Source organism: Gymnodraco acuticeps, unplaced genomic scaffold (assembly GCF_902827175.1).
Source record: "Gymnodraco acuticeps unplaced genomic scaffold, fGymAcu1.1, whole genome shotgun sequence".
Taxonomy (NCBI): domain Eukaryota; kingdom Metazoa; phylum Chordata; class Actinopteri; order Perciformes; family Bathydraconidae; genus Gymnodraco; species Gymnodraco acuticeps.
In genome coordinates this window covers 7,654,436-7,798,614 of record NW_022990238.1, presented here as the reverse complement: position 1 = coordinate 7,798,614, position 144,179 = coordinate 7,654,436, and the positions used below count along the sequence as shown (strand labels likewise).

Genomic DNA, 144,179 nt, shown 5'->3' with positions numbered 1-144,179 from the left:
AGTTTGGAGAACAAACATATACCATCTGTATTCTTTAGTCAGATTGAGCTGTACATGTGGAAAACCAGTGTTATCCCTTCAATGACAAACTGCTCGGTCACACAATACACACTGTTCATTACAGTCAGGCCAGAAGGAACTAAGACAAACAGAATTGAAAATGTACGAGACATGTCTGTTAACTTCAATAAATGACAGACACATGGCAGCGCCTTTAAAAAGTATTCACCTTCTTTAAATCTCTTTCTGTTTTAAGCCTAATGGAAACACGCTGTTTTGACACACAACAGAACAAGTCTTTACAAATGATGTTTTCATTTAGTTATATCAAAAAAACTAATGAATATAAAAAGGTATTGACTGCTGCAGACTGATTCTTAAAAGTTGAAGTGAGATCACTTGTGTGACTAAAATTGGGACCAGTAAGAAACCTATACCTAGAAGCTCAGTCTGTAATTAAACATACTTGTGAAGACAAAGGAACATGTACAGAAAATACACATTCACAGGGATGATTAAAAAACAACACATTTATGGAGATTAATGATGTTGTGGGCGTTCCAAACTTGCTGTATATTTAGATACATTTGTGTTTTCCTTACAGGCAATTTTGCTGCTGTCTTACTAGATGCAATCGATGTCAGTTATACTTCAAATATGAAATGTCCGCGGCACTTTGAAACACATCGCAGATCGTTGTGTACAGGGTTCCTCACTATTAGTGAACAAATAAGTACATTTCATGGTAATGATGCAGTATAAAGACCTTTTTTTTTTTTCTGTCCGAGAGTATCAAAGCATCCACATTGTGCAACGCCATAAATTAATAAAACATGAAAGTCCAAAAGGGTGTGAATACTTTATATAGGCACTGCTATCTATTAAATGAGAACATGAGTTAGTAACAAATTCCCAAAAATTTCCAGCAACAAAAGACATTCATAATGGCTTGATTATTTTTCCTGAAAAAATACCACCTCTTTAACAACCAAATGATAAAATCTACATCATAAATTGAGAAAAGAGAACAAAGCGACAAGGCTCTGAGAAAAAAATAGGACAAAAATAGGGAAACATTCTGAAGAGTGCAATATTTCATTACCCAGCACACACAACCACCCCCCCCCTCCCCACGTCACTCCCTAAAGTGATCCATGTTCTTCGGCTCTATGAAGCCTGTTAACAACTCATGCCGCCTGTCTTTAACTAATTACCAGAATAAAATAAAACACTGGAAGGTTAAGAATTACCCTCAACACTAAAACTCTATCCTAACCCTGAACCTGTAAGTCAAGATTGAAACCAACGACGTCACCGAACGAGTTTTTGGCATAACGTCAGCGGCCCGTACTGTGAGATGCCAATCACAGCGGGGGAGGGGATGAAACTGATTTTGGACATAGGGGCGGAGTCCCTCAATGAGTAAGATCACCATCAGTGACATTGAGTGTGAGGTGGATGAGGCGGTGCGGGGCTCCCTCTGGTGGGCGGAGGAGAGCAGGGTTGGCACAGTGGCAGAGCTCCTTTGACTCTTGGCTCAGCTCAGCGCTGCTCAGTTTGTCTCACGAAGACGTCGGCAAGTTTCAGTCCGAATCAGAGTCCGACGACTCCTGCGAATTCGAATCGCTGCTGCTGTCCTCCGACTTGTTCTCCTTATCTTCTGCCTCGTCTTCATCGTCATCATCCGCCTCCTTCTTCATCAAACAAAAAGTAAAGTGTTTTTTTTATAGCACAATCAACTTCCAATTATTTTTGGTATCCGTGTCTGATGGCAGTGAGAGACAACACTCACCTCATCATCGTCATCATCCTCGCTGGATGAGGATGTCTCAGTGGAAGCCTTTTCCCGCTCATCTTCATCGTCCTCTTCCTCCGTGTCCTGTGGGAAGAGAGATTTTCAGGTATGACCACCAGTGTTGTGCTAGTTACTGAAAACCAGTAACTAGTTACCATTACTAGTTACTTCATGTCAAAAGTAACTCAGTTACTTACACCAAAAAGTAATGCGTTACTGTGAAAAGTAACGTTTTAGTTACTTGGAAAAAGGGCTCCCATTAATGCCCTTATAGCCTTCATTTCAGTACTGTTATTGCATTGGAGAATAATACAATCTGTTGATCAACTTGACATGCATTATATGCAATCTGGATTGCATCGATATTAGCTGGCTTTCCATTTTTGTATATTCTTTCTCCAGGTAGTTGGAAAAAGTGTTCCGTCCCATATGCCGTGTGCCGCCCGGACATGCTATCATGCTAACTAGCTCCCTGAAAGCGGGTGACTCCACTGTAGCAATAGCCTGCATGTGTTCTATAACATACACACAACAATGGCTTTATCTACTTTCCCCTGGCCAGCAGTCCCTTGGTTAAAATCCAGCCGCTGTTGCTTAGGTGGAGGTGGAGTGGCGTCGGCTGAGTCTCTGTGGTCTTAGCTACTAGCTTCGTCCCGGCCAGCATGTTGTTTTTGCAGATGTTTTAAGAGATTTGAATTACTGGTTTGGGCAGTAGATAGGATCTTTGACCCGCCAAGACACAACTTACATTTAACAGAAACTTTCTTTTCTTTGTGCTCGACAAAAGTGAAATAGTGAGAATATCTCCAGGTGGAGAAACTAGACTTGAGCTCCGCCGCCGCCATGATAGTCTTGTTAGTAAACAACACAAACACGCCCACAGCCCGTCTCCGCATGTGACACAGGAAGTATCAAAGTACATTTACTCAAGTACTGTACTTAAGTACAGTTCCCATCTCTGTTCGCCTATATAAAAAAACTAACGCAGCAACGCACCATGTAGTAACGGTAACTGAATTTAAAAAGTAATGCGTCAGAGTACTAGTTACTGCCAAAAATAACAGCGTTACAGTAACACTGATGACCACACATACAAATGAAACATTGTCAAATTATTGTCATAATTGCCAATTCTTATTGTGTCGTGTAAAAAAACATGAAAAATGCAGTTTAGGCAAAATTCTTAAGTATGGAGAACTCTTTTCTTATATTAAAGTGAATATCTTTGAATTTTAAACATTATAAAAGCAGACATTTAAAGACATGAACTTGGACAAGGAACTAGGATGGAGTTAGCAACTGATTAATATAGAAAATAATAGGCAGATCAATACATCATTTGAGAATCATTGATGCCCTTCTAACAGCATCAAAAAGACAGACTTTGCTTACAGATTTCTTGGCCTTTGGCATGGGGCCTCCTAGTTTTGTTGTAGTTCTTCTTTTCTGAAATGTAGAAATGCAGATAAACAGTTTAAAAAGTGTCAACGCGAGATATAACTGCATTACAATTTCTAATCCAGTTTGTGACAGCATAGTCAGTGCTAACCATGACAGTAGAGTATTAAACGTACTTGTGAATTATATTCTTTGTAGGTGTTTCTCTCTTGTGAAGACAAGCTCTGTGGAAGAATGAAAGTGTACGTTAGATAAGTCAAGTACCCAACATGTCTTGAAAAATGTGCCCCCTCTACAAACAACCCGTTCTTACACCAAGCCACTGTTCCAGAAGGACTTTGTACTGCCTCTGCTTCTCCTCTGCGATCTTCTTGTAGCGGTCTTTCTCCTTCAGTGTACACCTCTGCCAGCGGGCGCCGATCTCTGTCATCCGCTCTTTCATTGGGAGGTGATTCAGTTCTCCGTTGGACAGCATCTCCTGAGAGAACTTCTGATACCCGTTTCTAGACAGACAGAAGCAAGCGACCACAACTTTTAGGTTTCAGTATAATACCCACAAAAAGGCAGCACAGACAAGTTGGATGTTTCAGACTTACGATGGTGGTTTCTTGGGTTCACCCTCAAATTTCATCTTCTTCCCTGCGGCGATGGTAGCAGCAGGTGAGCGCATCTCACACAGGTCTCTCTGTTGAGAGGTAAGTCAACTGTGAGCGGTTTCTAGAACTGATACTTAAAAAGGAAAGAAGCAACAAAAATGGTCCTAAACTAAATAAATATCCTTCAGCCATAATATATCTCAACCTAAAGGAAAAAGCCTGAATTTCTGTCAAACTCCTATTCCAGAAGATGGTGACCTGAGAGTAGTAGTGAAGTAGTCACAAATAAAGATATTGCCATTTCCACGCAGTTCTCCCACAATATAATTTGTAAAGCAAATGTAGCTTTATACTTGACATTACACCTAGCCATTACTCAAACAAACTAAATAGAAAAAACGAAACCTTCATGAATAAACTGGAACAACTTCAATCTAACAAACAAAAATAATTCTAAACTTAAATGAAATCAAAGATCAAAACTAAAAACGTATTGAAATGCAAAACCTTGCTGTAATTGGATGCTGTGGAGCTCTTCTCAGAGAATTGACACTAACCTCGTATCTTTTCTGGTCCTCTGCAGCCTTTTTGATCCACATGATTTTCTCTTTTTTCTCCATAATGCTCCAGGTTGCTTCTATGGCTTTCTGTGCCTTTGGCCGGTCACTCTGCAAAACACAGGTTTGTATTAATAAACTTGTGCGGAATATCTTGTGAGTTTTCCAGCAGTATATTTGTGTTCTTGAGAAAGGCATCGATGCGTACCTTGAATCTGGCCAGGTAGTCTCCGATGACGCTCTGCTGCCAGATGTCCTGAGCAGTCTTGGGGGGGTCGGGCAGTCGAGTACGATCCTCTTTCTCCTTCTTCTCCGACTCTGCCTTCAGGACCGTTTCTAAGCGCTTATATTTTTCCTAAAAGACAAAGACAACAAGATCATAAGAGAAAGAAATAGAAATTAATGATATATGATTTTGTCTTCCCTCCAGGCATCTACACTATTGCCTGATATTCCTTATACAATATCACCTTACCTTCTTCTTATCGGGCAGCTCGTTCCACATGCGAGCCAGGAGTCTTGTGATCTCACTGTCAGAAACGTCCGGACGCTCCTGTTGCATTTTGGGCCGCTTCTCCTCAGAGAAGATGAACATGGCTGAAACTGGCCTTTTGGGTTTCTCTGGAATAACCTACGGGTGATAAAGAAAGTGTGAAAAGGACACTACAACACCAAATATAATATGAAATGGTTTAAAAGTATGTAGAAACCAAACATGTAGGGAATGGGATTCAAGCTTAAAGTGATTTGATATGAAGTCTAATTTCTTTGGATAAAATAAATGTGTTGTGATCAAATTGGTTAGCTAGAAAAGGGAAAACATTTTGCATCTGAGGAAATGTGAAGAGTGTATACTTGATCTTACATTTGCTCTGGAGGCCTTCTTTTTTGCCGCAGGACTGTTGGCTCCGCCTCTCTTAAAGCCTAATTTATCCTCAGACAAAACTCGGGTTTGTTCCTCCTCTGACAAACTCTAAAGGTACAGCAGAGGATATACACATGAGGAATTATTGAAGCAAAGTTCTGCACACTTATTAGGTCATTGATAGCTGTAACAAAATACTTGTTAGATGTTGGATATAGAAAATAATTAAGACTTACACTGAGAAATACGTGCATATCGATTTCAAAGTCCTTCTTCCTCTAAAAATACAAATTACATTTATTTTAAAACTCAAGAGTACTGTTTTTGTTTGATCTTTCCTTTGTTATCTGACAGGATGATTCTAGACTGACCTGTTCACAGCGTTTCTGGTAAGCATCCTTCTCAATCTGTTTCAACAGCTTCCACCGCTGGCTACACATCACCATGCGCTCCGTGCTGGGAACGTCCTTCATGCTTGACATCAACTCCGCACAGAACATCGAGTAACCATTTCTGAAGGAAACACAAACATTATGTTCAAGAGCCATCCCCAAATCACACAACTCATTGACAGCGGAGCAGCCAACAGTCAGTGAATTTGCAGCTGTGACTCACGGAGGAGGTTTGTCAGGTCGGCCCTCAGATTTGTCTTTCAGGTGCCTCTCTGCCTTGGTCAGGGTGGACTTGGAGATATCCCCTTGGGTCATGTTTAACTCCGGGTGCTGCTGGATGTACCCCCGCATTGTCTCCTAGAGTATTGCAAACAGTCAACAATGTGGAAAGATGGACTGTATGCCATTATAGCAGTTCCTGATTCTTCCACAATAGCTAATATATTTTAACCAACATCATATCACACACACCACAGTAGTCTTACCTCGTAAAGTTTCTGCTGCTCTAGGGATTTGGCAATCCATTTGAGTCTCTTCTTGTCAGACAGCTGCGTCCACTGTTTGCCAAGACTCTCCTTAATGTCTTTGGTTGTTGCCTGGTTTCGAACAAAGTAAACATCCGTCACATCATACAATTATGTATTATACATGTTGGCTTTGAAGCAGGCTGGGGGAGTAATGCAATACACACATTATTTGCAGAGTAATGTGCAAGTTGTCGCAAAGCATGTTTTGTGAGAGGTATTGCAGCCTGAAAATACTTCAGTAACCAAGTTACCTTACTTTAATGTTGTGATGCTTGGATCAAGTTACTGATTACATTTAGGTCATTAGAAATCGTATCAGAATATATTTTGTGAAGTAACTCCCCGACCCTGTTTTTAAATGTCTTGACTTACATCCGGGCGTGTCTTGAGGACAGCCTTCTTTTCGTGGTTGTACCACAGCTGTTGGGGTGTCCTGGGCTTTTCTGGTGCATTTGAACTTTTCTTCGTCATGCTTTCCATTAGGTCCGGGTGTAGTTCTCTATATGTACACAACAATTAAGGACAGTTGTCGTCTTTAATAATGCTTCAGGTGCAGATCTAACATCCCCAGTGTTATTATAAATGTAAATATTAACAATAGTAACACATAATCTTACCTGAACTTCGCCATGCTGTGCACAAATGTTTCTTTGTCTCTTAAAAAGTCTTCGACATACTTTTTCTGTAGCCATGAGGAAGAAGAAAAAACAAGGATTCAATTAGAAACAGACAAGTTGAAAATCACAATTTTAGCTGCACCTCAGATCCATGCTTTTAGCTGACCTTCTTTTTTTCAGGAAGCTCTCTGTACTTCATAGAGAGAATTTTAGTAAGGTCTAGGTTGCTCATCTCAGGGTGCAATTTTGCGTATTTCGCCCTCTTTTCCATGAAGAAGCGGAAGTATGGAGTCAAGGGCTTCTTGGGGAAATCTGGGTGTTTCTGTATATCATGTGGGATGGGGAATAAAGTGAAACGTCACATGTCATGCTTTTCCAGTTATTACCCGTCCCCTTGTGTGTTATGAAGGTTTTTATGCATGTAAACGGTCTGCAGAGTCACAAACCCTCAAAGTACACCCTGTAGCGAGTAAAACTCTAACACAGAAAAGACCTTTAAGAGTAGAGTCAAATGAAATGTTTAACAAACCTTTAATTTTTTGCCCTTGTATGGGTTCTTGATATAGTCCTGGGCATCAAATATCAGTTCTGTCAGAGTGCGGAATTTACGAATCTGTAATTAAGAAAGACAAGAAAAGTATTTTTATGTAAGTCCACATTTGGTATCAAACCAACAAAATCCGACTGTTGTTGCAATCCTCATAAATACTACATTACAAACTTAAACTGACTCACCTCTTTAGAGACCTCCGACCACTTCTGCTTACACATCTCTGCTGTGAAGGAATTGAAGGCCACCTTCGTCCAGTCAAGGTGGGACTCTGATGTTTTGTATTTGGTCAGGTCCTTCTGAGGCAGGGCCAGTTTCATGGCCTCCAGCAGTTTTAAGAGGTCGTCCTGTGCCCATACTAATAACACAAAAATACACAATGACACAAAAATGATCATTCTGCTTATCTGACTCCTTAGATACAAAACTAGTTATATTATCCTTTGTGTGTCTAAAATGTTTTCCAGTTAGGGATTCCCTCTTGAAACAAGTCCATATTATATAAATATAGTGATTTTATAGTATGATATACAATAAAATACTCTGTTATTAATGAATAAATCATGCATTTGGGGGTTGTTTACTCTCAAAAGGGTGTCATCGCTATAATTGCTACAATAGGGTTTTAATTAAAAATGTCTGTAAAACTAGTTTGCAATTGTTTTTCCATATGGTGACTAATCAATTTGTCTGAATTGTTTGACGTTCTATGCTACAGTGACCTGTATAGTAAATGACATAATATGCATTATTTTAGGTTTATACCAAGTGTTCACAATAGCAAATGTACTGTCATTGTGGGAGTGTTAAGAATAATAAAATGATGTCCATACATGTCAATACCACACCTTTGTCTTGGGTGGTTGCCTCCATGGCTCCATTCATTTGTGGTTATACTGTGTTCAATCTACAAAATACAACAGAACAATCAAAATCAAACATTTATAGAGAGACTAATAAAGAAAGAAAAGCATTGCAACCCATTATATGACGGTCATACTTTGCTCATATAACAAGAAAAGCTTTTTTATTTCTTTTTTTCAAAATCATATTTTATGTTTATATAATTTTCGTGAGTATATTAATCATAGAATGGGACATGTGTGTGAAGAAACAACTATGATGAATTAAAGTGGTGGAATTTAAATTTGCCTTGACATAATGGTTTATGTTCATTACACCGCCCCTTAAACGTTTACGCTACATGGTGAGACATAGGCTTTTGCTTGTGACGGCTTCAAATCTCAAATAACACTGCAGAGGGCTTCAACTGGCACAACTAGACAACTGCAGTCTCCGTCGAGCAAATTTCACCAGCCGGAATATAACGTATTAGTACCGTCCTATAGTCCACAACTAAAGTATCGTGAACACACAGGAGCGCCCATTTTCTCGCCCGCTCCGCTCGGTAATGGAGGGTTTTCTGTCGAGTTTGGGGAGGATCCACGGAAGGAGGAAGCGAATGGACGTGGACAGACAGGCAGCTGTAGGCGACCAGCTGACCACGGACGAGGGATCTGCTTTCGGTCTCCGACGAGGGGGAATGGTGGCTTGGAAGCACTGCAGCCAAATGCGCCACTCGGAAGAGGCGCCTCATCACCGAAGGACGCGGATCTAGATCCGCCATGCAACCCTATAATCTTTTCCTTAACCGTTGACTGAAACTGGAGCCAGGAAACCAATATAATATTCGTTTACAGTAAATAAATGTGTTTTAAGAGTATTTAAAGACCGGATTATTAAGGTTTTTGGCGTTCAACATCAAGATTTTAGAGCATTCTTCAGCGAGGCGTAGCCGAGCTGTGCTCCAATGATGGCGGCTGCTTGTTGTTCATCGTGTCCTTGATGGCCCCAGCTCACTGTGGTGTTCACGATGTAACCTAGCTACCTTAAAACAATCGATTTCACCATTTATGTAACCAAAAAGCTTCCATAACGTACATCTGGAGACTTTTGAACGTTACATATTTAACAATTTCATAAAGATGACAACATATGGAGGAGTACAAACTCGAGATCTGAGACAATACGGCCAAGGGCAAATTGGAACACCAAGTGAAGCTGAAATCTTGACTTCTAATATAGTTCAAATAGCCTACATATTTTTGACACTTAACATTTGATACAAATATTGTCTAAATCTTTGCGTATGCATTTAAAAAAGATCTCCCGGAGGTAGACAGATTGGCTGTTACAAGTTAAAACAGTTGATTAACGGTTATATTGTGAGATAACGTTAAACGTCAACCTATGTTAAACTTAACGGTATTTTTACATTATTTTTTTCAACACATTTTCATGCCCAGGATACAGCTCGTGGTGGTCGGTTGGAGGGACTTGCGGAGGCGCACCAAGAAAGAATGGAAAAAAATTGTTTAACGGTCAAACGTTACAACCTCGATACTTTGCGAGCCAATTCGTTTAAACAGTAGCTGGTTGAGGTTTCGGCTACAGTACAACGAGGTTCAACTGTACCTACATTTTAAGGTAAACGCTAAAAGGAAACATGTTAACAACCGAGGCTGAGAAGCTTCACTGGCGCGACAAACAGCTCCAGGTCCGCCATGCTTCAGCTCTGATCTAAGGAAACCTACCGTGACAAGGTCCAATGGCGCACTGCACACACAAAACACGGAGCTTAAAACTAAACCCAGGGCGTTGCAGACTCCCTTCCCTCGATCCAAAAAGCGTATAAACGAGAACAAGAAGGCGGGTTCTCCGAGCTCGGTCGTCGGTGTTCCAGGGCTAGTCAGTGAGAGAGAGAGGGGGAGAGATAGGGCGAGTCTCTGCACGGTGAGATATTAAACCGAGATCCCTGATGGCTAACCGAGAGAGGCGGCTAGCTGTTCCGCCAACAGCCGCATGGAGGTCTCCGCGCGGAAACCACCGTGCATTTCCACACGAAAATACCCCGGTTACAGTACAAATAGACGATTTTAGATTACGGGAATTAGTATAAAAAAGTATCTTGATGTAATTTTTTAGCAAATAACACATTTACCTCCGGGTGTTACATGCAATTTCCCCCGCTGGATAGGACAACAAATTCGGCTATGGCCGACCTCGTCTGTACCCTGCAACAGCGGTCGGATTGTTTCGCTTCTACAAAGGCTGCCAACCTACGTGCTTTATTAGTAAACACAATCAAAACATTAAAGGTCGATTATGCGGCTATAAACGCTGTTGTTGGTTTATCGCGAACTTTCATCCTATTATGAAACCCCGCGGTTGTTCAGTTGGCTTACCTGTCTCTCGGCGTGAGCTTCGGTGTGGTTGTGGAGGAAGAAGGGGAGGGTTGAACGATAGCCAGCACTGCGCCGTCGGTCCTGGGCTCCAGTCCCCGCAGAGATGGTCCTTCCCCCCCGCCTCCATCTCACTCGCCGTCTCCCTCCACTCAACGCACAGCAGCTCCTCTCTCTCCATCCAACCATTTCGCTACGCGGAGACATCCATTTTTTCCTACCTCGCATCGTTGTTTCTGAGCCCAACCGAGCGATTACTACTTTACTCCCATAGACGGCCATGTCTGTTCTTCAACCCGCAATATTTAATCGGGAAAGTTTCATGAGAGCCAACGTTTTTTTAATGTGTGTCTAATTTAATTGAAACCAACAAATCTCACATACAATAATAACTTAATAGTTTTAATTAAATATACATTTAAAAAAAATAAAAAATAAAATCGCTTATAAACGTCAGCTTCCAACTTGAAACTATTCAATTGGTCCACCAGCCTTCATTTACTTTCACATTGCTCGATTCCTATTTTGGCAAGTAGTAAGAGGCTGTTTGACAGCTTCATTTTGGCCCAGCATGTTGTTTCTTTTCAACTCCACCTTGCGTGCTTGTGGGCGGATCTCCCGGCCGTCCAATCCAGTCGGTGTGATTCAGGGAAAACAAATGACTTTCAGGCACTCGGCCTTGTTAAACTGTGCTGCGTTCCCTTGCTGTCGGGAATTTGAACATTATGGCATATACATGCATAGAAGTTGAATAATATACGGATATGTTGAATTAAATAAAGATGACATATTAGCTATTTTGATTGTAAGTTAATTGAAATGTCTTATAATTTTTTGTCTGTAGTTATTTGAATGATTTTGTATTCAATCATTTCTTATTTAATTTAACTAAAAGCATATATATGTATGACACGTTGAAGTTATTGGTATCAATAAAATATCTATATGTTAAACCTTCCCAGTCTGTTTATTAATGCTAATCTTTGCCTAATCACATAAATAAAATAATCGAAAAAATACAAATCTGAGCACTTGTTGACAGCCATATCACGCTTTAATTGGAATGCTGCTTTATTTTTGTTTTCTTGTATATTTTGTTATTTAAGAACAAATGTATTTACGACATCTATGGTGTTTTCAAAGTAGAAGTATAGAGGTTAGAGTTTACTTGATATCATTGAAGGCAGCATGCAGCTGAGTGGCAAGCCTCTTGGTTCAAGTGAACACCCCTCTCCTGTTCAAAAGTGAGCTACGAGTGATTTGTACTATAGCATTTCTAATGCATTAGTCAAAAGTTAAACAAGGACTTTAAAGGATTTTTTTTTATTTGTAATGAGAATTCATACAATCCAATCAAGCATGTACAGTGGTTCAGGCACACACACACACACACACACACACACACACACACACAAGAACGGGCATTATAAGGTACATTTACAAATACATTTCTCCCTGACTATATCACCAGTATAACAATTGGCGCACACAATTGATCTCATCCACTATCTAAGCAATCACACACTTAAAATCAAATATAAGTGCATTACACATCTTTCTATACACACATCAAATAGTGAAAACTCATAACACAACTCAAAACATATAATTGAGAATTAATAAAGGTTATTGTATGGGGAAAAGGCTGGTGTGAAAATGCCCTGGAAATGTATTATTTGAGCACATGTAAAGGGCAAAATGTTAAAAATTAAATAGCAAACATAAAGTGAGGTGGAATCATTTTATCATAATATGTGCAGGTCTATATGCGACAGCACTGGGAGTCACTTTAAAGCTATACTGTTGTAATACATTTAAAGAAAGAAAGAATATTCTAAATAGTTTTACCTCACGTCTCAAGGAAAACAAATCTTGCATGTAAATAAGTCAAGTGTATCAACTCAAACAAAAACATAACTCAATATATAAGTTAAGTATATAAGTGTATGCATTCTAGAAATAAGAGGTACATTTCTTTAAAGATACATAATAATAACAGAAGTTTTAAACTGTATATGTTTACAATTACATATTTTTAAAGACACCCTATGTTTAATGTTCACACAATTACCTGTAGTTGACAATTGATTTCATTTAAAAGTTTGTGAAACATTAATGTACTGTTTATGGCAGTGGGCACTCATCGTACACATCTACCCCAGGTTCCTCCTCAAACGTCACTTTGGCATCATCTGCGTCCAGCTGCAAAGCAAACACATCCAGTTACAACAGGGAAACAGTATGAAACAACGCTATAATGTGTGCCTGAGTGTCGTCATTGATGCAGAGATGTACTTACACATTTCATTTCCAGGGGAGTGAAGATTGTGCCGGTCATTAACATGCGCAGAGGGATGGTGAGGATGAGAACAAAAGGCAGCGCCAGAGAAAAGGCACTCATCTTCACCACCCACAGCAAACCCAGGCACACGAGCTGGACGGCAGTGAAGAGATGCATCTTCATTGTTTTCACCTGAATAAGTGACAACAGAGAAGCGTGTTAGCAGTGGAACGCACTGCCAAAGAGTAATATTAAATCATAAGAAAAGGAATGTTATTTTAGGGTTAGGATAATTTACTGAAAGAATATAGGTTAAATAAGATTGAAATACAGGTGGAAAAAACTGAACGCCCATGCAATCCAATGAAATAGTGTTGTGGGGTCAGTGGGCTCCTAGGCCAGAGCCTTGTTTTAAAGTGACTGTTAGACACAAAATGACCTTAGCAAATGGTCTACACTTGGACACAAAACCACCAGAAAAAAACTAAGAACAAACAATGACATCAATTGACAACATAAAGACACAAAACAACACAAAACCACCACATAGAGACTCCTTACAACTTGAAAAGTGAGAGAAAACTACAAATACTTTCACAGCAACCACATAGATCATACAGAACAATCACATAGATGTGAAAGCACCAAAAACAAATGCGGCAAAAAAAGATAATAATCTTAGGATATTTGTCCACTGAGATGGCATAGAGCAGTATTAATAAATAAAGTATCACGCATACTGGCAACAACAATGTAATACAAAAAGCTGAATCACTACTTTAAATATGAATTTAAGCATTTACAGCCATAAAGTGTTGTGTGTAAACACTATGAGGCAGTGAATATATTTGGACATGATACTGTGTTCGTCAGACAAAAGGGCCTTCCACATTATTGTATAATTAAACAAGGTCCTGAAGTGTATTTGAGGAGGCTGTGTACCCTGGTGGCGTAGGCTTCAGCGGGATGGTATTTCTTTGGTGTGATCAGCAGAAGCATCCTGTCCCACATCTGGATTCCACTCAGAGAGGTGATACCCATGTAGAGGAAGATTCCGAACAAGGCGGTCATGGGAATCATCTTCAGAATAGGTTCCATGAAAATAGAAGCACCTTGAAATCACAGAAAGTGAATAATTATTAAAAGCACAATACCTTTTTCCAATACGGGTCTCTTGATAGCCAAGTTGCCACTTACGACATTGCCAAGATTATCTGTATCTTAAAATGGGATAAAAAGTGCATTTATGACAAATGTATTCAAAATGGAAATGTGTTCAGAGCCTGCTGTTTGTGCATCAGCACTGTAGATGGCAGCACCTACCAACCATAATGGCCACAAGGATTCCACTGATCCTCTGCTCAATCACCTTCTCGATCTCTGGTTTGGGACCCTTGCTCATGACAGTGAGAGCGTTGGCGTGGGTGACTGATCGCACAGTAGCAGCGCTCAGCCAGGGCACCCCGAAAATAGAGGCGATGCCCCCCATGATGACCAGGAGGAGCAGATCAAAATGAAAACCAGATCCTTTCACCATCTTCCTTTCAGGTTTGCTCACAATCAGCCTGGCAATCAGACAACAACAACGTTAAACACAAAGTCATATTGGAGACTATAATGCCGTTATTTTATATTGTCACTCACGTTGTAATCTGGGACTCCAGGAAGATGAGGATGAAGACGAGCACTGCTGGTACACAGCAGGCACCCATCATCCAGATGGGGAAGGGCTTCTTTTCTCCCATGGGGTTGATAAACCAGCCTCTGACTTTGGGGTTGGTCACCTCAATGCCTTTTGGCACAACCAGTTTCTACAAGGGGACAGGGAGATTTTCATTACTCTCATTTATCTACGGAAGAGTGTTAGCCTCAGGCATAAGAAGAACATAGAGGAGCAGAGAAAGAGAGAAATATTTATTTAAGTTTTGAGAATAAAGTGGAACCTTTAGTATGTGCTGGTAGTTTTTATGATATTTCAAAACAAAATCATGGAAAGACAGAAAACCGACGTATTCCTTCGACTAAGCTTATAGCTAACACACTAATTGTAGCTTAGTCGTATTTTTAGGAAGGACAAAACATAAAGAGATTTGTAAACAGGAACATTAACTTATTTTCATGGTTAGAAACTGTATTTTACAAAAAGTCTTAGACAGACTGCTTTAAAGATGAATATAACATTTAGTCTCAATTTGGAAAAGGCTGTCTGACGGCGAGGTCAAACAGTGAAAATATTCTAAATATATTATACACTTAAATTGATGTTTTCTTTTATTAAAACGTTGAAGTGCTCCCTTCGTCCGTCGACAGCAGTACATTGCTTTGTTTTGTGCCTGTACTTATGTGTTTCTTCAAACTGGGGGTGTGCAGACTGCATTCTACTGTAGATAACACACTGACTTTGGATAAGTATACCTAGTACAAACCAACTTCAAAAGATCTGAACAATCGCTTTATTGTGCATAACATTAGTTTTAATTTTTTAATTTTGAGAATTGTTAGACCTTGTTTTAGATGACGTGCCACAACATAACACTTACCTGAGTGTAAACATCCGCAATGCTGATATCGATAGCAATCATGAAGAAAATAGCAATGGGGACACCGAAATCTCCAATCAAACGACGGATCTAATAAGACAACAGTTTACATCATGGTCAGGGAAATCACAAAACCTACTGAGTCTTTTCAAAACTACACAATTTCTGGTCATACAAAGTTGATCTTACTGGGCCAGGGAAGTAATGACCATTCTTGAAATGGCGGAGGAAGTACGCAATGAAGAAGCAACCTAACATAAGGCACATAGAAAGCAGGGCAGTGTTGGGGTAGACCCTTTCAATCTCCTTCTCATGAATGGTTAGGTTGCCATGGTCATCGATCACGCTATACTCCGTCACGAGTATGTGGAAAGGGTTATCCGATGAATTGCTCAGAGGTTCATAGTTCCGAATCAGAGGGTGGGCTTTGAAGATCTAAACAACAGGAGATAAGAAGTCAGAGGAGGCAAAATAGGAGACAACACATGAGGCTATGACAAGGAAATGGTGTCTGAAGATGATGTGGTGGGGAAACCTTGATGAGCTTATTGAAAGTCTCGTAGATGAAGATGAGAGAGATGAGGATGGAGAAGATTTCCTGAGTGAAGCGGGAGATGAATTTGACCAGGAAGCTGCCTTCCACAGCCACAATGATGATCACGATCAGTATGAGCCACATGCCTACCCAGATACGGCCCACAATGTACTCAATGTCCAGGGACTTGCAGAACTAGTATAGAATACAGAAAAGAAAATATATTGCAAAAAATGAAAAAAAGCTAATCAAATATTTATTTTATGAGTTTTGACATCTGACAACTACAGAACAGTAACAAAGTGGAGGAATATATGTATAAATATTTATGTAAAGAAAGTCAAAATGTCATTAACAATTTCCTTTAATTTGAATGTATTGCCTTTATTAGCTTTGTTCTTGAAACGTTAAATAAAAGTAATTATTTCCTCCCTTCATTTATTTCACCCCTATGACTGGCCCTTATACTCTCCATTTACATCTCATACATACAGTGTAAAAAGCTTCCTCGAACACCAGCAGTGGTCCCGAGAAGCCGATGACGAGGACAGGCTGGGCGCCGATGATACAGAAGATGATACCCTGGATGCTGGTGGAGACCATTAGCTCTGACACGCCCATCAATTGTTCAGTTTTGTCAGCTAGAGTTAGACAACAGAGAGATATATTAACCACACTTGAAAAGGCCAATAGAGTCCTGCAAATGAATTGAATCTTAGAAACATCTCTATATGGATCTCTCTTTTACCCAGAAGCCCTCCGAAAGTGATGGCAGGGGACAGGGCAGCGAAGTAGATGAAGATGACGGCGGCGAGGACCTGAGTGTTCAGAGCGTCTGTGTAGTCACTGATGTAGTGGCGGTAACGCCGCTTCAGGTCGTTCACCATCCCTCCGAAAGGATAGCCTGTACGGGCCAGAGGGTCCTCCCGGGGCTCCGCTGGAGCTTTTTCAACTGGACAAACAAATCAAACTGACATTAGCTTATCAATCCAATATATATATATATATATATATATATATATATTTTAATTAATACCTGTTAGGTTAATTTCTATCACCAAATAATGATTGAGTGTATGGCCCACTGATTTAAGCTCTTGCTTTTGCAATAATACAGTGTCTGTGGTGTCCTGGGAAAAATCACAAGCGCCAATATAAACTTTACTATAATTTCCCTAGTAGAGGCTTTATCTGTCGGTTTTGTAATTGTTTATTGTGTAATTACCTAAAGTTGACACAAACATTTGAAATACATATGTTTGTAATGTACTTTTTCAAGCATTCCTTGAAAAAAAAACAGCACCTTCATTCTTTGTAATGCCTAATGCTTAATGAACAATTGAGACAATATGCAAACAAAAATTATATTTTGGTCAAAGGAATGACTACATTAGTAGTGAGGTAATATGATAATGCATACAAAAGTGTAAAAAGAATAGTTTGACGTTGTTGAAAATATGCTGACCTTTGACTCTTTCACCAAAGGCAAGACGAGAGTCGATGGGACGCAGTCTGTCACACAGCATCTTCTTCTGGTAATCGATGATTGGCACCAGCATATCCTTATCTTGGATCTCAGTGGGAGGAATCACAATGCTGCAGTCCATGAAGTCAGCGATGGCGTTGGTCAGATCTCTGTCAGTCTCAGCCAAGAAGGCCTCCAGACAGAACACCTGTGAGAGCAGAAAGCCTTTATTCACCTGCACCAAACAAAGCAGGCTTAGCTAAAGCTCCATTCTGCCGAGCTAGAATTGTTCTCCTTCAGTACGTTCTCCTTTCTCTCACCCAGTCTGCCATCAGAGCCCCCATGGAGCGGCCACTCTCGCTGTAGTCTATTCCACAATCGTTGGGGCCCACCAGCACAAAGACGAAGCGAACCGGGACAGGAGACTCCAGGGAGGAGTCCATGACCACAGAATCCCTGAGCCTCACAAAACCCACTACTGGTTTCTGCAGGATGTCCACGACACCTATAATAACAACAACAAAATACAACCTCTTTTAGGTGATCTGATTTTTGTGTGATCTGCTCCAGAATCACACATGAAGACAGATGGCTGCCTCTGAATTTCATCAACATACCTGAGAGGACAATTGAGGCCTCCATGTTGTCAGAAGTGTCTCTCTGGGAAAATGATGCATTGTTAGTTCAATCACATTATATACGTAGATGTCCAGCTAAATGTAAGGAAGCCGTGAGAGGCAAGTGAGAAACAATTATAATTCTGATCAAAATAGTTTTTTTCTTTCTTTCTTAGAACTTAGAAAAATGTCCCAGGCAAAACTTTAGTTTTACATGGAAAAACTATTTATATAATTCACAGATCATTCTTTAAAGAAACATGGAAATATAATTATGGTAAAACAATTTTTTCACACAGGTGATAAAGCTATTAGGATTGGATTCAGAAAATGGACCATAAATGATTTTCTCACTTGCTTCTCAGGGCTTCCGTACAATAATGAAGGTGGATCAAACTGTATAAAAAACGAAAACTATACCTTCTTTGTTACTGAAAAAGACTGCATCTCAATGTCTCCAGATGGAGTAACCACAGGTTCTTCAGACTGACTGAAAGGACGGATACAATGAGAATGAAGTGCATGATGCAGACATGAAGTCTGACATTTCGAAGAAAGAAACAGAGTATTAGTGGATCCATGTGTTACCTGCGTCTCATGAGGAGAGCTCTCAGCAGGCCGTCACGATCACTGGCACGAATCTCATTCTTGATCAGCAGCTCATCCACCACCTTCTCAGCCACAGAAGACAGACTGCTGGCGTTCAGGTCGAGGATGACGGCACCTAGGTACATTTGAGTTGATTTAACTGGTCATCAGCATCAAACTATAAAAACGGGACTTATCATATACACAGAATTTCATTACATCTCAGGTTCCAAAGTCACCTGTGCTCATGGTCTTTCTGAGCTGGATCAAGCTCTTGAAGGAGAGATGGGAGACATGAGAAGAACTCCATTTTCCAGTGGCGGGGTTTAAGTTCTCTTCGTAGCCCACCCAGCGTCCAGTCTCCTGCCAGGTGTTGCCCTGGAGCTCATTCAGCTCCACATATGCCTATGGTAATGCAATGTGGTTCAATACAAAACACATTAGTGGATAGTGTTGTTTTGTGTGAATCAAATTTCACATATGTAAGTATGAAGACTGTAGACTTACTTGAGCATCCCCTCTTGTGGTGGCATTTGTATTCAGGTTCAGATAAGCTGAAATAAAGATACAGAAAATAGCTTGATGGAAAAAAGGTCTCATCCAAAATAGCAAATACGTAAAAATCCTCCAGTCAAATATTTACTCGATAAAGTAATATCTAAATATAATAAATGTAGTATGGAAATAAAAAGTATTCATTATGCAGCAAAATGGTTCCTTTACTGTTTAACTAAATATATAGGGATTTAGTTAACCGAATTTGGTCAATTCAAGATAAGTTGAAGAACCTGGAATTTGTACTTTGGTACCATATTTGAGTAAATGTACTTTCATTTTTTGTTTTAGATTTTAGTCCACCACTGCAGGAAAGTTATTTAAAAAGTGGCTAATAGCTACGGGCTGTGAAGGGAACCTACCCTCTGAGTCTATGGGGAGGATGATGGCTCCAACATTGGGCTCATTCTCCTCTGCATCTTCCTGCCTCCTGGCCTCAGTGTCATAGATGCCGCTCCTGTGTTGAGAATCAGTCACACCAATTTAGAGAAACGATGAGCATGAGTGCTTCAACAACACCTCATAAAGACTCACCTGTAAAGTTATTCAACTCAGAATCGATCGACAGAGGACACTTTGGAAACATTTTTGTGGAATATGCACCTTTACCAAAGTGAATGTAAGTCAAATTTCATTTGAAGCATGTATTAATAACAATTACTCAAAAACAATTCAAGGTTCTCAGTTTGGGCTGATCAACTTCCCGATGTATTGAATTACTGCCTTTAGTGTTGTTCAGTCCTTCACCACTAGAGGGCAATGTTGTTCAATATCTACTTTTACATTACACTTACAAATTCCTCCTAATTTGCAAAGATTGTCTGAGCCTACCTCAGCTATGGCCCCTAATGCAGAATCCAGGGAAAGTTATTATACACTTTAAGGTCCAACATTTAAATTGGTTTGTGAATATTACTTTTCTCTGAAAAATAAACAAACAGAAGAGCAACATCAGCCAGTCCATGATCTCTATTGAAGGTACATTTACCTTGATCTTTTTGTAAATACTCAATGTTTTTTAAATTAATTGCAAGCTTTAAGCATGAGAAAAGGAAATCAGCATGTTCAGCATGACCTTTACCTTAAACCTGTGTTAAAAGTTTGTATCATAGAACATTATCCACCGTAAGTGCTTTTTACAGTGATGGTGTTAGCTATTAACACACTCAGCAGAAATAACCGCTTTAGGTGGCCATTTTTTTTTTAGGCCACCTAAAGAATATAAATCCAATATGTATCCTCTTTTAGCTTTGGTTTGGTCTCCACCATCACCTGAGTGAAACATCTGACGCTACTTCACACAGTTATTGTTTATCAGAACATTTTCATTTGAAAATATCAGGGCCACAATCAACAACTTTTTCTAAATGTCGATAACACTGCAGATTATTTTTCGATTAATAATTTTGGCTATGAAATGTAAAAAAATTGAAAACTTGGTGTACCGGTATTGGTACCAGACTGATACTGGGCAATAATAAAAAAAGTGGATATGACATGATGCTACTTGAATGCAGGGACTAGATTAGGGAGCACTGCGAGACATTCTCAGTGGTCTTATCACAAACATGATGCAGAATACCAGCGTACATTTACAAAAAGGCCCTACTGAGAGATGGACTTACAGCCTTGGTGGGGAGCGGAACGCTGACTCGATGTTTTCAGAGGACGTGTCACTGCCCTATACAAGAGGATAGTTTAGGAAGAATTAATAGAAGAAACTTGAGTGGTGAATGGAATGTACGTATGTTAGATTAAAGGAACACATCATGAACAATGTCCAAGATCCCTTTCTTCTGTAGAGACTAGTATGAACTAGTAAATCTGTTGTATGTAGTAAAGTGTTGTATTTAACAAATGTACCTCAAAACTAAAATGGTTTTCCATTGCTGTTTTTCAGATGTTGAAGCCTCAGGTACTTTCATGCATTCCCTAAGACAGAAAAAAAGAATGAATGAACATAAAAACAAGTTATAATCACAATTACAAATACCCATAGACTTAATGGGAACCAATGACATCAAACCTTAACACAATTATTGTTGAGTTTTGATGAACTTTTAATGCAAACAGGTGCATTTAAAGCATCCAAACAACAGAGTTTTAGATACATATTCTTCATATTCTTCAAGTACTCATTGTACAAGTACCAATGTCCTCTCATTAAATTGGCAGGGTTTAAGGAACATGTTTCTCAGCTACTACCGAGACAGTAAGGCCTGCTTTGAGCTATTTTAAGGCGGCTTTGATGAGAATACCGCCATCGACCAGCACACAGCTGCCTTCAAAGTCACGTCTCAGAACAGATAGTCAACCAGCCGAGAAAGTGAACTTAGTTATAGTCGAAATAGAAGACGCACAGAGCCTTATCTTTGGGTTACACCCTACCACCAGACACGTCTGTTCTCCTTCAGTAACATTAGGGGTGAAACAACTCAAATATAGCTACTGTAACATCTATTAATACTAAACTTTACTTTTGGAGAATAAGTACAAATTCTGAATTTTTCATATTGAATCATTGTGTATTGTTTTCAGTGTGCTCCATTTCAATTTTACAATAAAGGTGTTAGCGGTAAAAAATAAAAAATAAAATATTTTTTTAGCAGGTCAAGTGACTTCTCATCACTTTACATATCTACATTTTTTAAATAAAAATTAAACCAACAAGTTCTTACAATTGTTAGGCCGTGACACTAAGAGTATACATTTAATTGAGCATTAAAGCCAAAAGCATTGGGTGTAATAATTAAATGCAATAGATTTGGAAAGAGGAGAATCCAACTAAACCCTGACCTCAAACAAGTAAAAAATGTGTGCCACAAGCATCTTGTTTGTGAAGTATAATAAACTTTTCTTAGAAAAATAATTGTTAAGAATAATTTCATATGAACTCCCTTCCTTATCTCCCGAGCAAAGAAACAACCGTTAAGGGTTAGAATATGCTACTTTCCCATCAGAAAATATAAAAATGTCTATCCTTTCATTCTAGTAATGCCATCAATGTGTCTAACCCTTGCCCAGAGGGGGCCACACCCTTACCTGCAGGTGCGTGCAGGTAATCCCACCTGGTCGACGGTGTCCGTCTGTCAGCCTAGACGAGCCTGGTGATAAAGTGTGCCAGGACAAACGAAAAGTACAGAGAAAGAACGAGAGGAGCGGGAACACCCATACGAAACTACGTCGACCCAAAGACCCCGTACCCCTCAACCCATCTCGTTGCTGAGCAACCTGGCGGTGGGGCTAGGGCAGATAAGGCCCGTGGGACGGACGAACTCCCTATCGGTCAGGGACACCTTGAGGCAGGGATATCCCAACCCTAGTTTGCGTGCTCCGCCCTCCCAGCATGCAACAGGTCCGAGTCTGGGCAGAGGCACATGTTTGGACCATCAGGCCTCACCTGGGGGACACGGGGGCAAAGAGGGTAAAAAAAGGGGCAACATACAGTATCAGGGGGACAACATCTTTATACGTCATCTTGTTTACGCACTGGGGATTCCTTCATGATAAGGGAGGGTATTTCCTCTGCTCATGATGAGATAAACACATTAAAACCAACTCTGTTCATGATAGCCCTCACTTGGTTCGTCTTGAGTACTGTACATTGCATGGCAGCAACAGGGGGGACATCTTCTCCAGCTGAATGAAAGTGGAGGCTGGTGGTGTAAGCAGGTCTGATGACAGATTGTTGACTTTAGTTTCTGAAAGGGATCAGCAAGAATTGAATAATTATGTATTGGACTTCAACTCAATGCAATTCAAGATACATTAATAGCTCTCAAAAAATATAAAATAAGGGAGCAAAGATTATAAGAAAGAGATAAATATACTGGGGTTAATGGCAGCAGCCCACTATTAGCTTGGTAACTGTATCCAACACCATAAATAAATGTTTAGTCAAAAGGTGCAGAAAGTGCAAATGCATTGGTCGATCTATAATTTGGTGGCAGTAGCTAGGTCTGTAGGGGAAAAAAAGGGTCGCCGGTTCAAGTCCCGATTGGACCAAATACAGAGTGTCGACTGGTAGCTCAAGAGGTCCCAGTTCACCTCCTGGGCCCAGTCGAGGTGCCCTTTAGCAAGGCACTGAACCCCTAACTGCTCCCTGGCACTGAAAACTGGCAGACATGTTGCTCTGTTAGCGCATGTGTAGGCCCTGTCTTTGCACGTGTTTATGTGTGTATTTCGGCCTGTGTGTGTAATGTAAAATATACTAATAGATTGAAGAAATACATTTACCCCATGGGGCTTGTACAGTAGAGGTTAACAACACCTTACTATCATCCTTGTCCTATTGACGAAGGGATTTGAACCATTGAAAAAATAAAAATAGTAAAGCATTTTGAATAGAATACATTGTCAATCCATTCACATAACCTCTGTGAATACAATTTGATGAAAATGAGCAGAATAAACCAGAGCACAGTGCCTCAACCCATCTCGTTGCTGAGCAACCTGGCGGTGGGGCTAGGGCAGATAAGGCCCGTGGGACGGACGAACTCCCTATCGGTCAGGGACACCTTGAGGCAGGGATATCCCAACCCTAGTTTGCGTGCTCCGTCCTCCCAGCATGCAACAGGTCCGAGTCTGGGCAGAGGCGTTGAGAGGAACATGTTTGGACCATCAGGCCTCACCTGGGGGACACGGGGGCAAAGAGGGTAAAAAAAGGGGCAACATACAGTATCAGGAGGACAACATCTTTATACGTCATCTTGTTTACGCACTGGGGATTCCTTCATGATAAGGGAGGGTATTTCCTCTGCTCATGATGAGATAAACACATTAAAACCAACTCTGTTCATGATAGCCCTCACTTGGTTCGTCTTAAGTACTGTACATTGCATGGCAGCAACAGGGGGGACATCTTCTCCAGCTGAATGAAAGTGGAGGCTGGTGGTGTAAGCAGGTCTGATGACAGATTGTTGACTTTAGTTTCTGAAAGGGATCAGCAAGAATGGAATAATTATGTATTGGACTTCAACTCTATGCAATTCAAGATATATTAATAGCTCTCAAAAAATATAAAATAAGGGAGCAAAGATTATAAGAAAGAGATAAATATACTGGGGTTAATGGCAGCAGCCCACTATTAGCTTGGTAACTGCAGGGGTAGACATTAAGGGTAAAAAGCCACTGGCCCTCCGGGCCGGTGGAATTGTATTGTCACTGGCCCCACCATTGTAACCACTGGCCCGGAGCATTCATCCAAAAGAAATCGACTATTAATGAAGAAAATTAACACATTTGTTGCAATAGTAATTTATGCACTAACTACATTACTACTTGTACTACAACATTTGAATCATCAGTTCTTCCTCATTTTCCTCAATTGTTCATATTTGGTTTATTAAACTAATGATATTGTGGTCACAGGGTTTCCCACACATAGACTATACTTGGGCGGGCCGCCCAGGTATATTAACGGCCGCCCAAGTATATTTCGCGACCCATTTAGTTTTTTGTTTTTTTTATATATTTTTTTTTTATTCGTCCGTGACCACGACGCCATCTGCGATCAATTAACTTGTAGACAATGATCCCTCGCTCCCTTGCTCTGATCTCGCCTCCTTCATCAGCGTACATTTGCACCTCACATCCAGTGCATACTGATGGCAAGTCATTTATATAAAGGCTGAATAGAATTGGGCCCAGGATAGATCCCTGGGGTACACCTAGTTCATTCCTCAGGGGTGGAGATGTCTCGTCCCTTACACACTGAACTCTGTCTGACAGATAGGAGCGCATCCAGTCTATTGCACTGGGTGAGAAATTAAAACAAGACATTTTGTGAATGAGTACTTGATGATTGACTGTATCAAAAGCTTTCTTAAGATCTAAGAAGATTGCTCCAACATGCCTCCTTTGTCCATTTTTGATTTCATATCTTCCACAAGGAAACAATTTGCGGACTCAGTGGAATGATTGGCTCGGAAGCCGCATTGCATGGGGTGTAGTGTGAAAGCTCTACTAGGACAATTGCTCAGCTACACATTTCTCAGAGATCTTAGACATGACAGGTAAAACACTAATGGGCCTATAGTTGGAGCATCTAACTGTCAAATGCAGACCCACCTACCTTCCCAGAGAGTTTGCATCGATAATCATAATCCGTGTTTACATTCCAGCTGAGGCTAACGCCACCATGAGCGATCTAGCCAGTCACATCTCCTCCGTGGAAAACGCACATCCAGACGCAGCAATAATTGTGTTAGGCGACTTCAACCACACCAATCTGTCCACGGAGCTTCCCAACTACCACCAGCAAGTTACCTGCCCCAGCAGAGGAAACAACACACTCGACCACTGCTATACTCCACTCAAGGAGGCTTACCGTGCTTCTGCGGGAGCTCCGCTCGGCAAGTCGGACCACGCAATGCTGCTGCTTATCCCGAAATACAAACGACAATTGAAATCCTCGGAAACACCAATAAAATCCTCCAAGTCCTGGTCCACAGAAGCCATTGAAAAGTTGCGTGGATGCTTCGCATGCACTGATTGGGAAGTTTTCCACGCAGCTGGGGACCTCCATGCCTACACCGACACAGTGACGTCATACGTCCAATTATGTGAGCAGCTGTGCATCCCGACGAAAACAGTAAAACAACACAACAACAATAAACCCTGGTTCACCAAAGAAATGCAACAATTCTTTCACACACACATACGGGTATTGGGCCGAGCGCGACACCGTACTTCCGGTATCCGCCGTTTTACGCAAGGTGCAAGCAGCCGTACACCGTCTAGGTGTTGCTAAGCTTCCTGTACTGAATATCATAGTCTATTGCCTTAATCAATATCTAGTCAACTCTAAAATACCACATATATGCAATGGCATGATAATATTATTGTGACAAGTGGGGTATTCACCTGGTGTTTCCAGAAATTAGACGTAGATGCAACCAAAATCGACGAAGGCCACTGTCGTTTTTCCATACATCTGCAGGCAGTCTGTAACAACCCACACAGCTCTAGTTTACGCTGGTAACGACCTAGAGCACACCCCTCAAGTCCAGAGATGTAATCCGAAGACATGCAGCGATTTCTTCGGTCGTTAATTCAGAAAAAAAACCTTAGCTCGCTGTTTATATTTGCACTTCCAGGATATTTGCACCTCCAGGAAAATGGCGTATTTATATATATATATATATATATGGCGCATGTTGCATTGTGGGTAGCTCGTGGCATCACTGTGTGTGAAAGAATTAAGAAAGGACAAAAACTATGCATACAAATCCGGAAATAAAGAGGACTATATGGCTGCAAAATACAAACTTAGATCTGGAATAAGAAAAGCCAAATTCAATTATGCTTCAAAAATAGAACAGGACATTTCAAACAATAACACTAGGACAGTTTAGAAAAAACTTCAGGTCCTCACCAACTACAAAACAAAGCCCCCCCCCCCCCACACCTGAACATGACCATCAGCTTCCGGACAAACTGAACTGGTGGAACCCGGAGGCTCAGAGAGGTAGAGCTGAATTCAAATTCAAAAGCTTTTATTGTCATTGTACAGAATACAACGAGATTTATAGTCACTGCTCCAGCGAGTGCTTTAAAAACAGACATATTAAAACACAGATTAAAAGGTCTGGCAGTTACGACCAGCAAGTAGCGCACACAGCTTCGGATGGTCATGTAGATGACCAAGATTAATTAATAAATAAATGAGTAAAATAGAATTATGATCAAATATATATGATATATATTACAGTATATAGAGACAGATCATGATTATTGCACAGTGGGGATATGGGGGGTTATTTTTGTGTGTTTAATGTCCTAATGGCCCATGGGAAGAAACTGTTTGTGAGTCTGGAGGTGCGGGCTTTCAGTGAACGGTAGCGCCGGCCCGAGGGCAGCAGGTCGAACACATGACGGGCTGGGTGGGACGAGTCCTTCAGGATGGAGCTGGTCCTCCTGAGGCAGCGAGAGCTGGTGATGTCTTCCAGGGAGGGCAGCCAATAATCCTCTGGGCCGTGTTAATGACCCTCTGCAGAGCCTTCCTGTCGGCAGCCGAGCACCCTGCATACCAAGCAGAGATGCAGTATGTGAGGACGCTCTCAACTGTAGAGCGATAGAAGGTCACCAGCAGCTTCTGGTTCAGATGGTTCTTTCTGAGCAGTCTCAGGAAGTACAGTCGCTGCTTCTTTATCACTGCCGTGGTGTTTGTGGACCAGGTGAGCTCCTGGGAGATGTGGACTCCCAGGAATTTAAATGAAGGCACCCTCTCTACACAGTCCCCGTTAATGTAGAGGGGGGGTTGGTCTATGCTGGTTCTCCTGAAATGGATGATGATTTCTTTAGTTTTTATTGAGTTTAGCAGTAGGTTGTTGACCGCGCACCACTCCGTCAGTTTCCGGACCTCCTCTCTATAGGCTGTCTCATCACCTCCTGAGACGAGCCCGATGACGGTGGTGTCGTCTGCATATTTTAGTGGGAATGTTGACACAGCATTCCCACTATCTGTTATGCTACGCACAAAATTCTTTGTTATTCCGCCGGGTTATTTTGCGCCTCTTCTTCTCCCACAATCCAAATCGGAGAAACTCGGTTCAAACATCAAAACGTTCAGCTCGGTCGGGAATCAATGGCTATTACTTTTCTTATTCATAACTTTCATAATTCCAGAGATACATCCCATAATTCATCACATTTTTAACATGGAAGTCAATGGAGAAACTCTTCAGACTTCAACAATCTTCATGCAACTTCAACTGCTAACTGTTCCTTCATACTTTCAGAAACCTCATTCCAACTTTAAAATGTTACATCTTTCTGACATTAGTCGTGTAACACAACTTTTAAATCTGATTCGTACTTTTAGAGATATTAAACATTGTTCAGATCTTGGTACAGAGGCCATCTTCAGATGTTAACATTAACTAGAGTGCGTAATGTCACGGCTACAGTGGAGGACAGATTTAAATTTGCCTTCATATTTTCATAATTCCCAAACCCTACATTCCTGAGACATAATCTTTCATGACAAACGTAGGAAAACATCTCGTAGCTTGAAAAAAGACAAATAATTAAGCAAAAATAAGGTGTGTAAGGTTGTTGACATACATTTAAAGTTGAACACGCTTTGATTCTGAGGTACTTGTATCAATGTGGATTGTGGGGCTGAGATAGCAAGTGCAGGGAAGTTGATTTGCAGATGGTACGTTTTGGGGAGAGCATGCAACTGATTAACACAGTTGCTTTCTGGGGTATGGTTAATTTTATTTTGCTTCTGAGTTCTTTGGAAGCTTTCTTGGGTTTTGGGACAGGGTGGGGATGTTATAATAATGGCACATTGTTTTTTTCTCTTTACAATGGTCTGGTGTGGATAGTAAACAACCAATGGTCTATTTCCTTTTTCCTAATGTTGACAGGAGTCCACACCAAACCAACCCTATTCAAAAAGTACTGTTTTCTCCCAACATATGAGTCGCTCTCTTAACACTGAGCTGGAATGTCAAGGTTTTGAACCACCGAGTTATAAGAAGGAAAGTACTCAATCCTCTGAAGCAGTTCAACGCTGGCATTATCTTCCTTCAAGAAACACATTTGCGTTCCGCAGACAATGACAGATTTCTGGCATCTTGGGCGGGGCAGCACTTTCATTCTACCTTCCAGGCAAAAGCAAGAGGGGTTTCTATCCTTGTGGCAAGGGGCGTGGTCTTTGAACCACTTGATATTACGGCTGACAAGAACGGTAGATTTGTAATCGTCACTGGGAAACTATTTAACATGAACGTTGTCCTGGCTAACGTATATGCCCCAAATATAGATGACGCTGCCTTCTTTGTCCGCCTTTCCTCTAATCTTCCCGACCTGGGCCAGCACCACTTGATACTTGGAGGGGACTTGAACTGCTGGCTGGACCAGGCGCTGGATCGCTCCTCCACCAAGCCAGGTGCAGTGAGTAAATCAGCACTGCAAATTCAATCCTTTCTCTCAGAGTGTGGTATCTCAGATGTATGGAGGTTCCTCCACCCAAAAGAGAAACAGTATTCATTTTTCTCCCATGTTCATCATACATATTCTCGAATAGATTATGTTCTCGTTGATAAGAGACTACTTTCCCAAGTCCGTTCTTGTTCTTACCAGAGTGTTGTTATATCTGACCATGCGCCTGTTGTGATGTCACTGGCACTCCCAGGTGTCCCGATGCCCTCAAGGCACTGGCGTTTTAACTCGTCTTTACTGTCTGATGATGAGTTTGTAAAATACTTGGGGGATCCCATCACCTTCTTTCTAGAAACAAATACCACATCCGATACCTCTGCTCTCATGGTCTGGGATGCACTTAAAGCTTACCTAAGAGGACAAATAATTTCATTCACCGTTAACAAAAGGCGAAAGTCCCAAAGGGAACATTCAGACCTGTTATCCAAAATGTCTGGAACTGATGCACAATACGCTCTGACCCCGACCCCTGAGCTATATAACACTAGACTGGAACTCAAAACTAAATTTGACCTACTTACTACTCACCAGACTCAAAACATTCTGCTAAAAAACAAAAGTACATTTTATGAGCATGGCGAGAAGGCAGGAAAACTGTTAGCTAACCAGCTAAAAGGACGGAGGTCGAAACAACTAATCACAAGTATTAATACACAAAGTGGCAATGTCACACTAGACCCTACAGAGATAAATACTGCATTCAAGGACTTCTATTCTCATCTGTACTCCTCCCAATTTGATGGGGACGATCCAAAAATCTAGAGTTTTCTTGACTCTCTGCCCATTCCAACTATTCCCCCGGATTTGTCAAAGGCCCTGGAGGCACCTATAACACAAGCAGAAATAACCATAGCTATATCCTCAATGCAATCTGGAAAGTCCCCCGGACCAGATGGGTTTCCCTCCACGCTTCTCTCGCCATACTTGACAACCGTTCTGGCCGAATCCTTTCAGCTGGGCTCGCTCCCCCCGTCTCTCAACGAGGCCATAATTACTCTTATATCTAAAAAAGGGAAAGACCCTACCGAATGTGCCTCTTACAGGCCTATCTCATTGCTGAACACTGATGCTAAAATCCTAGCCAAGATTCTGGCTCGCAGATTGGAAGGTGCCATCCCACTAATAATATCATCCGATCAGACGGGGTTTATTAAAAAAACCTACTCCTTCTTTAATGTCAGGCGTCTCTTTAATATAATATATTCACCAACTGGAAACGTCCCAGAATGTGTTGTGGCTTTGGATGCGGAAAAGGCGTTTGATAGAGTCGAATGGAAGTATTTATTTACAGTTTTAGAGAAGTTTGGCTTTGGGTCATCGTTTATATCTTTGGTTAATCTATTATATGCTTCTCCCACTGCCGCAGTCCAAACAAACGGTACACTCTCGCAACCTTTTGCCCTGGGCCGTGGAACACGCCAAGGTTGCCCATTAAGGCCAATCCTTTTTAATTTGGCTATTGAACAGCTAGCGATTGCTCTCCGCTCTCTCAGTGCAGACGTTACCGGTTTCTCAAGGGGGGGCTCGGTGCATGAGGTGTCTTTGTATGCAGATGACCTTTTGCTATATATTTCAAACCCAACAACCTCTCTGCTAGAGCAGTTCGGTTCTATATCTGGTTACAAGCTAAATTCAAACAAAAGTACTCTGTTTCCAATCAATAGTGAAGCATTCCATTTAGACTACAAAGACTCGCCATTTAAACTTGAACGTGAGCAGTTTATTTACCTTGGAGTGACAGTTACACGACAATTTAAAGATCTGTTTAAAGAAAACTTCATGACCTTATTCGGCCAGGTGCAAACGTTGCTACAGCAGTGGTCTCCTCTCACAATGTCCCTTGCCGGACGTATAAACTCCATCAAAATGACTATACTCCCGAAATGCACTTATCTATTCCAAATGGTGCCAGTGTTCATCCCCAAATCCTTCTTTGTTGCTTGGTGCGCATAAAGCCTTCACGCGATAGCGAGGGGTAGAGCGAGTCTCTCTAATTAGGAATGTATAATATAAGCTGTTTTGTGTATTTAATCATGCGTTGGTCTACAATTGAATGATGGCTTCTACATATTTCACATAAACAGACAATGAATACATGTGTCCTTCATGCTGATTCTCTCTCTCTCTCTCTCTCTCTCTCTCTCTCTCTCTCGGTGTGTAATGGAACCAGATACCTGGCACTGTGTAAAGTCATTAAAGTGATCTCCACCTTTAGCGACTGCCACACTGAGAGATGCTCTGGTTCATGGATCATTCATTAGAATCAGTAGTGATGAAAAGGGGGGGGGGGGGGGGGGGTCATAACACTGGCAGCTTACCTGTTGAGGTGTGTTCTCCTGCAGCCTGGAGTCCTGAGGAGAAATCACAAGGTTGATTTGTACAGTTTTCTATCACCTCAGAAACACTTCAGTGATCTCACTCTGGAGTCATTTGACCATTTACTATATCTGAGATCAACATGTTCATATAGAGAACACAAGTCACTTCATTTAGAGCTCAAGCACCAGTTCATTCAGGAGACATGTTTCTACTCAGAGAGACATGAGCACACTTCAAACCTGTTTTCATGCATCAGCTGTTAGTATGAGGGGCCAACATTCAAACTCTATTTTTTGGAAATGAAATATATATAAATATATACATATGTACACATGTACTTGGCAAATGAATAATAATAATAATAACAGGGTTTCCCACACATAGACTATACTTGGGCGGGCCGCCCAGGTATATTAACGGCCGCCCAAGTATATTTCGCGACCCATTTAGTTTTTTTTTTTTTTATATAGTTTTTTTTTATTCGTCCGTGACCACGACGCCATCTGCGATCAATTAACTTGTAGACAATGATCCCTCGCTCCCTTGCTCTGATCTCGCCTCCTTCTGGCCTGTTAAGTGGCCTGCCTCACACAGGGTGACTGGCTGTCCACATGATGTGGCCTGCCAACATGGCCACTGTCATACAGATCATAAATCAAAGCCCTTGATTGGTCTCTGTGTGTCATTCAAGCTCGGGATAAGCTCAGGTGAGGTAAAGGACTCTCTGAGTGTTTAGATAGTTAACTTAGTCTAAGTTCTCAGTGGGTCTCAAACGGTGTGGTCACCATTTATGTAAACACATATTTCCATTTGAGAGGGTAGTGATTGGTCTAATGCAGGGGTGCCCAACCTTTTTTGAACCGAGAGCTACTTTTAAAGTTGCCAGTCTGCCGAGATCTACCAGTCCAAATAGAGAGGCGTAGCCATTACTGACAGCCTACTACCAGGTAAATACACACTTCTACTTGTATAAAACTGATCTTTGTACAATTAATACTTCATAAAATACTGCAGATCCTTTATCTTACCTCTTTCTAATCTACACACATACAAGTATTTAACTGAAGTTACACAACAGTGTTGTTGATACAGAGTTGGAGTTTATTCACACGTCACATACTACAGTGGGTAATGTTTTCAAGAAGCATTGAACAGTGCTGCCACATATGACACAGGGAAAAAAGAAAAGACTCTGAACCCTTTCTTTGCCATTATATACAAATAGTGTTGCTACAAAAGTATAAATGAGGCTTACTAATAAGACAACTCAGATCTGAAGCTACACAGGAATCTGCTGCCAAAGTGCAATAAAAAAGACAAAATTAATAGAATCAAACCCTTTTTTTGTTGCATTTTAGTAGAGTATAAAAATAAATGCCTTTTTAAAATAGGATGCAAGCAACACTAGTTTCTTAACCTGAATTGATAATAGACTATAATCAATTTAAGTTTTGTACAATAATTATAATGAATAAGTTCAAACAAACTAAAACTTACAGCAGATTAATAACGGTATCTAACTTGAGTTTTTATTATATCAAAAACCTGTTGAAATGCTACTGTTCTTTTTACTGTCCCCAAAAAGCTCATCGGCAGCCTCCATGAATGCTTCTTTCACAACTTTGCCGTCTTTGAAAGACTTCATGTGTTACGCAAGAACGTGACTGACACGTTAAGATGCTATGCCTATGGTAGCAGCCTTGCTCTTGTTGTTGGGCCTGGTGAAAATGGACTGCTGTGCATTTAGCTGTCATTTCAGGCCCCTCCCCTTTTGGGAGCGTAGGGCAGAATTAGGAGGGAATTCCGTCTCGTAGCGTTTGTGCACTGTTTTGAAATGCCGCTCCTAAATTACCCTTCTTCGATAAAGCCACGCTCGCATTGCAGATGAGACAGATGGACTTTGAATTGGAATAGATACAAAAATAATCATCCTCCCACTCGGAGTGAGAATTATATATGTTTTGCTTCTGCCATAATTGCGGTCTTGTGTGTGTGCGGACCAGGGTCGGCTCTAGAACAACTTGAATGGGGGGGCAATCATTTACCAAGGGGGGGCACACACTGCCGTCAACAACCAACACACAAACACCAACGCAACTTCAATTTAAAAAAACATGCTGTAAAGTCTATTGTCTTTCACACACATTGCAGGGGTGTAGTGCTATTGTATAGTGCACCTATGACTTGTGCATACATGCACGGTTGTGGCACGACCACCAGAACAGAAACATATAAGGACAGAGGGTGTCGTTTTCTCATACTGATATTCTGCACAAACTGTGCTGTTGTATTTGCTGTAAAGTGTCTTTACTGTAGGTTATTTTTGTATTATACTGTATATACAGCACTTTGGCTCGACCAAAAATCGTTGAAAAATGTGCTATATAAATCAAACTTCATTTGATTTGATATGGACATAGGCCATCATATAAAAAGTGTGCAAATGTATTTAGTATCCTATCCATGTGAACATGTTTTAGGTGGGGGTGGACCTAACCTCCTCTAGGAGGGTCTGGGGGCATGCTCCCCCGGGAAGATTATTTTTAAAATATTGAAGTTAAATGCATCAATCTGGTGCACTTTGAGAGCAAAGTGAAGAGATCTATGGATAGCCTACATCTCTCAACACCCATATGAAACAGAACTGTACACAGATTTACTTTTTCTTTATGGATATTTCACTAATCATTCCCCTTTTAAACTATATTCTTGTGTTACTGTCCTATAGTATTTCATACCCGTTTTTCATTTATTCTCTCTTTAATAACTATAATGATCATATAAAGGTATTCCTCGAAAATACTTACATAAATGGTGACCAAACCGTTTGAGACCCACTGAGATAACTTACACGAAAGTGAACTATCTAAACACTGAGAGAGTCCTTACCTCACTGAGCTGACGTTATAAGATCCTCTCAGTCTGACATGAGAGGACTGTCCTCCACCTTGGTGTAGAAACAGCCCTTTATATCCGTTAGCATAGCTAGCTAACCAGATGCTAACCACAATATTCCACGTTACCGCTCGCGCACTCACAAAATGCGCTCGTGCCACACACACACAGAGCTTGAATGAAACACAGAGACCCATGTACTTGTACTGTACTGTATATCATATTATTTTCGATGGCTTTACTGTATAATCAGTGTAACAGATTAACAGATCGCCACTGGGCTTTCATCTAAACACTCAGCCACGTAATGATAACAAAAAAAAGGTCGGGGGTCATTGGTCAAGCAACACACCAATCAGAGAGCAGCAGTGAGCACACCTCAGGCTGTGTTTTATATTTGTATTATTTATTTCTGATGTATTTCACACAAAAAACCTTTAGTGGAAACGTTTTCACTTAGCCTATATGATTAAAAAAAGAAAAAATCGGCAAAGTGACAAGGCTTGCCCACCCTGCGTTGGGGGGGCACAGTGACTCATTTGGGGGGGCATGGCCCGCGAATGACCCCCCATGACGCCGACCCTGGTGCGGACTGTCACTCCTGTTGACACGAACAACGTTAGCGAACTAGTGCACACTGCCCACTGCTCACCAGCCACGCCGGCCAGCCACACATGGGGTCACGCCGGCCAATCACAAAGCTTTGATGCGTTCAAGTGCATTATTCTGGCACAGGAAGATTATGTTACAGGACATTAATTTAACGATAAAACAGAATATTGTTGTTCTATTTTTAGACACATCTCGCGATCGACTGGGAATCTCCCCGCGATCGACCGGTCGATCGCGATCGACTGGTTGGGCACCCCTGGTCTAATGGATAGTGAGGTGGGCTGAAGATCGGAAGGCTGTGAGTTCAAATCCCGCCAGGAACACCACCACTAGTGTGCCCTTGAGTAAGGCACTTAGCCTTTAGTTACTCAGGAGAATGTCCCTGTAATCGGTCATTATAAGTCGCTTTGGATAAAAGCGTCAGCTAAATGAAATGTAATGTGATTAGTAAAATATGCATGAATAAATAAATAAAAAGTTAACTAGGTGAAAAAAGGTAAGATACACTTTTAAAACTTGTTGAGAGAAAACTAGTCTTTGCTGCTGCCTCAAAGAGGAGCAGGGGGAGAGGATGGAGAGGGGGGAGAGGAGGGAGACAGGAGAGGCTGATTCAGGAGCACAGACACACTCACAACTATAAATGAACCAAAACTAAATTAATAAACAAGTTTCAGTGTTTTTTTCATATTGGAAATGGTATGTTATTGGTTATGGCCTTGATTTTATGATTATTGAAATGTATACAGTTCTGTTAAATATAGGTGTTTCCATAGATCTAGTCTCTTTATTTTCCCCTCAAAATGCACCAGATTGATGCATTTAACTCCAAAATAAAAAATAAAATCTTACCGGGGGGGCATGCCCCTGGACCCCCCCTAGAGGATTTGAGGTCGACCCCCACTAAAAATCACATGGATAGGTTCCTAAATACATTAATAAATACATTTATTTTTTTAAATAGTAACCCATTTCCATATGTTCATGTGTGGGTAGTAGATTTAAACTATAGGGCTATCATTATGGACCCTGCCTGTACCTGTACCTGTTCGCTCTGCCATCGCGTGAAGGGTCTGCTAACAAGCGACCAACAGAAAGGTTAATGTTGTTGCACGTCACCTCAACGCCCCCCCCGCTACCACCACCCCCCAAAGTATATTTCAGATCTGTGGGAAACACTGGCAGTTAATGGACCAGCACCAGAGGCATTCCCATACACACAGGCGTTGGAGCTGTTCTTCATGAAATCCCAGAAGGATGAAGTGCTCTGACAAACAGTGCCATCTTTGCGCAAAATGATTATACCGGAATGAAAAGTCAATAAATAATGTTGTTAAAACTTTTTTTTTTTCGCGAGATAGCCTGTAGTGAAGGAGCGCGCTCCCGCTCACCGGAGCCTGCTCGCGCTGGCTCCGCAGCAAACAGCTGTTTGCTTTTCACTCAACAACGACAAGCGACTCACGAAACGCTATATTGTAGCGTTAATAAACGAAACAATTTAACAAAATTGCTAGTCAAAATACCAATACCACAGGAAACAATATTTTTAGTGGCCCGAGCGGGCAAGTGGAAAGTACGTTATGCTGGCCCGGGGTGTCTAATGGCGCGTTTCCACTGCAGGCCTCGCTCGGCCTCGCTCGGTTTGGTTTAGCCCGGCTCACTTTAATGCTGCGTTTCCATTACAGTTTAGGAACTGGGGTAGTTACCATAGTAACGCAGTGTAGGCGGGGCGATCAGCTTTTTGGCGGGCGGAGCGACGCTGCATACAACTGCCGTGATGTCATCTTCAATGCGACACAACTCACAAAACACACAACAACAATGGAGGATGTGGAAGCCATCGTGTCCTTGCTTCTTGGTATGTGGTTTTTTTATCACAGCAAGAAGGAAAACTTTGTTTCGGAAAAGGCTGCTTATAGCAAGACGTAATACAGAAGAAGCTGAGGGGAGACTTATGGCAATCGTACAACGCGGCAGAGACTACTCCAGGACGACTCAACGACAACGCTACTCGGTAAGCTAACGTTCGCTAACTAGCAATGTGTTTCACGCTCACTATACGACCAAAGTGTTTCACGCTCATTATATGACAAAAGTGTTTCAAGTATTTAATTAATTGTAGCTACCACTTTTACGTATTAAAATATGTATGCTTTTGTTTGTGTATTTCAGAAGTTAGGTTGCCACCGCAGACCATGTGTTTGGATGCTTGACCGAGCAACCGAGTGGTGGGGTGTGATTGTTCCATCTTTCACACACACTCAGTGGGTGGAGAACTTCAGGATGTCTGAGGAAACCTACGTATACCTGTGCAACAAACTGCGACCAGCGATGGAGAGACAGGACACACCATTCCGCGAGTGTATACCTCTAAAGAAGAGGGTGGCCATCGCACTGTGGAAGCTTGCGACCGGCTCAGAGTACAGAAGCATTGGACATCTTTTCGGAGTGAGCAGGACTACTGTGTGCCGGTGTGTGCAAGACTTCTGTGCTGCTGCAGAGACGTTGTTGGTACCGAAACTAATTCGTTCACCAGACCGGGAGCAGTTTGCAGAAATGGCTGCCTACACTGAGAACAGGTGGGGGCTCCCACAGTGTGTAGGTGCTATTGATGGATTACACATACCCATCTTGGCACCACAGGAATACCACTGCGACTATTTCAACCGTAAAGGCTGGCACTCCATCATCCTTCAAGGAGTTGTAGATGGAAAGGGACAATTCTGGAATGTGTTTGCAGGAATGCCTGGGAGCTTGCATGACGCTCGGGTTTTGAGGCTGTCCTCATTGTGGGAGTTAGCCAGTCGTGGCAACTACTTTCCACCTTGCACCAGGGACATTGGTGGGGTGAATGCTGGCTATTACATCCTGGGAGACAATGCCTATCCCTTGCAAAACTGGCTCATAAAAACGTTCCCTGACAATGGACGGCTGACAGCAGAACATGTGATCTACAACAAGAGAATTTGCAGAGCACGGGTAGTGGTAGAAAACGCTTTTGGTAGACTGAAGGGAAGGTGGCGTTGCCTCATGAAAAGAAATGACTGTGATGTGAAACTTGTTAAATCAATGGTGCTGACATGCTGTGCTCTGCATAACCTCTGCGAGAGTCATGGAGAGACCTATGATGATGGGTGGGATGCAGCAGCAGAGCCAGGGGTAGCAGTGGCTCATGGGGCAGAGGAGGAGGGCACTGAAATACGAGAGGGTTTGATGCGCTACCTGAATAGCTAAATATTCATTGTATACAGGAAACTTGAATGTTTTGGTTCATAACATCATGGTTCAGTAAGTTGATATACATTTCTTGTGTTTGTAATTATAAACACGACATTGAAAGATTGTGGGCCATTAAGGCTAGTGACGTTTTGTTTTTATTATTACTACATTGTATTGAACATAAATAAATCTATTTTTCTCTTTCACATATGTGTTTGTCAAATGATTTAAACAAAAAAATGTTATCAGAATTGACTATTTAGTAAATATTTGATTTTCAAGCACCAGTAAGTACTTCCCCATAATAAGAACATTTGAGCAAATATGAAAGTAAACAAATACAAATGATCTCTTATCCCCCTTCTCTTCCAGTTTATTTGTAAAAGGAAATATTTTACTTTAAGTAATGTGTCAGTTACCAAATAATGTTTTAGAGGAGGACCTCAAGCAAGCAAACTCAATTTCTTGCTTTAAATCTCTTCTTAAAATTAACTTTTAGCTTATGGGCTTTTTCCTAACTGATGGTGTTTCTTATTGCTTTATAAATGCATGTATGTTTATATCTAGATCTTAATTGGGCTATTTTTACAATTGCTTTTGAGTGATATTGTAGGCTTTTGTTTTTAAAGATCCACAAATATTATTAGTAATGGTATTAGTTGTAGCCTATTTTTATTTAGGAAAAATATAGGCCTATAACTTCTGCCTCATGTGAATCTGAGTTTTTGTTCTGCTGATTTAAAGCCCTTTAATTGTACATTTCAGTTTATGATTGGATTCCAAAACTGTAATGTTGTGTGTGAGTGGCAACCCAGTGACTTTGTTTACATGCTCACGGAAATCAGTTTGTTAATCAGATTATGGCAGGAAATCAGATGATGCATTTATCAACAAGAGATAAGATGAGAAGTACTTTATTGAATCCCAATTTGGGAAGTGTTTTTTGTTGCAGCATAAAAAGGCATGGCATTGTATGTACAATAGAAATAAAAAATATATATATATTTGTTGCAGCAGCATAAAAAGGCATGGCATTGTACAAATACAAAATAAAAAAATGTTTGTATTGCAGCAGCATAAAAAGATATGACATTATAAAAAAAAAAAAGGAAAGATAAGAAATAAACAAGAAAGTATAAATGTTGCATTTACAAATTAACAAAAACAAGAGAGATGAAACTGAATAATATTAAAATGACAGAGGTGGTTCGTCTTCCTGAGGAGACGGGCCACGTCGGCTGCCCCCTAGAACCTGGCCGAGAGTGCGCAGGAAGGCTAGGTTAAACGCATGAGTTTGAGCGTTCTCCTCCCTTCTCAAGGCCATTTCCTCCTCCCTCTGTTCATGGTGCCGTGCCTGCTGTGCTAGGTGCTCGTCTCCTCCTCGTTTCCTCTTGCCTGTATGACGATAAGATAATTATAGCAATAAGAATTAGCAATAACAATGAAAAACACAGGACAGGTACAGGTCACACAAGGATACAATACAATGTATAAGCAGAACAACAGTAAGAATGAACTAAAGACAGTTATGCCCTAGATGTTTACAATGACTGTGAAAGTGAATTACATTATGTCCAGCCTGTTGATAATGAATATAAATATATGTATATAATAGGATGTCACACACAATTGTACTAGCTGCGTACTAGCTAGTTTGTAACAGAGCATTTCCACACAGTGGTATAGCTTATTTTACTTAATGACGATGGATGATCTAAAGTTAAAAAAAAAGTCACAATTCCAGTCGTTTTGCCATGCCTATTTCTTACCTAGAACCAGTGCTGGAATTGGGCCGGTACTCACCGGTACGCAGTACCGGCACTTCTGGTTCTGACCCATGGAGTACCGGCACTTCTTGTTCAGTACCGGCATGCTGGCGGTACTCCGGTACTCATGCACCGTGCCAGTACTCAACACTCTCCCGCCGTTCTTATTATACATCCATATATATATATACAGCCGCCCGGTACTCAGTAGATGCGTCATGAGGTGCCGAACGGACATTCTCATCGCTCTAACCGCTGGAGTTTCACAGCGGCTGTCAGCTGTTTACTCCTGTCATTCAAACAGAACGTGCTGGAGAGGGGGCGGGGCTTATCTTCTCTATGTAAATACTGTGGTGGAAACGACTATGTCAAAATTAACCTATTTGACCGTGATTTAATAGTAATACACGTTTCAAAATAATAATAATAATAATGCCGAAGTAACAACATACTGAAAACTGTTAGTAAAACCATGTTTTAATGCTTTACAATTTACATACCTAGATGCACGTGTGTTGTGTTTATGCAGTGCAACTCCCACCCAATGGGTGGCTATGTAGAGTGATAGAACAGAGCAGGCACGCCCCCGAGAGAAGGAAAGCAAGTCACGTCACAAATTAGCATTTCTAAAATGTTAGCGTGGATTAATAAAAGTGCAAAAAGACAGCGGTTGTCGCCGGAAGAAACTTCAAATACAGAGAATGCTGTGCCTGTGTTGGAAATTGTGTCTGATGGGGAGCTTTCTTTGGTTGATCCTCCTGCTCCAAGTTCTAGTGCATTAGCATTAGCACTAGCTCCGCCGCCTCCTCCAGAGCCTCTAACGTTAGCTGCTGCTGGCGCAACTGCCACCACCAACACCAAGCAAAGCGATGCACCTGACTGCTGGACAACGGACCAGGTGCAATATTTTTGCAAGACCAATGCATGGCTCCTTCTTAAAGATAAGAAGCTAGGATGTCGGATATGCAGAGATGTCAAATCTTTGGGAATACACACTGGACAAGGACTGAAACTGTCAACTGAATGGGGTGAGTGTGCAGTGTCTCATTTCGGTGTTGACAAGGGCAAACAACAAGCTAGCCTGAGAAAAAAAATCAAAGAACATAAAGAATCACAAGCCCATGTAAAAGCTGCTGACATCCTTACATCTGCTTCACGTGAAACTATTCAACATCAAGTGCAGTGTATGCATAAATCTGAATTAGACACCACTATCAGAGTTTTTCGAACGGCATATAAAATTGGCAAACATAGCCGGCCATTCACAGACATGCCAATTGATTTGAATGTACAGAAACTGAATGGGCTGAACGTGGGCAGGGTTTTGCACTCCAATAAAACCTGTGGCGAAATCATCGACCACATAGCTCATGAGCTGAAGAAAAAAATGGCAAAAGACATTACAGAAAACCATAGAAAACTCTGTGTTTTGGTCGATGAATCTACCACTATTAGTGGTAAAACGGTGCTTGTTGTGTGTCTACGCTCAGCATTAGCTGATGCTGAGCCCGAAACGTTTTTTTGGGAGCTGATCGAGTTGGATGGAACAACGGCTGATGACATCACAAAGGCGTTAATGGAGTGTCTTGGAAGAGATTTTAACGAGGACTTTTTAGGTCAGTGTTTCGTTTCTTTTGCATGTGATGGGGCTTCAGTCATGCTAGGGAAGAGAACAGGCGTTGCTACCCAGTTGTGTAGTAAATTTCCAAGCCTGTTTGTGTGGCAATGCTCCAATCATCGTCTAGAGCTGGCAGTTGGGGATGTGGTCAAGGAGGTCTCAGGGCTCAATCATTTCCAGATCTTTTTTGACAAACTCTATTCCTTGTTCCATGCCTCCCCCAACAATCAGAGGCAGTTAGCGCAGTGTGCGCAAGCAGTCGGACAGCGTCTCCTGGTGATAGGGCGTGTTTTGTCCATCCGCTGGGTGGCTTCAAGTGAAAGGAGCGTCAGAGCAGTCTGGGAAAACTACAGAGTGCTTCATGATCACTTCACAAATGCTGCAAACGACACGAGCAGGGATTCCAGAGACAGAGCAAAGTACAAGGGCCTGGATGATGTGCTCACATCTGCAACGTTTGTCAGCAATCTGGGACTGATGTACGATGCGCTCACAGAGCTCAGCGACCTCTCTCGGCAACTCCAAAAAAGAGAGATGATACTGCCTACAGCAGATAGGCTCTTAACTCGAGAAATACGAGTTTTTGAATCTATGGTCACCATGCCTGGCCCACACATGACTACAGTTCATACAGCTCTAGCTGAGAAGTCCTTCAAGGGTGTTGCCCTGCGTGAGAATGGCAGGCTTGTACAGATTCATGCAGGTCAGTTTTTCCGCAGTATGGTAGAGAATCTGAGACACAGAATGACTTCCACAACCTCCTCTCATGTCAGCACAAGAGAAATCCCATGACATGGCCGGGAGGCCCGGGACAATCAGCTAATCCAGGACATGAAAGTTATCCATCCTGAAAGTTGGCCTGAAGAGGAGTTAGACGTACAGTATGGGGACGTAGAGGTGCTACGTTTGTGCGAAGTGCTGAAAGTGGACAGAAGAGAGACTGTTCAGGGCTTTCGCGAATACAAGGAAACCAGGGCATCCCGTACACCTGCTGCCATGGAGCCTCTACTGAAAGCAGTCCGAACCATCGCTGTCTCCACTAGTGAGTGTGAGCGGGCATTCAGCTGCATGAACTATATCCTTACTGCAAAAAGGAATGCTCTCTCTGTCAGCCGACTGTCCAGCCTGGTTTTCATTAAATGTAATGGACCATCACTAGGACAGTTCAATCCGGAACAGTATGTGAGGTCCTGGCTGGCAAAGAGAAGGAGAAGTGCTGATGAAAGAGCCTGTCCAGCTCCAGCCCCTGATACTGATGTCCCCAAGGCCTTCTGGAGCCTTTTCTAACAATGTGAAGTATATTGCAAAGCAGCTCACCCAGTGAGAAGACTTTTGGCATAATGTGCCGATTTGTACAGATCCTGGAGATAGAAGGACTTCAGACCAACCAGGGAGTTATCTGATCAGCTTGGTGTTCAATGTAACTCTTTACCATGGCTCAGACTTTGTTACTTGCAGTTACAGTTTCTCATTTTAGATTGTGCAAATTTTGCATTTGTTTTTACATGTTCTTTGTTCATGCTCTTTATCATTTTTCTGAGTTGGAAAGTTAGATTGCATCATAGTTTACTTTATACATATTTGTATTCTTCAGTGGTGAAGTATATTGCAAAGCAGCTCAGCCATGTGAGAAGACTTTTGGCACTTTTTCGTTTTTCGTTTTCTGAGTTGGAAAGTTAGATTGCATTCAAAATGTACAGAAATACTTAATTTTGTTAAAGCTTTTTATAAAAAATGCTTCTGACCAGAGCTTTGTTTCCTTGTCATTAATGTTGAACACCACCAGAGGGGCTCTCATCTGAAAGGTCTCTGCTTCATGTGTCTTCAGCAGAAGATCTAGACTTTGATTGCTATATTTTCAGTTAATATTGACCTTACTGAGCTTTAGCCATATCCGCTGCCTATCATAAAAAATGTTAAGTACAGTGAACCTTTCTAAAATATACAGTAGTAAAGAGACAAACCCACCAGCATTATAGTAGCCAAATTCTTGTTTGTGGGCTGTATATATAAAATTGACTTGAAAAAGTTGCTGATTTTAGAGTACTGGCACCTTTTTCATTCCAATTCAAGCACTGGTTTTCACTATAAGTAATGTTTTTCTTTTGGACGGACACTATCATTTTATTTTATTTTTACTATGCTCAATCTGAATTTACTTTAAAAAAAAAAAAAAAAATATTGATTCTGACTTTACTCCATCCAACTCACAGGTTTATCATTGCTTTGAGAAAAAAAAAATGAATTTACTCCTTTTAGAAGTGAAGTTATAGTAATTTGTTCTGGGAATGTCATTTTCGAGCCTGAGACCTGAAAAACAGGCTATGGGGTTAACAAATTAATCTATTTCCAATGTGTGCTTTAAATCACTTTTGCCAGAGTGGGAGCCTGGGTGATATAAAGGAAATATTCAAAAGAAAAGATAACGCTTGACTTCACAAGTCCTGAAACTAATAAGGAATGCAGGAAGGAATTGGTGTGTTAATGTTGTTTGTTAGGGATGTTTCCTTTAGGGCATTAGGGCATCACCGTAAAATGCCAAATGAAAAGAAGGTGTTCATTTGTACAGGCTTATACAGTATGAGTCTGTTAGCATGCTAACATTTCCGAATGAGCACAAAACAGAAAAGACAGGTGAGGCTAATGGGTATTTTATTCAACATCAAAGTGTCTGTACCTTCGACACAATAGTGATACATAGATACACCCCGCAGTGAGGCCCCCAGCTAAACACACTGTGACAGGCCCCGTTATCACCAGTGTGTGGAAGCTATCTGCTAGGTCCATGTGTCTAAACATACAGCACACAGACACTCCCAGTCTTCATGCAGACCTTTTAAATCCAGATCAAATGTTCATGGTCTTTAATCTGAACATTGTGTTGATTCAATTAGACAATGGCAAATGGAAATACAAGGAAAGTTTGAAAATGTTGCCAAATGGATTACTTTGTCCCACAGCAAGATGTCCGTCTGTAGAATAAAATGTGTAGACCTTTAATTAAAATATGGCGCCTCCTATGATTAGGAAAAGGCTATAATGCAAATTCAATAAATTGTTAAACTCTAATGTAATGCAATAGTGTTTTGAATAGTACAATAAACAGTTAAATGATATGGCATCTATTGTGTGTTAGTAAAAATACTTTTATATATATATATATATATATATATATCTGTAGTTGTTAAACGCAGTCCCCCATTCACTTCAATTGCACTCAAATTAGAATGAGCAAATTATTTAAAAATTATCCTTTAGGGGTTGAAGTTTTCCTCTAAGATTTTATAAAAAAAGCCTACAATAGGGTTCCTTTTAACAATCTAAGCCAACAGTATATAACATAAATAATCTATAGCAGAAGCAGGTTTGAGGTAAAAATGTGAAGGGAATACAAGGACAACCTATGGCTGGATTACAAGGCAGCTAGTGTTGGATTTTTAGGTGGGGATAATGCGCTGATGAGGAGCCAAATGCCATCGTCGAACAATGACATAACCCTAAATTGATATACTCTTTCTGGGAAAGTTTTGCAGTCTTACAAAGTAGATTTAACGTGCCATTTTTCACATAGATCAACAATTTCCACAAGGTTAAATATATTTCACCACCTTCAAATGAGGCTTTGTTCAGAAGTCACAGAGAACTTCAAAGCAAAGTCTAACTTCAATATTTTTAAAGGCGCTGTTCATTTTCAAAGCTCGAATTTGTGGACTACCTTCGCAGCACAGGCTCTATCTGCATCAGAACAAGAGCCTGCTGTGAGTTATCACTGAGAGCCAGAGACAGCCCCACGGACCCACCTAGTCAGTGTGGGACATCAAACCCCCCACCCATTTACAAGAAAACAGAGTGGGGCATGTTGACTCCACTATATATTTATATAAATAAAAAAAGGAATTCAACCATTTTGATTATTCAAGCTGTAATAAAACAATTAAAGCTAACTTTTCATAGACTCATACTGATGTTCTTTTCATGTTCTAAAGTTCAAATAAAAGGGACTTTGTTTACATGAAATGGTCAAGAAGCTATGTTGCCAGAGCACTAAGATACATTAGGAAACAATATAATTAAATATGAAGTATATACAGGGTATAGTATTTCAGAAGATGTTTGCGGTTAATTGTCACCCCATCTAGAAATAAATATACACAACATTCATTTAATATTCACCTTTTGTTTGTAAAAAAATTGAAAATTACAACAACTTTAGTAACTAGAGAATGCAATTCCTGAAGAAATTGACTGAATGGTTTCCATATGAATGAATATTATGTTAAAAAGTAGCATGGAACTCCAAATGTATAAATAATGTTAAAGATTTAAGGCTTTGAATGTAGGATGTTATTCGTTGGAAAAGTTGAAAATGCAAAAAGAACTGGTGAAATAGTAACATTTGGCACATTTTATTTTCAAAAACCAGAACATGGGAGAAAAAACTATATAAAACGTTTCAAATCAATTACTAACAAATTATATTCAGTAAAACCACGAGTGAAAAGATGAAAATCTGTCAAACAATACATGAACAAAACTATATAAAACTGTTTAAATCAATTACTAACAAATATACAATTACTAACAAATATATAGCAAACCCAGTTGATCATGTATTTTACTTCTCAGTGGCAGGTTTATGGCTTGGTCACTTTGTGCCAACCACAGGGTGAAAAACAGGGAGAGAGAACATTTAGAAGAGAGAACAGATCAGAGCAGGAAAGACGGGCTGAGATCTTAAGACCAGCAAACCCAGTTGATCATGTATGTGTAATGCCTCGTGGGCAATGTTGATGATTGGCCTTGGTACAGTGCGACTTCTAGACCAGAGAGCGTTAAATACAGGTAGAAAGAAGGCAGAGACAGCAGACTGAGTAGGACAGATGAGATGGGGATTGGAGAAACAGAGCTGAAGGCAGGTTCAGTCGTCTTCTTCTGCAGAGTGTGACCACACACACACACACACACACACACACACACACACACACACACACACACACACACACACACACACACACACACACACACACACACACACACACACACACACACACACACACACACACACACACACACACACACACACACACACACACACACACACACACACACACACACACACACACACACACACACACACACACACACACACACACACACACACACACACACACACACACACACACACACTGGAAGCAGTAGGATTGGCTTCAACCCATTATGAAGGCTTTAAATGTGAGTAGATAATATTTGAAATATTATTAGTATTTGTTGTATTTATGTTATATATTTGTTTAATAATATAATTTGTTTAACTCCAGTGTACAAATGTGAGTGGTCAGGATCCATTATCAAAAAGACCGTCATGCATTAAGACTGACCTGCAGAAACAGCCTTGAACGTGTCAGTTGGAGCGATGACATCATCGTGTTTACACAGGTGTTTATATTTGAGCTAACGAGGTGTGCCGAGATCACAGATTTCCATTGTTCTGAATGAGAGATAAACCTGTTACATGTGAACGTTTTGTGGAAGAACCGTAAGAGATATGTGAAATTTCAAAACGTGAAGCATGTCAAGGAAGTTGAGTATATGATGTGTAATTTTTGTGTACTTTTGGGTTAATAATGTGGCCTTTTTGGCAGTTTAACTAAAGGTGTGCGGCTGCTACCGTGAGGAAATATCAGCCTGAAATTACAATGGGCTTTAATGGAGGAATGTTGAATGTTTTTGTCACTTCATGCCCTCAGAGGCATTTTGGTTAATTATTTTTGCTTAATTATTTGTAATTTTTCAAGCTACGGGATGTTTTCCTACGTTTGTCATGAAAATGTATGTATCAGGAATGTAGTGTTTGGGAATTATGGCAGTTTAAAAAAAATATATGAAGGCAAATTTCAAACTGTCCTCCACTCTAACTCTGACATCAACGAGCTCTGCCTTAACGAGCTGCGCAATGTTAAAGTTCAAATGTTAAAAATGTGATGAATTATGGGATGTATCTCTGGAATTATGAAAGTTATGAATGAGAAAAGTAATAGCAATCGATTCCCGACCGAGCTGAACGTTTTGATGTTTGAACGGAGTTTCTGCGATGTTCAATGCGGGAGAAGCCGGCGGAATAATACACTTTTCGTCCGTAGAATAACAGTTAGTTGGAATGCTGTTAACAGCATTCCCAATAAATTAATGTTTGTAGCATGTGACCTGAATATGACATCTGAGTTGGTTGCTAACAAGGTAATGAACTTAAAATAAATAAAATAATCTTATGTAGGCCTACTGTATAAATATTGAGATATGGTGAGAACACCCTCTGGTTGTAGCAGTTTTTCGGACGGCTGCTGGCTTATTGGATGAATTCATTTGAATTCCCAGTATTTGGCCTCAGTGTGTGACAGTGTGTTTTCTCTGAGGGAGGTCCCGCCAGAGGCCAAACACTAAAGCTGGAAGTTTTAGTTGACATTGGCGCCCCTCAGTGTAACAAATTGGCAGAACCTGGGTGACTAAATGATTAGGCTTCTGTTCTGCATGATATTCATGCTTTTTCACTTTCTACATTCAAGAATGGGAACGTATGAGAACCTTTTTTACTGCAGTACTTATCCACTTTTTTCTTTTGTTATACTGAAAAAGCATTAAACAATGAATGAAAACATCACATTTGTTTACCCTTTTCACCAGCAGTGTATGGATCAAACCTATCTTAAAAGGCTGTTTTCTTAATTATATTGTTTCTCTCTTGATTAAACTCCACTTTGGTTGCACTAACAGTGCACATTTTTTCCAACGCAATCACTTTCTATACATTGAAGGTTTTTACATATATCCTTCTTAGATTGATTTATATCCCATTTTCGCACATAAAGACAAAGCGAAAATGCATATTTGAATAGGGGTTGGGAGTATCTTCTGATTATTGAACATCAGATTTCAGTTCAGGAAATGTTTCATGGTGGCGTCAATGAGTTATGTCACTCAGATGCTAAGAGGAACTTGAGCATAAAAATAACCCTGTTTATGTTCAGTATAGGCAAGCAACTGTTGCCATATAGGCATAATTCCAAGGAATAACCTGTTTTTGGTGGTTGCTTGACAACATTACCCGTCAACAAACCATGGTTGTCACCCGAAGGACATCCACCACACCCAGACAGGATTTAGATAATAGGTGAGTGACATTTAGAACTGTACATGAATAGATAGCAGTCTAGATTATGATGGAGCACTTACAAAGATTCTTGCATAACTCTTTTGCACCTGTGTGTTAGCGATAGGAAAAGACACCGTGACATCATGAAGAAAGTGACCAACAACAGTGCTTAAAGAACCATTATCTTTATTTAAATACTAGTTTTGACATCTGATTTAACTATGTTAAATGACTTCAGACAAACAGAGCTGACATACAATAGTGAGAGCTGACAGACCAGTGGTTGGTGGTCTTCAGAAGCACTTCTGATGATCGCCCAGTTTCAACTGAGGAGTTAATTGTTAAAAAAAACAGCAGAAGTTTCAACGATTAGTTTCATAATTATGAAGACATAACTATTGTAAGCCTAATTTTGCATTTGGTTACCCACAATTATATAACATGCTTCCTTATTCACAACTTTTACAGTAATGAGTGTTAAGAACAATGAAATCTTAGAACAGATTGCAGATATTAACAGTATGTTTAGCATAGAGCGGTGAAGACGCACAATCCAAGAGGCAGTCTCCCTTTATGTGTAACTACTTTTTCCTTGCATTCAATGAAAATGTGTAATTACAAGAGAGATCAGTAAACAAAAAAACATAAAACAATTAGGCAGTGAGAGAATGCTAGACAATGAGGCAGTAAGAAAAGTGAAGTGATTTCCCATAAACATCTTCTCCCCATCTGAACTCTTAGTATAAGGAACTTCTAGGAAGGAATTCATCATACTTTAACCTTTCACTTTTTTGGGGTCATAGTAATCATTAGCAGCCTGAAGCACCACAATGAGAGCAAAGAGGGGGAGCTAGACGTTTGGTGGTCAGCATTTAAGACAGCAGCTAGAGGTTGGAGCGCATCCTTGTTGGGTTTGTATACAGCACGTTTTTATCCCTGCCCATTTATATTAGGGTTGGGGGTAAACCTGAGGTGGTATTGTATGTTGCATTGGCCTGTCTTGATGCAGCAAACCTGAGGCAGGTCTACATGATGACACACGGGGATCGACTTTTGTTGATCTTCTCCACAGGTTTACCATCATGAGCCAGCTGGACTGCATTCATGATCTGTTACAGAAAAGAAAGACATAAATCAGAGAGGGGTATTTAAGGGATCCCCCAGAAGGGAAGGAATTATTCAAGTTCTTTACATGAGTATACAAATGTCACAGTTAATGTCCTGCATTGAAAATTCATTCAGGAAAATTACCATAGGGAATTAAAGTTAAACTACTTTAATTTAACTTTAAAGTTACTTGGTGGCAAACATGTCCTTGGATAGCCAGTATGTCATCTGGTCATGGATTAATGCAACAGTAAACACAATTAACCAGAACCTAAAGTTATATCGTAAACATTTTTGTTTTATCCTACTAATAGTCCTCACCTCAAAATGTTTGTACGCAAGTGAGGAAAGCAGCACTTAATTTATTCAAATAGCTGCCAAATATGTGTTCCCTTTTTATGAGCTCTTTATACATGTTATAGACATGATAACGCTGTCAGATAACTGTAGTGGATACAAAATGTCCCTATGAAATAAAAGCAGAAAAAGTGGCATTAAATGAATATGCTGAAGTTACCTCAAATATTCACTAAAAGTGCAATACTCGAAAAGTAAACTTTCAGTTAAAGGGTTTACTCACGTCATCCTCGTATGGAAAGCCTCCTTGTTCAAGCTTGGAGAAGATCAGCTCCCCGTTGATTACAACTTCAAAGCTACCTGTAATGACATAACACAAAGAAGAAGATAGCATCACGATTCATGGTTTCTGGAATGATCTCTGCCTTGAATAACCCGTTCATTCACGTTAAAGCTGTACACAGCAGTTCAATCAGAACGTAGGCTAATAGACAATACTTGCCTTGTCTTCCCACGACGCCCGACACCTCCGCATCTTTGAACTCTTCCTTGACAACATGGGAGAGCTCTCGATAGCGGGGTTCGTACCCTCATCTACCACTGCAAGGAAAACGAAACACGTATTTATTTTAAAAGCAGAGTACATGTTATGTATAGCTAACTCAGAGCTAATGATGCTAACTGCTAATCTGTTGCATAACCGTCTTTCATGTTGGATTTACAGCACGGACCTCGACACAGACAGATAAAGGTAAATTTACAACTTGCAGAAAATAAGAACAAGTATAATACAATATGTAATTACCAGTATTCGACTTTAATTGTCACCCCCATCGTTACAGTAGCAGCAGTTCCTCAGCGGTGCGGAGCTGTAGGTTCAGGTTGGACTCTGTGTGTGCACTGTGTAGTCTACTGGTTTTGTGACTATGGCTGCTTCTCAGGTCGACTATTTTCATTTCCTCGCTCCTCGGTCCTCGGTCTCACCGGAAGTTGATTTGCCTGCGCCATCTTGAGTACCGTCCCATGGCTCTTATTTCTGCCGGACGAGCGAGGAGCGATAATGGAGGAGCGATAACCGAGGAACCACTAGACCATCCTCCGATGAAATCCTCAGATACTCACCCCGCCCCCTTACTGTGTATCGCTCACTGATTGGACGAGGCAGTGCATGCACTGATCTGATGCTTCTTGACATGAGAGCAGTTTCCCAGCGGAGTGAAGAAAATACATGAACCTCACGGGACTCACTCCTCAGTTTATACCGTGTTTTGTTTCAATTAATGTATCATTTAGTTACAAATATGTGATCTGAACAAAAGTGGTCAAAAATCATTATTGGAAACATTTTCAGGATCGCTTTTTTCGTTTTACAGTTTCATTTATTGTCATTTCCATTCAGTCAGTCATTAAGTGCTATTAAAATGTTAATGTGCTACATATCCACACAAACACACAAAGTGTGCAATCCAATGAATGTTAATCTAACTGGGTTTTGATAGATAACATATCTCTTTTTCTTCTCTCAATTATTTTATTTCTATTGTGCACTCTAATCAATATTAATCAAACTATTGTTCGTTTATACATTTTTAGAATGGCGTTTATCTTTTTTGAGAATTACTTCTTATTTTATTTCATGTATTTGGATCTACAACAGATGATACTAATGTTTATGTCAGTAAATGTGCACTAACAGAGGCGGGGGGGGGGTGTTTGTGGAAATAACGGGTACAGAGCTGGCTGCTGCCAGACGAACAGCTGTGCAGCGTCATCACAAACGGACGTCGCTTCACGTGACGCTCCGGAGGAAAGGACGTCCCATTGCTCTTAAAACTCATTTCCCTGCTTCTCGTGGTTTCCTTGCGTCCCTCCATGCTTCCCTGGTGGGAGGGACTAAACGCCGGGAAACGACGCAAGTGAGGGAAGCAAGGATTTCATTTAATCGACCTGAGAAGCAGCCAGAGAGCCAGGCAGCTGGGCGGGGTTTAAACTAAGATACATTAGTCAGAACCAGGGACGTGCACAGACATCTGGAGGGGCTATTGCTCTAAACTGGAAAAAGGGCCTCCCCCCCCCCGAAAAAAAGACAAAACTTGTTTTTAATGTAAAAGGTTCATAAAATAAAACACAACACTGTCATTGCAAGTGACACTCAGTTTACTTTTATGTCCAACTGCTAAATTCGTTATTCAGGCTCATTTTTTGTTTTGCGGTCCATATCTCATTCAAATATCTAATGTTAGTAACTATTAAAGAAAAAATTGGGACAATCCTGTTTTAATGTAGTTTGACCATTGTAACTGCTGTGCAGATATACTGATAAATAAAAAAGGGCTTCTAACTAATTACCTTAAATAAACTCACTAATTAATGAAACCATGCAGTTAAATTCACATTATTCTTTTTCAAATCATTCTTTATGAGCCTAGTAATGGTAAGGTATCTAATACTTATTTATTTAGTATTCCATAACTTAATAACAGAGATGGTCAAACTAAAGTGGTAGAGACATGGCAGAAATCCTACAATGAAGTGGGAAAGTGAAGTGTTCTCCGTGAGAGGGCAATCAAAAGAAGAGAGCGAGCGGCCCCGTTGAGGAGTAGATGAAAAGACACAGAAAGACAGAAGCACAATAACAAGTATATGTAGGTGTTTTTTTTGTAAAATAACCGACGGTGTCAAGAGCAAGTAAAGTCCCCTGATTTGTCCCCTATACTCTAACTGCCATGAGAGAACTCAAAATCAATATAAGCATATTTAAAAACGAGGACATTTCCAGGGACAGATTGGCCCGGGGATTGGCCACCAAAGCCAGGCAGGCATTTGGTATGATCACCATAGCCATATGAGGCCAGAGGGGTTTCCTTTACTTTCAGCTGTCAGATTGTAAACAAAGTCACGTGACTGGGGGCAGATGACAGCGCTGACAAGGTGTGTTTTATCGCAGCGAGACGCTACAATACTAATTGTGGGTTTATCATGTTTATTCGTTCACAACAGAAAGAAAAAAAACTCTCGCTCTCTCCAGAGGGGCAGGTCAGCCAAAAAGGAAAAACGGGCTGTTGCCCGGGCAACAATAGCCCGTACCTGTGCACGTCCCTGGTTAGAGCAGCTTTGATTCGTCAAAAAGGAAGTTACATTATTGAATTATATTCCAATTATAAAGTCAATATAAATTTAGATTAAAAGTTAAATACAAATAAGCGTAAAACCAATGGCTTAGATGTATTGATAGCTAAATAAGTCATTTTGGATCAGTACATAGCCCTCAATAACCACATTTTCTGCATCTTGTTTCACCCATATGTATATCTTAGAGAAAGCATTTACTTTTACCCCGACTTGATATACTAGTTACTATTCAGATGAAGATTTTACCTAACATAAGGAGAATAATTTAGAGTTGTGCAGGAGAGGAAGGAGTCATGAAAGGCTTATCCAGAGTCCTCCCCTGATTAAAAAAACAGGGCAATATAATCTACACTGAACAAAAATATAAACGCAACACTTTTGTTTTTGCTCCCATTTTTCATGAGATGAACTCAAAGATCTAAAACATTTTCTATATACACAAAATAACCATTTATCTCAAATATTGTTCACAAATCTGAAAAAATCTGTGATAGTGAGCACTTCTCCTTTGCCGAGATAATCCATCCCACCTGGTGTGGCATATCAAGATGCTGATTAGACAGCATGGTGTGCCTTAGAATGGCCACAATAAAAGGCCACTCTGAAACGTGCATTTTTGCTTTATTGGGGGGGTCTGGGGGGGTCCGAAAACCAGGCAGTATCTGGTGTGAGGGGTAGGGGTAGGGATCCCAAGTTGTGTTTCACGTTAGCATCGTGCATGCTTAGCAGAGAAGGCTATTGTTTGCTTGCTAAGTACTAACAAGAACAGCGCGTGGAAGGCGGCATTCGTTTAAATCAACCTTTGAAGTTGGTCGTACTCTATATAATGTGTGTTTGTCCAATGTTATTTTCCACACAGTATCCAATGGACATGCATACGTGATGCACACTGCAAAAATCAGTAGCCGTTTATTAAATAGCATGTCAGTTCAAGTATTCTGCAGTAGGGCGGCAGCAAACAATTATTTTCATTATTCGTTAATCTGTCCATTATTTTCTTGTTTAATCGATAGTTTTTTGTGGTCCATAGAATGGTCAAATATGCCCAAATACCAAGGTGATATCTTCAAATGTCTTGTTTTTTCCACAACCAAAAAATATTCAGTTCACTGTCATAGAAGACTATAAACCGGAAAATATTCACATTTTAAAAGTGACTTAAAACGATTAATTGATTTTCCAAATAGTTGTAATTTAATAGTTAGCAAATAATTCATTAATTTAGTAATTGTTGCAGCTCCAATCTGGGGCATCTTGTAGTACATTTGAGTGTTTTATTGATGTATTTTCTTTTAATGTAAAGATACAAGTGGGTCCTGAATTGTGTTTAATGTATTGCTTGATTATTGACTTAATGATGAAATATCATTGTTTGCCATATATTTTGTGTGTCATGTCTTTAATGTAAACATACTGTTACATTACTAATTACAGTTTGTCAGTGATTGTCAGGAACACAATTGTCTGAAAATCCTATATAAAACATTCTGATATGACAGACAGACCTCTGTATTGCATTCTTATGAAAGGGAACTATACTTTAAAAGGCAAAATGCTACCATTAAAGTACTTTTACTACTACTACTAGTATTTTGGCTTACTGCATTTCTTATTGTTATAAATGTTCTTGAATTGTCCTTGAGACTGAAATGTTGGAACCTACTACTGTTGTGTGAATAAGATGATAAAAAAGAGATGTGATTATTTTTACACATGCAAATGTTTTTTTAAACTAATTTATTCTCTCTTCTAAAGAAATTGGTGTTGGTATGCATTATTGCAGGTTTGTATTATCACCAAAAATCTTCCTTATGATGACAAAACATGGGTAAAACAATGCAGAACAGTTTTTCTACACATTAGAGCAGTGGTTCTCAAACTTTTTTCAATAATGTACCCCCTTTGAAAAGAAAATGCAGCCACGTACCCCCTGATCAGCGCAAAAACAATTTGTTAAGGAAAAAAAGCTAAAGAGGTACAGTACAGCCTTGCACCATCAGTGTCTGATTTATTAAAACAACAACCTTGTAACTGAAAAACACTTAAATGCTACATTTCAAATGTTTAGAATCCATCACTAAATTCATGGCAAACCAATTTTAACATCATGCAATAACACTAAGACGACATTATGTTAGGATCTGTCTGTGTTGTTGTTTTGTCTTGTCTTTTTCTATCTTTGGGTTTCCTGTTTTATTTTGTAAAGTGTTCACCCCCGTTTCCTGCCTGTTGCTTTCTGTCTGTTTTCCCTCCCTGATTACCCGATTGTGTTCACCTGGTGCCTCTGTGTTTTCTCCTACCTCCTCACCTGTCTCGTGTTTGTTTGATTAGTCCTGGGTGTAGTTAAGTTCTGGTTTTTCCGTCTGTCTTTGTCGGTTCGTCTTGTGTTTTGAGTAATTCTGCGGTGAGTGTTCTGTTCTGTGTCTAGATATTGCAGCCTTGAAATAAAGGAATTCTTTTTGTCACTTAAGTCTGCATTTGGGTCCTGTTTCCTACACAAACCGTGACAGAATGAACCGACCAGAAATGGACCCAGCAGATGATCCATTTGAGGTGGAGCTACAGCATTTTTCCTTTTGTTTGGCTTGCTGCTGTGATTGATGGAGTGGAGCGTCCAGTGTTCAGCAGAGGGAGGCCGCTCTGGTAGAGGCGCACCGGTTGGCTATGGAGAAACCAGACTTGGTGAAGTTCTTGCCTGGCTGGATTTTGAACTTCCTCTGGGTGTGTGATTTCCAGCCTGCTGACTACAAACATCTCGGTGTGGTCCGTCTGGAGTCAGCCAGTGCTTCTGCCCCAGTTCCTGCTCCTGTCCAGGAGTCGTATGCTGGAACTCGTCTGGCTTATGGAGGTCCACGGAGCTTTCCGGCGGCTGCTAAGAGAAGGAGGCGCAAAGCCAAGCTAGCAGCCATGCCTCCATGCTCCAGTACCGGCCCACGCAGCTTTGCGTCCATACTGGATTACCTGGCTTACACAGCCAGGGTCCAGGCTTCCGCGCCGGACCCAGCAGCCATGAGTCTGGCTTCAATTCCGGCTCCAGAGCCGGCCCATTCAGCCATGTTTCCGGCTCCAGAACCGGACCTTACAGCCATGTTTCCGGCTCCAGAACCGGACCTTACAGCCATGTTTCCGGCTCCAAAACCGGACCTTACAGGCATGTTTCCGGCTCCAGAACAGGACCTTACAGCCATGATTCTGGCATCAATTCCGACCCCCGCAGCCATGGTTCCGGCCCCAGCAGCCATGGTTCCGGCTTCAGTACCGGCCCCGGAAGCCATGGGCTCGACTCCAGTTTCGGCTACAGGGCTGGCTCCCCAGCCGACGCCAGCTCCCCGAGTCTTGTCGGCGTACCGGCCGACTCCAGCACCTCGTCTTCTGCTGGCTCCCCAGCCGACGCCAGCTCCCCGAGTCTTGTCGGCGTACCGGCCGACTCCAGCACCTCGTCTCCTGCTGGCTCCCCAGCCGACGCCAGCTCCCCGTGTCCTGTCGGCGTACCGACCGACTCAAGTCCCCTCTCAAGTTCCTACCCGAGTCCCCTCTCAAGTTCCTACCCGGGTCCCCTCTCGGGTCCCCTCTCGGGTCCCCTCTCGGGTCCCCTCTCGAGTCCCCTCTCGAGTTCCCTCTCGAGTCCCCTCTCTAGTCCCCTCTCCAGTCTCCTCTCAAATCCCTTCTCAAGTCCCCTCTCGAGTCCCCTCTCCAGTTCCCTCTCGAGTCCCCTCTCCAGTTCCCTCTCGAGTCCCCTCTCCAGTTCCCTCTCGAGTTCCCTCTCGAGTCCCCTCTCCAGTTCCCTCCTCTAGTCCCTCCTTTAGTCCCTCCTCTAGTCCCTGCTCGAGTCCCCTCTCTAGTCCCTCCTCGAGTCCCCTCTCTAGTTTCCCTCGCGAGTCCCCACTCGAGTTCCCTTCTCTAGGTCTCCTCTCGAGTCTCCTCTCGAGTCCCCTCTTGAGTTCCCCCTTGGTTCCCCTCTCGAGTCTCCTCTCGAGTCTCCTCTCGAGTCACATCTCGAGTTCCCCCTTGGTTCCCCTCTCGAGTCTCCTCTCGAGTCACGTCTCAAGTCCCTACCCAATGTCCTGGTCCGTTGGAGGTTCCGCTGGGGGTCCTGCCAACTCCATGTCCTGTCCCGTTGGAGGCCCCGTTGACTACTCCTCTGCCGGGGGTCCTACCAATCGTATGTCTGTCCCGTTGGAGGTCCCGCCATCTACTCTCCTGCCGGGGGTCCTGCCAGCTCCTTGTCCTGTCTCGTTGGAGGTCCCGCCGACTACTCTCCTGCCGGGGGTCCTGCCAACCCTTTGTCCTGTCTTGTTGGAGGTCCCGCCGTCTACTATCCTGCCGGGGGTCCTGCCAACCCTTTGTCCTGTCCCCTTGGAGGTCCCGCCGTCTACTCTCCTGCCAGCTCCTTGTCCTGTCTCGTTGGAGGTCCCACCGACTACTCTCCTGCCGGGGGTCCTGCCAACCCTTTGTCCTGTGCTGTTGGAGGCCCCGCCGACTACTCTCCTGCCGGGGGTCCTGCCAACCCTTTGTCCTGTCTCGTTGGAGGTCCCGCCGTCTACTCTCCTGCCGGGGGTCCTGCCAATCCTACTGTTAGGATCTGTCTGTGTTGTTGTTTTGTCTTGTCTTTTTCTATCTTTGGGTTTCCTGTTTTATTTTGTAAAGTGTTCACCCCCGTTTCCTGCCTGTTGCTTTCTCTCTGTTTTCCCTCCCTGATTACCCGATTGTGTTCACCTGGTGCCTCTGTGTTTTGTCCTACCTCCTCACCTGTCTCGTGTTTGTTTGATTAGTCCTGGGTGTATTTAAGTTCTGTTTTTTCCGTCTGTCTTTGTCGGTTCGTCTTTTATATTTGATCCAATTGGTAGATAGGCTGTATTTAAACCATAACCGTGCACAGCTGATAGAAAGGGACACCTGGTGGTCAAAGCACGTTATTGAATTGTATTATTTTATTATTAGATATTAATAGGAGGATGTGCAAAACAGACAAACTAATAAGGCTTAATTTAAACATTAAAGAGTACTTTAGGTTAAGGTCTTATTTTGAATAAGAAAAAAGCTTTAAGAAGAATATAGAGGGATGAAGCCCTCTTGAAACCGCAGGTCCTTCCTTCCTGCAGCGGTCAGACTTTACAACCAGCACTGCCCTAGTAGACCGTCCTACACACACCACAACACAGACTATAACATCCCTTGCTGCTAAATACAAACCAACTTTGTGCTATATGTGCAATATATATATGCCATTAATAACTGTGTAATTTATACCTGGCCACTAAATCAATATATATGCCGTTTTGTTTTTGATCTGTATTTTTGAAAATTATGTAACTTTTTATCTTTTTTTTAGCATATTGTTTATTATATTATAACTTAGTACTTTTTTAGCATATTGTTTATTTTATTCTAACTTAGTACTTTTTTAACGCATGCAAGATATGCAACACTAAGCTGTCTGTGGCTCTTTCCTGCTGTAACGCTGCACATTTCCCCTCTGTGGAACTAATAAAGGTATTCTGATTCTGATTCTTTAATGGTCACACATGCAGAGCACACAGCACACACAGTGACATTTGTATCTACAGATACATATTAAGCCTGACAAAGTACTTAACGTCTAATATATTGCTTTCCTGCAATGTTAACTATGTTTAAGCACTTATTTGTTTATTATTTGTTTATTATTAAACTGATATTATACATATGTATTATACTCTTATAAGATGTATGTAGATAGTATAAGAAATGTGCAGAATGACAGTTTAATGGTGGAGGTATACACACATATTGATAGATGTCTTGTAATGCACTGTTGAGGAACCTGCACCCAAGTTTTTCATTCATTGCATAACTACACAGTAGTTGTGTATAATATGATATGTCAATAAACCTTAGCTTAGAATATCTTGAAAGGGATGTGCAAACTAGTCATTATATACAGTCTTTAATGAACTATTAGTAGAGAATAATGAGTAATGAATATACTTTATAGGGATCCTATTAATATCTAATAATAAAATAATAAAATTCAATAACGTGCTTTAACCACCAGATGTGCCTTTCTATCAGCTCTGCACCGTTATGGTGTAAATACAGCCTATCTACCAATTGGATCAAATATAAAAGTCAGCCGAATTAGTGTTGATACTGCAAGGAGACGCATTGTGTGAAAAGAAATGTAAGATGTTGTATAATTGCTTATATATCTATGATCCACGTCACATCTTCAGTTTTGGCGGCAGTTCTCCTGTTTGTCGAGAAGTCTTCTCATCAGGGCTCTATAAATAGAGAATTACGGCAGATATGTAATATTTAATGCAGCCGAACCGTGTATTACAATGCCGTTATGTGATGACTTTCAAAGAGAAAAGCAAGCACACTCGGAATAAAGTATTATTGTATTTTTTTTTAAAGTTAAGTTTCTCCAGCTCTCCCCAGGTTGGCAAAAAAATGCATCTCAAAATGCATCAGATTGATGCTTTAAAATATGGAATATTCAAAATGTTCTTCCGGGGGAGCATGCCCCCGGACCCCCCTAGAGGGATAATATCCTTCTCACCTTTTTCGGAGGGAGTCTCCCTCCGCAGCCGGTTGGCGTAGTTTTGGTACAGACCGACGTTAACAGCAGCCCTGTCTGTGCACACGGAGACCGACTCTGTCGTCCGGTGATCTAACCGCCTTCTGGAAAAGCTTCACAAGTACGTCGGTACGCAAATGCGCTTTGTGACACAAGTGACGAGACGCATTTCAGATTACGCACATAACCTGCGTACCAGTTATGTGTTGTGTTACCTGTACTACAGCAAAAGTATTCTCCGTCGGGACTTCCTGCAACAACACCACGCCGTTATCAAAGATGTTCTATTGAAAAGACGATCACTACGTGACAAAAGTTTTCAAAACCGTGGATACTGAAATCAATCTTACTAACTGCTGTCTGTGCAATTTACTCCGCGCGAGTTGGCAGACTTTATTGTGCCTATTTTAACATAATTTTTCATGGTGGGGCTAAGCCATTTCTTGGTATGGGTGTAGCTTACCCCAGCCATACCCTGGCGCTGCCACTGGTGGCACGTATGGGGCGGGCCATTCTGCACATGCGTTAAATGCGTTAAATATTTTAACGCAATTAATTCAAAAAATTAATTACCGCCGTTAACGCGATAATTTTGACAGCATTAATATATATATATATATATATATAAATATGCCGCTAAAACTGTAATATACCAGGCTGCTAAATCCTCCAAACTGTTGTTGCTGGATGTGTATTTTGTGAAATGTGTATTTTTTTTAAATTATAATTTCTTGTTTTGAATCTTTAATACTTTTATGCATACTGTTGTGTTCCGTGTATAGAGCTGTGTGTTTGTGGGAGCCCCCAGTGGCGAGTGATAATAGCGCAGCTTTATCTACAACAGGAAATAGTCATACAGGAAGTTGTGTCAGTCAGTTGGGAAATTACATGTGGCAGTCCAGTTTTTGTTAGCTCCACAATCTGGCTTCATCCATCTTCTGGAGACTCGTTAAGCGCATTGTCTGTAAGTAAATATGTTCGTCGAAACTATATTAATGTAGAACGGTGTTTATTTCATAATTTGATCGTATTTCTTACCTTTTATTATGCAATGTTAAACTGCATCTGCACCACTAGGCCTAAGCTAACGCCTCATGTCAATGACAATGTAACAGTATTCCGCTAGCGTATTAGCTCGTTGTTAGCTTAGCCTCTTTAGCATATTAGCTCGTTGTTAGCTTAGCCTCTTTAGCATATTAGCATTTAGCTAAACTCTTGTTTTCTCTTCAGTTATAACATAGATTTGTTAGCCTTCTAAGTTGTCTAACTAGTCTAGCATGACTATAGCATGGTAATTTATGTTGTGTTTCCGTATACCTGTCATGTATACTTATCCCATTGCAACTGTAAAACAATGTCTTTTTCTTGTGTGTTACAGTTTTACAATAAAGAATATAAGAATATTCAAGAGCTTCAGTAATCTCCAATTCAGAATCCCGTTCTCCTGGAATTATTCGAAGTTCATGTTTATGCTGACTGAATAGCTAGATTCCAGGAACATCTAGTGAGAACAGTACAGTAAAAAGACAGCATTACAACAAGCTCCACACATCGGAGAGCATCTACGTGGAACCTCAGCTATCTTAAACAACATTGAGCCACCTTTCACCTCAAGATGAGTCATGCAAGTTCCAAGACTGTCGGGGACAAAGCGGAACCTACGAACGACAAACTCAACGAGGAAACCCGGTCTCTACAAACCCGTTCAAGGGAAAGCGGTTCATCCCTCAGTTCAAATGCCATGCTTGCCGTCGCAAGAGCACGAGCAAAAGCCGAAGCAGCTGAAGCCAGAGCATCCTATACTCAGCGGGAGATAGCTTTAAAGGTTGAACAAGCCCGTATACAAGCTACACTTGAAGCACTTCAGGTAGAGAAAGAAAGGGACGCTGCTAAAGCCGAATTGGAAACCCTGGAAGCTGGCCTAGTTGAGAGTGATCTAAGATCTGCAGCCAAAAAACCTATCCCTCTCTCACCTCTAAAACGGCTGCAACATACGGAGGAATACGTGAAGGAGCAGTCACGTATTAAGTCATCACACCATTCCAATATGGACGAAGCCCCATTTCACACACCATATGTGACACGCCAATGGCAAACTGGACTTCCACGTGATGATCAAGGCAGCCTTCCCATCAAAAACAAGCATGGGGTCTCACACATAGGCGAACAGCCCTCCAATCAACACCAGTCTTCTACTCACCCACATGGGGCCTTCGGCATAAATCCACGTATTTCAGAGTACGACAGAACACCTACCAACCACGATCTTGCCAAGTGTCTGGCTCGCAACCAGCTCCTCACAACAGGCCTAAGCACCTTCGACGACAAACCAGAGAACTATTGGGCCTGGAAATCGTCTTTCAAGAGTGCCATTGCTGGATTAGACCTTACAGCAGGAGAAGAGCTGGACCTCCTCAGTAGATGGCTTGGCAGAGAGTCTTCAGAGCACGTTCGCAGGCTCAAAGCAGCGAACATCAGATGTCCGCCAGCTGGACTAAGTATGGCCTGGGAGAGGCTGGAAGAGACGTACGGCTCACCTGAAGCCATCGAGCGAGCTCTCTTCTCCAAATTAGAGCGTTTCCCAAAACTAACAAACAAAGAACCACAAAAGCTCCGTGAACTCGGAGATCTGTTGCTAGAGGTCAAAGCAGCAAAGCTGGATGGCTACCTACCTGGGCTAGCATACTTGGACACATCCAGGGGAGTTCATCCCATCGCCGAAAAGTTGCCCTATAATCTCCAGGAAAGGTGGATGTCATACGGGTCGAGATACAAACGTGATAACAACGTCAGCTTTCCTCCATTTCCTGTCTTTGTCGACTTCGTGCGCACAGAAGCTATGACACGTACAGATCCCAGCTTCAACTTCGCCGTTTCTCAAGCACCGTCAGAACCAAGAAAGGGCTCAGACAGGTTTACCAGAGCATCTGTATCCGTCAACAAGACAACTGTGTTCCCATCCAAGGAATACGGAGGTACAAATAAATCAGTTAACGACAACAAGCTCTGTCCCATACATGGGAAGCCTCATCCGCTGAAAAAGTGCAGAAGCTTCAGGGAGAAGACCATCGAGGATCGCAAACAATTCCTGAAAGATCACTCCATATGCTTTAGATGCTGTTCATCCACAGAACATCTCGCAAGAGACTGCAAAGCGGAAGTACAATGCGGAGAATGCCAGAGTGATCGTCATCCGTCAGCCCTCCATCCGGGTCCCCCCCCAATGGACATCCAGGCCCTTCACCTCTTCTCCAGAGCATGGCGGGGAGGAGGACAAGGTCACCGAAGACGTCACCGCTAAGTGCACGGAGGTATGTGGAAGAGGAGTTAGCGCAAGAGCATGCTCAAAGATATGTCTCGTCAGTGTTTACCCTGAGGGGCACCATGAGAAATCAACGAAAGTCTATGCTATACTCGACGAGCAAAGCAACAAATCTCTGGCGAGGTCAGAGTTCTTCAGTGTCTTTAACATCCAAGGTGGTGAATTTCCATACACGCTGAAAACATGCGCAGGGCTCAAAGAGACAACTGGACGAAGGGCCCATGGTTACGTTATAGAGTCAATCGACCAGAAGATCAGTCTTCGTCTCCCTACACTCATTGAATGTAACCAGATCCCCAACAACCGTTCAGAGATTCCAACCCCTGATGCAGCTTTGCACCACAATCACCTGAGGAAGATGGCGGACGAGATACCATCCCTTGATCCGCAAGCAGAAATACTCTTGTTGCTTGGCAGGGACATCCTTAGAGTCCATAAAATCAGGAAGCAAATCAACGGGCCACACAATGCTCCATTCGCCCAGAAGTTGGACCTTGGTTGGGTCGTAATCGGCGACGTCTGCCTAGGAGGGGCTCACAAGCCATCTGTAGTGAGCACGCTCAAGACTGCCATCTTGGAAAATGGCCGCCCAAGCTACCTGCAGCCCTGTGGCAGTCAAGTGCAAGTAAAAGAAAGATTTGGTCACGACACTATGCACCAAGCTTTCCCAGTGACTTCTTCAGACAGTTCACCCTCAACAATAGATGAAGAGAATCTGGGTCAATTCATCTTTCGTCGCACTCCCAGCGACCACAAACTCGCCCCCTCAATAGACGACACAAGGTTTCTCCGCATCATGGACAGTGAGGTCCATCAAGACAACTCCAACAGCTGGGTTGCTCCCTTGCCCTTTAAGACACCCAGACAAAGGCTACCAAACAACAGAGACTGTGCCTATAATCGTCTAATCTCACTCCGTCGGACCTTAGAGAAACGTCCCCAGATGAAGACACACTTCCTGGAATTTATTGAGAAATTGTTCAAGAACGAACACGCAGAGGTAGCTCCTCCACTGCAGGAAGGCCAAGAAGTCTGGTATCTCCCCTCCTTTGGAGTCTATCATCCGAAGAAGCCGGAGCAGATTCGAGTTGTCTTCGACTCTAGTGCAGCCTATCAGGGCGTCTCACTCAACAACGTGCTTCTCCGAGGCCCAGACCTGAACAACACCCTCATTGGTGTACTCATGAGGTTCAGAAAAGATCTCGTCGCAATAACAGCTGACGTCCAGCACATGTTTCACTGTTTCGTCGTGAAAAAAGAGCATAGAGATTTTCTGCGTTTCCTGTGGTATCGCAATAACGATCTCGACAGCGACATCGTGGAGTACAGAATGCGTGTCCACGTCTTTGGAAACAGCCCTTCCCCAGCCGTTGCCATCTATGGGTTGAGGAGAGCAGCGAGAGAAGAAGAAAACGACTTCGGCGGCGATGCAAGAAGGTTGGTCGAAAGAGAGTTCTACGTTGACGACTTGTTAAAGTCCTGCCCCACTGAGGGAGAAGCTATCAGTGTCCTCAAGCGAGCTCAAGAAATGCTCGCCGTTTCCAACCTTCGGTTGCATAAAGTGGCCTCTAACCGACAAGCCGTCATCGATGCTTTCAGCCCAGAAGATCGGGCCAAAGACATCCAAGAGCGCAATCTTTTCAGCGACGATATGCCACTGCAACGGACTCTAGGAGTGACATGGAGCATAACAGCAGATACGTTCATGTTCCAAGTTGCTGCTGAACAGAAACCCTTCACCCGGCGAGGAGTGCTTTCAACCGTGAATAGTATTTACGACCCCCTTGGTTTCCTTACCCCAGTAACTATACAGGGAAGGCTACTCCTCAGAGAACTCTCCATACAAGCTGAAGAATGGGATTCTCCCCTTCCAAAAGGCATGGAAGTAGATTGGGACAGATGGAGGGAGTCTCTTCAAGACCTTAAAGACCTCAAAATACCAAGAGCCTACACGACTATCTCAAGCCCTAATGCTCAGCGCAGAGAACTATGCATCTTTGCGGACGCATCAGTGAAGGCAGTTTCAGCTGTGGCATACTTGAAAGTAACCAACAATGATGGACGAGTAGAAGTCGGCTTCGTCTTTGGAAAGGCCAGACTAGCTCCAAAACCAGACCTTTCTATACCTCGGTTGGAGCTTTGTGCGGCAGTTCTCGCTGTCGAGATGGCCGACATGATAGTGGAAGAAATGGATCTGAAGTTTGACAGCATCGAGTACTACACAGACAGTAAGGTGGTACTTGGCTACATCCATAATCAATCCAGGAGGTTCTACGTTTACGTGAACAACAGAGTTCAGCAAATCCGTCAGTCCTCAGCTCCAGAACAGTGGCAGTATGTGTCCACCGATCATAACCCAGCAGACCATGGGACTCGATCCGTGCCAGCGTCACTTCTGGGAAGTACAACATGGCTCACCGGGCCAGCCTTTCTCCGGAACCCGTCTTCACCAAAACCAGAACGTCAAGAGATCTATGACCTAGTTGACTCCATCTCAGATTCCGAGGTTCGCCCACAAGTTGTTGTTAACATCACTAACATCAAAAAGGACACTTTGAACACAGCACGCTTTGAGCGCTTCTCTGACTTTGACACTCTCATCAAGGCAGTAGGACACTTAGTCCACATCGCTTCGTCTTTCTCCCAAGCTAGACAGGTGGACACCTGTCACGGGTGGCACATCTGCCACAAGGGGCTTTCCAATGGGGAGACGGAGAAAGCTAAGATACTGGTGATTAAAAGTGTGCAACGTGAGTGCTACGCAGAAGAGTTCAGGTGTATCGAAACGTCAGGCAACCTTCCTATCAACAGCAGTCTGCAGAAACTACATCCCTTTGTCGACAGCACTGGAATACTCAGAGTGGGAGGTCGCATCAAAGAGTCTCAGTTAAGCACAGACGAAACCAACCCCATCATTATTCCAGGCCATCACCATCTAGGAACCCTCATTGTTCGTCATCACCACCATGCTGTGAAACACCAAGGCAGGCATTTTACAGAGGGCGCCGTCAGAGCATCTGGAATCTGGCTGGTGAGAGCTAAACGAAGCATCAGTAGTCTGCTCTCCAAATGCGTGACCTGCAGAAGACTTCGAGGGAAAACAGAGCACCAACAGATGGCAGATCTGCCAGCCGAGCGGCTACAGGCAGCACCACCCTTTTCATATGTGGGAGTAGATGTATTCGGGCCTTGGGAGGTGGTCTCTCGCCGTACCAGAGGAGGGCAAGTCAACAGTAAACGCTGGGCAGTGTTGTTTTCATGTATGTGTACACGAGCCGTGCACATCGAAATCATCGAAGCCATGAGTGCTAGCAGCTTCATTAATGCACTCAGAAGGTTTTTCGCTATCAGAGGGCCCGCAAAGCAGCTGCGCTCAGATTGTGGGACCAATTTCATTGGCGCATGCAGAGAGCTCGGAATGGATGGATCCCTCCCTGACCCGCATGGCGTGGAGAAGTTTCTGGAGGCACAGAAATGCATCTGGGTTTTCAATCCCCCTCATTCATCTCACATGGGCGGTGTATGGGAGAGGATGATCGGGATCGCTCGTCGTATCCTGGACTGCATGCTTCTGGAAGATAAGTCACGCCTAACTCATGAGGTCTTGACGACCCTAATGGCCGAGGTCAGTGCTATTATGAACGCAAGGCCTCTGATTCCTGTATCTTCCGATCCAGAAGCTCCCGTTATCCTCTCTCCTCTGATGCTCCTGACTCAGAAAGTCGGCGCTCCTCCACCTCCACCAAGCGACTTCAAGAAAGGAGAGCTTCTCAAGGCAGAATGGAAGCGTGTCCAAAGTCTGGCGAACACCTTTTGGACTAGGTGGCGCCGAGAGTATTTGAGCACCCTGCAAGTCCGGCATAAATGGGTAAACAAGAGGCCTAATCTCAAGCAAGGAGATGTAGTCTTAATGAAAGATGCTCAAGCAAAGAGAAACGACTGGCCCACTGCAGTCGTCACAAAGGCTTTTCCGAGCCAGGATGGACTGGTGAGGAAAGTAGACGTGCGAGTGATCAAGGAGGGCAAGCCGAAGGTTTACTCCAGACCTGCGACGGAAGTGGTCCTTCTCCTGTCTCCAGAGGACTCTCAAGATTAAAGTAGTTGTAGAAATGTGAGGTCCTGTCTCCAAAACCTCAAGCGGGGAGTGTTGTGTTCCGTGTATAGAGCTGTGTGTTTGTGGGAGCCCCCAGTGGCGAGTGATAATAGCGCAGCTTTATCTACAACAGGAAATAGTCATACAGGAAGTTGTGTCAGTCAGTTGGGAAATTACATGTGGCAGTCCAGTTTTTGTTAGCTCCACAATCTGGCTTCATCCATCTTCTGGAGACTCGTTAAGCGCATTGTCTGTAAGTAAATATGTTCGTCGAAACTATATTAATGTAGAACGGTGTTTATTTCATAATTTGATCGGATTTCTTACCTTTTATTATGCAATGTTAAACTGCATCTGCACCACTAGGCCTAAGCTAACGCCTCATGTCAATGACAATGTAACAGTATTCCGCTAGCGTATTAGCTCGTTGTTAGCTTAGCCTCTTTAGCATATTAGCTCGTTGTTAGCTTAGCCTCTTTAGCATATTAGCATTTAGCTAAACTCTTGTTTTCTCTTCAGTTATAACATAGATTTGTTAGCCTTCTAAGTTGTCTAACTAGTCTAGCATGACTATAGCATGGTAATTTATGTTGTGTTTCCGTATACCTGTCATGTATACTTATCCCATTGCAACTGTAAAACAATGTCTTTTTCTTGTGTGTTACAGTTTTACAATAAAGAATATAAGAATATTCAAGAGCTTCAGTAATCTCCAATTCAGAATCCCGTTCTCCTGGAATTATTCGAAGTTCATGTTTATGCTGACTGAATAGCTAGATTCCAGGAACATCTAGTGAGAACAGTACACATACTTTAAGTAACATTAGGCTGTCTTTGGCTCTTTTCTGCTGTAACAATGTAAATGTATTCTGATCTAATTGATGTTTTTGTCAGTTTGTTTCCCTATATTGCGACACTTATTTGGTTTAAGATTATTTCTCCTTTTTTTTTACAGACATCCCCAACCATAGTGGAATGCTGTTGTAAAGGATTGCATTGATCCGTGCATCAATACCTTCACCCAGCTTTGGTAATGAACATCATCTTGTGGCTAGGAAAAATGTGAACAAATAAATCTCACAAAGAGTGACTTTCTGGTGTAATCATTATAATATCAAAGACAAGCACTTTAAGTAACAATATATACAATCATTCAGCAGCAGAGGATGGGGTGGAAACAGCATTTCTAACTAAGATGATTACAATATTACAAGTTAAACATCAAGATGAACATACTATTATTAATTTAAAAAGTACATGGGAGACTTAAATATCCTGCAATATACCATTAGCAGAATTGGAACAAATGTGCCAAAACATTTCTAAAATAAACATAAACATAAACTGAGGGCTTTCTTCCTGAGCCGCTGGGAGTAAAGGTCCTCCATGGATGGCAGCTCCGCCCTGGTGATGTTCTGTGCAGTTTTCACCACCCTTTGGAAAGCCTTACGATTGAGGGCGGTGCAGCTGCCGTAACAGGCCGTGATGCAGCCGTGTCCGTGATGGACACTGAGGAACCTGACTGAAGCTGCTGACTCTCTCTACCGTAGTCCCATTGATGGCGATGGGGGGCGTGTCCCTCTCTTTGCTGCTTCCTGCAATCCACAATCAGCTCCTTGGTTTTGCTGACGTTGAGATGGAGGTTGTTATCCTGGCACCAAGATGTCAGGTTTTCGACCTCCTCTCTGTACGCCGTCTCGTCGTCTGGGTGAGGCTGGTGAGGCTGGGGAAGATGAGTAAGGGAAAGAGAGAAACAAAACAGGGGGACTAAAATGAGTGAGGGAAAGAGAGAACAAGACAAGGGGACTAAAGTTTAAGAGAGAGGAAGAACACAGAATGTGAGTGAACAATTTAATTAAATTACACATTTAAAAAAAATAGTGTGAGTAAGTGAAGACATCCTTACAAGGAGGACTGCCCTGTCAAATTTAAAAGTTATTCTTGTTAAATATACATATCCTGTTGAGGCTAGAATCCAAAATGCAGAACCACTTTAGATTGTAGCCTCAAGGGACTGTTTAAGGTTACTTAAAAACATATCATTTCCCAAATTGGTGAAATGAACTCCATCTCTTAGAATATGCCAGGGCAGTCAAACTTAATGCAAGGATGCCTTACACTCTACCCAAACCACTAACACATTTATCCATCTCTCTGTTCACCCACATTCTGGCCTTGTTCAGCTTTCCTCCAGTGACATCTCTCATTGATAGAAGATAGAATTATCTTCATCTCTGAGAAGTTGTCACTGAGGGAAAGCAGGTCCTGCTTCATCGCTGTGACAAGCTCCACACCTTTGATGTTGCCAAGGTCGTTGCCGCCACAGTGGATGAGCAGGACATCCGGGACTGTTCTTCCTCTCAAGGACTAATAGAAAAAGGGAAGAAGGTTCCTCCACCTCAGACCACCCTTGCCAAACCACCACACACGGCAATTGAGACCCAGGTTGCTTCCCATGGTGTGTCTGGCTCTTTCTTCCCCACGTCTAACGTAGCTGCTCCCTATTATCCACACATTGGGACCTATATAGAATAAAATATATTGAAAAAGGAAAAAGTGGTTACTGGTGATCATCTTTTAGAAAAAGGCGGTACATGTAGCCTGAGTTGTCATATCATTTTCATCATATTTTTAAGACTACACAAGTTTAATTTGTATATTATATTACATATAACTCTATACTTGTATATAGAATCATGATGAAACTTTATAAGGATTAAGATTATATATTAATATTACATTAAATAATGCATGACGATTTCATGCATTATTACGAAGCAGGATGTATCAAGTCACTGACTTTTTGTGATAAGGTCACAATCAACTGATTTCACTTATCAGATGTAAAAATAAGGTACAATATATTTGTTTTTGCCATATGAAAGTAAAGGGTATGCAATCAAAAAATTACTGAAACAAAATGAATAAAAATTCTTAGAAAAACTATACAGCACCTTGTCCAAGTATGGCGGGAGGCCCACTTTCCTTCAGGATTTCCTAACTGGATGTCGATCCGGCTATTTCTGCCATCTATAAATAAAGTACAAATGATTAGCTCTTCACGCCTCTTTAAAATAATATGTGTTTCTTGAAGATTCTGTATGCATTGTCGTTTACAATGGTAGGGACATTGCATTAGAAATTAGTTTTGAAAAAGATATGTCATTTTTAGTTTTTTCATCTCACATTTATAGATTTTAAATAGAAATATATATATATTGTGGTGACCACCTATTAATACACTGGGACATAATTCATACATGGAGCTACAGTTGGGGCTATTGTTTCCACACGGACATATATGTGTTGTTATCATATGTTGTGTGCCCTCCTGGCTCTTTCTCTTGTCGTCCCGGGCTGCGACCCAACAACATCTACATTTCTGCTGCTCATTAAAGCAAGCTTTGTACCTCCATTGCACCGCCTCCGACTCCCTATCTCTCGGCACTACATTGGTGACCCCGACAGCGTCTTGGGAAGTTTCCGAGACGGACCCGAACACGGCAAAGGAAACCCAGGTTTCTTTTTCGAAATGCCGGGGATTTTTTGGAGTCGACCGTAGCTGCTACAGGCACGCGGACTGAGGCTCGGTGCGCGCCTCGTGGAATGGCTGAGGATGTTGCTCGCCATTCCCGCATCTGCCTTCCGACTACAGGGGGGACGATGCACGACCTGCTGGGTAGGGATGAACCCGATTGCTACCTCGTGGGGTTGTTTCTTCGGGAGTGCGGCTGCCACGTCCCAGCTGCGCTAGCTAACGACAACTAGCAGCTAACCACGTTGGCTAACTACGGCCAGCAGCTACCGGTAGCTGCCAGCTAACGGCAACAGCTAACGGCTATCGACCCTTTTGAGTTTTTGCTTTTTTTCTGGTGCCGGAGAGGAGGTTCGACCAGCCGGTTGACCTCAGGTGGACACTCTCACATTTTTCACCACCTCCACGGCGGTTCCAGACGCCACTCACGTTTTCATCGACGCCTGGGTGGTGCACTCCTGGACCCCCTCTCGCCTCGACAGTTCCGGACGTCGCCCATGCTCCATCGGCCCATGGGTGGCGCGCTCCGGGACCCTGTCTGGCCTCTCCTGCTTCCCGGGGATGCCTCGACGCCTGCCGAGGACTTCGTGCCCCGCCGCCGTTGCACGTCTGCCTGCGGCCGGGGTTTGCGCTCCTTCCTCCCGAGGACTTCATGCCCGCCGCCGCTGTGCCCTCGCCTGCGGCCGGGCAGCGCTCCTTCCTGCTGGGGACCACCGGGTTGTTGACGCCCGTCGCGACTCAGCGACCCCGGCTTTCACCGACTGGCGGGTGATGACTTCATTCGCCACGACGCCTACTGCGGCCCCCTTCCGACGGCCCGTTCCATGGCCCGGTCCTCACCTGCGGCCCCACCCTCCTCGGCCCCTGTGGTGCTTCCTCCACGGACGCGAGGATTTTTTTTTGCCCTGTTTGAATTCTGAGGGGGCTTGTGTGGTGACCACCTATTAATACACTGGGACATAATTCATACATGGAACTACAGTTGGGGCTATTGTTTCCACACGGACATATATGTGTTGTTATCATATGTTGTGTGCCCTCCTGGCTCTTTCTCTTGTCGTCCGGGCTGCGAACCCAACAACATCTACATTTCTGCTGCTCATTAAAGCAAGCTTTGTACCTCCATTGCACCGCCTCCGACTCCCTATCTCTCGGCACTACAATATATATATAAAACGAATTATAAATGCAAAGTCTGGTTTCTAGAAAGTTAGCTAATGCATACAGAGTTAACATTGCAGAACTGCTGGCATGCATACATTTCTAGCATTTTGGTTAACTATGAAAAGTATGGAAAATTACTGTGCAAACACCCAACATTAGCTTAGCCACAGTAGCGGTTGCTGATGAGTGGTTTGGCTTATTTTACTCTTTTATATGAGAACATGTTACATTACATACAGACATTAAGGAGGCAGGTTAGAAAATAAATATGTTTTCGTATCTTACCTTTTGGAGCAAACTGTTGTCGGTTGTTAGCATAGACTGTAAAGCGTTGTCTCTTTGGCCTCAGTGACGTGACAGTGAACACTGAACGTGACCGCGTGTGAAGGGGGGAGGTGCTGAACACGTCACATCACATGAACGTGCCGGGCAGCGCGGTCCCGTGGGTTAGATGCACGTTCATAATGCCGAGGGAAATAACTCTCAGAATAACGTTATTAGCACATTTTTACAACTTGAGGAACGAATGTTTTTAATAAGGGCTATACAAGTCTTCATACTGGGTTGTTTATTTAGTTTTTAAAAAATTATCCAACGAGTTACAGACCACTCTTTCCCCATGTAAGTCAATGGGAAAAAGTGTTTCCGGGCCCAGCAACCAAACGTAAGTGTAGTACCGCCGTTTGACCACTACGAATATTCTCATCAGACTCCGGCGCACTTCCTGGGGGCTTGGGTTAACATGGGTTAACAATACCGTGTAGCTGTCACGTTTGAAGGGTACGAAATCGTGACATCTTCACGTCTCCCAGCATGGTAAATCGTCACATGCAGGGGCGGACTGGCCATCTGTAGAATCTGGAGAACCACAGAACGGCCGGTCGTCAAGGGCCGTTGGCGGCCGGCACTTAAAAAAAAAAAAAAGGTTTAACGTCATCATTTAAATTGCGCTGACGGCCGACAGAGGGCGACAGCGGCCGATAATGCGGTTGTGTGGTTCTTATGTCAAATAATCACACACGAAGAAGAATAAATACCGGCCACACGAAGAGAAGGGATTAGACGCCGCGGCAGACAGGGAGAATGGAAAAACATGGTTAAAAAAAATAAAAATCAAAGAAAACGAAAAGAAAAAGGTGGGCCGAGAAGGCAAGAGAAAAAAAGGTGAAGTCACTCGCAGGTGGAGCATATAAATGTCGCAAATTGACAGACCTTTTTGGCAGCAGCGCTGCTACAAGCTCTATCATCATCAGCAGCTTAAAACAAGTGCAAGATGATGAAGAGAATGATGTGGGCGCGAGTTCAGATATACAGCCAGCATTCATGATGAGGGACAGAGTTGAGCTGCTGGAAGAACCAAGCTCAACCGGCACACGTGCAGGGCAAGAGCAAGAGGTGGGTGAGAATTATCCCTTGAACTCAGTGTCGTTTTCTCCTGGAGGCCAAGGGAAGCCAGTCTTCCCCTGTTTTTTTTGCATTGTAGTTATAATATTAATAAATAAATGAAAACACTTTGTTTAGTTTCGGTAATTATTCTGTCGGCCCGTCTCTCCCCCATTCTCATTGAGTATTTTACAAAGAGTGAAACAGCGCCCCTCTAGATGTTATGGTGAAACAGTAGATTGCACTCTCTGTTGCGAGAGGAGGCCAGCCGAAATTGGCTTCCGTTGGTGAAAAAAAATTGAGGGATTGACCAATCAGATGAGGCTCACGTCATGCCTCACAATCCAATCAAATCGCATCAACTTCAGTTCGTACTGTAACTGTCATCACTGCCCTTAAAAAGTAGCAAGCAACTGAAGCAAGTGCAATTATGGAGGGTGGAGATTTGGAGTATTTCATCAAAAAGAATTGTACTAAACTTCCGCTACAGCAGCAACTAAAAATGAAATCTGATGACAGGCCAATGATCAAACTGGAGCTGTGTACAGAGAGGGAAAAAGGAGTGAATCAGAAACTTTAAATAATAAACAGCGGATTTCTAACATTTGACATTTCATGTGGCCGGACTGGGTCAGTTTCCAGGGCTGAATTTTAGTCCCAGTCCGCCCCTGGTCACATGTTCACGTCTTGCCGTGATACCGGGTTGGCCAATTATACTAACAAACCAGCAAGACCCGCCTGGCCAGCTTGTCCAGCCTGGTAAACCAACTAAACCAGCCTAACACCAGCTAACACCAGCAACCATCTTAAGCTGGTCTAAGCTGTTTTTTTCAGCAGGGATTCTGATCAAATTGTGTGTTCAATGGCAGTTATACGATAAAAAACGCTGGAAGACCTGGAAAACAGGCTCGGGGCTCAGTAAAGGCTGGCTTGACTTCAGGTATAATTCGTCTGTAAACACACTTTGGCGGCTATCCTAGTTAGCGTTAGTTTAGCTTGCTAAGCTAACGTTAGCTGATGTCGGTATGCTGGGCTGGTGTAATGCGTAGGCGGCTACTATTAATCACTGCTGTGAGTAATGTTAATTTGCAGAAAATGAAGAGAAAGTCAACAGACATCTCTTCTTATTTTAAGAAGAAGATGAGTAAAGGAGAGACAGAGCTGGCAGGGGAGCAGCAGCATAGGGCTAGTGAGGAGATGACCATACATGCTAGAAAGTACATGTGGAACTCTGTTTTGTAAAAGTGAAACTAAAACCTAAGTACAGTTTTATTAATGTGATTGTGACCTTTGTAATCATTTAAGTCTTCTACACACTTTAGGTCTGCAGCTCCTTCAAAATGAAACGAGAATCTATGCAGTTTTTCCTCTTCTGTGTTCTGAGGTTATGAGCCGACCAATAGTCAAGTTTGTTTTCATAATGTTCTGTATGCTAATTTAAAAAAAGGGTAACCAGTTTGTTATATATAGTATATACATTTTCAAAACAAATGGAATACAAGCTATATGTATTACTCTCACCACAGTGGCCTAATCTAAAACAAATAGAAATATGTCTCGTCACCTATTTTCTGTCTAATACTAAAAGGTGGTGTTTTGTATCATTTATAATGTTTTGAATTTGCTATAAAGGTCAATAATAGATGGTGTTTTTGTGTTCAATCACAGTATGTATTTACCATGTTACCCCTTGTGTTTTTTGTGTCCTGTTGAAATAAAATAGTCATGTTTTAAAACTTGATTTAATAAAGTCATGTCAATCATCTTTGATCCCAGTGTGACACAAACAGCTTTGTTCAGTCTAAAACAATTTATAACCTAGAGACATAATATAACTGAAGAACGTGTTGCTGTTGTGTATTGTATGTGTTGAGAATGCTGAACATTTTGTGCCTTACAATAAAGGAACTTATTTAAATTAAGCTGTATTTGTCTTTTTAAAAGGAAAGAACAACTAGCATATATAAAAAACAAAACAATAAATCACCAACACATGTATACATAACACAAAATAAGGTTATTTTAAATGTTGTTTGAAGTAAAATGTTAACTATCCGTATTATATTCACTTCAGATGAATAGTATCAGAAAATGTAAAATAAGAAACCAAAGTATATCAGTAGGTGATTCTCTTTGCCATTGTTTTCATCTAGTCTATACTTTTACAACAATTAAATTATTGGTTTTGGTGGGCCACCCCAAGATTTTCAGTGGCCCCCCCTTGAAAGATTTCTGGAGGCGCCACTGGGTGGAAGGAGGGTCTGGTGACCCAGTGGTGAGTAAAGGTGAGTCAGAAAAAGAAGAGTGAATATCATCAAAAAATTGTTCAAAGTAGTTAACAAAGTTGCTTGACAGAAGGGAGGAGGGGAAAGGGGCTTTGGGGGGGGTCCAAGAGGGTGGAAAAGATGGAAAATAGTTTTTTGGGATTGGAATAGGAAGATTGGATCTTATCTTGAAAGAAAGTGCTTTTTGCCTGAGAGATCGAAGCAGAGAAAGAGGAGAGCTTGATAGGTTAGGAGGTCGTCATGGTGTTTGGATTTCCACCGTTTCCGCTCTGCTGCCCGAAGGATGGTTCTATTAGCACGCAGTGCGTCATTTAGCCAGGGAGCAGGAGGGGACTGACGAGCCAGCCTGCATTTAGCAATTTGCTAATGTTTAATTACCGTAGCTTTCTAACCCAATTAACATTTTAGTTGCAGACAGTAGAGCTAATTACAAATATTTTAAATGATTTTTACTATAGTGTAATCTACGACAGAGCACGACCATGTTTTGTTGTCTTTAAAAATAATTATGCTTCACCAATAAAAACATTTAAAACATAAACACTTGTATTTTGATTATTTGTATTCCCTATTCAATGTCCTGTGATAACACTGTAATGCACAGTATCTGTGTGTGATGGTACACGATACGTTTTACACACCCTCTTCATGTTTCTCTTCGACATGGACTGTCGACCTGCTGCAGAGAGGTGTGGCTCACTGCATGTGGTCTGATTAATCATTATGGACAACCTTCAGACTCATAAACACATAAATCACAAACTTCTGCTACAGTACACCCTCAAGAGGAAGCTTTCACCACATTTCTCCCAAGGACACAGAAGGACGGACATTAAATAAGGGTGTGAATAAATGCTGTTTGTTTAAAGTATACCTGTCCTACAGAATGTGAGATGGCAACCAGCGAGAAGTTGACATGTAAGTTTAATTGTGAAGGTTTCCTAATATCTACATTAGATACACAATTATGTCTTGACTTTGAATTATAAACAACCTATTGCTTTATAGTTAAGTAGTTGTAATCTGGTTCAATCTAAATGTCTTCTCAATATTTTTTTATTGATATTTACTACTTCTTGGCCATATTTAGATTTGTTTCATTTTATACTCTTACCTTGGTATTTATAGTGCATTGCAGTTTCATAATTCATGCTATAATATATTGCCTTTATACTATTATGTATAAGTGTCATGAGATTTCAAATGGAAGTATGTAGTGCCAGGAAAAAGGAGTCGGAGGCGGTGTATTAAGAACAGAGTTCTAATCTTTATTAGCCATTAATAACAGAGAGGTTATCACATGAACTGCTCTGCTTGATGAGCTAGCAGGAATGGAAGCTAACGCTACAGGTGTTCCCACTAAAGGGTCCGTGTGGCAACACAATACGAGAGGTGAATTATGTCCAATAACGTGTCACCACACAAGCCCCCACAGAATTCACGTGTAAACATGTATGGCGGGGAGGAACAATCCGCCTGCCCCCACGAGACCTGCGCACCGGAGTCGGTACAGCGACCTCCGCCCGTGCGGCCCCTGACAGAGCAGGGACCGGAGGTCCACACTCCCTGACAGGAATCAAAGCCGGGGGTCAGCCCCGTCTCGGCGGCCGAGCCAGCACCACCGGCCGGTCCACGTCCAAGTGAGCAGCCTTCACCCGGTCAACCGAGACGTGCTCAGCCTTACCGCCCATGTCGACCACCAGGTGTTTTTCACCGTGTTCCACAACCCGGAAAGGTCCATCGTAAGGGGGCTGCAGGGGGCCTCTGTGTGCGTCGTGACAAATGAAGACGTGCCCAGCCGAGCGTAGCTCCGCGGGAACTCGAGACCCTGGGGCACCATGCTGAGTAGTCGGGACTGGAGCGAAAGCCTCCGCCGCGTCACACAGAAAAACTCGCTGGGCCGTGGCAGACCAGGGAGCTGATGCATTTGGGAGGAAATCCCCCGGAACTCTCAGCGGCTGACCGTAGACCATCTCCGCTGTAGAACACTGCAGATCTTCCTTAAGTGCGGTCCTCAGGCCCAGCATCACCCAGGGCAGCTTGTCGACCCAGTTACCGTCCGTAAGGCCGGCCTTGAGGGCCGCCTTCATGGAGCGATGGAAGCGCTCGCAGAGGCCGTTAGCCTGAGGGTGGTAAGCGGTAGTCCTGTGCAGCTTAACCCCCAAACCGCCTGCCACAGCGTTCCAGAGCTCGGACGTGAACTGAGAGCCCCTGTCTGAGGAAATGTCTGACGGGGTGCCAAAACGACACACCCACGTTGCAATGAAGGCCCGGGCAACCTCTGCGGCTGATGTCGAAACGAGCGGAACCGCCTCCGGCCAACGGGTCGTTCTGTCCACCATGGTGAGGAGGTAGGAAAACCCCTGAGAGGAAGGCAATGGACCAACCAGGTCAATGTTGACGTGATCAAACCTCCTCTCAGGCACCAGGAAACGCTCCAACGGGGCCTTCGTGTGGCGGTGCACCTTAGCGCGTTGACAAGCCACGCACTCCCTGGCCCAAGTCCTCACGTCCCTTTTCAGTCCTTGCCAAACGAACTTCGCCGCTACCAAACGTACTGAAGGTTTAACGCCGGGGTGTGACAGGCCGTGCACAGCCTCGAACACAGGACGCCTCCAGCTGGCAGGGACGATAGGCCGCGCCAGGCCCGTAGAGACGTCACACAGGAGAGTAATGCCCACGTCGCCGAACACCACGTCCTCCAAGCGCAGCCCCGCGCTCTCCACCTTCAGAGCCTGGACGCCGGGATCTGTGACCTGGTCCGCCACCATGCGAGTATAGTCCAGGCCCAACTGGACGGCACCGATGATGACCCTGGAGAGGCAATCAGCAACCAGGTTCGACTTGCCAGCCACGTGCTTAATGTCCGTAGTGAACTCCGATATGTAGGACAGCTGCCGCTGCTGACGTGCCGACCAAGGCTCCGCCACTTTTGATATGGCGAAGGTGAGCGGCTTGTGGTCGACAAACGCCATAAATTCACGGCCTTCCAGCATGAAACGGAAGTGCCGCACGGCCAAATAAAGTCAGAGGAGCTCCCGGTCAAAGGCGCTGTATTTGCGTTCTCTAGGCGTCAGCTGGCGGCTGAAAAAGGCGAGCGGCTGCCAAGCGCCCTCCACCCACTGCTCGTGCACTGCGCCGACCGCGTAGTCCGACGCGTCCGTGGTGATGGAGATGGGAGCCGTAGATGATGGGTGTGCCAGCAAAGCCGCCTGAGCCAACGCGGTCTTGACCTCAGCAAAAGCGCCGTCCGCCTCTGCTGTCCAGTCGATCTCCTGGACGGGGGTCTTGCCTTTCAACGCTTCATACAGCGGCCTCATGATGTGTGCGGCCCGGGCGATGAAACGGTGGTAGAAAGTCACCATCCCCAGAAACTCACGAAGCGTGTACGGGCGAGGAATAGCCGCAACAGCCTCCTCCTTTGCTGGCAGAGGTGTCGCACCGCCCTTGGTGACGCGGTGCCCCAGGAAATCGATGTCCGACACCCCGAACTGGCACTTTGCAGGATTGATGATTAATCCGTGTTCGTTGAGCTGTGTGAAAAGGGCTCGGAGGTGGGACAGGTGCTCCTGCACTGAAGCGCTGGCGACGAGTATGTCGTCGAGGTAGACAAACACAAACGGCAGGTCCCGCAGCACCGAATCCATCAGGCGCTGGAACGCCTGAGCGGCATTCTTGAGTCCAAAAGGCATCCGCAGGAACTCAAAAAGTCCAAAAGGCGTTATCACTGCTGTCTTGGGAATGTCCAGGGGGTGCATGGGCACCTGGTGGTATCCACGCACCAGGTCCACCTTGGAAAACACCCCCGTACCGGCCAGATGCGCCGAAAAGTCCTGAATGTGCGGCACCGGATCGCTATCCGGTGCCGCACATTCAGGACTTTTCCTACGCGCTGTCAGGCGTAGTGGCGTCGTTGAGTCGTCGTTGAGTCGGCGGTAATCCGTTTGGGAACGACGTGCAGGGGGGAAGCCCAAGGACTGTCGGAGCGGCGGACAATGCCCAGGCGCTCCATGGTTGCGAACTCCGCCCTCGCCACAGCCAGCTTAGAAGGGTTCAACCGCCGGGCCCTGGCGTAGACAGGAGGCCCCCCGGTAGTGACGTGGTGTTCCACGCCATGCTTAGTGGTAAGCGCAGAGAAGGTGGGTAGCGACAGGTCTGGAAACTCGGCCAACAGTCTGAGAAACGTGTCTGCCCCTGACAGCTGCGCTGCCAAGTGTGCACATGAGGGAAGAAAACGTTAAGGCATCAACCAAACGCCTATTCTTAACGTCCACTAAGAGTCCATGAGCACACAAAAAATCCGCTCCGAGGAGGGGAAAAGAAATGTCCGCTGTCACGAAATCCCAGCTGAAACGCTGTCCTCCGATGCACAGACACATAGGCCTCACGCCGTACGTGCGAATGGGACTGCCGTTAGCTGTCGTCAATCGCGGTCCGTGCCCCCCACGGGCGACGTCTTCACTCGACGCTGGAACTACGCTCCGTTGAGCGCCCATGTCACACAGAAACAGGCTCCCCGAAACGCTGTCGCTGACGAAGAGGAGCCTGCACGTGCCGCCGACACTCAGAGCCACTACTGAGCGCCGGCCCCTCCGTTTCCCGGGGGCTTGTAGCTGCACGGAGCGATGCATCTCTTCGCCCTTGTCCCGAAACGTGCGTGGTAAACGCACTCTCCGGCGTCTCCACGCCGGCTCGCCACAGCCGTGTCCGGCCTCCGCCACGCTTTCTTGACTGCAGGTGGGCCGCTGAGCGTCGCGGCTAACGTCTCTGCACCGGGCTGTTGTGTAGCCAGGAAAAAACGATCCGCTTCCTCAGCCAAAGCACGGGGCTCTGTGACAGGCGTGTTGGCCAGCGCTGTCTGGACCCGAGGAGGCAAGTGACGCAGGAAAATCTCGGTGAATAAAAGCCGGGGATCCTCCCCCCTAGCAGATTTAGCATTTTCTCCATTAGCTGAGATGGCTTGCTGTCTCCTAGGCCTTGAATGTCAAGTAACTGGCGAGCCCTCTCCTTAGCAGATAAGCTAAATGTCTTAAGGAGAAGGGCCTTAATCGCCTCATATTTGCCATGATGTGGGGGGGGCTGCGATGAATCCCACCAACCTGGACGACGCAGAGCTGCCCAGCGCTGCTACAACATGGTAGTATTTCAGGTCCCCGTCACGGACCTGTCGGCAGGCGAAGTGCGCCTCCACATGTGCGAATCATGCCTCCGCGGCGTGCTCCCAGAATTCCGGCAGCTTTACGAACACATCGCGTTCAGCCATGCTCGTTAATTTCCCGGAAACTTTCTCGGAAAAGTCGGGGTCACCAGTGTAGTGCCAGGAAAAGGGAGTCGGAGGCGGTGTATTAAGAACAGAGTTCTAATCTTTATTAGCCATTAATAACAGAGAGGTTATCACATGAACTGCTCTGCTTGATGAGCTAGCAGGAATGGAAGCTAACGCTACAGGTATCCCCACTAAAGGGTCCGTGTGGCAACACAATACGAGAGGTGAATTATGTCCAATAACGTGTCACCACAAGTATTTTAATTCTGTTCAAGTTTATTTACAGTATATAGCCCAAAATCACAAATCCTATTTGTCTCAGAGTGCTTCACAAGTTTTGTAAATATTTTAGTTTACAAAACAGAGGCAAATCAGTGTGCTCTTATATAGATGTAGCCTATCTCATTTTGGGGCAATTTGTTTTACATTTCTACAACCAAATTGTATTATTATTAATTTACCACTTCATTTTCAATGTTTTGGTTTATTGTTAAGTCTATGAAGTGTCACAGGATATAAAACAATGTGTTTACAAAACTATTTAAAGATATTCAACATACTAGCATAAAAAGAAAGAAAACCATGACATATTTACATAACCTAAACAATGTAACCTTATTCTGTGTTGAATAAGCTATATTAAAAAAATAATAAGGGAGAAATAAAACCAGTTGTTGCTTCCCTCGTTTTTTCTTGGGCTAAATTGACAAATTGTTTTTTTTGCTACTTTGTTGTTTTTGTTCAGAGGAATATATAATTATATTTGAACAATTAATTGTATTTTAGGCAACATAGCTTTTACAATAACCCCTTTGTTGTTTTTATTTTTCTTTAGGGGACGGACGTTGTGCATCACATTAAAGATAATCCTTCTGGGTGGCAGAAACTCTGGAAAGAGCTCTGTTGGGAATTTACTGCTGGGGAAAGAGGAGTTTGTCACCAGAGAGAGGACCTCGTGCTCCCGCCGGCTGGGTGTGGTGGCGGGAAGGAGGCTCGCGGTGGTGGACACCCCCGGCTGGTGGTGCGACTTCAGCGCTCAGGACACATCACAGCTGGTGAAGAGGGAGATTGCTAACAGCGTTTCTCTGTGCTCACCTGGGCCACATGTATTTCTAATCACAATAAAGGCAAGCTCAGGTTTCTCTGAGAAGCGTCGGAGGGCGGTGGAGGAGCACGTGGCGCTGCTGGGTGAGAGGGTGTGGAGTCACTGCATGGTGGTCTTCATCTCTGCATACAGGTCTGACCACACAGAGTTTCTAAGGACGGGGGGGGAGGCCCTCAGATGGCTCAGTAAGAAGTGCAGTCACAGGTGTCACCATGTTATCTCCAGCAATGATACTGAAGGCCCCGAGCTGCTGGAGAAAATACAGAAAGTTGTCAAAGAAAATGGACACAGAGTGTTTGAGATGCAGGAACACATTTTAAAGGCTATTTCAGTGGAGAAGAGGAGGGCGGAGGTAGAAGCTCAGAAGAGGTTTGTGAGAATGAAGAAACACAGATCTCTTATGAGAGGTGAGTTCATTGTAATATTTAAAATGTTTTGCTTATTTTTCAAATCTGCTTCGGGTAACACTAGTTATTGTACAATTCCTGCAGTAAGACTATTATTGTCTTTAGATAAGTCTATTTTGTGTAGCCTACTACAATTGCTAAATTTATATTAATTACCCCCATTATACTAAGTGAATCTCTTTTGCAGCTGGCTCCTGCTTCATGTTTGAACAAACAAACCTAATAAGTATATTTCCCTAAATGTTAAATTATTCCTGTAACCCATTTGTTTGTTTACCTACAAATAATCACATTAATGCTACAGTAAACCAGTGTTTGGGAGTAAATAGTAACAAGGTAAAAGAGTTATGTAATACAAATAAAGGAAAAAATATGAATCAGAATTATAATAAATATATTGGTAAATATTTATTTACACAATAATTTGTCTTGAGTTTGCATATAATTTAACATATCAGAAGGAAAAACAAACAAAACTAGAGAATGTAATTCCTGAAGAAATTGCTAGTGGGGATGCTTTATGCTGAAAAGCTGACGCTAAACTGCTATGCTGAAATGTAATGTGTAAGAAGAAAGTGAAGAATTTAGATTGAAATGATACATGAACACTGGGGGCTTGAATGTGTGATGATGAGAGAAGAAAAGAAGGTAAAAAGGCTTGGAAAAGCAGCAGAATATTTGAACTGCAAACTTCTGAACTAACTTGATAGCGAATGATCTGTCGCCATGCCAACGACACTAGATGACATCCCATAATACGCTTAGATGCGTTGATGGCTGCATCGTTACCAAACCTGTGAAGTGTTGGGCCGTTTGGAGCATTTTCACTGAAGTTATGAGAAAACCGTGTTTCATGGCGAGCATTGTGTTGCCATGGCAACGGCATTTGAAGAAATCTCAAAACTGTCCCGTAGATGTCTTCACGGTTGGACTGTTGGCACACATGTGAAGTTTGAGCACTTTTTGAACATTTTCATAGGAGTTATAGCGACATCATCTTTTATGACGAGGGATGCGTTTCCATGGAAACGGCATATGATGAAACCCCATAATTGACTTAGAGCTGTTGAGGGCAGGAACATTAACCATTATCTGAAGTCTGCTGCTCTGAGCATGTCAGTTGGAGTTATGACATCATCGTGTTCCATGACACAGGTGTTTATATTTGAGCTAACGATGTGTCCAGAGATCAAAGGTTTCCATGGTGATGTGTGAGGAGAGCATTTTCATTGTTGTGAATGAGAGATGAACCTCTTACGTGTGAACGTTTTGTTGAAGAACGGTAACAACTGAACTGAACAGAAAGAAGAATAAAATGTATTATGAGATTAAGATAAATGATATAAAGCATGATGGAAAAAAGCTCTGGGGTACCTTGAATACCATCATGGGTAGGAAAAACAACTCAACACCATCCTTTATAGAATCAGAGGGGGCATACATCACTAGACCACTAGATATTGCCAATTATTTTAATAACTATTTCATTGATAAAGTGGAGAAGCTAAGGCAGGGAATGCCAAAATCTAGCTGCGAGTCGTCCTATGTTAATATTAGAGAACGTATTATGAAAAATAAAAAAGTTATTGTTGGCAATCAATAATGATAAACCACCAGGTATTGATAACTTAGACGGTCAGCTATTAAAGAATGTAGCCAAGTTCATTGCTGCACCCATCTGTCATATTTTTAACATGAGTCTGGAAGGTACATGCCCGCAAATCTGGAAAGTAGCTAAACCGCAGTTGCATCTGATGCTGAATAATGTAGAGGTTGAGCAGGTGGAGGAAACAAAGCTCCTGAGACTCATCCTAGTGAACAATTTATCATGGACGAAACACATAGAGTCAGTGGTGGCAAAGATGGGGAGGAATATATCTGTCATCAAGAGGTGCTCAGTGTTTTTACCACCGCAACTGACAAAACAAGTAATTGAGACTCTAGTCCTTTCACAACTGGACTACTGCTCAATGATCTGGTCAGGGGCAAACAAGAGGGACCTGGGAAAGCTGCAACTGGTTCAAAACATAGCAGCTCGGCTTGCCCTTAGGTGTACACCAAGACATAATGTAAACAAAATGCATGTCAAGCTCTCCTGGACATTAGTCACAGAGAGGCTGATGGTATCACTCCTTGTCTTTTTGAGAAACATAAATGAGCTGAAACATCCAACCTGTCTATATAAGCAACTTACACCTAGCTCTAAAATCCATACATATAAAACGAGCCACGAGAGGTTGCTATCAAATCCCTAAAGCCAAAACAGAGTCTATGAAGAGCACAGTGCGGTATCGAGCCATGGCTGCATGGAACACACTGCCAGATCCGATTTCTAAAGAAACAACTAAAGCAAGCTTCAAAAGACGATTGAAGAGGCATCTAGAAGCCCAAAGATTGTAAATTACACAAGCAGCAGACAGGTTATGGTAAACATACAGCAGCACGCCGATTCATATCGTTTTTTTTAAACACATGCAGGAATATGGTACTTTCGCTAACATAGACACACACACAGCCTTTCACAGTTATGATGAGGATTGTATTTGTTCAGAAAATAAGCTGTATGTGATGGTTGATATGAAAGTCACTGTTTGCAGGAAAATTGACGCCGTACACGATTTGTATCATTGTCTTGTAATGTACTGTCGAATGTCATGTTTTATGTTATTTGTGGACCCCAGGAAGATTAGCTGTTGTTATGCACCAGCTAATGGGGATCCTAATAAACTAAACTAAACTAAACTAACAGATATCGGTGAGATTTCAAAGCGTGAAGCATGTCAAGGAACTTGAGCTTCTGAAGTGTGCTTTTTGTGTACTTTCGGGTTAATAAAGTGGCCTTTTTGGCAGATTAACTAAAGGTGTGCGGCTGCTGTGGTGGGGAAAGATGAGGCTGAACTTACAATGGGGTTTAATGGAGACATGTTGAACGTTTTTGTCACTTCATGTCCTCAAGCTACGAGATATTTTCCTACGTTTGTAATGAGAAATTATGTCTCAGGAATGTAGGGTTTGGGAATTATGGCAGGTTTAAAAGAAAATATGAAGGCAAAATTAAATCTGTCCTCCACTCTGTGACATCACACACTCTAGAATCTGAAGAAGGCCTCTTTACCAAGGTCTGAACAATGTTTAATATCTCTAAAAGTACGAATCAGATTTAAAAGCTGTGTAACACGAATATTGTCAGAAAGATGTGTAACATTTTAAAGTTGGAATGAGGTTTGTGTGAAAGTATGAATCATAAAAACAAATCATAAATCTAGTCGCCAGAAGCAAAATGCTAACGTTATGCTATAAACGAACTACAGCACGGTCGCTGCTTCAATGTCACGCCAACTTAAGATCCATATTCAAACATACAGATTCAAAATGGTACAGGTTGAAGCGTGTGTTTGAACAGTTTGCAGGAGGCAGGTACTTGCTTTCAAGCAGAACAGGGCAAACAAACTTAGCGGGAGTGTTTTACGTGTTCGGTGTAATGACATCAAACGGCCTGGACAACTTCTGTAGTCCTATTCAGCCACATGTTAACAACCATCGTTTTTCAGACACATAAACTCTTCAAAAATCACCAGCGGGGTCACTGCTGATGTATTTCATGTCGTAGAACAAAACGTGATCTGTCTCTTCAATTTGTGTCAAACACAGACCTTATTTGGAGCTATTTTCCAAAATCCTATGGAGTAATTGCATCACTTTTTGTCGAAGGAACCGGACATGGTAAAAATGCTAACTTACTTCCGGGTTTTAGGACGCGTCACTGCGGTTCTCTATAGCCATCGATTCCCGACCGAGCTGAACATTTTGATGTTTGAACAGAGTTTCTGCGATGTGGAATGTGGGAGAAGAAGAGGTGCAAAATAACCCGGCGGAATAATAAAGAATTTCGTGCGTACCATAACAGATAGTTGGAAAGCTGTATCAGCATTCCCACTAAAAAAGTTGTGCAAAAGTCAAAAAATATAGTTACTTATTATATTTTGTATCTGTTAAGCATTACAGTTTAAAATAACCTTTCCATCACTGTCTGCAAAGTGTGTTAATAGAAGTTGAAACTTAAAAGGAATACAATAATGTTTCTACTTTTTTCCTTCAGATAGGTTACGGCCTGTTACTGATGTCCGCATTGTGTTGGTGGGTGCAAAGGGTTCTGGGAAAACATCAACGCTGAACACAATCCTGAACAGTAAGATCAACCACCCAACAAGGAGAACAGCCCAGTGTATGGTGGGAAGAGGAGCGGTGTTTGGGAGACAGGTGACGGTGGTGGACACTCCGGGCTGGTGGAGGAACTACTATAGTGACGAGAGTCCCGTCTTCGACCGGAGGCAGCTGCTGCTCAGCCTGTCTCTCTGCCCTCCGGGGCCTCACGTCTTCCTGCTGGTGATCCGTGTGGACAGAGCCTTCACTGAGACCTACAGGAGGGCAGCACAGGAGCACCTCCAGCTGATCAGCGAGCACATCTGGAGCCGTGTCATCGTGCTGTTCACTTTGGGGGACTGGCTGGGAGGCACGACCACGGAGCAGTGCATCGAAAGCGAGGGGGAGCCCCTGCGGTGGCTCGTGGAGAGATGCGACAACAGGTATCACGTCCTGAACAATAAAACTAAAGGGGATGGATTTCAAGTCCGAGAGCTGATTGGGAAGATTGAGGAGATGTTGGCCGGATTTGACGCTGAGCAGCATTGTGAAATAGAAAGGAAGGGGATGGCCCAGCTGCAGAGGAAGATGATAAGAGAAGAGCAGAAAGCCAAGAAGAGGCTGATGAGGAAGGAGAAACAAAGGCAGACAGCAAAGTCTCAGCTGGGTGAGTTAGATTTGAAAGTGATAAACAATGTCAGCGTAATCATGTTGTGCTAATTCAATAGTATTAGGTTTAGTCGTTAAGGGTTTGTTTTTATATTTTGTTTATTGTTTCAAGTTTAACCAGTTTGATATGTAAATCTTCTCTTCAACAGCAACGCTTAACCCTCTTCATGAGCTGAGAATAGTGCTTTTAGGCAGCTGGAAAACGGGCAAAAGCTCATGTGGAGACACCATCCTTGGCAGAGAGTGCTTCCACACAGGAACCCAAACCACTTCCTGCACCGAAAATCGAGTCAAAATCAGCGGCAAGACAGTGGCAGTGCTGGACACACCTGGCTGTTTCTCTGTGACCTCTGACCTCCTCGAAGCATCATGTGCCATCCTCCTGGTTGTCAATGTGAGCTCCTCATTTAATGATACCCACATGGGAGCAATAGAAAAACAGCTGGAGGCCGGAGGAGGCCAGATGTGGAGCAGAGCGGCAGTTCTGTTCAGCAACGGTGACTGGCTGGGCGACACGAGTATCGAGCAACGCATTGAGAGCGAAGGAGAGCCGCTGCAGAGGCTGGTCCAGATGTGCGGGAACAGATATCACGTCCTGGACAATAAACACGGGGGAGATAGAGTTCAAGTTCACCAACTGATTGAACTGATAGACGAGATGCTGGTTGGAGAAAGGCTGACCGTTCTTCACGGTGGTGATCACATGTGGAAAAATGCTTCAGTGACACTGTGTAAAAACGATTTAGAAATGCTCACATGCTGCAGACATCAACTGTCGCATGACTGTAAGTAATCCCACGCCAGTAAAGATCATCCATAGGAGTTATTTATTCTGATATTGATATTATGGATTGCATTTATACAGCACTTTTCCAGTCTTTATCACCCTTTAGGAACCCCAAAGCTACCAATTGTTAGACAATACACTACATCACAGCCCACAGTCGTAATGTATTATAAGCTTCTTGGAGCTAGTGTTAAGAAGTTAAACAGTGTCACAACAGTTGTGATTTCATTGCTAATACCTATTTTATATTGCTGTGAAAAGATCTAATTTAAACAGCAGTATTTTGTAACGTTTTTCACCATTTGATCCTTTGACCTCCAGCAATTAGATGTTTCTTTTGTCACTTTAGGTCTAGACAGTTTATCCTGGACTGAAGCTTGTAATGATACGCTTCATAGAGCAATGACCTCAAGGAGTCACAAGACAGTTTACAGGATGAGGAATTTATACAATTTCACTAATCTATTCATGGCTGGTTATCTTCACAAAGGGAAAATGACACAAACACTTTTATCACACACAAGGCGAGGCAAGGCAAGGATGAAGGTAACATTTACCTGAGTCATAGGCCAGGAGGAAGGCCCCAGGTCGGCAGTTTGAGGTTTGGGTTTAGATGGCTGGAACACAAAGGCATATTATCTCAGAAGGTCTTCACATTAAATTAAGCTCTATCATGCATTACTAGTTGTCACACCTCAATTACTTTCCCAGGATCAACACGTACTAAGAACAACTATGCTATTGATACACGGCCTCTAACAATGACTTGAACAATAATGTATGCAAACCATTGATGTTGGGTCACAAGAAAAAACGGGATGACGTTGGTTTATACTAGGAAAGCATTTGACAGAAGAGAGAAATGCACTCACAACTGCATGCACACACGCAACACAATACAATATTGTATTAATGAAAACATATTCTAGCCTCTCAAATATGGAGATTTTCTGCTTTTCTCTGTATAAAATTATACTATACAAAGCTTTGGACTAACAAACAAGTAATTTATGGATATTCAGAAATCAGGATAGACAATTTAAACTATGTTTTATACCAAATGCTTAATTGAGAAATAATATAAGCAACACATACAGTATCTCTAAAGATTGTCCTATCAGGTGTAACACAGGGAGGGATCAAACATTATCTGTAATACTAAATAAACGGCTTTATATCTTGGGAAGGGTGGAGACGGTTGTTAAATAATTGTTGGTATTTTTATGGCACTCATGAAATCACACTGCCATTATTTCTCCTTTACAGTGACTGGACCAGCCAATCCCAGCCCTCAGACGTCACTGAACTGCTCAGGAGGTGGTGGACAGGTAGTGGCAGTTCCAGCAGGAAGAAGACGAAGACAAACTGGACCCAGTATGCGGGACAGAGAGGGCTTTATGTCCTATTTATCCTCCATGTTTTCATCCATGAGGTGGAAAATAATAATTCCACACTTGTTCCCTACCGATGATCTCCACTTGAACAGTGAACGCCCCGTGTTCACAACCAGCCATCCTACAATGCTCCTGGTTTTACCTCAAACACAACACAGGGTGCTGGATGAGGAACATGCCATTGGTGTGCAGTCCCTCTGCCGCCCTGCTCTGAGAGAGCGGACCCTCAGGAGGCTCACTGAGTCTGGAGACCTTCAGGCGCTGATTGACCAATGGGGCGACAGCAGCCTGCAGGAGCTGGAAGCCTTCATTGACTTGTACTTTGAGATGATTTGGCAGCAAACCATGGGGTCATTTCAGGAGCCCCACTGTCCCACCGCAGAGGAGGATCCTGCCGTCCAGGAGGAGGCCGGGCAGCAGGAAGTGCTCTCCTCCATTGACAGGAAGCTGTCAAAACTAGAGCTCCTGGAGGAGATCAGGAGGGATCTGGCTGAGCTGAGGACGAGCCTGGAGCACAGCTGGGAGGCCATACAGGAACTCAGAGAAAAAAGCAAACAGGACGATCATAATAATACATGTTGATGCAAGGAGGAAGTACATTGCTATCTAAAAAAGACAAAATGAATGCATGTGTTTCTTCTGACTACAAAGTCAAAAATAAACAGTGCAAAAATCACTGTCTTGAATAAAAGAGACCAGTTTGTTATATGTTCGTTTGATTTGTTTTTCCACAAGGGGGAGCTGTTGTACAAGACAAGGTTTTTATATGGCCACTGAAACATCACACCTCTGCAGTGGTGGAAGAAATTCTTAAATGTTTAACCTAAGTAAACGTATACCACATTGACAAAATACTGTTACAATAACAATTCCTGTATTCCACAGTGGAAGTCAAAGTACAAAAGTATTGGTATCAAAATATACGTATATAAGTACTAAAAGTACAATGGCTTATGATCCAGTATTTCAGAATAATATATGTAATTGGATTATAGTTCTTGATGAGGCTGGGTTGGGCTATTTTTAATTACTTTATTATTTTGTTTTCATTCTGCTTGGTAGCTTATTAATGCACCCTTCTGGATCAACATAGTAGTATCTGATATGTACCTGATTGCAAACTCAATGACTGTAATGACAATTACAACCAATTTATAATTCAGCTCAAATATACCTCACCTCTTGCCATAAAAGCTATCATTCTTTTTCTGCCTCTTATCATCCAGAGTGTTGTTTTACTCAGATAACCCTGGTGTTAACCCCCAAAGCACACCAACACATGTTGTGATAACTGTGATAAAACACAAGGGAAATCCCAACAGTAGGTTACAGTATGATGACATTTTCCAGGATGGACTTACTGGAGGCATAATTGCAACGGAATAATTTGTAAGCAATCTTGGTCTATTTATCTCTGACAGTCCTCATCTCAGGGGTTTGCATTATACCTTTTTGACCATCATTACTCCTTCTATTCACTCTCTCCCTGCTGCCTTATCATCTATCTTCCTCTGTTGTCAACATGTAATTCCTCCACTCCATTCTCCTGACACTCATTTTCCCTCTTTTCTGTCTCCCCACATGTCTTCTCTGTCTGCCATCCTATTCTTTCTGCAGTTCTTCATCCCACACCCCCCTGTCTCAAATCAAGTCGTGAGTGCTCCCCCCCCCCCTCTCCCCCTTATTAGAGGAGTTCTGCAGCCTTAGAGAAAGCACAGGAGAAATGGATCTCCTCCCTCTCCGTTCGTCATGGAGGCTGTTCGGAGACAATTTTGAGCCAACATCCATCTCCATTAGCGGGACAGAGCAGCGACCGGGGCGACCCCCCTGCCTCCACCCTGTATCACGTTTCACTGCATGCTATTTTTCCAGGTGGAAACAGAACCAGGCGGAGAGATGGGCAGAGGCTGGGAAAATGGATGGGGAAGGGGATGATTTAGGCCTGGTTTAAAGGAATCGTGCATCCTCCACTTCCCTTCATGCTCTGATACAATGGCGTCCCCCGGGGAGAGATGTCTGGGAGACAGTACAGTGACGGCCAGTGCACCTCAGCAGGAGGACTGAACTTTTCGACCCCTTAAAGCCCATAAAAGAAGTCTGCATTATGACCTCTCAGTGATACTAACTTCAGAGCATTTAGGCTAAAACATAGAATACCGTGCAGAAAGCAGCTGTTTCAGGTTAGTGTTTGGTTTGATGCAAGTTAGTGGTAAATTTGGTCCCGATCACTGAGGCTGAAACTTAATTTAGGTCAAAGCTGTGATTAAAAAAACATAAGAGGCTTGCAGGGTGATGCAGGGAGTGTGGGCATGGAGGGATTTGGAGATTTGTATTCCTCTTTAGTCTCCAGTTTTTAGATTTTCAAATTCATGCCAACAACATTATTCAATCAGAGCTCATTTTTTAAACGCACAATGTGTAATTTTCTTCCACTAGGGGTAACTCAATCAAAGTAATTGTAAAAGACAGAGTTTTGCTTTGTCATGAAGCTTTGAGTCTCTGATGCTGGTATTGCTTCTCTGGTAACTTAAGATCCAGCTGTACAAGAACTAGAATCCCTTAACTAGTTAAAATACATAGTTAAAAACTGACAGGATATAAAAATGTCCTTGCAGAAAAACACAACGCAGGTGCACGTAAAAACAGAGCATAACGATTGCAGGGAACCAAATGGGATTGAAGAAGTTGCAAACAGAGAAAGGGATACCATGTGATAAGGAAAAGATAGACGGATGGATAGATTCCAAATCCTTATAAATTGGTCTCCCAGCAGCCTAGTCCATTTCAAGTCCTGGTTTCAGTGACCTAAACCAGCCTGTGGGAACAATTTGGGAATATTTGGTAATTCCAGGCTTCAAGAGTGGAGGAGATTGAGAAGAGTGTGTCAGAAGTAAATGAGGTACATTTGGTTTTGCTGGCACCTGGATTTGGATCAGGAAAACCACACTCACACATGCACACACTCAGGACTCACCCTCTTCCATCTTCCCAAATACACGTCTGTCATTGAGCCCCATCAGGATATGCCGGGTCAGGGAAAACCTCAAGGGCAAAGTTCAGGAAACAATTAAGGAAATAACTGCACAACAGTGGACTGAATTCCAGCTCCATTTTGGATATGTTTCTGTTTCTAAGAAGGTCTCACTCGTTAAATCATTAACCCCACCACTGGAACCCACAAAAGAAGAAAAGCAACACGGTTGTATGTTAAAAATGTAGATGCCATCTGCTTTGCAAGTGGCTATTACAAGAGCTGTTATAAAGAGGGATGAGAGCGGAGCCCCTGTAAATCAATGGAGGCTTACTGGGTTTGTGGTTTGACCCTGAAGTCGATTTCACCTTCAGACATTTAGCTACGACAACCAACGAGGCAGAATGCTTTCATAGCATTTATCACAGTGATATGTCAGAAGCACTTAAATAAGATATATATTATATAGGAACTAAACATCTGTGCTCTTAAACCATGTACATTATCTGAGTTGTGGATAGGAGTTGGTCTCTGGACGTTACAAACAACTTTTTATAGTGTTTTTCCAATCTTGGAGTACCTTATCAGTTTATATTATTAGATTGTAGCCATGCTAGCAGCTTTGCAATAGAATGGCTGGTCAGCATAACACTTTGAGACTGAAATATGTTAACAAATAATGGATAGATTTATGTAAAGTTTGGTACAGACCTTCATGGTCCACAGAGGATACATTCCACTGTGATCCTGTGATTCCTATAGTGCCAGCAAGTTGCTATATAGCTGTATATTCAATAAGGATTTTCGTTACCTTTAAATGCGACTGCCATTACAGTGAATCACCAAACAGATCTTTTTGTATGTCTCTCTCTGTTTCTTGCCTTTATTTCCCCAAAAATGTAATTGCCTTTCTGGATTTATAACATTGTATTGAATTTAATGTAGTGGATTTTAACTTGTTTTGTGTTACATTCATGGCTCTCAGACATGTCCTAATGAATTTGGCAATATTCTTTCAGTGGCACTGTAAAGGTAACATTCACAGTGTTACCAAAATGTCTTTTAAACTATTTAATGGATTGTCATGTCATTTGGTTTAAACATACTTCTCCCGAGTTGTATAAACTTTTTCTGAGCACTAATCAGCCAAAACATGTCCAATACTTTACTTTGTGCTCATTGACTTTAGCAAATGTTAGCATACTGACACACTCAAATAAGATGTTAAACATTAAGCCTGTGAAATATCAGCGTGTTAGCATCGTCATTGTTAACATTGCTGCCATGCTGATGTTAGCATTTATCTCGAAGCCTGCTGGCGTGGCTGTCGATGTCAAGTCTTGTTTTAATTTTCTTGTAGAATACTGGACAGTTTTCCCTCCCTGTGCTTCCCATTGTATTTCAATGAAACAGCCTCTGGAGGGAAAATCACTTTGTGGTTTAACTTCCAGAAGTCATTACAGTCACCGGCCAAAATGTGTGGGAACGACAGGTTTGTTGGCCAGAATGTGCTGGCACTGCGCTACAATCTCTAAGATTATATTTGGATGGCTGACTTTATGATACTGCAGTCTTTTTCCTCAAGGAAGAAAATGTATGGTTGAGTGGAGAAGCCTGCACTCTGTGGCTTGAATGACAACAACATGAAGGGACCTAAGGAGGTTATTGAGATGCATGTTGTGTGGAAAACGACATAATGGAAATAACAAGAGCAAGAAATAATACCAGGAGAATGAATACAGATTCTACGTTTAGAGACCATGGCTGAAAGTACATTTGCTATTAATACGATATATGGCCACACACAAACACACGCACGCACGCACGCACGCACGCACGCACGCACGCACGCACGCACGCACGCACGCACGCACGCACGCACGCACGCACGCACGCACGCACGCACGCACGCACACACACACACACACACACACACACACACACACACACACACACACACACACACACACACACACACACACACATTTTGTGAAGGATTTCCAGGACATTAGCAACCAGCCATATATGTTGGTTGAGTGAGCATCACCAGACCAAACAAGGTTATGGCCTTTGATCACCGCATATAAGACGAAAGGCATGATGGGAAGGTAACAAAACACAACTATACAAACATGATGCAGAAATGCACCTATTGAATTCTCGTTGAATGCAGTAACATGGATTTACAAAAAGCCGTTAAGCATCTGAATGAAAGCCTTTATTACTCAACACTGTTAATAGTAATGAGGCATTTGTGGAAGCGTGGAGCTCAGGATTATCACATTTTGAAAGTAGAGGATGCTCGGAGGAAGCTATGAGGAAGAGGATCAGGTTATCTACGATTGCTATTCGATACCATCCAACCAGCTAATCGCATTACTCTCCTTTCTGTGCCCTCCTGTACTCATCCTCAGGATGCTCTCACTCAACAGCTCCCCTTTTTACTACCATCTCTTTTTGTCTTTGCTCTTAACACCTCTTTTCATTTGTTTCGATTTCTCCCCTGCTCTCTTCTGCATCTCTGTCTTGTCTCCCTCCACATGATGGTCCAGGTGCTTTAGAAGTCAAACAGGGACAGCCTTTATGATCCCAGGATGCTCATAGAGACTAAAGGAAGCCTAAAAAAACAATGCCCCTGCCTCATTCACAGACATTGAACCTCTTTGATCCCAGGACGTCGTGCCTGCCTGAGACAATGTGTGCAAGAGAAGTGAAATGTAAATGTCTCAGCCTGCAGGGGTATTATGCAGATGCCCTATTTCTTCTATTTGAGCAAACAGCCAGGGTATAATTGCAATTCTCAAATTTGAATATATTTGAATCACAATTTGTGCATCAGAACAATGGCTCTTCTAATTGATGCAGAGAAACATTTATCTTCTGAGGCGCTCGATGCACTCAAAGAGCAAGGTTTAAAATCACACCAACTTCATCAATATTCCATCAACGTCACCTTGAGTGAGGCAGCTCATCCATTTAGTTGATTATAGTGGTTAGCTGAAGAGGATGGAGAAAAGCCGGTAAGAAAGCAGATAAGAACTACTTCTCTCGATTACAGAGGTTCACAAATGGTCTTCTATGAGGCATCGCTTTGCTTCACAGCCGGGAGAGGAATGTGTGAGGAATAAAGGAAATGTGTTATCACTAAATGGCAAAAGAATGCTTTGAAAAAACACTTCATAAATGTGTCTTTATTGTCACCATCAAAAGGAACAAAATGATTAAAACATTAACTCAGATGATAGGAAAATAAAAACGACAATCACATTTGAAGTAGCCCCTTGTGGCTAATAAAGAGATGGGATTAACAAGAGGTTGATAAGATGTAGCAGGAGAACAATTTAAGAAAGGCAAATAAGCTTCAATCGGGGCATCTGAACACTATCAGATTGTCCACATCGGCCAAATGATTCACAGTTCAACAGAAACGTGTCTGCTTAGTGTCAATTCAGGACAACGTTACTCTCAAAACCTTTTAAAAGATTCTCTCATAGTCTTCTTAAGGTTTTTTCATAGACATTTATAAATAGTGTTTGAATCTAAATGTTGTTGGAGAACAGCAGCAGTCCACCTACAGCAGGGGTGTCAAACTCAAGGCCCGGGGGCCAAATCCGGCCCGTGACTTCATTTTCTGTGGCCCCACAAGAGCTTGCAAAGAATATGATATGTTTATTATACGGTTACATGGTGATTTACAGAAGCACGTTGCCCCGTAATGCATCTCAAATTAGACTTTTTTCTCAGAATTTGACTTTTAAATGTTACTTTATTTTTAAATGTCACTTCCTTTTTTTAAATGTCACTTCTGTTTTTTTTTTAATGTCACTTCTGTTTTTGACTTTTTTTCCAGCTTTTCTTTTTAAATCATTTTGTGACATTCTCACTGAAGAGACTTGCAATTATTTGCCCCAGACTTCTGCTTTCAGACGTAGTTAATTATGAAGTTATTACCCTATCAGATAATAATCCAATGCAGAGGCAAAAATGTAATATAATACATTATTTTATATATATTTATATATAAGTTACAACCAGCCCTTTGAGTGCAGCCATAATGCTGATGTGGCCCGCGATTAAATTGAGTTTGACACCCCTGACCTACAGTATATTGCAAAACAATACATATCTTGTCTTACAGATATATATATCTATTCGTACAGAGTTTCTACTATCTTCCCAGGGTTTGAGAGATATATATCTTTCTGCTGATTCCCTGATACAGTGTGACAAAAACTAAATTGGATTTTGTTTGTGGAGCTCAGAGCAGTGAAAAATACATTTGAAAAAAAACTCAACAGGAGCTTTTCTTTACCACAATACATATCCTTAGTACTAATCCACAGAACTCATGTTCAAGATAGGGACTATTTCTTTGATAGAAAGTTGTTTTCATATGTTCATAATAATGTCTGTGATGTAAATTCACATCATTGTTTTCTTTTGATCATCCAAAACGGCTTTCATCTCATCAAAATGTATCTTATTATTTACCTCAGAAGACCAACATTACTTGCACATGTAGGGCAGGGGTATGTGATAAAAAGATAAAAGCTTTGAAATTCAGATAAATGTATCCATTACGTCTGATTTTCATAAAACAAAGACAACTTTTTTTTCTTCTAAAATGTAAATGATGGAGTGGAAACATCTGACTCAGCTCACCCTCCTGAGAGCGACTTTCCACTTGTACCAAGACAAATAATTTAAAATCTAAACAGGAGATGAAATGAGTTGTGAAGATGGACATTTTCTGCAGCAGGGTGTCAGTAAAATGATCTGTATACAAGTTTCCAGAGCATCAATCAGTGTAAATACTGACCTGTCTTTTTCCTTCTGCACCTTTAAGCTTCTGGTTCCCAGGTATCCTACATCGGGTCATCTCTTCTGAGGGGTCACATGTTTTACAACCTGCTGCTGCCTCCACCACAGCGTGACAACAGGGGATCTGAGGGTGAAGCACGCTCCGACCTCCAGCCATGTGGAGACAGAAACAGGAAGAGCAATCATTTTTTTGTAACGGTTGTACAGGAATGTGGCGGTGCACCTGCTCCGTGATACCATCCTCTGTCTGGTTTTATCTGCTATGAAAGGATTGGTGTTTAATATGTGTGAGTGAAGGGTCAGCAGTATCAGGCTCGATGCTTCACTGCACCTTGGCTGCATCCTCTGACTGTGTGGGTCACAGAGGGGGGGGGGGGGTACACAAGCCTCTGGAGTCTTCCGAGAGCCCCCCCCACTCTGTCAGGAATTACTGGCTTTCCAATAAGAAATGGTTGTCCTGCACATGTGTATCAGGATCTGTAATTCAAATGTGATCTGATAAAAGTTATAATAACTATAACATTATATAGCACTTTTCTTTACAAAGTTGCCACATGATTTTCAGGAAATCTAAGCAAAAACATAATAAAATACAAATGAAAGGATCATCAAATAGAGTTAGAAAACAAAAAGGCCAGGGAGGGATTATAAAACCCAATAACATATGAAATACTTATTAACACTTTCACATGGTTTAATTAAGTATACAATTGGGTGCACAAAAGTTCAAGTAACTACCCAGGAGGGACGAATTTGAATAAATGCAAACCAGAAACTAATTATCATAGTTCTTATTGTGGCCAGACACTTGACAATTCTGGTCACTCATTTGCTTCCACTCACAGCATTTGCACATCTTGTGACATTATCTCAACACTGATTGTAGTTTGATTGTTATAAAATGCGTAATATCAGCTTGCATCAGATGTTTGGACTTTATTTTTTATTTCAGCATGAGATAAGTGTTTTTGGACAGATTTCACATGTAGGAAGTTGAAATCGAAATGTGTTGCTTGGTGCAAAACAGTCTTTTATCTCATGCCTAATAAGGAACAACCCCAGGAGATCTGGTGTGCAGTTGTGTTGGAGTAAACATGTTTTACTACAGTATAAATTATTGTTTGGAAAAATAAATGTTCCATTTAACGCGACATACGTTAATAGGATTAGATTGTAAATCAAGAAAATATGTTAAGCTTGCCCAGCCCTAAAACATTAATTTAACTGTATCAAGCTGAAGAATCCACCCTGTTCTCCATAATGAGCGCATATATCATGAGACATGAGCGGTGCTATGCATGTTACTGCTTTGTGTGACAGAGGCAATACATCCATCGCAATTCAGTGACGCTTTACTGAAGCAATTCAATGCTAATTATGTATAATGTCAACATGCTAACATGACAATTCGGATCAAGTTATATAGCCGCAATGATTTGCCAACTAATCGCTTATTTGATAGACAAAAATAATTGCCAACTATTATTGGTTAAATCAGTGTCCGTAGATTGGTATGAGTGAACAGTACCTCGTCTAGCGACTGCAGATAGAAGTCATTAAATATTTACATTTTGCAGAATTCTTTTTTTTAAAAAGTGTGGTCCTTGTTCCAATCTTTCAAATATGGAGGCTAGCATGGCTACAAAATACATCATAAAGCACATTTATTTATACATGTTGATGCTTACCCAGAACTATACACATATATATTTGTAACTAAATTATTCAGTCTGTTTATATTCTACTACAGTATAGTATTTAAATCAGAAGCTACTGGTTGCTTCCTGTTGATAAGAATGTGCTCCCTGATGTATTCCTTTTTTGTTTCTTGGTGTCCACATTATTGAAATGCATATCAAACTTGCTCAGATAAATCTTTGTTTTACTTCCTGATGTCTGCCTCCAACCTGGCGTCCCACATGAGCTGCTGGCTGCAGGTCAGCGCTCCTGCCCCTTCACTCTGGAATGTACATTGAAAGTATATGGCTGAACACAACGCTTTGAACATCCGAGAACAACAGATGAGAGGGAAGCTGCATGATGAAAAGTCTCAAATGTTCGCGTTTTGCTTTGATTTTCTGCAGAGCAGTGTTTCCTATACATTTCTCTTGAACTTTGAGAGAACAATCTGGCTTGTGAGAATGCACAGTAAACAAGAGTCATTGCAACACATTATCCAGGGGGACGGTTTGTTTCTCAGGAACACATACTCCCTGTGAACATAACAGAGACATAACAAAGAGAAATTGGGTTTATCCCGTTCGGAGGAAGTCATTAATCACGCACCTACTGTAATTAGCAGGGGAGTTAATTTATGCCTCGCTAATTCACTTAGCACTGTCTAAGAGCGAGAAGAGCTGGTAAAACAATTGGCTCAGTAATGTGGCTTCGAACAGAACGTAACCTGAAATTGTGATGGTAGGCTTAATACTATACAGCATGAAATGTTGTTATAGGGGAAGCCACAGGAAAGTGATACAATCGACCAAATATTCAAACACATTTATTTCAGCAGCCAGTCTGGGATAAAATAGAATAAATCAGGATTTTTTTATGATGTGGTTGGCATTTACATGATCTGTTTACATAAATACTGTATATGTGATGTGTGGGCATATTTCAGTAAAAAAAGCTATTTTTCTCCCTGTAATAATGCTTTAACAAGGCCAGTTAACTGATGACTAACCCTAACCCTAACCCTGCTTTTATATTTCTCTTTGAACCTCTGATATTTAAGCTTACCCTTTTGGACGTATGCAATTTTTGGGAGTTAAAGTTGACCAAGGGGGAAAAACCATAACCATGAATATGACAGCGTAAAGACACCCTGTCATGAGAAAAGTGTTGGTTCCCCTGCAGCTCTGGCTCGGATCCAGCGGACTTTTTGTGGTTTACATTTGCAAAGCGATTTGTGAAGGGTGAATGCATCTCCTCCTCTGTTTTGAATGGGAGCTATAGTTCTTGTTTTTAGAAGTGTAACCAGTCACAGGTGATGTCCCCTACTTGGCGAATGTTTAAAACATGTGGTGTTCACCCTCTGCACTTAATACTCAGTACTCTCAATGCATGCTGGGCTATAACCAAGTACAGTGGCTATCCAACTCTTATATCAGCCCCAATCTGTCCCCAGACCAGCACGAAGATAAGAAATCACTGCACTGTTGTAACATCACACCAGGGTCACACTGAACCCTCTTGTCTTGACTTGACTTTTCTGTGTCTAAACAGTACAACATCTGCATTTCATATACATCAAGAAGCACACATTTCTCCATACTTAACCGGCTTCTTTCAGATCTCAAGCCATGTTTTATGAAAATCGATCATCATTTGGATATTAATTGTCACATTTGACAACCAAGATTGTGGGTTTTCTGTTTAGATGCATGGCCAGAAATACTTTGGAACTATTAAACTAGATTGACCAGTCCAATGAAAAGCCACTTAGAAATCAGGCTATACCGTAAATTCTTCTAAATGCAAATGTCATGTCTGAGTCTTTTTTTGGGGATTCGATTACAAGCATAGTGCAGTATTTAGAAAGTGACACAGGTTTGTGGTTTTTCCTATTTACAACCTTCAACTTTAATTTGAAACTGTTTGCAGCTTAATTCAAAGGAACACATTCTGAATTGTACTCTGAAATGGGAAAATAGTTATAGCATGTCAAGGCCTCCCATTCCTACAGTGTTTATTTAAAATCACACAAAGATAAAAATGTGTCTTTGATTTAGTAAATGGCTCACAATGACACGTTTACAGTATGTGACATAGCCCTCTAGTGGCTGTAGGAGTAGTAATGTAAGCAAAGAAGGACATCAGGAAATGGTGTCATAGGTAACAATGTCCTCATGTGGATGGATGGGTCAACAAAACATCAAACATTAACTCAAAACAGCTGTTTCTTTCCCATTTGATAGAACGTTTCTCAATCATAAAGCGCTAATATAATGCTCCTTTTCAGTTTCATACTTGTATAGATTGGTTTCTAGTAGAATACGTTAAATTGTTTTAATTTTGAAGATATGTTTTCTCACATGCTGTGTCTCAACTGCCTTTCCACGAATGTTTAAAACATGTAGGCCTATGGCTAAATGAGGTGCAATATGAAAACCCGGATGGTCAGTGTGAAAGCAAGCACCATACAAATAAAAGTTATACAAGATGGTTTCTCACTATTCAATAAATGTACCATACTGATTTTGAGTATAAGCTATGTTTTCTTGGGTCAACTGAGCAGTCTGTAATGATTTGGTAACGCTAGCATGGAGGTTGCTAGCCAGCAGCAGTCATCATTTCTGTAGAAGGCACAGCAGTGTGTTCCATTTTTGACAACGCTATTCAGTTGAAACTCACCCCACTGCAGCAGTGTTTAACTGTACCCACATTGAGAAACAGTAAAACTGTCTTTCTGAATATACCGGTATTCAGCCTTCGTCTAAAACACTCGGTTTTACTGTCTGCCTCTTTAAAACCAATTACTGAAAATAGTCAAATTGGCTTGCAAGAAAAATTGCAAACCACAAACAACCTCATTGGTGGAAGAAATGAACCGAAGCAAAACAATGTGTACAAATAGTTTTGCTATGATAAGTCAAAAGACGTTTCCCTGAATAAAAAAAAAACACGCTCCGGCGAATTTAATGTGTCGCTGCCCTTGAGTTGTCTACCGTGACGACTTCCGCCGGCAGCAAGCATCTTCATCAAGATTGTATGTTATTAGCGACCTTGCAGGCTTATATGACCTTTTCCTTTCGCTGACCAATCATATGGCCGGAAATGTGATATGTACAGAGAAAAATACATGTATCCTACCAAAGGCCCCTGTCAGCGCATATCCATACATCCATAACGCTACTTATAGAGCTCACATTCAGAGGACATTTTTCTATTTCCGGCTATTGGGTGGATACATTTCAGCCTAGAGTTGTAGAACATCTCTGTTACACTGTTGTTGGGCTGAAACTAAATCAACAACATGGCTGTAGAGTGTGAACATTAATTATAAGCAATAATTAGACAAATGAGTTGGAGCCCATCACTGGCTACGTGCACAGTCTCGATGATGCAGTGGCTTTACTCATGCTGTGGTGACCATGGACAACACATAGTGGATCCACAGGACTTGACATGTGAATACAATATCAAAGAGTGTATTGATGGTGAAGAGTGCTGTCAGAATCATCACAATGGTGCTACAGGGGTGATCTCAAAAGAGGATGTAGGAAGTGGGAAAATGGATGTGTCCTTAGATCAATACTGGAGAGCATTTGGATCTACATCAGTGAAACTAAATCACCCTGCGGCTTCACGGGCATCGGCCTCTCCGTCCCCTGAGCTGGTGCTCGTGTGGAGAAGATGGAAGTAGCGAGGTCAGGAGGATTGTACAAGATGGAGAATGGGAAAGGTTGGACACAGACAAAGGTGTGATTTATTTTGGTGGTACAGCTGCTTCATTGTCACATCGTCTCGGATCAATATCCATCAACAATGTTTTTCCTTAAGTGTAAAGGCTAAGTACCTCAATGAGCATCGAGCACAATTATAATGCCTAAAAGTGCATTAGTGGTTTTGGAGTGGAGTCACCAAATTTAGTATCATCTTGACAACAAAATATCTGTGATGCCGCAGGCAGTGCTTAATGGATTCAAACAATAACATGTTCAGCAATAGAAGAGTGATTTTCAACCATCACAATAAAATGTAAAACATAAATGTATTTCTTTGTTAGATAATGTACAATAATATGTCTATAAACTCACACTGAAGCCCCACAGACACATTTACAGAACATCCACTGACAGGGATAATTAATTATAAATTGCCATGTTGTAATGTAGGCCACTGTTAATACATAGTGTTAGATTGTGTAGCAGTATCACACAGTACCATGTGAAACTAGATATCCTTGAAAATAAAGCCTTTTCACGGTGCATATCCCTCAGAGAAGTGATTTATCTTTGGGGAAGAACAACCTCATCCTTCATAGTTAATCTGCAGCTGATCTGAGCTCAGCCCAGTCGCCCTCTTGTGGTTCGTGATGATAATATTCCTTGTCGAATGACTGACGGAAATATGTTTACTTTGATGTTCCTCAGTAATTAGCTACACACCAGCATCTGTTTTTCACCATCATTGAGTCATAAAGTTAATTTGAAAAGTGAGATTTTGAACGACCTATTCATCAGATATGGGGGATAAAAAAGTTAGATCAATAGAGAAAATAGAAACACCTGTTATCCCTGCAGTCCTTGAGGTTTCTCGGGTTGTTTTTGTGGTGAACCAGTTCTCAGGAAAGGTTCTGGGGCTGGTCACTGTGGTGGTCTGGTTTTGGGGTGAATTATATGGAAATGTGTTTCTAATATTTTACCTGCCTTATTTACATATTTGGGGAAGTAACAATATTAGAACCACACGTCAAGATGCCACCCAGCACACCAATGGCACAGTATGCAGCCTTAGGCACAGTGTCAACAATTGACAATTAGATCAGTTGATAAAGGAATACACATTGTATGGCCTAAAGTATGTGGACAGTGTAATAATTGCAAACGAGTCCAAGTTCTTTCACATCAAATTAGGAAAACGCCTTCCCCAGCCTATTGCCACACAATATTAATGTACATGCTGCAGCTTTAGGGGATATAGGTAATACTAGTAGAAACCCAGCAATTACAGACCAGAAGTACACACAACAAGTATCTACTTTTGGCTCCACAGTATATACAAAATAAGTGTGCAGAACATTAATGCTGATCTTTTCCAATAAACGTAATTATTGTTTATGTCACTTTGGCATTGAGTCACAGACCTCACGTGAGAGTAAAGCATTGGGGGGGGGGGGGGGGGGGGGGGGGGGGGAGAGAGAGAGAGAGAGAGAGAGAGAGAGAGAGAGGAGAGAGAGAGAGAGAGAGAGAGAGAGAGAGAGAGAGAGAGAGAGAGAAGGGAGAGAGAAGAGGAGCAGGTTGTATAGTGCCTTACTGCAGGAGTCATCAGGGGTAATAAACTGGAGGGTGGAACTCTTGCTTTCCTCTCGCCTCCGCTCGGCAGTGCACTTGCAGCTGAGGCCAGCACTTCGGACAGGACAGTCTCCTCTTCCACCTCCTCCTCTTCTTCGTTGATGGTGCTGGAGCTGAGAGGTGCACCAGACAGCTTCATCTGACTCCAGTTCCCGAGGTCCCGTACAGGCGCGTAATGCATGCGGACTCATTGATAAAAAACCTCTGCTGTTGGAATAAAATGAGCTCTCCTGCTGCGCGGCTCTCCTCCTCCTCCTCCTCCTCTTCCTCCTCATAGCACTGCCTTCTCTGCAAAGATCTGCTCCTGTGTGACTCCAGCAGGCGACGACGCAGGATGACTCCTACCTTATCGCTGGTGATTCTGTGCGCTCTGGTGAGTACTCTGCACCGTCAATCGTGCGCGAGTTTTAGTGAACATATTTACTTTGGGATATCATTTTTTGAACATTTCCTTTAACTGATACTTCTAAATGGTGCTTACATTTAATTGTACAGATATTTATAATATTGATGTATTATTAATTGAATAATCTTGCCGGGACTTGAATAGAGTTTTTATTGTCTTCAGAACTCTTCATTTAATTTATAATCCCTTTTATGAATTTATTTTGACTATTTCAATGATTATATGAACACCATTTAAATATGTATGTACTGTATCAGTGTTGTGCTGTTGTGCTTCCATAAAAAAAGGAAAATAATTAAAGGACCAATGTGCCGTTTTTGCCCCGCGCTAAACGTGCAGGTGCTGCATGTAGCTAAACAACAACTAATTTGCATGTAATATTGCAGTATGCCCAGGTTATATTGCTCCACACCACACAGGCAGCTACATGCACACACACCTCCCTCTTTATTTCCATCCAGGGAGAAAAAGTTAGATGGCCAAGCTTGGATTAGTTTCTGGAAAATTGAGATTTCTGCTTCACATCGGGCAGCATCCAGACCTCCAGGAATAGTCGGCTGACAGACGCCTTGGCCCAGAGTTTAAAAGCATCAATTCACTTCTAATTCTGGGATATTAAAATGAAAAAAGATAAAAATGCTGCAGCTTACAGAAAGTAAATTGATTAATTGAGTTCTTATCTGACATGAGCTGTTCATTGTTTGGCTGATTTTGATGCAAAACATGAGGCATTTCTGAGAATGGATAAAAGTTGATTATGTTGGTGATGAGGCACATCCTCCCAGCTCTCTGGTATGTCCACAGCAGCTGGTCTAATCGGGCTGTGTAGCTCCGTCATCATGTGAACAGCCCTGGATGTGAGGGGACACTGTTATGACAGCTGGTTCTAAGGGTGGCGACGGTCGGCTGCACTTTGCTCGAATTACATTTAGAAATAAACTCTCAAATTGACCATGAAATTGGAGAGAGTACAAACCAACTGTATTGCAGCTGGGTCCGCGTACGATGTTGTTGCGAGGGTGGATGCATGTTCCTGCTGATTTTGACATTAATCTATGTTTGAGCTGAGTGATATTCCAGGGAGATGTCACAGGAAAGGGAGTATGTGCTGCATTCAGGGACATGAATCCCCTCCCCTGCAGATATGCAGGAACTCTCTTGAGGTTTTGGACATATGCAGACTTTGTTTTTCCAGAAAGAAAAAAACATGACTTTATTCCTGATGATATACTCAAATAAATGCTGAGGTTTTTGCAGGAATGCTGGTTAGACAGGTTGGAAAGTTAGAAGGAAAACCTAAAATGGATGACAGAAAGAAAAAAATGTTGAGCAGAAGAGCTGTACATCTGCTTTTGAATGAAAGCAGGGACAGCAGAGAGGATGAAGGGGGGGGACAAGAGAGAGAGAGAGAGAGAGAGAGAGGGAGGGAGAGAGAAAGATTGAATTGATGTCTCAGCAAATGTGAATTAAGTGGAAATGAGCATTTGCTTGTTACATAATAAGTGCCACAGGACATGAAAGTGTTTCAGTATAAAGCTTTCTCTTTGTTCTAAAATGTCTGGATATGAATTCCTTTTATTTGACATTGTTGCATACACACCAGTGGAACAAGCCTCGGTTCTTCTGCCAGTAGAGCTGCATGGCTTTTATATCAGAGAGAAAGGGAATGCAACAAGAGAGGAGATAACTGGAGTACATAGATGAGACCGCATGGATTTATCTGTCAAGAAGAGAGACAGCCCTACAGCAAATGTATGTGTATTGAGAAATTCCTATAGTCACATTGAGAAACAGCCTTACAGCCTTCGTCTAAAACACTCGGTTTTAGTGTCTGCCTCTTTAAAACCAATTACTGAAAATAGTCAAATTGGCTTGCAAGAAAAATTGCAAAGACACTAAACCACAAACAACCTCATTGGTGGAAGAAATGAACAGAAGTAAAACAATGTGTAAAAATAGTTTTGCTATGATAAGTCAAAAGACGTTTCCCTGAATAAAAAAAAAAACACGCTCCAGTCCAAAAATGTGCAGCTTTTGAATTGATATGCACGAGTTATAAAACTATGTGTACTTATATCAACTGGGAACTGAAATATGTTCATATTACATGTCAGGACTCATCTACCATTTAGGTAAAACATTTTTTACAAAATGTCCCCACAAAGTAAAACATTACATATAATTACTTGATGTACTGTGACTGTCATGTGGCTGCTAAAAGATTAACATTAAGGGTCACAGTTCGACTTAAAATCTGGCAAATAATAATGACCTTTAGTGATACTTGACTGAGACAGCTTATTAATAAACGCATACATCATCTGGTTTAAAGAAAACAGATTGGACATGAAACTAATTGTAAACTTTATAATAGAACTAAAAGTTAAAGTGATCATGTTCATGTTAACAGTAAGGTGCAAAGTATTATTCCCATAAAAAAGGTCCTCACAAGTAGTATAAGTATGCATGTGAAACCGATGCTTACCTTTAGAGAGTGATTTGGATGGGCATGTGTATAATGTTGTGCACACATGACATTATGGTAAATGCCTGGGATGGAGCGTGTCATACGTTTACTATTAGAGCTGATTTGCCTTCAGGGGAGCTATTAGGGCAGTTTAGACTTGTTCAAAGTGTGTCTAATACAGGAGGAGACAACATGATTTATGATGAATCCTGATAGCAGCTGGATTTAAGGAACAGGTTGGACAGCTGGCAGTAATTTTCATCAATTTGTTTTGCTGTGTATGATTAAGTCACCGTTGCCCTTTGTGTGTATGTGTGTGAAAGTGCTGCTCTGATGTACTGTCCTGCTGTGCCAGGTGGCGTTGGTGTTGGCGTCGAAGACTGAGCGGGCGGTGCCGCTCCCCTGTGACTCCGGCCAGTACACCACCGACGGAAAATGCTGCGAGGAGTGCCCACCTGGAGAGGGAGTGGCGAAGAAATGCGGCGCCAAGCAGACTGTCTGCTCCCAATGTTTGGACAGTGAGTACAGATATTTATTGAGAGGTTTTGTTTGAGGTAAACATAAGGCTGTCATCTACTGCACATTCTGATCAAATCAAAGAAAAGCACACCGGTATACAGTACACACCTGTATGGTATACACAGGGTTCACAAGTAGTAACACATAGTTAAATCAATAGTAACAATGCTTTAACAACAGACCAGATTAAATGTGGGACAACCTCTTTATTAATGACTTATAATAATTGAAAACTGCATAATTTATACCAAATAGAAGAATAGACAAGACACCAGCTGAAGGGATTTTTTCCAGCAAACAAATTATAGAAAGTTACCTAACAAAACAAAAACGGCAAATTAATTTAGTCATCATTTGGTCATCTTAGAAATATGTTTCTTTACTTCGTAAATAAGTGGAATTATGTCACTATCTTTGCACCAAAACATTCGTTTTTTGTTTACCATCAGTTCTCAGTTTTGTGTTCTGAGGTTTTGAGACCAATCTTCCTCTGAATGTCATGCTGCCATCCCCATTTGTGGCAAACAGCAACAAATCTTTCCCCCCAAAAATTGCGAAACCTTCCTCTCATCATCTTTAATCTCTGTTACCATGCTGTTTCCAATGTAATCTGCTCACGATCAGATCAACATGTTAATGCATTTCCTTGATTTGGGTAAACTTACCCTTTAATGGTAAATGTTAAATGGACTGTATTTAAACATTGCTTTATCCAGTATTTATAACCCCTCAAAGTGCTTTACATTTTACAAGCCATCATTCACCCATTCATATCGTACAGCTAATATTGAGACACTCTTGACCGAGGATACATCGACATGTTGACTGCAAGGGCTGGCATCGAACCCACAATGTTCTGATTTGAGGAGTACAACACTACCTTTGCAGCCACAGTCGCCATAGATTAGAGAAGTGACTTTAACACCAACACGCTAAAATGTGACTTTACAGATTCGTACAAAAATGACATTTTGGAAAACACATGAAAACGTTTTCACGTAAGAATAACATTCAATCTGGATGTTAATCACATGTTAACCGCATGTCATCATCAGTTTTACACAAGCTCACACTGGATTAATGCAAAGATTCTGCCCTTTCATCATCTTTATTTATGCATCCAAGTTCATTTACAGTGCCTTTAATGACAGCTGGGGCCCTGAAATCCAAACAAAAACAATGTCAGAGCCAAAACAAACCCCCTATTGTCCAATTTATTCATTTGTATGAAGTGTCAGTTTTGCCTCTATTGAGTGCCCTGAGAAATAAGACAGGAATGTATATGTTTCACGCTCGTAAGTGGGTCCAAATGTGTTCGCTCACAACTCGGATCAGGCTGTGAACCATTAGCATTTGCTCTACAGACAAGAGCTGGGAGACGTGCCAACACCGCAACATCTAAGAGAAGAAGAAGAAAAAACAATGCTGCAAAACAAATGTGTTCTTCTTGATTCCAGGCGTCTTTCTGTGGCACATTCCTGCAGCTCTTTGTGCCCTTAAGATATTGGTGCATGCCTTACTAAACGTCAAAGTATAGGTCACAAGAATCGCTGCAGCAGGAGTAGCTGAAGAATTGCGACGAGACAAACGTAGCACCCCTTTCTTACCTTTTGAAAGCACAAGCTAATTGTGTCAGTTTGAGACTTTGGAGTCGCTGACACAGAGCAGAAATCCTAAATTAGGCTTGTTTACACGATTAGAGAGCGCTCTCCTTTGAACATTGATTGATGGCAATAGTCCACTCACACACCAGCCACATGTAAACACTAGCAAATGGAGCATGTAAACAGTCTTTTAACACCAAAGCACACTAATATAAACTGGATGCCATTTTTAGAGAAATTATCCAATTTTGGAGGAATGTTAGCAGGTTGGAAGGGGTGCTCTTAGCGCAGAAACATTTGATTATTCTTAGATTTGTAAACTTCTTTGTACAACAGGGGCTTATTTCTGTGTTGTTATTAAGAATCTCAAGTATTGCCGATATTACCCGCTCAAAGTTGTTTTTATTCTTTGCCTTGTGGAACTCCGGAGATATATCAATGAGTTCAGGAGCAGAAAGCCAATTCTCTACATCTAGAGTGCCACAGCGGTAAGAATAGAATAGATCTGCAAGTCAATTTCACGTAAACCAATTATTTCGAACAAAGTCAATTTTAGAGAAAGTAATGAAATTGGCAAAATGGGGTTTTATGCAAAAACTAAAGAGGAGAACACAGTGGACATGGTTTTGCATCACTGTCGTTAAAAATCCAATCCCACCAGCAGATGGAGAGTGAGCAGTGTGATTAATAGTCATCATCAAACGTTGCGTATGAGAGACCGGAGCAGGAAATTAGTTGAGTTAAGGGGCCTGGAGTCTGAAGAGAAACATGTCACAGCTTCACCACGCCTGGACTTCATCTCGGGTTTGACGTAATTAGGAATTTTTCTTGCGCGTCATATTCCTTTTCAAACTCCTGCCGTAAACAGTGTCAGACAATGCATATGGTAAACCACAACTCCATTTAATAAGGCCCTCCGGACTGCAGTTCTGATAAAAAAATGATTTTCATTCATCCCCTCACACCCACCCCTCCTCAGCAGCGAATCCCACCAACTCTAGTCGTGTCTCCTCTTTTCTCCATCCTGTACTCGCTTCTCTCAGACAGCTTTGCCCCCCCCTCCTCACTGTTGCTATGACTCATCGTCTGTATTAGCGGATACAATTGTATTAGAGAGCCAGGCACCAAAGAGCTCGACCTGCTCATTTATCATGCATACTGTTACATGAACGCACCTTTACTCATTTGATCCAGCTAATTAAACCATATTGGAAAGCCTATTGTGCCTCTAATAGTGAACAATTATCTTCCTCTGCAGTACAGGAGCGGTATTCACGGCTGATAAACACTCAACAATTAAGCTCAAATACCCAGGGGGTTGCACTGAACTTCCGGTGCAAATGCATTTTCATCGGTTTCACTATTGTTTCATTTTCAGAAGATACAATCTTAATGTACCTGAGGCCCAGCACTGACACTAAAAAAAGACTGAGTGGGATTTATATGGAAGTTAGAGGCTGAAGCACAGGGGCCTCATTTATAACGCCGTGCGTAGGATTCACGTGGGAAGGTTGCTTACGTAATAGAAATAAAACAAAATAGGTACAGAAATGTTCCGACATTTTCCGATTCACCAAACATTGCGTACCGGCGAGGAAAGTGCGTACAGCACTTCCTACGCCGGTTTCCCTTTATAAATCACAATCGACTCGAAATGCGGTGCAGCTTTTGCGGGCTTCACGTAACGCCCATATTTGCCTATAAATAGTCAAAGAAACGCCCATTCATTCATTCATTTTGACTGACTTTATGAAGAAGATAGCAGGAAATGACGACAGAACAGCTAAAAAAGACATCTCACACCGTGTCAGATGTTGGTTATTTTGGGGAGGTCGAGATAAATCATATTGTTTGGTGGATGCAGTTTGAACCAGAGTAGCAGCATGGAGGTCGGATCGTCACCAAAATAAATAAATAAGTGGTCCGAAAAAGGTTAATGACAAAATAAATACACATAGCCTTCCTCGGGCAGTGTGTTTGTACCGGGGACAGGAGACACCCCCTTGATGAGAAACTGTAAGAAATGATCGGGGAATCCCCCTGGTGTGGAGTCATGACGACTGGATCTGAATTATGTTTTTGTTTTTGGTGGTTTGTGTCCCAGCTGTCGATCAGCTGTGCGCAGCGTCTCCACTGCAGCCTGTGCATCTCAACCCCCCCTCCCCGCAGCAACTCTATATCCACCAGTTAAAGGAAATACAACCAATGTGTTGTGTTATATTAGCTGTACAATTTACCACATATGGTGTTCTTAGTTTCCATACCTCCTGTGTTTTACGAGCGACTTATCAAGTCTTGGCAAACGGCATAAAACACGATTAAACGTGATAGTATATAAAACCATGCTCGTTCTACAACCTATATAAATGCAAAACGGCGTCAGTTTATACGTAATTCTCTCCTCCTGCTTACCGCATCATCTATGAGAAAACATTTCATAACATTAACACAACATATTCGAGGTGGTTTTAAATAACATATCCGTATTTATTTATTTCTCCAAGTTATGTTTTTGTGCACTGAGAAGTCTCAAACAGGCGTTTGTTTAATCATTTTAAGATTGACTTTAAATCAATGTTTGAAAATGAATTCTTCATATATGATAAATGAGAGAACATTTTATTTATGGTATTATTTCCACATATTTCTCTCCATTCTTCCTTCTGCCAACGGTGTCACAGTTTCTCGTCTCTCCCGTTGTTGTGCTTAGTGCGTACGCATGGGTTAGAGTTTGCGTGGAGGACCGCACATTTCCCCGTCAAGTTAGTATTTTATAAATGGCAAACATTGCGTAGAAACTGTCGTACGCCATTTTTTGAGCGTATATCCCTTTATAAATGAGGCCCCTGACCTTACCTGGAAAACTACAGCTATGAATACATTGTATAAAGTGCAGAAATGAATAATTGAAGAGTAAAATTCAACACATCCTGTTTCATGGTAAATATGGGTGAATCTTATTTACCGCGACCCCCACTTAATTCCCCACTTCCTGTCGGTGTAACCTGCCCCCCCCCCCCTCCCCTCTCTTCATGGCCTCCCGATCCTGTCTCGGGACGACTGCCAGCGTCAGCAGCACTGAAATATTTATCAGTCTCCTCCACTTTTCTCTGCTGTCATGGGAGACATGACAACCGGACCTGCCTCACTTATGATCCATTCAGAAATACTTGCCCTGCAAACTGACTGAAGATCTGGGAGAGAAAAAGCAGAGCCTCGTGAGTGAGCGTAGAGTTTAAGAAGAGTCTCCCTGGCTGACTGGACCAGGCTCACTGGGGATTTGAAGGAGGCAGGAAAGTAGAATCACAGTCCCATCTGTTGAGGGATGAAGCATCAATAATCTCTTCCAACGTTGGATCACAGGGATCAAGAAAGGAGAAATGGAGATTTACCCCTGGCAGGTCCTCTGTGGCAATTTCAGAGGAAGCTTCTTCCCTTTTTGGCACACTAACATGAAAACAACAGCTCAGGGCAAACTAGAAACTGTTGATTGTTAAATTACACCTTTCCTCTTTCGGTCTCCTATAGTAATAGCTTTTCTTAAAGTGTAAAAAACACCCGTTTCAAATCTGGAGGAAAGCTATGGACGAATCAAGCAGGCGATAATTACACACAAATGTGTTTCATTTTGAAAAAGACCATAAAGCCGTCACACAGCCTTCTAAAAGTTTTTATTAGCACTCAGCACAGGGTCAGCAAGGAAATGGTGGCTGCGCTGAAACAAGGACCCTGACGTGCAGTGGAGTGTCTGAAAAGGCCATCCCCACTAAAAGCTTACACCTAAAGTGCTGATTGTGAAGATCATTGGTGCAAGGCTGTCCAAAGCTACATTATTGATGACAGTAATGGGGCCAAAGCACATCAGTCAGTGTTTGGAGGGGGGTCTTCACGGGCTGAAGTGGCACATTTTAAGAGCATAATTTCCCCCGTACACAGCCACATCTACCTTTACCAATGGTTGTCTTTTTTATTGCCGGACATGAAAACTGAGATGCTCTGATTATCACTCATTTGGGGGCAATTGGAAAAATTATAATATTTTATTAAAGAAGACACTCACCACCTGATTCTCAAAGGATTTCTTATGTTTACCTTCAAATGAAAGTGCTGAAACATAAATTGGAAAAATACAAACGCCACACACACACTCCTCCGGTCGCATATGGTCGCATTTAGACATGTTTACACACACAAGGACTGGGAAGGGGCTCATGCATGCAGGTTAAAATTAGCCAAGGAAGCTAGTGCGCTGTGGGATAATTGAAATGAATGAGAAGAGCTTTGCTGGTTGAGCCTCACTGCAAAGAAAAACAAAGGCTTCAAGCCCACAAATTCAGATAATCGTTCACCTCCGAGGTCTGCTATTTGTCCGGATCGTTCAGTCGGTGTCACTCTCTTCTATCACTTCTGCCTCGGGACAGAACTAAGAGCATGGGTGTTGAGAGATAGAGAAAAGAAAAAACACAGAATCTGATGGTGTGTGTGTGTCTGGAAACTGAACTTGCCTACAACCCTGCCTGCCCCATTTCCCTTGACCCTTCCACTTCCAGTCGTACGTCAAACACTTTGATCTCTAAATCATGTTTTTGGACTCGGGTTGGACCACCCTCACAGGCGCTGAGTCTAACAGTCACGAGATTTATTTGAGAAATATTGGTCTGCTTCCTCCCTACCTGTCTTTACATGATTACCTCAGTCTTCTCCTTTGCGTCTGCCTGTGTAATGTGACAGATATGCTTCTTAGTCCTGCTGCTGTTTACAAGGTGTTGAGAGCTCCAGTCTGTGCCAGTGTTTACTTGCCAGAGCCGCTCACAACGCAGAGCAAGTGCTGGGACATTGCTGCAGGGCTTTTCACACTGACAATATGCCGTTTCTCAGCACGACTCGCACTAAGTACTTCCAATGAAAAACACTCACACACGCACACAAACAGAAACACACCCAGGCATATGCATATGCTGATAAGAGCTGTGCAAAAAAGTCTCAAACGTCCACACAGTCATGCGGCTTTATTTACAGTTACACCAAGTCCCAATGATTCATTTAACTTTAAGACGGAGCGTTTACCTAATTGATTTAACCTAAACAAAACTTTTTTTTTTTGTTTTATTTTCAATTTGCAAAATCAACCATGGGTTAAAAACTGCGGCCGTAATCTGTGACAAAATGTTTTTTTTCCTGGAAGCATCATAGAGAATGCAATTTCTCAGTAATCTTTAGCAGTCAGGGTTACATGTTCTCATATTGTGAAACTTTGGATGAAGGATGCTAAACTCCCTGCTGCACTTTGCCACCACTACTTACGTTTTCGCAGGGAATAACCTATGGGAATAACACATGATTTCTTTCTGAATAGCAGCTCTTGCACGCCACAAAAAAGTTAAATGGGATTTGGAGAACAGTGAAGCGGCCTCTGTAGTGAATCTGAGCGGTAGATTTATTTTCCTGTCAGCCTCTCTATTCCACTCCCTTCTCATTCGACCACTAACACACACTCACAGGCCCTCCCCTCTCTCACTGTATGCATAATTCAGCAGGCAACCAATTATATCGGAACATAATTCTATATATGGACATGCAATATTAATAATTACTTTGAGCCCCTAAGAACTCTCAGCCCAGGATGAATCTAATTTGCGGCCATCTCTTCCCCATGGAGGAACTCTTGTGAATCTTCCTGATGCAAACTTTCCTGGAGAGCACATCTGAAGTGTTTGAAGTGAGTGCAGATAAGTCAGCTTTATCTCATTCTGTTCAACAGCGTTCTCCACAACTCAGCTGCGCTCTGTTATCTGTTTTTCTCACAACCCTTTAAAAAAAAAAAATCAATACTCTGCAATTGAGTTGTTCTTTCAAATGACAGCCTTTGGACACATGCAGTGATTTAAAAAGCCACCTTCTTTTACAACAAACTCTTAGCAATAGTATGTAGGACAACATTTGTTCAGACAAGCAGTCCAAACACCTTGAAGGTTTTACAAATGTTTGGCACAAAATATATCTAAAACATACTTTTCAGCCTGGACTTTGGTACCGACTGAAATACCAGAACATTAAGCAAATGTTATGCAGGGAAATATTGCACAGTCTTGATGATGTCCAGTCTGTATACCTTTGATGACCATAATGACTCAAATCCTGCAAAGCTACTCAAGTTCTCATCAATGTTAGTATGCAAACAACCAAAGATAGTGAAGGTGATTAACATTACACATTCCAAATAGAGGGATGACAGTATTGTCAGTGTCATCATGTTAACAAATGTAAGCATTTCAGTTTATTTTCACAGAGTCGCCCACATACCTGCAGGTTCTCAAGGGAAAATCACAAAGCACTTTGCAGCTTCTGCAGTCGCTAAACCTAAAGATTAGATAAGAATCATTTGGCACCCAATTGTGCTGCTGGGCAAAAGGTGTTTCAGTGTTCTGGTCAAATGGATACATTCAGCGCAAATAAACATTCAAATTCACACAGATCAGTGCAGATAGCGACAAAAAGTTACAGCGTAATTACTCAGAGTGTTGATGGTAACTCAAAGACCTTCAGGTTGACTCCTACCTCTCAGAACCAACCGATGGCCTCAATCACACTTATACTTTGATAATTGCAATCAGACGCCATTCTTAGTGAACACGCCCCTCAGACTTCCATAGATTATCATCTATTATGCTCATGACAAACGGGTTGACCTTGTGTAGTTGATTAATCAATCTATTAAAGTGTATTCATAAGAGGTTAAAAGATGATACAAGGCAGAAGTATTAACCAATCAAATCAAGAACTAAGATCTACAAACTGCGATTTTTGAGGTCGTTTTTGGGCATTATTAAACATTCTCTAATCTAATCAAAGTCTAGCTGTGAATGAATTACAGGAAAATATGTTAACGATGTCACGAATGGACTCCTTTTGGCATAACAACTAGTTCCACTCTCTAAAGCCTTTACTATACATCAAGAATGATCCCTTGATCGCTTAGGGACACTAAATACAAGTCTTTATCATCTGCGCATCAGCCTGTCGATGACCCTGCACTTTACTCTGTGTGTATGGCTGAGATTAAAGCAGTTTACTCAGCACAGCACAAACACATTGGGATCGATAGAGTAATGAGCACAGCAGGCTTTTGACTTGCTCCCCGACAAGAGCACCTTTCTTGTCCCGGAGCACAAATCACTAACGGCCCAGTGGATCAATGTGTCCTCCCTTCTAATGAATGTGCAGTAAACATGATTAATGTCATTAGACTCACTGTTTATCCCTTTGTTTATCTGCCCGTATTTCCTTCTCTCTCTCTCTCTGTCTTCTAACCTCCTTCACTCTTTGCCCCTTCTCTCGTTTCGTCCCTCTCACTTTTATGTCTCGACTCCTTCGATCTGTCCTCCAATCTGCAGGTGAGACCTTCTCGGACATCTACAGCCACAAAGACCAGTGCAGGCCGTGCACCGAGTGTACCGGCCTGATGCGGATGGAGACGCCCTGTACGGACTCCAACGACGCCGTCTGCATCTGCGACTACAACTATTTCTTTCACACGGTGTCTGCAAAGTGCATGCCCTGTACGGTGTGCCTAGTTGGCATGGGCGTGTATTCACACTGCGGAAATGAGCACGACACGGTTTGCGAGGAGTGTGTGGACGAAACCTATTCTGAGCGGGAAAGCTCCCTCGACCCCTGCCTGCCCTGCACCATCTGTGATGACGAGACTGAGATACAGCTGGAGGAGTGCACACCAAACAGCGACTCTGTCTGCCATAGTAAGTCTGCCACAAAACACAGGTCGCGTTCACACCTTTCCTTCAGCTAACTCCATCCAGACCAACTGGATTTATTGTTGTCTGACTTATTACCAACCAAAATCAAGAGATGTAAACATGAACTCATTTCACTGAGTGGTAAATCTTTCTTTTAAAGGTTCCCTATTATACTGTTTTTCATCAATATATTATAGTTCTCAGATGTATACAAAACATGTGTCTGAAGTGTTTGGCACGAAATACCAAACAGATCATGCATTGTAGCATCCCATAATCCCCTCATCAGCATGAAGTAGACTCACAAAGTAAATGTAAACAATAGCTGAAATGATTATTTGACACTCAAAAAACAGTAAAGCAAAAATATTTTAGCTCGGAAACTGTTGGTTGGACGAAACAAATGAATTGAGCATAGGTAATTGAGTCATTTTACACAATTCTGACATTTTGCAGATTAATTAGTTCATTATGAAATCAGCATAGCTAGTTACCTTCTACAAAAAGTGGAAGCATTTTAGAATAACGCCTCTTTACTTACTTTTTTTTTACTTTTGATGTATTTGTTTCTCTGGAAGCAAAGAACTTTATTTCCAGCTATCTTGATGTCGTTGTTTGGTCTGTTCTCCAAAGAACATCTGAAACAAACAAGCACATGTGGGCTAGGTGTGAAAGCATCTTTAAAATGAGAACCATGTCAGCGGCTGTCAGATCATTTGAAAGCGGTGTTGGAGTCATCATTACTGTATGTCTCAATCACACTGGGAGCAGCCACCAGTAACTCCCACATGTCTGCCGGAGCAGGCGGGGTCAGAGGTCGGGGCTGGTCATGTTTTCAAATGGCAGGAAGTTCAAAACTTCAGCATTAAAAGGTCAAAGACCGCTGCAGTGTCAACACAGAGACAATGAATAATCTGCTCTCCCAGAAAGTACCATGCATGTACCACGAAAGTACCACGACAAGCTGCTTGTATTTTAGAGTAGCGGCAGTTTATGACCATCAAAGTTGTAAATAATCTTGGCTCAGACGAGGCATGAAATTAACCTCATCAGGGGGCTACAAGGCTCAAATCTGGGAGGTAAAAATGGCTTAGGTGGCATCGCTCTCGGTTTCCTTGATAGAAATCTGGTATCTTTCTTGAAGCCATATTAGATAGGGGAGGACAGAAAAGTTAGGATTGGTATCTTCAGAACTTGCAACAAAACAAAGTTTTTCCGGAAAACCAACTATAATTTCAGAGGTTTGTGGTCATTATCTTTTCCATATAAAAGCTCTCTCTTTAAATGTGAGGTTTTTTTATGCAAACATAGACCAAAGAGGCACTTTGTGGTATGATTAAAATGCTTCTCAGAAGGCAGGAGCATTTGCTAATGCAGGGCATTTATCGATTTCCTGTGCGTGTTATAATTTTTAAATGAACATCTTAATAGCGGCTTCTAATTTTCATGTTAGGATTTTTAATGGAGCTACAACATTTGTCATTCTAAGCCTGACTTCCTTGGGATTTAAGGAACTCAGGCGCTGGCAGGTATTTGGATCCAGCAAGTTAATGAACCTCAAAATCTGTCAACACCCTGTTGTAGTGCAGAGGATGTGTTATGTGTAGGGTGTAAATTCCTCTTTTAATAGACTGTAATAGCACTGACAGGCAGTGGAGAAATGGACGAGGAAAGATAAGAACAGGAGCGGGAGATGAGGTGGAAGAAAGGCTAATAATAGACGATGACTTAATACCTCTCCTTCCACGTGTACCAAACCCCGCTACACTTTCAATATCAATAAACCATCACAGTGATTTTGAACACAAACAAGCAATTCAATAGTGGCTCTTGATTGGCTCTCCTACTTTCAAATAGTGTGTCACCATGTCAGGAATCTGCTGGATTCCTTATTGACAGGGAGATGTCACAAAACGGAATAAGGAAAGGGGATTTTCTTCCAGTGAAAACCGAGACATTTTTCAAGCAGTTTTTAGCCATGATGACTGATGGTAATATCAGGCTTTTGGTCCGTCCACCTGTGTGTTCCAGAATGAATTACTTACTTTGGAAGGATTGCATTCATGTCACAATAAGTATGAATTGTAATAACTTGTTTTTAGCGCCTTCATCTGGTCAAAATTGATTGATTTTTTACCAATTATTGCCCAATAGTTTAGTCTAATCCATAGTTTAGTTTAGTATAGTTTTGCCTGATAAACAGTGCCACATTTGACACTGTGGGCATTTGAGTATGCTGATATAGCATTTACTACATAGCACCAAATGCCAAAGCACAGCCTCACAGCTTCTAACAAAGCTGTAGACTCTTACTCCTGTTAGCAATTTCTAGTAAAAGTGGAAAGTTGAAGAAAAACAAAACAAGAGTTCTCAAAGTTCTGCCTTGCTGGTTTTGATTATAGAGTAAAATGTACAGTCTTGAGAAAATAAACCCTCATTCCTGCAGTACAGTAATGTAGACTAGTCAATGAGGAAGCCATGTCAACTCTGAAGACTGTAATGTGATAAGACTGACAAACTGGACTCTATACCCCCTAAAACACAGCAGAATATCTACTTTATTCTAGACATATCTGATGTACAGTAGGCCACAATGCTGCCCATTTAGCGACCACCCATGCAGCTGGTCCCACCTTTGACCCATCTTGTCCTAAACGTTAGTAATGTAGCGGCAGAGATGGTAGCCACTGGAGATGGTACGATAAGTGACCTTTCGTCTGTTTGAAAGGAGAGCCCAGTCACAAAGCACCAGTGGGCTTGTGGGTAAAGCTGCAGTCACATGTGGAGCTGATGATGGTTCCAGGCCTTGCATGGTGGTCTACGACACATACAGATATGTTTTCTGATGCAAACAGGAAGCTGAGAGTCTCATTTTGTTTGCCTGTTTTGCAATGTCACAGAAGAAAAAGGCAAATTCTATCCCGCTGTCTCTCTTTCTTTTGTGTGTTTGGAAAAAATATAAGATTGGAATATTTTCAAAAACCTAAATCCACATTTAATATCCAGCTGTCACCAAGTGTCGATTACATTACACAATGACAGAGATAGAAAAAAGACTGAGAGAAAGAGAGAGGGGCAGAGCTGCAGCAGATGTGCTGTGCTGGTATTCTATGCTGAGGGTCGATTCGTGTACTGGGATTTCTTCTGCCAACGCTCAGGTTTCGCTGAATAACCTCTATGGACACCCACACTTGACTGGAGGACACACACACACACACACACACACACACACACACACACACACACACACACACACACCACACACACACACACACACACACACACACACACACACACACACACACACACACACACACACACACACACACACACACACACACACACACACACACACACACACACACACACACACCACACACACACACACACACACACACACACACACACACACACACACACACACACACACACACACACACACACACACACACACACACACACACACACACACACACACACACACACACACACACACACACACACACACACACACACACACACACACACACACACACACACACATTTTATGAGCATCCAAAATCAATACAGCTGAAAGCAGGCTAACTCCGCACACACACATTCTTCCTCCTGCCAAGTGGCTGCAACATTTTTGTTTCTTAAACTCATGTGTGAACCTCTTTGATCAGAAATTGAAAACACCTTCCGGGTCTTTTATCAAAGGTCTATGTCCGCTTTGCCTCTGCGGAGCACTTCCAAAAACATGCTGTTCAGTCTCCAGTTGAGAATATTTGCATTGACGTGCTGAGGGTCTGTTCAAATGTTTGTCCTCGAAACAATGAGAGAGGGAGAGATTAAAAAAACGGATAAAGCCAGACTTTTATTCCCTTTTTTTACCGTGCTCATCACGTTCCCACTTCTCCTTTCACTTCTCTACCTCTTCCCACAGTGGCCCTCGAGTGGTGGAAGGTGGCCAGTGTGCATTCAGCGCCTTCACTGCTGCAGTATAATTACTCCTGCTAATCAGAGCACTTTACAGCAGCTCCTCTGTTCATCTGCACCCCCTCCTCACTCTCTCCTAACACTCTGCCTCTCTGTCTGTCCTCCCCTCCACTCTCCCTATTAACCCTCCCTAATAGAAGACAGAGCGCTCACTTGAATAATTTGTAGTATGTGTGTGATGGATGTGTGGATGTCCGGCGAAAAGCACAGAGGAAGATTGACATAGAAGCAGAGCTGAGAGAGGGGGAGTGTTTGGCGGCTGATAAAGAGGTCATTGTGCGTGCTGATAGCTGCTCATCTCCACCCTGAACTGGCGGAAGACAAGACACCAACCTCTGCACAAAACCCTGGGGTTAACTTCACTATAAAGACCTCGATGTCTCATAAAAATTAAAATGTTTCTCTCCCCTTCTCGTCCACACCCCGCTAATAAACACATTTCCCTGCACACACAGCCCCACGCTCGTTAAACCCCGGGCTAGCTTTAGTTTTGTTTCATGAGTGTTTTAAACCCACTGAAACCAAAATGAAAATGTTATAGCTCTACCGCTGCCTTTAAGCTCCCATTCTGTTCCAGCTGAGGTATGCAGCCTCTGGAGCACCAGGTCTGTCCTTTGGTTTAAAGCCAGTTGTGTTTTCTACATCAGCCAGGAGATATTGAAGGAAAGAGGGGGAGTTACAATAAAGAGGTAGTATACTAAGCTGTAGCTCTGTGTTGAGTCATTGTTATGTGAAGCAGACTCCCAGGAGAGCTTTCATCCTGGCTCAGAGTGAGAAAGACAATTTACTGCGAATCCCGAGGTGCGACTGATGCGTTTAAACATCTGCATAAAGAGAACATTCATTGCACCAAAGAAAGGCACTTACAGTGCAGGGTGAATGATAGCTCAGTTCGGAAAAGGAAAGGCTTCATTGACAAACTGTATATAATGCAAGGCAGTCTGCACACTTTCACACCTTTCCATTTACATTTATCCTATTTGCGAGCTCGTGTTGCATTGCTAATACCATTAGCCAGGCCTGCATTAGCTGAATGATGTATGGCAGAGCGGAGGAAACCTGACTACATCCCGGGAAAGGTCAAGAAATGCATGTAATACAGACACCTCCACCCTCCTTTTAGAAGGATCCGAATCAATAGCACCGCTTAAAATAGGCATCTGCCTTTTTTCTGTGTTTCTAAGTATGGCCTGCACATGTGCTGTATTTTTCTCTACATGAAAGATGCCATTTCAGTAAACCAATCCTCCCCAGGAGGCACGAATGCCCCGTCATCACCCTGCAGACTGAGAGACCAACGTGGCCTCGTAACGCCCAGCAGAGGTTTTTTAAATATGTACACATAAGTTGCTCATCAAGGTCCCATTGGACTATTAAAGGGAGTAACTGTGTCTAAATTATGCATCAAATCAATGTGGAGAAACTGGACTACGCCATGTCAGTGAAAAAAAGAATATATGTGTAGACAGCCTTTATGCGTGGTGGTCTACTAAAACTCTCGTTCCTGTCATCTGACCACATCACTGGTCACAGAAATGACTTCCTTATCTTTAACCCGCAAAAACCATACGGAATACCCTGTTTGTGTCCTAGGCTAGCAGATTTATTTTTTTGCTAAGCACAAACATTTAGCATTGACTAAAAGCGTTGTTTAAGTTCTATCTATAATGAGGGTGACATCTGTCAACAATCCCTGAGATTTATTCTCTCATGCTCAAAGCAATACAAATGACATGACAAAAATTCAAAGCAACATCCCAATGAAAACTTGATGACAGTGAGGTCTGTGGGTTATCAAGAGTAACCAGGACATTGTTTCTAGAAAGACACACAGTTGTTGAATTATTCCAATGTAATTTTTCATTCCTGTGGGCAGCAAATATTTCATCTTATGCACCTAGAGTGAATAAGAGTATAGGCAGTTAAAATGAATAGCTCTGCAGTGCTAGCCTTGCTGCCATGATGTATAGTAATAATTAAGTAAATATCATTGGTAATCTGAACTGAAATCTAGATGCAATACATGGCTACCAGTTGGTAGTCTGATTTACTCAATGTAATAACGGTTTGGGTTGATCAATCACGGTAAAGTTAAACCCCTAAAAAAGGAAACAATTGTAAAGTAGGACAACCCCTAAAGAATTTGGGGTATTGCGTCCCACTGTTTGGCCTTGAAGGAAGCCTCAGGGGTCCCGCCGGGTTAATGTTGTGAGTGTCGGTTTGAGGCGATTGAGGAGCAGCCAAGGTTCTGCTGGAAATTATACATGCTCAGATCTGAACCAGGATGCACGTTCTCCATCGCCACCAGGCTGCTGAGCTCAGAGGAGTTTTGGTTTTCGCTGGACATGGAGGGAATAATCTGCGGACTGCTTTAGCCTTTCTACGACCTGACAGAACTACTTCAGTCTTAGTTATAGCACTTTTAAATCAAAAAGTTTAAGATGACAGGTCTTGTTTTTGAGGGTGTTTTTATTTGAATTCTGGCCCATCAGAGTGGGCACAGTGCTGCCGCAACATAGGAAATTATACTGAATTATTAATGGAGCCCACAAAGAAAGAGGAAATAGTTCAATTTATGAAAAGGACTCTTCTTTCCAGGCTTTTCTCTGATAGAAACCAGACCCACCCAGTAGCACAGAGCCTCTCTGGCCCCAGCAGAGGCTACACTCAAAAGGATGACCTCCCTAAAGCCCAGACCTTGTTCAACGTGGATCCATATGGCCTTAATGTCATGCAATGTGCAGAGATCACATAGATGGTGACGTGGTGAAGAGAGACCTGGCGGGCTGGTGGGTTGACAGATATTTGCCCCCCTTCTCGAGGAACATTCCTTTTATTTCTGCTCACAGCAACTCAGCCAGAACCCATCTGTCTATCAGAAACAGCTGCTGCTTGTGCGCACTGTATCAGACATCTGGTTGGGGACATGGTGACTAAAATTCGGACAAACGAGTACTCAGAGAAGATACGAAAGTATTTCGCCTTGCTAAGCCTGAAATATAACTTAACAACTACTGTGTGGGCGAACATTTATTTCATGTATTCACTGTTCCAAGAGGAGAAATCCTAATGTTGCCTTGACTTATCAGGTACAGGTTTTAACATATTCCTTCATCATTGTCACCATTTTTACAGACATTCATGGTCCCCAGAGGATGAATCCTAAGAACTTTGCTGCTTCTCTCTACTTAAAAAGCAATTTAAATACAATAAAATGCAACACGGACGTTCAAGTTCCAAAGGACACAATCTACTGTAATTTAAAGCTGCAACTAAAGATTATTTCCATTATCAATTAATCCGCCAATATTCTTTTCTTTCAATCGTTTGGTCCATTAAATGACTAAAAATAGGATTGAATATGTATAATTATAAGATCGGATAAGACTGTTTTGATCGAGGGGAGAAGCATAACAGAGCTACTGGCGTGGCTTAACACCTCATTCCATTTCTTTTTAAATCGTATTTAAGCATGTTTCTTTTCTCACAGATGCTTTCTTTTTTCCACACAGATCCTCTGATGCCAACATATGCTACTACTACCTCCGATATGGACCTGTCTCCACCCTCATTCACAAATTTCTTCCCACCCGGTGGCTCCGAGAGCCCGATGCCAGGAGGAGAGTCGACCACGTCCAGCGCCGGCTCTCCTCGCTTCCTCGGCCACGGACTCAACGAAAACCTCATTCCCATCTACTGCTCCATCCTGGCGGCCGTTGTGGTTGGCCTTGTTGCCTACATTGTTTTTAAGAGGTCAGTTGGTTGAAAAGAACTAGATGAAAAGCCGCTTTGTGGTAATGGACATTAGCACACTTCTGTTTTGCACCTCAGCCACAATATAAAATAGGACAGAGGCTGATGGAGATAGTGGTGTTGGACAAACTAACAGATGTGGCCTCAAGCTAAATAAATGTCATTGAGGTGCCTGTTGAAATATTCAGGCCTGCCATGATGTAAGAGCTTTTGACCCACTTTCACAGAATCACTCTAATGTACCACAATGGGTTTTCGAAAAAAAAGGAAGATAAAAGAGGAGTTAATGCATTACAGAGGTCACAAACACAAAAATGCAACCACACATGCAAGCACTCATACAGACAGACACAAGCCCGGGCTGAAACAAGTAAACAAGCTCATTAGTGGCATCGATTGTTTAGGAAGTGCAGACCAGGAGAAATCTGCGTGCCAGATTTACTGGTGGAGTAACGCACACATCTGGCTAATAATCTTCAGGTTCTCGTCATCATGAAGAAAACTGACTGCAAATTATGTGAAAACTTTAACACCTGTAGTAAACACTTAGAGGTGTTAACTGTTCCACTCAATATCTCATGAATATTTTAATCATTGATCCACAGGCATCTATCCTATAAAGAGAAGCACCAGTAGAGAATTGTAAAGCTTGTTCATGTTTTTGGAACAACAAACAAGCATCTTTTTATAGTTTTTCATTTGGAGGCAAATACGCAGCACATACTATAAGCAGTTTACAATGATAAGGATATTATGTCAATTCAATTCATAGAGATTTCTGAAACAGTAAGTTCCTAGAAGTAGACAAAAGTAGCTTCTTTATTATATTGGGCGACTACTGGTTTTTCAACTTTGATTTTATAGTAAGCTAGCTAAAATTGCTACCATCAGCTGCATTAGTTGGTCGTAAACCAAGTCTCCATCTTGACTTTGCCCTTTTTCAAGCTGACCTTTTAACTTGTTAAAAAGGGTCTTAAATACGCTCTTTATATTTAAATGTGGAAGTGTAAAAAATTCAAGTCTTTTTTTTATGCAATCTGAAACCCATCAAGCTAATGCTAATGTATTTAACTGCTCCCTTGGAAAAAGCTTAGAAAGTAATAACGTCATGAGGGATTTGCCACTAGTTACCCGAACACTACCTAAATCAGTTTAAGGACATTTCAGGTGATGTTTGAATTTATTAGGTATTGTTTTATAGGTTATAATGGCTGTGAAATCCAAAAGTCTAAACTCAGATTGGATCACATGACAGTATCATATTGAGCCGATGGTAATCGTCCTCTGACCTGCCACTTCTCCCCAGGTGGAATAGCTGCAAGCAGAACAAGCAGGCAGCTAATAACCGCGCAGCTACCAACAACCAGATGGTGACTCCGGAGGCAGAGAAGCTGCACAGCGACAGCGGCATCTCAGTGGACAGCCAGAGTCTGCAGGAGCAGCAGCAGCAGCAGCTCCAGGCCCAGGCTGAGGTCCAGGCCCAGCCTTCACACTCAGGCACACAGGAACAAATAGGTAAGACTGGAACAAACTCGTGTTTTAGTGTTTAGTTTAGTGATTAACAGCAGTACGTCATTATTTTCACTATGCAAAAAAAATACATTCTAAGGCTGGACGGAAATCCAATACAACATCAGGTTTAGTGGTTGTGCTAAGTATTTTTTAGGCATTTCTTTTGGAGTTTTGTCAAGTCAAGTGAATTCAAGCACACATTTGACTCATGGTCTTACATTTTTTTTAAATATAAAACACCGCCTGTTCCTAGACCCTCGACTCAGATAAGAAACACTAAATCGTTCTGGTTCCACATGCCATTATGTGATAAACAGTCGAGTTCCACTTTATTAAGAGCAGGCGCAGTCTAATGCAATCCTATTAAATTATATGTTTTACAACATTTAACTAAAGACATATGTTTTACAACATTTAACTAAAGACATATGTTATGGAAGGGCAGTTGAATTTCATTGTATTTGTTTGTATGGCTACATAAATTGATATTGAGTATATATTGATGTAAGGAAAACATCAAATCAACATAATGTTTTAGATTTTGCTATTATTGGCAAATCAGATCCTGGCGTTATCCCACGACTTCACCACAGAAACTCTAAGCTAACATAAGACACTACTCCAAGTGTGAATACATTCCTTCTTCATACATTGATATTCTAGCTGTCATTATTGATTACATCAAGATCCTCTGCTGAGACTTTATGTGAAGTTGTTCTCTGGCTGCGGGCAAGCCTTCTCAGAACAAAATACATTTCTGGGGATTGGGATCAAAACCAATATAACAGGTATGAGCAGGACGAACACCTCGCTGCCCAGAGCAGCCAAATCTAACACACATGATGCATTAGAGTGCAGGAATGTGTAGATTATGATTAAAGCACCAGTAGTAACATGAATATAAGGCGGGTACTGAACATGAGTTTGGCTGTATGCCTCTTCATCACAGATGGGAATCAAATAAATCAGAGGGAGAAGAAGCCAGCACTGACATACGTTACCATCTTAGCTTACAGCACATTCAAACATTGTAATGTATAAGGAAAGTACGTAACCGCATACGTTTGATCTATATTTGCCGCTACAACTCGTCTGTATCTATATTAGTCCCTCTTTGACTCATGAAGTATTTTGGATGTACAGTATGTCTGAGGGGTAAACTTTATCATGTAGTCTTGCGAGCCAGACAACATCTGAAAGGTTGTGTGAGACTAGCTGAGAGATCATGTCTGGCTTGGGAGGATAAAAACAACTTTATACACTTCACTGAACTATGATGAAGCAATTTACCATGAGCCTAGTTTACTTCTTTCAGCGCATTGAGACAGAAACAGTATTTAGTAGTAGACCTTCTTACAGTCCGCATGTATTTTACACACTTTACAATCTCTTCCTAATATATCTTAATTTGCATTTGAACACTGATAAAGATTAATTATTTAACAATATATATTGTATATCTTGGAGAATCAAGGAAGTGCTGCAGGAATAAGATGTGACCTCAAAGCAAGCTACCTTCCTTCTAAACTCAAATCGTTTATAGAGATGAAACCATTGCTTATACCCGGTTTATACACAAACACGAGAGGCATTAACCTGAAGAAGATGTCTCCAGTTTAGCCATGATCTTGTTATTCATTCAGTCATTCATTTTTCCAGAATTTCTCTAAGGATCTCACACATTTCTTTCAGAGTCTTATTGTAACTTATAGTAAAGCCTACAAATTGGTTATACGGGGATAATAACATGCCAACAAGACAAACTGATAAATCCTCCCTTGAACAATTCTCATCACTGGGAACCCATCACATTCTAATGAGGCTTGGGAAAAGCTTATTTTGTTTTGTTTTGTTTGAGTCCCTCTTTCCATTCTTCAACTTCGCAAATGCAAAGCTGGCTGCGTGTAAAAGAAAAGAAGGAATTTCTTTTGGAGGAAGTGCTTTGGATTGGTTCATTGAGAAGATGACTGCCCCGTTAACCCTGTCGCCTCTCCAACTGATCGGCTCATTAGCAGGTGTTACGAGACGGGATACAGGCTGCATTTCAAAATCTGATCCAGCGCCAGTGTTTAGCACGTTCTAATTGGCATTAGCAGAGTCTACGGGTGCGGAAGCCATTAAAAAGGCAGCAAATGCTCTAGTGCTGGGAGTCGCTGGTTCTTCTAAAACTGACTGGTTCTGTTCAAATACGTGAGAGGGTGAGAATATGCACGACAAATCCACGATAATCGCAGGGGGTTTCCTGATGCCAATGAACCATATTTTACTGCCGTCTAAAATAATGGGAACACCTCCAGCTGAAACAAGTCATATAAGCCCTTAAAAGGAGAAATGGAGCAATGAAAATGTCCCGTGTTTTGACTGACAACATTTAGAGAGGTATTCCCCGCATGAGTCACTGAGACATGAGAGCTCCTACTTGAAGAGTGGTCAGCCTCATTTCTGTCTGCTCATCTCCATTAAAAAGAACCATCTATCTATGCAGCACCCCTCCCGGCCCCCCCCCTTCACTACCTCTTTTGCTGCCTGCTTCCCCCTCTGAATTGTGCATATTGAATGTGTTTAACATTTAAACAAGACTCTAAGCCCTCACTCACATCGTCCATCCTTGCATCCCTGTCCTGTATTTGACCTCACAGTCTACACAAAATGGATTCAAGGCAAATGTCAATAAAAAAAAACACATTTTTGAACAATAAGGTTGCTGTTGAAAATCCTGATTTTGACCTATAAGGGATAGAGCTTTGGGTGCAAGCTTTAAACTGACTGGAAATTGTACCACCACCATTATTAACCAGACTAAAGAGTGCAATCCCAACAAGGAAATAAGGATAAAACGTGCAAACAGAAACCCTGGGGGGAGGGGCTTAATCATAGCATCGCAATCAACGGCTCTATAGCGGCTGCAGTTGGAGTTGCATTTTGAAGTCGTGGACAAGAGCCTGAGGGACCTGAACAGTACATTCTGTGGGTAACATTATCCAGCCACAGCACTAATAATGTAGCTGAGTCATGTACTGAATTACTATGCAATATCAGTAATAAAGGATGGATGAATCATCATTTCTCCCACGTAAGGAAGTTTCTTCTTGATGCGGAAGTATACTAATAATTGTTGGGTCACAACAACATTAGACGCATGCAATATTTCTGTTTTCAAAGATGATTTACAGGTGATAGATTTAAATCGTTTTTTTCTAGATTTGTGCAACTCTGTTGGACAAATAGACAGAAAACCACAACCAAATTAGATTTTCAAATCTGTTTTCAAAACACAATGTTCAGCCAAGCAAATGTTTAAATGTGTTTTTTTAAATCATCTTTACATTACATTACATTACATTGCATTTAGCTGACGCTTTTATCCAAAGCGACTTACAATAAGTACATTCGACCAGGAAGACACAACCTTGAAGAAAACAGAATCATATAAGTACATCAGGTTTCATAGAGCCAAACATTTCAAGTGCTACTCAACTGGCTTTAGATAAGCCAGTCCTTTATTAGTATATAAGTGCTTTGTTAATAAATCTATCGCTCGAAGTGGAGTCGAAAGAGATGAGTTTTCAGTTTGCGCCGGAAGATGTGCAAGCTATCTGCTGTCCTGATGTCAATGGGGAGCTCATTCCACCATCTTGGAGCCAGGATAGCAAACCCACGTGTTTTTGCTGATGGGAACTTGGGTCCCCTTCGCAGCGAGGGTGCAGCGAGTCGTTTGGCTGATGCAGAGCGTAGTGCACGCGCTGGGGTGTACGGTTTAACCATGTCCTGGATGTACGAAGGGCCAGATCCATTCGCAGCATGGTAAGCAAGTACCAGTGTCTTGAAGTGGATTCTAGCAGTTACCGGAAGCCAGTGAAGGGAGCGGAGGAGCGGTGTGGTGTGGGAACATTTAGGAAGGTTGAAGACCAGACGAGCCGCTGCATTCTGGGTGAGCTGCAGAGGTCGGATGGCACATGCAGGTAGACCAGCCAGGAGGGAGTTGCAGTAGTCTAGGCGTGAGATGACGAGAGCCTGGACCAGAACCTGCGTCGCTTTCTGTGTCAGCTGGGGACGTATCTTCCTGATGTTGTAAAGCGTGTATCTGCAGCAACGGGTTGTAGCAGCGATGTTTGCAGTGAAGGACAGGTTGTTATCTAGGGTCACACCCAGATTCCTTTCAGTCTGAGTCGGGGAAACAACTGAGGTGCCGATGTTGATTGTTAGGTCAAGAGTGGGACAATCTTTTCCCGGAAGGAAAAGCAGCTCAGTCTTGTCAAGGTTGAGCTTGAGGTGATGAGCAGACATCCACTGAGAGATGTCAGCTAGACAAGCAGAGATGCGTGCGACGACCTGGGTCTCTGAGCGGGGAAAGGACAGAATTAATTGGGTGTCGTCAGCGTAGCAGTGGTATGAAAAACCATGCGGGCTAATGACTGATCCGAGCGAGTTTGTGTACAGGGAGAAGAGGAGGGGACCAAGAACAGAGCCCTGAGGGACCCCTGTAGTTAATTGACAAGGGTCGGACTCAGACCCTCTCCAAGTCACCCTGTAGGTACGGTCTTTCAGGTATGAGGTGAGGAGGGAAAGTGCAGAGCCTGAAACTCCAAGTTTTTGGAGAGTGCGAAGGAGGATCTGATGATTCACCGTGTTGAATGCAGCAGACAGGTCCAACAGGATGATGACAGAGGAGAGGGATGCTGTTTTGGCAGTGTGCAGTTCCTCAGTGACAGCAATGAGAGCAGTTTCTGTGGAGTGACCTGCCTTGAAACCAGACTGGTGCGGATCCAGAAGGTTGTTCTGATGGAGATAAAAGGAGAGTTGTTTAAAGACAGCGCGTTCAAGTGTTTTAGACAGGAACGGGAGTAGAGAGACAAGCCTGTAGTTTATAACATCTGATGGGTTGAGAGTGGGTTTCTTTAGGAGAGGGTTTACTCTTGCCTCCTTGAGACTGTTTGGAAAGTGACCGAGAAGTGTTGATGAAATGGGTGAGAAACGGTAGAATATCAGGAGCGATAGTCTGAAGGAGGTTTGAAGGGATAGGGTCCAGAGGACAGGTGGTAGGGTGGGCAGAGGTAATGAGGGTGAGAACCTCACTTGGAGAGAGAGGGGAAAAGGAGGTTAGTGTGTGGGTGGAAGGAGGGTCTCGTGACCCAGCGGTGAGTAAAGGTGAGTCAGAAAAAGAAGAGTGAATATCATCAACCTTTTTTTCAAAGTGGGTAACAAAGTCGCTTGACAGAAGTGAGGAGGGGGGAGGGGCTTTTGGAGGGTCCAAGAGGGTGGAGAAGATGGAAAATAGTTTTTTGGGATTGGAATAGGAAGATTGGATCTTATCTTTTTGCCTGAGAGATCGAAGCAGAGAAAGAGGAGAGGAGAGCCTGATAGGTTAGTGTGTCACAGTGTTTGGATTTCCACCGTTTCCGCTCTGCTGCCCTAAGGACGGTTCTATTAGCACGCAGTGCATCATTTAGCCAGGGAGCAGGAGGGGACTGACGAGCCTGCCGAGATGTGAGAGGACAGAGAGAGTCCAGAGAGGATGAGAGAGTAGAGAGGAGAGTTTCTGCAGCAGAGTTTGGAGGTAGTAGTTGGAACGAGTCCGAGGAAGGGAGGGCTGAGAGTACCGATGAGGCAAAGGTAGAGGGGGAGAGGGAACAAAGGTTACGGCGGACAGGTGCAGGATGAGAAGAGATTAGTTTGTTATTTTTGGAAAGGGGTAGAGAGAATGAAATGAAGAAGTGATTGGAAGTGTGGAGCGGGTTTACATAGAGGTTAGAAGTAATACAGTTCCTTGAGAATATGAGATCAAGGACATTGCCAGCTTTATGAGTTGGTGGGGATGGAGACAATGAGAAAGCAAAGGCGGTTAACAGAGATGTTAGTTCATCTATCTTCCCTGTCTGGAGGTTGAAGTCTCCGAGAAGTACAGCGGGAGGGCCAGTTTCAGGGATGTGTGAGAGGAGATTATCTAATTCCTCCAAGAAGTCCCCCAAGGCGCCTGGTGGACGGTAGAGAACAACAATGGTTAATTGTATAGGATGGGTTACTGTGACGGCATGGAATTCAAAGGTGGAAGGAGTGAAGTTAGGTAGCTTGAAGAGGGAAAAGCTCCATTTGGGAGAGAGCAGGAGACCAGTGCCACCTCCTCTGCCAGTTGGTCTGGGTGTATGGGAGAAGGAATATGCTGTGGAGAGAGCTGCTGGGGTGGATGTGTCGAATGGAGTAATCCAGGTCTCAGTGAGAGCAAGGAAATCCAGAGACTGCAGGGAGGCGTAGCCAGAGATGAAGTCAGCCTTAGGAACAGCTGACTGGCAATTCCACAGGCCACCTGAAACTAGATGTTGGATCTCAGTGGAGCATGTGGGAATCTCCCCCATAATACGTAATAATAAGTTAAAGTACATGCAATTTCAATGAGCTAAGCAATGTATTTATTGAAAGCAGAAGAAAAGATGAAATACAATGTATTTATAGAAAATATAGAGAGGCATTGAGGAAGTATTTGAAAGATGGCTCTTAGTATTTGAGAGAGGGAAAGAGAAAGGAGTTGCAAAATAGCAGCAAGCGATCTAAGGGCTTGATGCTGTGGTTGATGGAGGAGGTGGTCTTTTTGTTTTTGTACCCAAGGACCTATTTACTTACAATGTGTCCATGGACTTTTAAATGGAAACACAATCAAATGAGTTGCACAATGAACCTCTGTCCTTAGAGAACAATAGGTAAAATAACAAAACAATATATTCGCAAATTAGTAAAGTAATCCCAATGTCTGTTAAGTTGTCCCCAGGAGTTCTTGTGGTTACCATAAAAATAAAAAATAAATCTAAAATGTAATTCCAATCAGCAAATGTAGAAAGCTTTTATCGTGACTTTGTGTCCAATCAGGATTCCCTGAACATGCTGATTAAACAAAGAAGAAGAAGGAAAATAAGTCTGTAACAAAGCGCTGCTGCGAGTTCACATTTCAGAACATATTGAGCTGGTCCAGTGAAAGACAGCTTGTATTGATTTTTGGAATGAGGTTCGACTGAAAACATTGGACAGCCATGTGGCCATCATTATCACCAATATCTCTAAAAACGAAGTACAATGCCATTTCAGAAACAGTTGCATTGAGGGAGAATTACAGGTGCTACAGTAGCAACAGTTTATATGACTGAATTTGTGTGTGTTACAGGTGGCTGTGCACTGGCCAGGATCAGTGTCCCGCTGCTCTGTCAATGATTATGAGTGTCCGTTTGAACAGAAAGGTGCAAAGAGAAGTGCTATGGACTGTTTCCGTCACTGGACAGAATCAATGTTGTAAGACACAGTGAGGAGAGCAGCACGTAGCAATCCATGTTGTTTTAAGACGAGACAATGTGTGAAAAAGATGGGAAAGGGAAAGGAAACAGAGGGAGAGTATGACGTTATAAGCAGACAAAAGAATCCCCCTCTTCTAAGGCTTTAAAATATACCCTCTTGTACTACACTCCCCTGGCACAAGGATGCATTGATAAAGATGAGAAAACACCGACCGAACTCGGGGGTCCTCTCAGAAACGCCTCTGCATTCCCCAGGCGTTTCCATGGCTTCCCTCAATTGACAACAGGTTAAGAGGTTTGTGGGAAAAGAGGGCATTTGTCTCCCTTCCTCATCCGGCTAATGACTCCAGTTTAACAGGTTCAGATGAGTGAGTGACACCACAGGGCCCCCTGCAGGGAAACGTGTGATTATCAGGGGGTTTAAGAGTGTTCCATGCAGAAGGACTTACAGTATCTCAATGGATAGGTAGTTATCATTGTGGCCAGGGAATCAACCCTAATGAAGGTCTCCTTAATCAAAGTATTTCTCAGCCGCAGAGGGGGAAACACAAGAAGGCTGTTTTTTTACTTTGGAGTTTTGGTGGTAATCACTTGAAGCCTTGGCAGGGGAAGGGCTGGGGGATCCTGGGCACGACCTGCCGTGTGCACTCAGTGTTCCTTTGGTAACTGGAGGGACTGTCGTGACAAGGCATGTGCAAGTGTGTAGACGTATCTCAAAGTCACATCTGCGTGTCCTACCCACCTAAACTATGGCATTTTGAGGCTGATGTATCTGCAGATTATGCTCCTCCTATCCGGCAGTGCCTGGTCGCAACCCTGTGAATAATGCATCCTCTACTTTTGCATGTTTTATGCAAGTATGTTATCTCAAGGGGTTTACAAAATAAACCACCCTCGACTACACCACACCACAGACTCTATGGGTTGTAGCTGCTGCTGTAGAGGGCCAGTCACACTTTTGGTGATTGGCTTTTTTTAAATCTTGATTGAATGCAGATATTGTTTGACTGGAGTAGTTTTGATCCTACTTGGTACTGGGTTATTTCCCCTAACGACTGCTAATTTAAATATCACCACAAATGTCCTGTGTCTGCACCAAGAGCCTGACATTTTTCTTTTAACATTCTCTCCACAGTTGTGAGGGTGGACGGCGGCCCGCAGCTTGACACACCTCCACCTGGAGTCTGAGGAAGAGGAGGACAAAGCCAGGGAGAAGAGAGTGGGGGACTTGACCTATGGACCAAACAGAAAGCAGCAGGGGCCACATGGGAATATAAAACTGGCTCTGATTCATATGTGAAGTGGCCACAGAGTAAACACTCGACTTGAATGGATCTCCTAGCACCTATGGGCGACTGTCGGACTCTTCATCCCTGCATAGAGTCCAACTCTATCAATCAGTGTGTGCCTGGACACAACCTGCACGGCAATATCAACCACTATCTGTAACAACGTCACTGCAGATACATAATCATAGATATATGCCAGACGCATCTTCTATTATCTGACTATTCCCGTATCTAATATTGACATAATTCTCACTAACTGCCAATTTAGTCTCCTCCTTGACATTTTCCCCTAATTCCACAATCACTAGCCATGAAACATACTGTATGTGCCTGAAAAGTAAATAGGCTGAAAGGTTTACCATTATCTCCTCTTTCTTTTTTCTTGTGCATCAAAGAGGCCTTCTTCCTCAGTGAGCGGCCTTTTTCCTCTCACATCTTCCTCTGTGGCGTCCCAGTCTCGGATAATCCAGTCTCTCAATAGGATTCACTCTATTAAACACCGCCATCATCTGCGATACACGAAGCAGCAGGGGGAAGGAAACGGGGGATGTGAGTCACTCAATACTTCTTTTGAAGTTCCTTGTTCTTGTGTCATTTAACCACAGACATTTTTCATGGCCTGTTGTCTTAGTATTGCATCATTGTTTGAGACCGTCTGCACCGACTGATGTAGGTGAGTCATATTTGGGAAGAAAGGTCATCTGCTCAGTAATCAACTATTTTTCCTCTGTGAGCTTCTTCCTGTCCTTGAAATAGACCACTTCAGAGTGACACAGGGATTGCGTTTCATTCATTTCATGCTCATAATGTAACACGCCCCGATGTTTGTGGTATATTTCTTTGATTCTGTGGCTTGAGTTACACGGCTGATTCAGCAGGGTGCCTCCGTGCTCCTCCATGGAGCCTGACAACTTTAAAGAAACATCTCCTCACTGTGATGATGTCTGCTGTCATCACTGACCCAGAGTGAATTATTAAACAGATGCTTAAATGAATTTGGGACTTGAATGTGCAAGAAGGAATCCCATCTGTCATTCTTCACGCCTACTGAGTAAAATTGGGACACCCCTCAGAGGCAAACTCAGTTCACTATCCTCTTAGCTCACTTAAACCACTGACGTCCACACACTCACTTTTACAGTCTTGTGTACAGCTCTGTCTGCGTGATAGAGCCTGATAAACAGTGTTAGGAGCTAATGCATCTGCAGCGATCGTGCTCACATCAACACAGGGCCTATTAGAGAGACGTCCTGACAGGCAGGTAGTAATTACCTCAGGGTTTCAGCTTAATTTACCCTCGGCTTGGCTCGGCCACTTCCCATTGGGATTAACGCTGGGGACAGCAGAGGGGCGACACGGCCCTCTTTGAAGCTTCAACATGACAGTACAGATCCCTTTTCCAAGTCAGAGGCCGCTGACATTTACTTTATCACCATGGGGATATAAAAGCACTTAGCTGCGCGGCAGGTTGGCACCTTTTATCACACAGGAACACTTTTATCCTGCCTTCCTCTTGCTGCTTGCGGTAACTGTAAAAGCAGTCACCATAGATATAATGTAAAGGAAGTATACTGTAGCTCAGTTTGACTGCACTGCTTTCATTCCTACAGGGGAAAATACTTTCTCAGGGTCCCTCCTGTTGTGGTGTGACTAAATATGATCAAAAGATCTCTAGATGATTCCTATACCTAACTTGTAGATGTAAAGCAGCTGTTGTGTTGAAAAACATGGAGTAAGACACGGGGTGATACAGTATACTAATGATTCAAATGATTAAAACACGGATACATTTAAAGAAGGTAGTTTATTCCCCGTCTTTCTAAAATTCGGACAAGACTAATACCTGAAACTCTAAATACCAGAATACGTGTAAGATCTATTTCTTTAAAGGAGAAATAAGGTGTGTTTACTTGTCAGCAAAGCATGTAGAGTTTAGTGAGCAATAGATATTAAAGAAATGTGAGGAACACAGAGAAAGTGAGTCATTACATCCGGTATGGCGCTCCATAGATCAGTCACATGGTCAAGGTCATCTCAATTGAACTTTATGATCTCTTCACTTGTGATTCATCTTGTACCACCGGAGCATTCTCAATGGAGACACATAAGACTGTTCTTTGCTCGCAGCTCCTGAGTTTACGTGGGCACGCGTTGTGGACGTGTGACCACACACATCCACAGCGACAGTGTATGATTCACCCCTCTACTGAGTGAGTCGGCGTGATTCATCCCGGTCCTCGCTGTGGCAGTGACATTAAAGCAGACGCTGTTACAGTATGAGTGTTGATTTAAAAAAAAGAGACTTCTCGACTCCGTCTCCCCCTGAGACACAATCGACCCTCGAGCAGCGCACTCATCCACCCTGAACCAACATATTCTCTTTCTCCTGCAGCTTGTGACACACACAATGTAAGAATGTAAACCCTGAATATAAACAGAAATATGCAAGACACGTTCAAAAATAAGGTTTAAGTTTGCCCTTGATCTGTAGTTGTACATTTGTTTTATGTTTTATTTTTTATTATAAATAGTATTACACTTTTTGGAGTCAGTATTTTTTTAACAGTTATTTTGTAGCACTTATTAGATGTAATATGAATGCACTCAAAGAGTGTGCCACAGTTCAAGTGCCTGTGTACAGTGTCAGGTGTCTTTAAGTTTGGAAGTTTTATTTGCATTTATTTTTTTGTGTATTTCTTCAATTTTTTTTAGAGCTTATGGCGGTTTTTAGTCAAAATAAATCAGTTGAACTTTGGAGACTCAAGCAAACTGTATAAACCTGGCACCAATAGAGAGAGACTAACAGTACACTATAGGTTGCCAATGAAGACATACTGTATTTTAACATGCTATACTGTAGATACTGGCAACTAATAGGGTCATGTAGCATTACAACAACCTATACATGTCACCTGAGACTTGCTCTAAAACTCACGTATGCTATTAGTCAATAGAAATCAGCTCTACTGTGCAAGGTTTTTGCATGTACAGTAAGTTTCATCATGTACCTCCATTTCAGAGGCAGAGACATGTAATGTGCCGTAACATGAATCCTGTGGAGAGGTTCACTGTGACTATGTGATATTGTTACAAACTTTAGACAGATAGATCAGGACCTGCTCCCAAAAAAGCTGAATGTCACATGTACTTACCTACTAATGTAAAATGCATTGTGTAAATGTGAATTTTTAGAGTTGATACAAGATACAAAAATACACTATAAAATGTAAAAAACTGAAAATGTGTGCAAATGAAGTGACCATCTATAATACATTAAACAGAGATGTAATTGCATAATGTGTCAAGTGTGTCTTTGGAGCTGATCTTAGACTAACAATGTTAACATTCAAGTTAATACTTCCCAAAATGATAACTTGCATATTAGTCACCGACCAAGTGTTATCTTGAAGAAAGCAATCATATTAAAAGTTCAGAATTCCAAACTCTCACAAATCATTCAGAATGACCCATACAACAAGTCTCATGTGTGCTCACAACTTCCCAAGATCATGGATTTTTACTTTTCAAAACTCTTCAAAATGGTATCCAATTACTTATTATTGTTAAACGTTCACACTTGTACATGTGCACTACTCGCCATGTGTGTAGCATTTAAGCCTTTTCCCCCAAACTCTTCCATCGTTGAATAATGTTGTAAGATACATAAAGACATCTTTAAATGAGCAAAGAAACCTCAGGGAGCTATTACTGGGAAAGAAAAACATCTGAATGTGTTCACTGTCCACTATAAGTTACACACAGACTTCATGTTAGGCTAAAAAAATGCCCTTTTAGTTTGTTACGCCCATTTTCACAAAACACCCAACAGCATTTGTGAAAATTACCCCAAGCACATGAAAATAAAATGCTGTAACCAGAAAGTATGGCGCGGCAGCCAAACCACAGTAAAAAGCAAGACCACATGTGTGTGTCCATTGGACCCAGAGTGTGGTTTCCTGCAGTCTTATCACCACTTAAACATTCTGGGGAGCAACGGGGTCTAACTTCCTGCTACGTGTCAGAGATGAATCTTCAGCGATAGAATGCTCCACATAAACAGAAGGGACATACGAAGAGGGAAGAGAGCAGCTACAGCACTAATGTATGTAGTTGCTGCAGTTTTGGGGGAAAACAATTCAGTTTCAACAACAGCATTTCCCATTCACTTCAGTGATTTCAAAGACAAGTGTATCTGGAAAATCAGGAGTGTTCAAGCTTTCTGTTCAGTTTTTCTTTGACTGGTTTTAATATGAGGACCATAATGCAGCAAACCGCTGAGATGGAGGTGACAGATAGACTGCAGAATTGTCATTCGATCAGCAGGGAGCACTTATATGGAGACACTAATCAAACTGCGTTTTTCGCTATGTCAAGATTAATCAAGACAACAAGTCAGCTGAAATGACAGAAGAAAAAAAAGAAGTCTTGAAAAGATAAAAGGAAACAGACATGCCCATTGTAGGAAAGCAAAGACACATTTAAATATGCTCAGGTGATAAAACTCAAACACGACACGTCTCACAAAGAAACGCCACCTTCAGCTTTAAAATACAGTGTATGTCAGTCGTGTTGTTGCAGCACACCTTTGTTAATAGATGGTTTTAATAGCAACCAAATGCAATCGTTTTGCTGGATTTAGCGAAGACACTAGTTGAAGTAACTTGTGTTTTACCAAGAGGGTTAACAGCCTGCATCAGCACCTGCACTGACATTTACACAATGCAACTATGTGTCTGATGCTTTACAGCACAACAAGTGCTTTTCAATGTCAAATACAAAAGTTAAAATGTTGACATTTTTTGCTGGTCACTTTATAGAAAATTACAGCTGTATGCAACTCAGAGCACAAAAAGAGACCGTCCTCTCCATAAAAACAACATCAGAAGTCAATGTTCAAAAGCCTGAAATGTACATATGTATCTGATAAAGCTTGTTCCTGTTGTGCAAAGAGGATGTTGCATAATCACACTGTGTAACCTCTTCCTGGTGGATAGCATATTGCCTTAAATGAAAATATGTTACGTAGGCCTATCCACCAAGAGTGATTACATTTGACTCTATGCTTAAAACCAGATTGTTGCTGAATTGTCAGATGCATGGGACATAGTTATGTCCCCTGACAGGACGCACCAGGATTTATGGAAAATGTGGCTCTCATTTTTTAAACATAAAACACTACATGTCTCATCTTAAACTCCAAGCACAATCAGAGCAGGAGGGAGTGAAAACACGATGCAGAACCACGTACACACATCTGTTCTGAGCTCAGTCAGTCGATCTACATCTGCACACAATGTGAGCTGGTGGATATTTTTGGAAAATGGGGTCTTTCCTCACCGTGGAAAAATATTTGAATCTGTCTTTCAATGCGCTCCTTATTGTGATGTCGAAACACCTGACAAATAAGACATAAAACATTGCGTGCACACACACAACAAAGTGGAAACATGGGGCCATACTAAGATCTCTTTTTTGTTGTAGCATTTCCGTTTTATCAGTGTTTTCAAACAGGTCTCTGCAGGGAGAGCTGGCTGCAGGCCTGGATACCAGCTCCAGAACATGGGACACATGAGGAAACCATCCGGCACAGCAGCAGTTAACACATCAGCAAATCAACCAGTCCAACCCTGGCCTCTCCTATCTGCCTGCATCCTACGTAGTAGGAAAGGGACCACCATGTCACAACTACATTTGTTTTATGTTAAAAGACATAGAAACAAGATAAAACTGGAGCTGTGGAATGAGACTTGAGAGTGATGTTGGCCAGCTGTGGGAGCCCCATCCTGTAACACCTCACTCTGGTGAATAACCAAGTTAAACACACCCTACCACAAACCCTCATCAGTCAGACTTATTCTAATTTATCACGTTGCGCTTGTTGCTGTGGGACCTCTAAGGCATGTCAGCTGGAAATAGAGTTAAAGAGAAGAGAGAGTGTTTTGTCTTTGTCTAGAAATATGACCCTCAAGGTACTACACAGTTCCACATATATCTCATGCTCCGTACGAATCCATGAATCAAATCCATATGTATACAGACCACTAGTCAGGTTCACTGTATAAAGTGTGGCTACTTTAATGACAGGTATTCACCCAGATAAATTACTTCTTAAATAAACATCTTTCTGCCACAGTTAAATTATTCTTTTTTTGTTTAACTCGCTAATTCAGGAGACAGTAAAAAGTCTCGTATGCTTCTGTTCAGCAACTCAAAAGGATTGTCATGCATAGATCGGCATCGCTTATTTCCTGCTCTGCTATAAAGCAGTGTGGACAACGTGGTTGACTAATGAAACGTTAGTGTGAGACTCAGTGGGATTCAGTTTGCCCACATCCATTACATGACTGTCGCCTCGTATCAGGATAGAGATGAATAATCTCAGGGTAGGATTTTCTTTTCTCAGTTCAACAAAGAGAGAAAGCAAAACATGAGACTATAGTGTAACCCACATTGGAAAGAAAGGCAGTGCAGATATGTGAAAAATAGAAAAAAAGTTACTAATATAGACCATCATCCATTCGTTACATGTCGGTCCAAAATATCATTACTTTGTCATTTAATCCCATTAGAGATTTGTGTGAATTTTCGTAATTAGAACATCATTCTTTTACTTTTGGCCAGAAACATGTTTTGTGATGTAACAAAGACATTTGACCACAACATTCGAATCAGTTCATCCGTCCTTAAGTTCAAGAGGACGTTTGTGCCAGTCTGCAGAAATTAAACGGATATGTTGAGGACAAAAAACAATAGTACTGCACATAAATGCGGACAGTGTAGCTGAGGAGTGAGGAGGTAGCTCTTTATGAAGTATATTGCATTCTCCTTGCACACGACACAGAAACCCACACTTTCTTGATGTGTAGCGCTTTGCACGGCTAAGGTGTGTGGAGTTGAGAATGAGGAGCACATCATAAAATGCTGTCTTTGCACTACAGTATTTATGCAGAAATAGCAAATACTTCTAAAGGGGGCATACATTCCGCCTCAACCCAGTTGATACTGACACATTTGGCTATCCATCCTTGTCTTTCCCTCATGAGTATCTACTTCCAACACATGGACACGGACAACTGGAAGAGTAAGAGAGCGAACCAAGGAATGTTTTCAATAGCTTACATTTGGAAATAGTAACCCAACGTGAATACACTTGTGGTCTTTGCTACAAACAGGCAGAACTCAGCAGCTTTCAGTCATGTCAGTAAACCTGTTCCTTTGACTTGGAATTCTTAATTCTGGATTTACTTAGTAAGTATTGGGTTTATATACTTATCCTTTTGTTTGATTACAATCATTTTTGCTAATTATATAGACTGCATTGTTTTCCTTTTAGACAGGGGTTTAGGGGTCAGGGTGGGGAACCTCTGCTGTGGTGAGCTTGTATTGAGTCATTGTATATAACTGAGAAAATCCAAATAAACTGCGCTTGACTTTATACACCCAACTGATGATGCAACAAACCTATAACTGTGTCTTTGTTATAGAGTAGTGGAGTAGTATTCACACAAACCACAATAACAGTGTTACACTATATGTTTATCTGTGACACTCATGGGTGTGAAAATTAAACATTAAACCACTACTACTATTAAGAGCTGCAAATGTTTTATCCTTGCAGCTTTTCTCAATGTTGAGACCAGTTTTAATAGAAAGCAGACCACACACACACACACACACACACACACACACACACTACACTTACACACACACACAACACACACACACACACACACACACACACACACACACACACACACACACACACACACACACACACACACACACACACACACACACACACACACACACACACACACACACACACACACACCACACACACACACACACACACACACACACACACACACACACACACACACACACACACACACACACACACACACACACACACACACACACACACACACACACACACACACACACACACACACACACACACACACACAGTTTTGATTACAAGACAGGGCAGGATTTCTCCTCTCTAATCATATTGGCTTTTCCTCCTGATTGGAGTTTGTATATAACAAACAGATAAACAGCTCGCACACCCTTACATGCAAACATATAGTTTGTAGGCACTTGCAGAGACAAATTAAGCCTTTCCCCTTCATACTGACAGCCGGACCCACCACAAAACCTACCTCAGGCTATTGAGGCTGATCACAGGCATCACACCAGTTGGATGATATATAGAAAAACAGGGCAAGGTAAAGTGATCTTACACTGGTCTGAGCATCACCGTGCATTGTTGATATCACTTACATATGTCTAACAGCGAAAGCAGTCTAACTTCTACTTTCAGAACTCCTCTTAGCAAAACATTCACTGACTGAGGGACAAACAGAATGCCACTTTCAAGCGGAAACGTTACAATCAGGTTTTCCTCATTACTCTGTCATTCTCACCTTGCAATGGACTCTATTTCTCTGTCAACAACAAGACAGTCAGAGATTTTTCTTTTTCTTTTTCTCTCCGCTGCTGCTGCTACAGCTGCAGTGCCCAGAGGCTTTTAGATCTATGCAACATGAATACTAAATGTCCACATGCATAAATAGATAGATAGGTGGGATCTCCTGTGTGTTTCCCCAGTAGGTGGGTGAAGAAGATATGTGGGCTAGTCTGCAACTAGCGCGTTTCTGACAAATAAATAGTATTTAATATGCAGGAGTGCATGATAAGAGGGAGAGAGGAGGGCTTGTTTTCGGAGATAAAAAAGATAAATGGCAGCTGCCGAGGAGTAGTGTTGCTATGGAGCGTTTCTCCTCGGACCGGAGATACTGGGTACCCACAGCACGTCCTGATGCATCTGCTCTGAGCTGCCTGGGTGACAGTAAGCAGGCAGCAGGCTCTGCTCCACAGCACACCTCAGGCCGGCAAATGGACCTGGAAATCAGTTTCAAATCATAAAGCATTATCTCCTGCATGTGTTAGGACAGAGACTATTACACTGAGACAATAAAGTACAGCTGCTTCGCTGTGGAAGGAAGCCCCGCTCCCCGAATAAACACTATGGGAGATGTCAGCATCTATAAAGGCAGAGATAGAAGAAGGCCTACAGTACAGCAACTTGCCTCTCTCTACAAATGTTCAATACCTGAAACCGCCAAGTGAAATACAAATATAGCTATACATTTCAAAATGACAAAACTAACTATGAACGTTGCCAGATTTGGTGCCATCCCAACATTTGCTACCTATCGTGCAAATTCTGACTTATTATTTCCAATTACCCACCCAACTATAGCAGGCTAAATGCTAATGTCAAGGTATTGACATGGCTGTGATGTGCAGAATGTTGACCTGGAAATCTAATGATACAGAACTGAGAAACTACTGCGGCTTTGTTAGAAAACATGGAATACAATTCAACCCTAATATATAGTAAGAGTGACAAACACTGTACATTTCATTTACAATATTGATTAATATAAAACCATTTAAGTAGGGTGAAGTGATTCAGAGTTCTAGTTACTTCTTACTATCTCAT

The 144,179-nt window shown here is 42.2% G+C and overlaps 8 protein-coding genes and 1 long non-coding RNA gene across 19 annotated transcripts in view; 5 read left to right on the top strand and 4 right to left on the bottom strand.

The window, feature by feature from the left end:
* The window catches only part of ubtf (upstream binding transcription factor), an 11,558-nt gene extending 905 nt beyond the window's left edge, over positions 1-10,653 (bottom strand). Inside the window, exons 1-21 of one of the 9 annotated variants that reach the window (XM_034220225.1) lie at positions 10,543-10,632; positions 8,146-8,204; positions 7,483-7,655; positions 7,277-7,360; positions 6,914-7,069; positions 6,748-6,812; positions 6,503-6,629; positions 6,089-6,199; positions 5,827-5,960; positions 5,583-5,724; positions 5,448-5,489; positions 5,212-5,319; positions 4,822-4,977; positions 4,555-4,701; positions 4,347-4,457; positions 3,790-3,878; positions 3,507-3,696; positions 3,370-3,417; positions 3,188-3,241; positions 1,793-1,879; positions 1-1,694 (exon numbers count right to left, since the gene is read on the bottom strand). The exon at positions 1-1,694 is cut by the window's left edge and continues 905 nt beyond it. In XM_034220225.1, coding sequence (XP_034076116.1) covers positions 1,584-1,694; positions 1,793-1,879; positions 3,188-3,241; positions 3,370-3,417; positions 3,507-3,696; positions 3,790-3,878; positions 4,347-4,457; positions 4,555-4,701; positions 4,822-4,977; positions 5,212-5,319; positions 5,448-5,489; positions 5,583-5,724; positions 5,827-5,960; positions 6,089-6,199; positions 6,503-6,629; positions 6,748-6,812; positions 6,914-7,069; positions 7,277-7,360; positions 7,483-7,655; positions 8,146-8,182 — 2,172 coding nt within the window. In that variant the 5' untranslated portion in view covers positions 8,183-8,204; positions 10,543-10,632 and the 3' untranslated portion in view covers positions 1-1,583. Of the gene's footprint in view, positions 1,695-1,792; positions 1,880-3,187; positions 3,242-3,369; positions 3,418-3,506; positions 3,697-3,789; positions 3,879-4,346; positions 4,458-4,554; positions 4,702-4,821; positions 4,978-5,211; positions 5,320-5,447; positions 5,490-5,582; positions 5,725-5,826; positions 5,961-6,088; positions 6,200-6,502; positions 6,630-6,747; positions 6,813-6,913; positions 7,070-7,276; positions 7,361-7,482; positions 7,656-8,130; positions 8,205-9,776; positions 9,797-9,891; positions 10,132-10,298; positions 10,413-10,542 lie in introns of those variants that run through there. The other 8 variants (XM_034220227.1, XM_034220226.1, XM_034220220.1 and 5 more) reach the window with 8 other exon arrangements.
* A 1,193-nt stretch (positions 10,654-11,846) lies between these two features.
* On the bottom strand, positions 11,847-22,393 carry slc4a1a (solute carrier family 4 member 1a (Diego blood group)). Of its 3 annotated transcripts, XM_034220217.1 has the most exons (21): positions 22,163-22,392; positions 20,984-21,052; positions 20,746-20,801; positions 19,483-19,577; positions 19,073-19,119; positions 18,805-18,970; positions 18,566-18,701; positions 18,398-18,467; positions 17,978-18,020; positions 17,681-17,865; positions 17,361-17,568; positions 16,644-16,847; positions 16,388-16,536; positions 15,896-16,090; positions 15,550-15,795; positions 15,361-15,450; positions 14,465-14,631; positions 14,144-14,385; positions 13,763-13,932; positions 12,839-13,012; positions 12,664-12,741 (listed from the first exon to the last, which is right to left on the bottom strand). In XM_034220217.1, the coding sequence occupies exons 2-21, from the start codon at positions 21,005-21,007 to the stop codon at positions 12,664-12,666; spliced, it is 2,745 nt and encodes a 914-aa protein (XP_034076108.1). In that variant the 5' UTR covers positions 21,008-21,052; positions 22,163-22,392. The 3 variants fall into 3 exon arrangements, 2 of the variants coding, with proteins under 2 accessions (XP_034076107.1, XP_034076108.1); XM_034220216.1 differs by lacking the exon at positions 22,163-22,392 and having other exon boundaries at positions 11,847-12,741; positions 20,984-21,007; XR_004569366.1 differs by lacking the exon at positions 12,664-12,741 and having other exon boundaries at positions 14,190-14,385; positions 22,163-22,393.
* Positions 22,394-36,546: 14,153 nt separating this feature from the next.
* On the top strand, positions 36,547-38,128 carry LOC117548635 (protein ANTAGONIST OF LIKE HETEROCHROMATIN PROTEIN 1-like). Its single transcript, XM_034220010.1, has 2 exons — positions 36,547-36,908; positions 37,067-38,128. The coding sequence occupies exons 1-2, from the start codon at positions 36,672-36,674 to the stop codon at positions 38,126-38,128; spliced, it is 1,299 nt and encodes a 432-aa protein (XP_034075901.1). The 5' UTR covers positions 36,547-36,671.
* A 10,688-nt stretch (positions 38,129-48,816) lies between these two features.
* On the bottom strand, positions 48,817-51,018 carry selenow2a (selenoprotein W, 2a). The gene is made up of 4 exons (XM_034219945.1): positions 50,857-51,018; positions 50,554-50,651; positions 50,335-50,411; positions 48,817-49,756 (listed from the first exon to the last, which is right to left on the bottom strand). Exons 1-4 carry the CDS (start codon positions 50,883-50,885, stop codon positions 49,673-49,675), a joined length of 288 nt encoding a protein of 95 aa, XP_034075836.1. The 5' UTR covers positions 50,886-51,018; the 3' UTR covers positions 48,817-49,672.
* Positions 51,019-60,521: 9,503 nt separating this feature from the next.
* LOC117548634 lies at positions 60,522-64,953 on the top strand. Its single transcript, XM_034220009.1, has 4 exons — positions 60,522-60,706; positions 61,121-63,020; positions 63,256-64,826; positions 64,942-64,953. Exons 2-4 carry the CDS (start codon positions 61,358-61,360, stop codon positions 64,951-64,953), a joined length of 3,246 nt encoding a protein of 1,081 aa, XP_034075900.1. The 5' UTR covers positions 60,522-60,706; positions 61,121-61,357.
* Positions 64,954-65,020: 67 nt separating this feature from the next.
* On the top strand, positions 65,021-67,967 carry LOC117548578. The gene is made up of 2 exons (XM_034219944.1): positions 65,021-67,410; positions 67,825-67,967. The coding sequence occupies exon 1, from the start codon at positions 65,229-65,231 to the stop codon at positions 67,158-67,160; it is 1,932 nt and encodes a 643-aa protein (XP_034075835.1). The 5' UTR covers positions 65,021-65,228; the 3' UTR covers positions 67,161-67,410; positions 67,825-67,967.
* Positions 67,968-68,944: 977 nt separating this feature from the next.
* Positions 68,945-72,266, bottom strand: LOC117548580. The gene is made up of 3 exons (XR_004569352.1): positions 72,142-72,266; positions 70,112-70,187; positions 68,945-69,679 (listed from the first exon to the last, which is right to left on the bottom strand). It is a non-coding gene; the product is annotated as an uncharacterized LOC117548580 (long non-coding RNA).
* A 3,920-nt stretch (positions 72,267-76,186) lies between these two features.
* LOC117548816 lies at positions 76,187-89,952 on the top strand (the record flags this gene model as incomplete). Its single annotated transcript, XM_034220303.1, is given in 7 exon segments — positions 76,187-76,202; positions 80,475-80,489; positions 81,626-81,643; positions 81,646-82,302; positions 86,402-87,112; positions 87,264-87,899; positions 89,168-89,952. Coding segments are annotated over 7 exon segments (2,763 nt in total), but the record flags the coding sequence as incomplete, so codon positions are not given.
* A 14,172-nt stretch (positions 89,953-104,124) lies between these two features.
* On the top strand, positions 104,125-137,968 carry ngfra (nerve growth factor receptor a (TNFR superfamily, member 16)). The gene is made up of 6 exons (XM_034220014.1): positions 104,125-104,479; positions 107,335-107,497; positions 116,497-116,859; positions 124,350-124,590; positions 125,897-126,105; positions 134,518-137,968. Exons 1-6 carry the CDS (start codon positions 104,441-104,443, stop codon positions 134,568-134,570), a joined length of 1,068 nt encoding a protein of 355 aa, XP_034075905.1. The 5' UTR covers positions 104,125-104,440; the 3' UTR covers positions 134,571-137,968.
* The last annotated feature ends 6,211 nt before the right edge of the window (positions 137,969-144,179 follow it).

Bases quoted from the DNA above. Each gene is read 5' to 3' on its own strand.
- slc4a1a (XM_034220217.1), bottom strand. From the start codon at position 21,007: ATGGAAAACCATTTTAGTTTTGAG. The intron at 18,971-19,072 runs GTAAGTCTACAG...GCATTACCATAG, and splicing joins CCACAAGAGGGGATGCTCAA to GCATATGTGGAGCTGAATGA. The intron at 14,632-15,360 runs GTAAGTGTTATG...GTCCCCTTGTAG, and splicing joins TTGCGGATGTTTACACTCAG to AAACTGGTTGTGCCAAAAGG.
- LOC117548635 (XM_034220010.1), top strand. From the start codon at position 36,672: ATGTCATCTTCAATGCGACACAACTCACAAAACACACAACAACAATGG. The intron at 36,909-37,066 runs GTAAGCTAACGT...TGTGTATTTCAG, and splicing joins CTCAACGACAACGCTACTCG to AAGTTAGGTTGCCACCGCAG.
- LOC117548634 (XM_034220009.1), top strand. From the start codon at position 61,358: ATGAGTCATGCAAGTTCCAAGACTGTCGGGGACAAAGCGGAACCTACG. The intron at 63,021-63,255 runs GTCACCGAAGAC...AAACATGCGCAG, and splicing joins ATGGCGGGGAGGAGGACAAG to GGCTCAAAGAGACAACTGGA.
- LOC117548578 (XM_034219944.1), top strand. From the start codon at position 65,229: ATGGCCGACATGATAGTGGAAGAAATGGATCTGAAGTTTGACAGCATC.
- ngfra (XM_034220014.1), top strand. From the start codon at position 104,441: ATGACTCCTACCTTATCGCTGGTGATTCTGTGCGCTCTG. The intron at 107,498-116,496 runs GTGAGTACAGAT...TCCAATCTGCAG, and splicing joins CTGCTCCCAATGTTTGGACA to GTGAGACCTTCTCGGACATC. The intron at 124,591-125,896 runs GTCAGTTGGTTG...ACTTCTCCCCAG, and splicing joins GCCTACATTGTTTTTAAGAG to GTGGAATAGCTGCAAGCAGA.